Genomic DNA, 144,179 nt, shown 5'->3' on the forward strand with positions numbered 1-144,179 from the left:
ATAGGCCATCAGGCTTTCCTTAACCATCTAAACCACCAGAGGACTTTAAGGTCAGATAGATTTCCCTTACTGCAGATTTTCACAATGTGCATAGAGTCAGAGACTATGGAAAAGAAAGTGTATACACACAAGGGGAGATAGGAGTAACTGCGGTGGAAATCTGTGAGTGGAGGGTAGCTTAAATCGAAAGGTTTAAAAAGTCACATTTCTGGTTTTACTTTCAGTTTTATCAATCAAGTTCAAAGCCCAAGGAGAGATTATGATAGAACAAATGTCAGAACTTGCTGTTGCCACGTTCTCCTTAAGCTCTGCGTTCCAGCAACACCAGTTCCAGCCAACGACACAGCCTGATGGAGGTACTAGTGCTCAGCTTAGAGGCGCAGAAGCTCTCTCCTTTTACAAGTGAAGACAGAGGCGTTAACTTACCCTGTTGTTCACTCTGGCTCAGAACTTTCTCTTTTCCTAGAACCTCAGCATAACATAGCTGGACTCCTTTCTCTCCAGAGATCACGATCCTTCACTGCCAGGACAACTTTCCTAATACCCAGATCAAGCCACTCACTGTATTTTATACCTTTTCCCTTGATATCAATAAATATACATTTCATAATAGTAATATTCGAATATATAATAGCAATATGATGGATATAGTATATTCTTGTTTGTGTATCTCCCTTACTCAAGGAAGAAGAACAGTCTTGAATAGAAGGAGATAAGATTTGAGAATGCATTTTCCAGAAGCAAAAATACAGTCTTCTGCTTCATATACATTAGCCCTTCTATCACAAAAAGGACTCCTCTGTACTCCCTCTAGACTGAAGTTAAACTATTGGTTTTAAAAGTTCAATATTATTGTTTATAAATGTAAAGAATTGGTGTCTCTTAGTTTGGTGAACTAACACACATCTCTAACCCCGGATCTAGGAAGACAGAGTCAAGAAAATCACCTTTACTTTGAGACCACCCAAGGGCTATACAATGAGAAACGGGCTAACCTAAACTACAGAATGAGTTTTTCTCTACCTCCAAAATAAAGAAACTAAACCAACAAACGTGATTTTTCATGTATGTATACCTTTTTTTATAATGTCAAAGTTACATTAAATATACCCAAAAAAGAAATTGAAAAACTCTCCATCTTTATTATTTATTGCTTTGCAAAATGACAACTTGACTTTACAGAACAATGAAACGTAAGGCTGTACAGAGAAAAAGTGACTTTGGAAAACTCTCCTTGAAACCAGAACAGCACAGAGATGCTTGGCAACAAGTTATCCATGGATAGCAGTGCAACATAATTATCATGCAAAATGATTTCATAAATTAAATTTCTTATCAACAATGTTTAGATTAACTACACTTCACAGGTAAGTCCATACGTTACTTAACATTGAAATAAGAGAAGTTTATCACTCTACAGAGACACATTATAGAGTATCCTAAAATATTTGCTGACATGAGCACTTGCTAACTGTACTCACTTTCTGGAAGTATCCAAGGAGCCTGAGGTCTTCTAGTTGAATTGTAGTTATGGGTGTCACATGGCTTACAGTTAACAAGTAACTGATGTACTCTAATGCTACTACTTAACCTCTTTGGTGCCTTGTTAGTCACACTCCTGGGCAGTGAGAACAGCATCCTGTTGGTATGAAGGATGCCTTTAAAGCAGCTGTATGGACTATTTTTCAAGGCAAGAAATTGGATGGTATGGAGGTGAGGATGGAACTTGGCAGTGTTAGAGAAGATGGGGATCATTATGATCAAAACACACTTCATGAAATTATCAAGGAACTAATAAAATATTTTATAAAAAGAATTTGGAAGGAAAAAAAGTAGAGTCAGACTGAACAACTTGCTCAGATTTCCCAACTTGGTTTATTTATTTTTATTTTTTTTTACATATACATTTATATTATTACACATTTATACAAAACTACCTAAAGCAAGAAGAACCATGAAACAATCAGGAGTTATAGCAGAACTGCTTCTCGACCTTGTGGCTAAGCTCAAGTGTATTAACAGAAGAAGTTCAAAGAAAGCATGCCTTCTGCTGTATACTTTATGTTCTTGATGTCTGCTGGGTTTTTTTTTTCTGTTGCTGCTGTTTTGAGATACAGTCTTATTCTACAGCCCAAGCTGTTCTAGAACTTACCGTGCAACCCAGGAGAGCAGAACTGATCATGCTTCTGCTTCCAAGTTCTGGATTGCAAAACAAACAACAAAATGATTTTTAAAATTTTTTATTTAAAATTAATATGAGATTAACATCATCTTGTGTGTTCTGAATTGTGTATCTATGGCTCAGGATGAAGCAGAGGAAATGTTGGGTTCATATCGTTATGAAGGACTATCATAACTTGCCTTGTTGGGAATATGTACAACTTTGAGGAATGGGGGGAAAGAAATGGGAGCCCAGGGGGACAGGCAATAAGGATGCAGAAAACATGACAAGCTGTTCTTTTAAATACATACACAAAGGGGGGATGGGTAGCACTGGCATTCTTCTGGGGCTGGTAGCAAAAAAACAAAACAAACAAACAAACAAAAAAACAAAAAGGAATAATAGCATCATAGAAGCAGAGAGCAGCTCAGAGAACTCATCAACAAAAGGAAACGAAGCAACTGGCTACAAACAGCCCATTTTCCTTGTAGCAGAGTATCCTGAGGGCAGAAGAATTGCAAACAAATTGTCCAACAATCGAGTTTATGGTAATGGAGTGTGAGCCCTTCAGCACACCAGGACAGGACGACAAAGCTCTCAAGAATTAGGGAGAGTAGGAGGAGGAAAACTGTGCTCTTCAGAAATGCATTTAAAAAAAAAAATTCAGGTAGAAGAAGTTGAAAGATTTCTTGATGAAAAAATGCCTCAAGTCCTGCTATCGCATTAGCCTTTGTGGTTGGGGTTCAGAGGAGTCACTGAAAGCATCCAGACATCAAAGCAGAAGGTGAATGCCCCAAGTCTGATAGAGTGTCAGACGCACGAGGAGAAGCAAAGGCACGTCTTCTCTGTGTGCCAAGGGCATGCTCTCTTGCGTAAAGGGAGGACAGCTGTCGAGTGGCTCCCTGATGGGGTTATCCTGACTTCTTTTTCTGCGATTGTTTCATCTTTATTGAGCCATGGGATAAAAATAGTGTTTGTTACGGCTATACAATTTTTTTTAATGCTTCACATTACATGGCTTTTAACAGACTGTACTCACACTCACCTCGTGTGCTCTTGTGTTTGTGCCATTTGAGCTGCTGTGTGCCATTGCAATCTCTTTCACTTTGCCCCCGGCTAGCCTTCAATTCTGTCTGATCCTAATCATGTTGCTTCCCTCAAAGTTAAGGCTTAATTTGTCTCTATGCATTGGCCCTGCTTCCCACTTTATCACCTCCGTCTGCTCTTTGAGCTCTCTAAGGCTCGCTTATTTTTATTGTATGCACACGAGTGTTTTGCCTGCATGTATATATGTGTATCACCTGAGGAGGCCAGAAAAGGATGTCAAATTCCATGGAACGTTGGCACACGGTTGTGAGCCAGCATATGGGTGCAATGGGCTGAACCTGGATCTTCTACAAGAGCTGCAAGTGCTTTTAACTATTAAACCATCACTCTATTCCCTCTTTTAAAGAGCTATGTGAGGGTAAAAAGTCCACACACTCCAGTCTTGAAGCTTTGTTCTTTGTACTTTTTACACTAACCCCAGCATAGAAAATTCTCTCTTAGCCTAATAGGTTAGAAGTAAACCCTAGTGTTTCCTTGATTTCCCAATATCTTAGATGAGCTCATGCATCAGTTAAGAAAAGTGGAGGTAAAGTTGAAGCAAAGGCCAAGAGATTAGATCTTAGTAATGGCTGAATTGTAAACCACAATCCATTAAAACGATCTCCAGTCTTCAATAATCAGGTTTTATTTTCCACTCAATCCAAAAGCCACCTCTGTGTGTCCATTCATACATGGGATAAGATCATAGAGTTTCTATTTTCAGTTTTGCAAAGAACTCTTTTTGGTTCTCTAAAGGGACTTTGCTAATTGTACATTCCCACTGACACTGTGTAAGAGCTCCCTTTGGGCCACATCTTTGCCAGTTGTTTTGCTCTATCTTGTTTTGTAGCATCTGTCCTAACAGAGTTGAGATAATACCCAGTTGCTTTCATCTGAAGTTCCCTGATGGCTAACAGTACCAACCATTTTTTTTTCTGTTTGTCATTTGTATAGTTTTTTTAAGGATGGCTACTCAGATCATTTGCCTATTTTAAAATTTGATTATCCATCTTTGGGTTAAATTTGAGTTCCTTATATATTCTGGATATTAATCCTTTTTCAGGCAAATTTTTTGGCAAATATTTTCTGAAAGTCAATATGGTTGACTGTTTTCTTGGTGTGTGGAAGCTTCTTGATGTGACATTGTCCCATTTCTGTGTCCTTGACTTTGTTTCTGTTACTTTTGAGAGCATATGCAATATAAAAAGCATTGCCTATACTAATGTATTGAAATATTTCTTCTATGTTTTCTTCTAGTAGCTTTATAATTTTAGTACTTAGTGTTAATTTTTTTCTATACATACTGGCATAAAAAGACACAAAGACAGTGGAACAGATCCTACAGATAAAACCAGGAAACTACTGCCAACTGATTCTTGACATAGATGCCAAGAATATATTTCCAAATGAAGGACTGGCGCTGGAGGGATTGCTCAGACAGTGCCTGATATAAAAATATGAGGACCTAAGTTCCCATCTCAAGAGCCCATGCAAAATCTGCATGAGGTGCTTTTCTTCTGTAACCCTGGCTACAGGACACTGTGAGGTGGAGGGAGGGAGGGCAGCCAGATCCCTTGACTCCATTAGTCAGCAGGCCCAGCCATGGAACCATGTCTCCATAAATATGGTGGGGGATATAGAGAAAGATACCTGTATTAGTTCTAGATTTTTTTTTCTGATAAAAGCACCCTGGCAAAAGCAGGGGTTTATTTTGGCTTACAGATTGAGATAGGATCATTTACTGCGGTTAGGAAGACATAGCAGCTGGAAACCAGGGCTGATCCATTGCACTGCAAAAGCAATGAAGAAGTAGAAAGAAAGAACAGTGAAGCAGGGCCAAGTTATAACACTTTCAAGTCCATCTCGAGGGACTTATTACAACAAGGCTCTATTTTCTAAAGGTTCCATACAGTTCCCAAAATAAGACCAAGCGTTAATAGTGGAACTTCACATTCAAATCACATACAACATCTATGTGTAGCTTCTACACACACACACAGAGAGAGAGAGAGAGAGAGAGAGAGAGAGAGAGAGAGAGAGAGAGAGAGAGAGAGAGAAAGAGAGAGAAGGAACAAAAGAGAAAGCAGAACCTCAATAATGAATGACGAGAAGCAAACTGAATATCTATATGGAGACTGAAACTTAACCCATCTTTTATTTCAATTTTCTTTTAGTTTAGTTATTTTAGAACTTGTCTTTTCTATAAGATGACATATTGCAAAACTGATACATTACCAGTGCATTTGATGGCAGCATCTTCACAGTTTTTTTGATGACTTCCTCTTCCTCAGTGCCCTCATACTGGCCACAGCTGTAAGATCCCCTAGGGGTTGATCTAATCTTCGTTCATCCCCTGGAAAGCTGTCAGTAGTAATCCTTGAGCTGTACCCACAGTCCATCATCAATCTGAGTTTGTTTCTACCTGAGGATACACAGCACTAAACATCCAGGACAGGGAATACACTGATTCTCCTCTTGACAGATTCCTCTTTGGAATCTTAGGAACTAGTACACAGCTATTGAGTGAAAAACTGTGTTCTGAACTTAAAATCCCTTACCTAAAACTGTTACAAGCTGATTTTAACCTCTTTCTTATCTGGCCACTGAATGGGTAAGAAACAGCTATTGACTCTCTCTTGACTTCTTCATTGACCAATAGATTGACACGTTAATACTCACCAAACAGACATTAAATGTCACCCATAGCCCAAATGCAATGCTGCATTTCAAGATGTTGCAGGAGAATTTGATTCCAGGGCCTCTATTGTGCAGCTCAGTTTACGAAGATGATAGACCTAGGGTAAGTCAGTAATTATAACTAGGATGAGAAATTCTATGACAAAGATGAGAAAAGAGTGATGGGAAACACAGAGACAGGGCAAACAAGGGAAGATCCTAGTGTTTAAGGATAAATAAACATGAACCAATACGCCAGGCTAGAAAAGGCAAGTTGGTGCGGAGAAAAGATACAGAAACAAGAGAGAACAACACCCAGGAGGAACGACAGCTGGGAGGGAGACTTTTGTACGGGTGTGTATGTGCAAGTCATAAGGTAGCTTGTTGCAGGAGCTCAGGATTGAAATTTGAAAAGTGCTCAAGGACCCGGTCGAGATATGTGTATGCATATGAAGCTTAGATTTTTCATCTTGGCATTTTCACTGTTTTTTGTTTTTTAGGACAGGGTTTTTCTCTGTAGCCCTGGCTGTCATGAAACTTGCTCTATTGACCAGGCTGGCCTCAGACTCACATCTACCTGCCTTTGCCTCCCAAGTGCAGGTACTCCAGGCTTGCACCACTACCACCCGGCTCTTCTTGACATTTTTTAAGACCCTTAGAACAGTTTCAAGGAAGAGAAAGATGGAATCACATTTGCATATTTTATATGGCAAGTACATAGCTTCACCATTCTGTGTTCCACTTATGGACTGCTCCCACCAACCTTAAAGTCATGTGCAAAAAAAGATCTAAGTCCGGAAGTGCTTCTCAGGCTATAAGGCAAGCAGGATCATGCTTAATTGGACAAATTAAGACCAGTATCTCTGTCTCAATCTTCTTGGAACTTTGTAAATGTTATATGAGACCAAAGTTAAATCAAATTATAGGGAGAAAAATATCTAAAATCAGATATCATTTCCAGGTTTATTGAACCATTTTCCATCTTATTTTTGGAGTATAATTGAAGAGAACATTCTGTATTGTTTACCATTTACTTTCTATTGATAATAGCACCCTTTTGGAGATGTCCTTGGCTGACTTAGCATTGTCTCTCCAAAGCAGAGAGAAAAATAACAAGTTGATTATTCGTCAAATGACATTGCCTTTTCGAGGAAACATACTGCTGTGGGAGGCTTAGGAAGGTAAAAGTCCTGAATTGTCTGGGTTGCAGTTTTCTCATATGAATATATAATAAATCTTCCTCAAAGTGTCGCTATATAAACAAATAGTTTCTGTTCTAAAAAGGGTTTGCTCTGAGGCCCAGAGAATCAAAAAAAATTTTATAGAGACTAAAATAATACTGTCAGCTATTATAAATTATTACTGATCACAATGGCAAAAATAAAAAATAAAAAATAAAGTGGTGCTTAGACTCAAGCAGTAGCTTCTACTCTTGTCTATACTTCCTATCTGAAGATACCAGGGTTGACTTAGGAGGTAAAACAAGCATCATGCCAAGCATCCAATCCAAAAGAAGTGTGGGGAATTCCTAGATGCTGTCCATGTCCACAGCACAGAGTCTTGATCCTAGCACACAAGGATTGTGGGAATCTTCTTAGTACTCAATAGGGCAGGAAGATGCCCTTGAGTGTTCGAAGAGTTGTAGTTTGATAAAGCCTGAAGAGTGAAATCAGAGCTCTAAGTCAGAACAAATACTGCCAGCAGAAGGCATGTGGAAGAAGATGGCACTGGAACACTTGGCTCCCATTTCCTGTGGTTCTCACGGCACTATGGATGCTAATTCTCATGGTGATAACCAGATCCCACCCCGTGCTTGTCCCACACAGTAACAAACACTGGCAAGGCTGTGGTTACCAAGGAACTTTTTCTTCTATGGAAATACACATCCCATCCATGCCACGACTTTGGAAATCAGTATGGACGCTTCTCAAAAGCTTAAAAATAGAACTCCCATAAGACCTGGCTATACTGCTTCTAGTCATGTACTCAAAAGAATCAAAGTCTGTTTAGTGAAGAAATCCCCATCTTTATCAGAGTCCTGTTCACAATAGCAAAACCATAAAATCAGCCTCAGTGTTCATCAAGGGATGAATAGCTAAAGAAAATGTAAGGCGTGATAGCTCTGGATGTCCTGGAACTCTCTTTTATTGATTGATTTCTTCATCCATCTATCCATCCATTCATCCATCTACCTATCTATCTTTAGTTATTTATTTGTTTATTTAATGTATGAGTGCTCTATCTGTATGCCAGAAGAGGGCAGGAGAGAGAGAGAGAGAGAGAGAGAGAGAGAGAGAGAGAGAGAGAGAGAGAGAGAGAGAGAGAGCACCCTTTTTATTCCACCACAAACAACTTCTGGTGCCCCCTATTTGACCACTCCCCATTGGTGCGGAGGCCCAGTGGCACCCACAGGAAGAATAAGCAGGCTACCAGGATGAGACCTGACAGGCTGTGACCATAAGGTGAGGAAAGTGGTCCTCTTCTGTCACAGGCTTAGGGGGGAAGAATAGGGTGAAGGAGGGAGAGGGGAAAATAGGAAGATGCAAGTGAGAGGATAACAATTGAGATGTAATTTGAATAAGCTATTTAAATTTTAAAAAGCTATTGTTTTGAAAGAAAATGGATGGAGCTAGAGATTACCATGTTCTGTGTAGTAAATCGGCCCTACAAAGCAAAGGATCTTGTGTTTTCCCTCATTTGCAGAAGCTATATGGGGAAAAGAATGATAAGAATCTAAAAGTGGTACTTCTAGAGATGAAGAAGAGAAAAGGATGGAGAGGATAAGAAAGAGCAATGAGTTGGTGACAATGATCAAAATGCTTTATACATGTTTGGTAATGTCATAACAGAGCCTCTTTGAAAAGGGAATAAAGGTCCCATTGGCACTCTCAGAGAGAGGTGGTAACTTGATTAACCTGTCTTTAAAAATTAGGTGATATCCTTGTTTGCTATATATTGCTGTGATAAATATGACCAAAAGCAATTGGGGAAGAATGTATTTATTTTACCTTATAGCTTATAGTCCATTATGAAGAGAAGTAAGAGCAGGAACTCAAGGTATGAACCTTAGGGCAGGGACTCAGGCAGAGACCATGCAGGAATGCTGCTTATTCGCTTCTGCCTCGTGGCTGACTCAGTTTACCTATTTATACAATGCAGAACCACCTGCTTAGGGGTGGCACAGTGCACTAGGTTTATCTATCTCAATTATCAACCAAGAAAATGCCACACAGGCTTACCTACAGACCAATATGATGAGGGAATTTTCTCAAATGAGTTCCCCTTCTTCTCAGATAACTTGAATTTCTGTCAAACTAAAAGCAACTTGATCAATACAATTACCTATTGATCTATGAACATGTCTTTGAAGATTCGTCCCTCCACCCTATGAGGCTTATTTGAATGCTGATTGCTCCTTCCAAGTAATGCTCGCTTGTTTCCTATTTCTTTGTGCATGAGAGTTTTTAGTGCACTATGTGGCATTTTGGTGCTCTAGTCAACTGCGATATTGATGGCTCCAATCATAACTGACTATTACATATCTGAAGTAGCTGTACAAAATCAATAGAAATTATTCCCATATGTATATTTACAGTTTACTAAGTTTATTTTGAACAATAGAGTATTATGGTTTACTACATTTGTTCAAATAGGCATATTCATTTGCACTTCCTATGAACATAGAAGAGAAGGTGAATGTGTGTAAAAACTCATATATGGCAAGGTGAAAGCTCAAATTCAAGTTCCAAGATGCCAAGTCAGCTTTGATTTATCTATTAAAAGCCTTCTTGATAAAGCTTGATAGCAAATCCCTGTGTGTGACAGAAAGTATACATTGTGAAAGGAAACAAAACAAAGCAAAGTGGAGAGAAATTTAAATGGTGATTTTCCCCTATGGTGGCCATGATACATGTGAAGAAGAATGCTCAGCAGTATTATCTTTTTAATATACTTTATTAATTTATTCATATTACATCTCAATTGTTATCCCATCCCTTGTATCCTCCCATTCCTCCCTCCCTCCCATTTTCCCCTTACTCCCCTCCCTATGACTGTGACTGAGGGGGATCTCCTCCCTCTGTATATGCTCAGCAGTGTTATCTTGACTGATATTCCAGATATGTATGATGCCCCTGTCCTATCAGTTGTCATATGTCAATGGATAACTGTGATACTGATGAGTCAACTGTAAGATATTCATGCATGAAGGAAGGAAGATGTGTAAATAAAGCAGATATTTCCTAGAATAATCTGTATGCATTGGGAGCCCCACTTAACCCCCTATTCCTCCTGACAATAGTGGACAGTTAAGGGCTAGTGGACTACTTAATGACAGTACCAAGCTGAGTGTCTCACCGTGCGTTCAAAGCCATTTGGTTAACCAAACTAAAAGGATATCTGTAGTTAACAAGACTATAATTTATACATCTTTAAAGCATCTCATTTATTTATTGTTTTTTAAAAAGACATTTCAAACAGGAAAGGATTTATAAGCGTTAAAAATCTGAATAATTGAAGTATTGTCTACCAGTTTCTTTTATGAGTTTTACATATTCATTGTGTATAGAAATAGAGTTATGAAGTTTATCATCAACATATTAAAATAAAAAACTAAAATAGCTTCATTTCATCCCACTTTCAACCAACCAAATAACAACAACAATAACCTGGAGATGCCATTTAGGTCTGTACTCATGGGGAACTTTAAGAGTAACTGCATTGGATGTGTGTGGAAGTTAATAGTTGAAAGGCTTGGTATGCTAATGACAGCTCTCCTAATTTCTTATTAAAATAGCCTTAAAAAATATAAAAAATTTGCTTTTCAAAGCTTGTAACATCACTGAAAACTCAAGATAAGAGAAACTCATATGCCAAAATTGAGTGGAATATCAAATAATTTTATTAGCCTGGGGGATGAGCTATAAAAACGCGGTAGGACAGACACGTCAGGCTCTGACCCTGAACAAACCTGGTGAACTTGCAAAGGTTGGAAAGACTTTGATTCTCCTTCTGTGGAACTGCTGAGCTCTGAGAGATGAGTTAGAAAAACAAGTATCCATTCTCTAACTCCAGAGGGACTAGTTTGTAGCCATGGAAAACTGGGATCTTTCTCCCTCTGTATTTACCACAAATGTGCACAGGGGAAGTGAGAAGCCCATTAAGTCTAGGCAAAGGCGAGATGGAGGCTAGAAATTCAGGTTAGGAGTTGGAAGACTTCCTATTGGGACTCTAGGTGAGAGAAGCAAGGGAGAATGGGGAAACAGAAGGACCCAGAGGGTCTGGCTCAAACTAAGGTACCAGCCAAGGACAATACATGCAGTAAACTTCAAACCCCTACCCAGATCCAGCCAATGGACAAGATATTCTCCACAGTTGAGTGGAGAGTGGGGTCTGACTTTCACACGAACTCTGGTGCCCCATATTTGACCACGTCCCCTTGATGGGGAGACCTAGTGGCACTCAGGGGAAGGATTGCAGGCAACCAAGAAGAGACTTGATATCCTATGAGCATATACAAGGGGAGGAGGTCCCCCTCAGGCACAGTCATAGGGGAGGGGAGTAAGGGGAAAATAGAAGGGAGGGAGAAATGGGAGGATGCAAGGGATGGGCTAACAATTGAGATGTAATATGAATAAATTAATAAAATATATTTTTTAAAAAAGGAGTTGTTAGTCTTTCATGCAAATCCACTGTGAGAAAGCTACAGAGTATAGCATGCCTCCCTGTTTAATGAAGGAATTTAATAAATTAAGTAAAGATACAGGAGCTAGAAACATGGCTCAGTAGTGCGGTGCACTGGCTGTTCTTTCAGAGGACCTGGGTTCAATCTTGGCACCCACATTCACAATCATCGTTAACTCCAGTTCCAGAGGATCTAATACCATCTTCCAACCTCCACGGGTACCAGACATGTACGTAGTGCACAGATATATGTACAGCAAAACACCCATACACATGTAAAATAATATAAAAAAGTAAAATAAAACAAAGCAAACTTCTTTCCACTGAGCTTGTCATTAACAGACCATATTCCAGCCACAAACCAAGTCTCAGTAATTTCAAAAGTATCAAGTCATTCAAAATTTATTCTTTGAAAAAAATTAACTTTTAACCAATAATCATAAATAAGAAGAACCAAATACCTAAAAAAAATTTAAAAGCAAATTTAAAATTGCAGCTCAAAAGAACCAGAAAATCGTAATATATTTTATGGATTGATGATGAAATTTGTATTATGCTAGTAAAGTAAAAACACATACAGCTTTCAGTGGTGTCCAATCTGCCACCTGTGGCCTGCATATGACTCAAAAGAGCTATGATCACTGCCCAATACAATGTAATACACTTACTTAAACTATGCCAATGCCGCTCCTGTCCAGCAGGAAAGACACCAACACCGGGAACTCTTCTTGCAGCAGTTTTTATTCAGGATCCTGGAGTGACCCCGGGAAAAGCTCCCACAGAACCTTTATAGTGTGCCTGTCCTATCAGAAACTGCCACATCGTCACTCCTGGTTGGTGCATTCAGATCACACCACCTCACGCCATGCCTTGTTCGAATCACGCCACCTCACGCCATGCCTTCAGGCATGCGCATAAGGGGCTTGCTCATTGCACATGCGCATAAGGTTTACTCACTGCGCATGCGCAAAGAAAAGGGATGCATTGCGCATGCGCAAAAGGGGGCGCATTGCGCCGGTGAAGCAGCAGGGGGCGCTGCTATCTGTGGCTCTCCACAAAACTATAAGATGTTTTCTGCAATATTTTAGTAACTGAACCACACAGTTCTCAGATTTGAACTTTAGAGGTAATAATGTGAAAAGATCAGATATGCTTAAAAGAACTGGAAAATAATAATAACAAATACAAGTAAAAATAATAAACAAAAATGAAAGTACAATCAGAGGAACAAGATAGGAGATTATAGCAATGATTGTCTTTTTGAGCAGATCAAAGGCAAGAACAATCCTTTACATGAGAACTATTTGCCTTGTTTATTTTGCTTGTTTTTCTGTAGAGAATGAATTATTTTAATAAAATATCCATCACCAACAGCAATTTTACTGAGGTATATTTTACACACTATAAAATTCACCACTTAAGTGCATAATTCAATCATGTTTGGTAAATTCATTGAGTTGTATTATTTTTCCACATAATTGTTCAGATCATTTTTAATCACCCATTGAGGTAATATAAATGATTATATTTATATAATTCACAACTATTGTGATTATAGTTAAACTCAGAACACTATCTAGCTCTAAGCAAGCAACTAGTATAATTGCTGTGTTTATATGTTTGTCTTTTCTTGGTCCTCCAAGTCCTTATATAATTAGAGCCATAGAATTTCTGACTTCTTTACCACAATGTTTTCAATGCCCCTTTTGGAAATGTGCATATATTTTCACTAATTTTTAATTGCTGAGTAATATTGTAATGTGCTATCTATAGCACATATTGCTTATTCATTTGAAAGTTGGTGGATGTGTAGGCAGTGACACACTGCAGGCATTTTAAACATTCACTTGTATATCTGCAGTAGAAGATGCTTTTCTTTCCACCTAGTTGCTATAGGACGAGCTCCTGGGCCATGTGGTACAGTTATGTTTATGTTTTTAGGAAACTGTCAAACTTTTTCAATGTGGCTGGTGCCCTTTACATTCCAATTAGTAATGAATGAAAGTTTGTTTTAATCATTCCACAGAAATGCCAGGTATTTGTTTATTTTTGCCTTTTCAACTATAGTCGTTCAAATGGAGTGAAGTACTATCTCACCATGGTCCACTCCTTGACTATTAAAATTTTATTATTGCACAGTAATAACCATTTACTTACATATTGCCTACTGTTGTTCTCTTTCTACAGTAGCAAGCTGAAGTAGGTATAATGAAAACCGTATTGTCCACAAAGCTGGAAACATTTACTCTTTGTCCTTTTTACAGAAAAAAAAAAGTTGCTGATTCCTCTCATCCTCCTGCTTCATATTTGGAGCAGGAGGGAATAGAGATGCACTTGTGAAGACTACAGAACATGAACACAAGCTCACCAAAACCTCAAAGCTGGTCATGGGGATTACAGAAAGATAACACACGTCACACACACACACGAGAGAGACAGAGCTCTCATATAACAAAGGCAATGGCTGAGCACAGGAAAATCCTCAAATTCTTCCTGAGAAAGGGTCTCTAGGAAGACTCAAAGACAGCAGGAAAGAAAACAAAAACATAGACAAACAAACCAGAGAATACAAGGGGGGGAAAAAAAAGCTTTTGACACCTACAGCTACAGCAAATGATGAGCACAGTCTAATTAGTAACCAAACAGAAGTGCAAGGTATTTACTTCACTTCCTCTTTTCTGCCCTTGGCACTCAGCTTTCAACAAAAGTAGCAAGGCAAGCTAAAAGATAATTAATTAATTAATTAATTAATTAATTAATTAATTAATTAAAATAAAACCCAGGCTCCACAGAGAGATCATGCTCTGGAACCAGACTCACATATGGCAGAGATTTCTGAAATTGCCAGACCAGGAATTTAAAACAGCTATGATCGATATTCTCAAAGCTCAGAGGGAGAAAGTGACATCACCAACACACCGATAACATAAGCGGACATATGGAAAGTCTAAGAAAGGATCAAAAGGAAATGCTAAAAATAAAAGCGCCATGCTGTCTGATTTGGTCAGAGACTCTGCCTCTCACAGTGGGCAGTGGTAACTGCAGAGACTCATAACCGGCAACACAGCTGCTGCTTAATGCTCAGCCATAAATGAGATATCTATATAATCCCCTTCCAGACGCCAGGAACACTGCTGGGGAGACAGCAGAGAGGGTGTAGCAGCTAAAGGGTGGTGTGGGGGTAAGGTCCTCATACTCTTGAAGTATGACATGGCCATAGCACTATTGAAGTCACAAGAACCAAGGTTATTACCCCAAACTGGGCATCTTGTGAAGGAGTGGAGAGGGGCCCACTTCTCTAACAATGTGTAGGCAGCTAATGGTTGTTGAATGAGGGAGGGAAATTTCCTTCAACAAGGTGCCCACATTCCTGTTAAACAACAAAACCTAGGAAAGTTGATGGGGAGTTAGTTTTGAAGAGCAAGATTAGCAGGAGGGTGAAGGAGAGGAGAGACAGTTGTAGAAGATGGGTGGATACGATGGAAATGTACACTATGTATTCATAAAATGTCATAATGGAACCCATTGCTGTGCATAATTAATATGTTAATAAAACCATACAATATGCTAATAGCAAAGCAGGTTTAGATGGCCCGTTAGTGGACTGGACAAAGTCCAACGATTTGGTGAACGTGAAGATATTTAAACAGAAACTAGAAGGCCAAGAGAAAACAATGAGAAGGAATAGATAGATCGTCTAACAACTGTGCGACAGTTACATAAGACACATAGAATGGAAAATCAGAAGATAGAAAGAAACAAACAAACAAAAAAGCTCTCTCGTTCATCAGCTGTTAATTGCCTGTAGCTTCCCATTTAGGGGTGGGGCCTTTGAGATTTTTCCCATACATGCCGGCACATCAACTGGTGTTATCATTTTTGAGGTCTTGTTTGGGCAACCATATTGTTGAGATTTTCTCGGTATAGTTTTCCTGTCCTAGCTAGGAGACTACCTGACCCCTGACATCTTGATCCTCTGGCTCCCATGCTCTCCCAGCCTCTCTTCCTCCATTCCCTGAGCCTTAGGTATGGCGATTGTATTGGGGATGTAGCAGTCGGGGCTGGGCCACTCTCACCAGCAGCTGTTTGTAGATTTCTGTAATGGTCTCCAACTGCTACAGAAAAGAAGCTTCTTCGATGAACACCAAGAACTCCACTTACCATGGGTGTAGGGATAAGTATTTAGAATGCAGATAGGAATTGTGCTGGTTTAGGAAAGTGGCAGCATAAACTGGGATTTTTAATATGGAAACTCAAAATATGAGTCTCATGAAGAAAGAAATCTGATCTTACTCATGTATGTTTTCATCCCTACTATTTAATAGTACTTAGCATATAAAGCCACACAAAATCTCAAGTAATAAAGTGAATTCATTTTCGATTAAATTCAAAACTATTTGTAAGGTTGGCATAGAGAAATCCTTGATTAAATTTTTTTTATTAAGGAAAAATGGATCTCTGAAAATATAAACTAGTATGGTCTTACCCTAAACAAACTTGAAGCTGGGGTGGACTAAATGAGGGATGGATTAAAAAAAAATAAAGGAGCGATAACTCCCATATGTGGGAAAAGGCATCACTCTAGGGAAGTTCTGGTTTTCCTAGTCTTTATCATTTACTTTCAGTGGCTGTTTCCACAAGTCTGCTTGAAAAGACCTTGATAGTACAGCCTTGGGCTATGCTAAATAAAGGAACAATTATAAACTTCAGTAAAGGTCTCTCTGCCATGCCATGCTCTCACAGGGCAGCAGGTGGAGAGGGAGATGGGAGACATATCATGATTACATTTTTCCTATTGCCTCTTTTTTCTTTTTGTCCATTGTGTGCTTTACCACCATCCATCAGCGTTATGTCATGTGCAGGCTCTCCCTAAAATAGCCAGAAAGTATGCATTGGCTATCACTTACGCCTGTCAGCAAGTCAATTTGGAACTCACTGTCTTCTTCTAGGTCAAAAAGAATTGCTAGTATTTTTAGAAGACATGATGGATTGTGTTTAAGATCCCGAGAAAAGGTGACCAAAATGAAACACAAACATTATTTTGTGTCTGAATTGGCCGGAAGAAGAATGGGAAAGGCTAGGTGACATTTCTCACTCAACCTTACTTGCCATTTACTTTGAACGGGGGGTGGGGTGGGGGGGACAGAGGGCAATGGGCACAAATTCTAAGCCATCATTTAAATCATATCCATGGGCACTTGTTATTGATGCGACATTGCACCATGCTACTTGATAACATTCAAAATGCATTTTCCCTCATCGAGTCAGATTTAGGGTTCTGTGCTCCAGTTTCCTCTCCTCCGGGGATGCCTTACTCTTTGGGTCTACATTTTTAAGGAGCATGAAGTTGACAAAAATTTTTACAGAGCTTGGTTTTTAAATCACAGAGAAACAAAGATTGGTGTTTTGTGGAATCAGTTTCACCCTGTCTCCCTGAGAGCATCTCTCTGACACTCAGATATAATTCCCACTGGCTCCTGAGCTAACTGTGTTCACTGGCATCCCAGCCCAGGCTTCATTCAATATTTGGCCTTGAACAAATCACCTCAAATGTACCTAGTTAATCTCTGTGCTTTAGTGATCATTTTCCTATCAGAATAATTTCTAAACTGGTGACCAGGGAGTACTCAGGAAGCCAGTACGACAGTAATAAACATACCGCAAAATGGCAAAATCTACCTATCCCTTGGCTTCAGCACAGAACTCCTGCCTTGGTTGGCTTTTTAAACCAAAGTTAGTTAGTATAAAGTCATGAATTTTTAAATCTCAGGTTTAAGAAGTTGAAAGACCATTTTTCTAACCCATTTTGGAACAACAGGACATGAATAAAAGCATAAAATAGGGCTGGAAACGGTTTAGGAGACAGTTGAGGGCAATCATCTGATTGCATAGATGAGAAAGGTGAATTGAGGAGAGAAAAACACATCTAGAGGCACATGGTGATTTTCAGATGTAGATATCATGATTTATAGTTCAATATTCTTTTTGTTTGCTTGTTTTGTTTTTTGTTTTTCAAGACAGGGTTTCTCTGCATAGCCTAGTTCAATATTTTTACTCTTCTATGATATTGAGTGAAGAATATATATATGTATGTATATATATATATATATATATATATATTTCTTCCACCAGCTAATTCCATGTTTATCTAATTTAAAGATTTTTGTAGAATATTAAAATATGTTAGTCCTATCAACCTTTCCATTCTTCATTACTGTATTCATCCCATCAAGGAGAATAAGCCAATACTAGGAGTCTATACAAGATGATAAACTTTTTGCAACATTAACACTGCATTAAATCCATCTAACTCTCCAACACTTGAAGTCGAGGCCAGGATTGTGGTGTGATGAACCACACAGGGAGCTCATGTTTCAGATCCTCTGTGTAGGAAGACGCTGCACTAGGTAGTAGATGGACACAGAGTATAGGGTTTCTTTTTTTAACTTAATTTTATTTATTTATTTTATTTAAGTAGTTTATTCAGATTACATCTCATTTGTTATCTCCTCACTTGTATCTTCCCATTCCCCCCTCCCTCCCTCCTTCCCTCCCTCTTTCACTCTATTCCCCTCCCCTAGGTCTGTGACAGAAAAGGACCTCCTCCTCCACCATATAATCACAGCCTATCAGGTCTCATCCTGGTAGCCTGCTTATCCTTTCTCTGAGTGTCACTAGGCCTCCCTACCACGGGGAAGTGGTCAAATAAGGTCACCAGAGTTCATGTTAGAGTCAGTCCCTGCTCTCCACACAACTGTGGAGAATGTTCTGTCCCTTGGCTAGATCTGAATAAGGGTTCTAGGTTTACTGCATGCATTGTCCTTAGTTGGTACAGTAGTTTGAACAGACACCCTGGGTCCAGATCCGCCAGCCCTGATGGTCTTCTTGTAGGTTTCTAGGACCCTCGGGATTCTTCTATTCCCCCATTCTCCCATACCTCTCTCACCTGGAGTCCCAATAGGAAGTCCCAGCATCTATCCCAATCTCCCAAATAACCCAATTAAGAAATGGGGCTCAGAATTAAACAGATAATTCTCAACAGAGGAATATCGAATGGCTGAGAAACACTTATAGAAATGTATGATGTCCTTAGTCAATAGTGAAATGCAAATCACTATTGCACAATAGTATTTCATACTATTGCATGCAGAGATGGACTCTGAGATCCCATCTTATACCCATCAAAATGGCTAAGATCAAAAACGCAACTAACAACACACGCTGGAGAGGATGTGGAGAAAGGGAAACACTCCTTCATTGCTGGTGGGAATGCAAACTTGTACAACCACTTTGGAAATCTTTCTGGCACTTTCTCAAAAAACTGGGTATAGGGCTACCTCGAGACCCAGCTATTTCACTCCTTGGAATATACCCAAAAAAGATGCTCCACCACACAACAAGGACAGATGCTCAACCATGTTTATTTGTAATAGCCAGAACCTGGAAACCACCTAGATGTCCCTCAGTCGAAGAATGGATAAAGAAACTTTGGTACATTTACACTATGGAATACTACTCAGCTATTAAAAACAAGGAAATCCTGAAATTTGCAGGCAAATAGATGGAACTGGAAGTGATCATCCTGAGTGTATTAACCCAGAAATAGAAAGACTCACAGGGTATATACTCACTTATAATTGGACACCAGCCCAGCAGGGATGTTCCTCGAAAGTCTTCACTTAGGAGTATAGGGCTTCTAAGCACAGATTTCTGGGTCCATCTGAAAGAATTCAGATTACAGTGAGTTGATTTCTGCCTACATTTTGCTGGGAAAACCTGACTTTTATGTTACATTAATCTCTCTCTCTCTCTCTCTCTCTCTCTCTCTCTCTCTCTCTCTCTCTCTCTCTCCTTATATTTTCTGACTTCTCCCTCTTTTCTGAAGAAATACCAGATGAAATCTAAGAAGACAGAAGTGGTTAAGGAAAAAGCCCATCTCGGTAAGGGGTGGAAGGCCAAGGAGGCATGTTGCTTTCCTAGAGGAACACGCCTTTGTCTAATACATAGTGTGCATTTTCTATACAAAAGAGAGAGGAGCTGCTTGACCAGAGCACTGTCAATATTATCTGAATAGGATACATCTGTTAGAATGCAAGAATAAAAGAGTTCAATAATCTGGGGATGCTAAGAATTTGAAGAAGACATTAAAGTATGTACACATGATGTTTTTTCATCCACACAATGCCCAGTCAAAACATCAGTGTCTAACTTTCAGCCTCACCCAGATGCGAGTTTACATACTACATACATATTTCAGTAGTTATATCCTGATGCCATGCTATTGCCACTACAGTTCTCCTCTCCATGGACCAAGGCAAAGTCACAAGCAAATGGGCCAAGAGATGAATTTGAAAGAGCAATCCCAAAACACATACAAAATTCTCGCCTCCTACTAAAGCAGATAGATGCTTTTCTGCCAATCCGAGATTTCTCCTCCTCACCTCTTAGAACGAATGCTCTCTAGGATTACCGCTAGACCCATCATGTTGCAGCCGCTGCCCTCCTGAGTGTGCTGGTTGTGTCCACTCTTGCCTGAACGATATCCCAGAGTGAACAAAGTCCATGCTTAACTGGAACCCCCTTTCCTTGCTTTCAATGAACGACAGAGTTGTCTCACAGGTTAGTAACTCTTGTTCTTGTTCTTGAATTTTTGAAGTGCCAGAATGAGTCAACACATTCATAATTTACTCATTATGGCATCCCAGTTTTATAAATCCCCAAATTAACTCACAGCAGTTGTTGGTGAATCTACTTTAAGAGATTACATGCCTCCCAAAGTATTCCTGTTGATTTAAGAGCTGATGTATGGTAGTCAGATTTTTTTGTCTAATTTGCTTCCCATAAAAGTATCTGTGTTTGTTTATTTTTTATTTATATTTGACTATTTTAACACATTTTATTAACCTACCAAATATAATCTCAACATATAATAATAATTATTTTTCTTCCTTTACCTATACATTTATATTATTACACATATATACAATAGACTACCTATGGCAAGAAGAATAAAAAAAAACAATGAGGAATTATATAAATATTACATTCATAATGTTTTGCCTATTTGCATTTGGCAACCTCTGGGAAAACATTTTTCCTGTCTTGGTGAGTCTAAAATTCTGAATGTAAATCAATATCATATCTTATCTTTATAAACTTAAAGCATTAATCTAGACCTAAAAACATTTTAACCCCTAAACAATTAAGCTTCATGGTAAACCTAAACTATCTGATCTTCAACCCCATTAGAGATGTGAGAAGGAATAAAAATTGATTACCTGAGTAAACAAGAAGTGCAGGTTATCAGCTTCCAAAATGAGAACATGACAGAGACAGTTCACTGCCTGAACAGTCACCCAAACTCTCTATAACATTGGAGCATCATCTTCAGCCTTTTGGCCCAGTATATCTGACAGACATATTTGTAAGGCAGGAACTATTGAGGACTTGTTTACCCTGTCTTCTTTTTAAAAAATCTATTTATTTAAATAATTTATTGAGATTACATCCCAATTGTTATCCCCTCACTTGTATCTTCCCATTCCCCCTTTCTCCCTCTTTCACCTTATTCCCCTCCCCTAGGTCTGTGACAGAAGGTGACCTCCTCCCACACCATATGGTTTCATCTGAATAGCTTGTTTCTCCTTCCTCTGAGTGCCCCTTCCTCTGAGTGCCACCAGGCCTCACCACCAATGGGAAGTGACCAAATAGGGACACCAGAGTTCATGTCAGAGTCAGTCCCCTCTCTCCAGAAAACTGTGGAAATTCACTGTCCATGGCTAGATCTGAGTAGGGGGTCTAGGTTTACTACATGCATTGTCCTTGGTTGGTACAGTAGGTTTTGCAGGCCCCCTGGGTCCAGATCCACCAGCCTTGATGGTCTTCTTGTAGGGTACCAGGACCCTCTGGGTCCTTCTATTTCCCCATTCTCCTATACCTTTCTCACCTGGAGTTCCAATAGGAAGTCCCAGCATCTGTCCCAATCCCCTCTAAATGAAGACTCTCAGAGGACATCCCTGTTGGACTAGTGTCCGGTTATAAGTGAGTATATGCCATGTCTGTCTTTCTGTGTCTGTGTTAACTCACTCAGGATGATCATTTCTGGTTCCATCCATCTGCCTGCAAATTTCAAGATTTCCTTGTTTGTAATAGCTGAGTAGTATTCCATAGTGCAAATGTCTTGGCAGAGTTTGGCTGTCAACTCTGCCTGCATCCAAGTTTGCCCATTTTTAGGCAGAATTCTGTCTGTGACCAAAACGAGGATGTTTGTTTGTCTAATAGCCACCAAGTCCCTCTGAGGATGATGACTACCATGCAGAAAGCCCAGAGGCCATTTGTTCATCTTCTGAAGTTACACCATTGGTGTTATATGGTCCACCAAGCTATAAACTTTATCTCATGAAAATTGAGCTCAGGAATTAAGCCTTGCAATTTCCTGGCAAAGTAAATCTACATTCTCCATGGCCTGGGGTTTTCTCCAATCCTCTTACAGCTCGAGCCTAGATGGTGCCATATCGATAGCAAGGAAGCTGTGTTTATTGCATTCCTGTCATATATAGTAGCACTAGAGGGTCACTGAAGACCACACAATCTGTAATCCCCACCCAAGTAAAGGACGCAGAAAGGTTCACCCAGTAGGAAGAGACATGCTAAGGAGATGTCCTGCAGATGCAAACTCGGATTCTCATGATGTATGATGTGGTTTGACTGTGGAGGGAGAATTTACTTATGAAGGGAAGATGCTAACTAATCCCCCCCCTTTTCATGTCACCAAACCTGTTCCACAGGGGATGCTTTCAACACTGAAGGCCTTGCACACGCCTGTGGTAGTAGCTCCTTCTGTCCCCTTTCAACACCTCCCTCCTTGAGTTACTATGATAATTTCATATCAAAGCATAAAATAGAGATGCTTAAGCCTCACCACAGGATGAGTAACACAAAATCTCCAGGTAGGAACCTGGGGGGATCCTGTTTCTTAGAAAGTTCTCTTGAGAAGCTTCTCTGGCTGTCCAGCCACCTAACACAAGCGTTCAGAGTGGTCTTGGAAACTGCTGTTACAAGTACCTCAATTAAAGTCTCATGCAGTCCTCTAGTGGGTCTGGGTGAGTGTTCCCTAAAGTGTGCCACTTATGTGTTTTAAAATTTTGGCAATAAGCCCAACCCGAAAACTAGATGTCTAGGAAAGGGTAGTGCATGCTGAACTTGGAAGCCCCTCAATTCTATTTTGATTCCATCCATTATGTCTAGACTCTTAGTAGCCGCCATCCGGTAGAGCTATTTAGGATGCTCTCAATCAGACCACTATCAGCCGGATGGAGAAGTACATGGCGCCAGAGCAGTTAGCTTCCAGGTCAGCCCTCAGCTCTTGCAACAACTCACAGGAGCATTTACTGTCAGTCAGGCTGGCCCTTTTTGTTCTATGATTTTTGAACACATTCCAGGTTCAGCTATTTTCTCAGACCAAATACTAAAAACACTCAAGCTTTTTCAATCTCTAGATTTACAGGAGACCATGGTCACACACGCGTGCATGCGTGTGTGTGTGTGTGTGTGTGTGTGTGTGTGTGTGTGTGTGTGTGTGTATCCTGGCTGGTTTTATGCCAGCTTGACACAAGCTAAAGTCATCTGAAAAGAGGGAATGTCAATTGAGAAAATGCCTCCATAAGATCCAGCTGTAAGGTGTTTTATTAATTAGTGATCAACGGTAGAGAGCCCATCCCATTGTGGGTGGTGCTATCCCTGCACTGCTGGTCCTGGGCTCTGTAAGAAAGCAGGCTAAGCAGGCCATAGGGGGCAAGCCAGTGAGCAGCACCCCTCCATGGCCTCTGCATCAGCTCTTGCCTTCAGGGTTCAGACTGCTTAAGTTCCTGTCCTGACTTTCTGCCATAGTGGACTACAATGTGGAAATGTAAGCCAAACAAACCCTTTCCTTCCCAAGTGGCTTTGGTTATGGTGCTTCATGGAGCAATAGTAACCCTAACTAAGACAGTATATGTCATTGATACTGTGGCAGCAGAAACAGCATTGTCATCCACTAAATGCAAGAGTTGCCAGCCCGGATGACCCACCATGCATCTGAGAGACTGTGGGTGTTGTACCAGACTCCTCTAGGTCAATTCCCCTGTCCACAAAAGTAGGGAAAGAAAACTAGAACATTTTCAATGTCGGAGCCATCTTCACAGATATATTATGAATGACCCTGCTTTGAAGAGTGTTATAGCACTAGTTACACCCATGTCTCTGTATATGACGTAACTGACCCTAAAGGTAACCTCAAAATACTTTTTAAAACCATCCTTTATTGAGAATAGTCATACAGGGGGAGGTAATCTCCCTCAGGAACAGTCATAGGGGAGGGGAATAAGGGGAAAATGGGAGGGAGGGAAGAATGGGAGGATACAAGGGATGGGATAACCATTGAGATGTAACAAGAATAAATTAATAAAGGAGAAAAAAAAGAGAATAGTCAAGTATTGCTTTCACGTCCACTGCATCAGGCTTTGTGTTGTCATTCTCCTTTGAGGAGTGAATTTAATACCTCTAAAAAACTCAAGAGAGTTCTGGTGCCAGCGTCAAAGACCCTGGAAATTCCCATGCCGGGAGAGACAGCAGAGTGAAGCAGTAAGCTCCTGGTGGTCACAGGACTGTAACTGGTGGTACTAGAGCTCTAGGTCCTGTTTCGTGACTGTAAATCCAGACTTCTTGACAATTCAAATTCAGTTTTAAGCCTGAGAGGGGAATGACTCCTCTCTAAATGATCTGGCTAGTCCACTTCAGTGAGTAACGCAGGTAACAACATGGAGAACATTGCATTTACCCTTCATTTCATCCTTCATCCGGGGCCCTCATAAAGCTTCTGTTAACAACCGAGGTTCTTATTGAGTTACCAAGCAAATGTCTTTGTCCCCTCTCAGAGCTCACGAACCCTGGCTTTTTGAGGAGGAAAAATACAACTAAAGCACAGCAATATTAAAAATAAAGCCGACTTTAATCATGTATAAACTAGCAACAATGTCACATTTAAAATCTCCTAGTAAATACAGCAGAACCCATTGTACCACAATGGAAGGAATTCATGTCCCACAAATTAATGAAAAATCCTCTGTATTATCTTAAATGTTCGATTGTCACAGCACAAGGAATAATAACTTTACATTTTTTTCTTTTGTGCACGACAAAAATGCCAATTTTGACACTACATTAAACTGTTATTCACTCCCATTTTATGAAAAATTCTTTAAAAATGAAGTCTCGTTATGAATAATCAAAATGTTAAAAAGAATCACATAAGGATTTTATTGACCCAATTAACATTCATAAAAGATGAGACAATAGCTTGCAATGTCTCTGAGGTCACACAGTAGGGACTTTAGCTCGTCAAACTTTAGCTTATGCTTGGCTCATGGCAAATACTTAACACATCTGCAGATCATTCAGCCATTGTTTTGAGTAATGGAAATGCCTCATCTGGAATCAGCTCCAGCCAAGGAGCCAGCCTTGCAGCAGTGCACAGACACCGGGCTGAGCACAAGCATTCTCTTAGGATGTGGAGGAGGCTCAGCACATGTTCTGGCCTCAAATGTCTCTGTTGCCCACAGCATCCTCTCGTTTATTTAATGTTCTGCTCACCTTCCGCCACGACCATCACTTCTTGTATGTCACTGAAATCAGAAGATTGCCATCAACCACTGGTATATGGGCTGCTGACCCACTCCATGAGCTAATGATCTTTGCCTATTCTTTACCTACAATTTAATGCATGTACATGCATGTGTGCAAGTGCACACACACACACACACACACACACACACACACGGGTGTATAGATGGATGGACAGACAGATAGACTAACAAACAGATAGTAGATGATGTTGGTTATGAGGAAGATTCCTCTAATCTGCAGTTTGGAAGGTTGTGAGATCCCATGTGTGTTTTATTTTCTGTTTTTGTTCTCTTCATTTCCCCAGCTTGGCTTCAATCTAGACTTCAGTCCAGTCAATAAATTATGTGTCCTATCACTGGCTTGTGAGAGTAATTGTTTTAATGAGGGGTCTGACAGACTCCCTTGGTCCCCAGGAAGCATGGCAGGAGGAATTGTGTTGATAATCAACTCTAATCCATTCTAATCTTCCACCTTAACCTCATCAAGAATTAAGTGATTGATTTTTTTTTTTTTTTTTTTTTTTGTCTCCTGAAAGAAAATAAAGACCTCCTGAGATGAAACTTGGCAGCCATCCAAAGATAAAGAGACAACTGAGGGCTGGCACCATTTATACTTGGATGTGAAACTTGCCTTGTCAACTTCCCTCCTGCCAGCTCTTCGCTCCTAATCTTGCACCAGTGTGATGCCAGGTCATGTTTCACAGAAGGCCCCATTCCCTTCTTCACCTTGGTGACTGTCACCAAAGACACAACATGGCAAAAAAACAGGTCGTCGTTCTGCATTCTGACTCCTCTGAGGAGCAGCTCACACTCTCTAGGGCCTAAGAACACAGCCAACGGATCCCAGCTTAGTGTTTCAGACTGGGGTGATGCTTTCTCCTGTTTACCTCACTCAGGAGGACAACAGCATGCGTGGTGCTTTCCCTGGACATGCTGGTGCCAGCCGAGATAGTGATGTGCTGCGGCGGATGAGAAGCAGCTGAATTTTAGTTCATCTGGTCCCTCAGACGAGTGTTCATTTGTAAGCTCTCAGTAAAACCAGGACTGAAATCATGAACTGGTCAGTATGGAGAGTCATACGGGAGCATCAAGAGAAAGTGTCCCTGTCGCCACCTCTTGTCCCTTTCACACTTGCCCTTAGCCCCATTCTTTGCCACTGTTTGATGTTCCATTTCTCCCTTTGTACAGTCAGAAAATGTGTCCTCCATGATCTTTTTGTATCTGGTCCTTCAACCCCTGGTGCTGTCACCTTGCCAAGCTGCATGCTGCTGCAATGGGCACTTCCCTCTCCTGCACTCTGACATCGGGCACTGCTGATGCCAGCAGGAGTCTCACCACCATCTTCTCCACAGACATGATACTGCTTAGGAATATTATCTCTTTACCTTTTATGACCCCATCCTCTCAGTCCCTAATCAAGAAATCACTTCTACCCTTCCCCCACGTCTCCTCTCTTGTCACTTTTTGAAAGTAAGACACCAGGGATTCAAATAAAAAGTTTTACAACTTTGTTACTCCCTACATTTCAATTTTGCCACAATCTGTCTCATGATCCCATTCACAGAGGAAGGACTTCTGTGTTAATAGTCTGGCCACTCCATCTGTGCACTGACCCAGCCTCCTCACTACCCACATATTTTCCTATGTGTTTCTTCTTCACTGCCTGGGAAAGTGGGACAGAGCATGTCAACTTCCCCAATCTCCTATAAACTCACATATTTCAGACCTTAGAAACTCAATTTTCACAACTCTAATTACCCACAGCTTTTGTTCTTTTTAAAGATAACCTATATTCTAATTTTAAAATAATTTTTCTTTACTTTTGAGGACTTCATACCTGTACATAATGAAATATGATTGCATCTCTGTCCTCCAAGTTTCTCTATATCTGCCCCACACATCATCCTCCAAACATTATGTCTCTTTCTTGAGGTCACCTATTAGTACAATTAGTGCTGCCCACATCTGCAGGACCATGGAAATCTACCAGCGGGCTCAGCCTTCCAGAAGAATGTCCCTCCCTCTCCCAGCAGCTGTCACCTGCCAATAGCTCCTCTGCAAAGAGTGGGACCTGAAAGAGTGTTTTCCCCATCTATCCTGAAATTGTTGTATGGCTTCATCTTGTGTAGGTGGCCACAGCTGCTGTGAGTTCATGGTTGCTATATCATACCATGCTTGGAAGATAGCATTTCACTGTATTCTTCCTCCGTCCTCCAACTCTTACATTATTCTTACAAATATGTTTGGTATTGTCATTTTAATTCTGTGTGTGTGTGTGTGTGTGTGTGTGCGCATGCATGTGTGTGTGTATGTGTGTAAATACGTGCATTAGAATGCAGGTGCCAGCAGAGGCCAGAGATGTTCAGTCTCCTAGATCTGGAATTACAAGCAGTTATTAGTTCCTCAACATGGGTTCTAGGAGCTAAGCTTAAGTCCTCTGCAACAGCAATACAATCTCTTTAACGCTGAGCTATCTCTCCAGCTGCAACCTCTTAAAATCTTTCTGGTTGTTTTTCTTTGATGTTCCTTTACCCTTGGTGGAAATAATTTGAGGATTGGGTGTCCAAATTATGGCTGAGATCTCAGGCTCTTATTCTCAACACATTGATCGTGCATTTCTACACCCACTGTTGCCCACGCAAATAAAACTTCTTAGACAATGGTTGAACACAGCCCAAGTCAATGGGTATAACCATAAATCTTTAGAAGGCAATTTAACAAGGCCATGGAGGATAATTACAGGAACGGGTTCAACTCTAGAGCCCATGGCCTCCCTAGCCACGGGTTTTTAACAATGTTTACAGAAAGGAGAGAGAGGAAATCTTGGGGAGGGGCATGTATAAAGACGTAAACAGGAAATGGTATGGGTGTATGGGGGATAGCGAGGAGCTCAGGTGAGGGATAGCTCAAAGGAAGAATATATGAAATCCATATAGACACTTACTAACTCACAACCCAACTGAAAATATGTTACAGGGGCAGCAGACCACAGCGATGTGAAGGAGGTGAGGGGCCACACTGGTGCCTCATGGATTACCATGGATGAAGCAAGGGAGTAGGGTAGAGGATGGGATTGTGGATGTACTAACCAAAACTAAGGATGTAAGAAAAAGCTTATGGGTACCAACTAGTTTAGGAAGCTAATTTCAAAATATAAGCTTTTTAAAAATTTGAGTGGAATTATTCTGCATGGATGAACTACACTGCTCCCAGAAGATACAGCTCATGAAATAAAAATTAGATTGGAAGGCATGGCCACCTGCCTACAATTTAGTGGTCAGGGAGGGCTCAGGGGTCTCCAAAACTACACAGGCTGTTGCTGTTTCTCTTGGTCTACACTTTTCTCAGCACTTTCATCTTTTTATTTTCTCTTTGGGGTAGCATTATGTGGCATAGAACTTCATAGGTAATGTTGGGCCAGCATAAGCCACTGTACCCTCAAAGGTACAATTATTGCAGTAAACCTAGACTCCCTGTTCAGATCTAGCCAATGGACAACTCATTCTCCAAAGTTATGGATAGAGCAGGGACTGCCTCTCACGTGAATTCTGGTGCCTCCAATGTGATCGCTTCCTCTTGGTGGGGAGGCCCTGTGGCACAAAGGAAGAAGAAGCAGGCTATGCAGATGAGACCTGGTAAGCTCTAGTCATATGGTGGGGGAGGAGGTCCCCTTCTGCCAGAGGACTAGGGGAGGGGAATAGGGCAAAAGTAGGAGGGAGGGTGGGAACAGGAAGGTAAGAGTGAGGGGGAAACAATCAGGATGTAATTTGAATAAATTATAATTTTAAAACAAGAGAAAAAAGATTGCCTTGAATTTCTGATCCTCTTGCCTCTATCTCCTAACTTTTAGGGTTACAGGTACACAGTACCAGGACTGCTTTTATTCACTGCTGGGAATGGAACCTGGGGCTTCTTGGATGCCAGGTAAGCACTCTGCCAACTGAGTTGCACCCCAACCTATGCTCCCACCCCCCACCTTTTTTTTTTTTTAGTTAATGGGAAACATTCCTGGCCTTCAGTCTACCAGAAAACTTTAGGACATGCCATCAAACTTACAATTACAGAAAGAAATCCCAGACTCTGGCCTAAGAATGATTCAAATCATAGAGAGCAATTTTATTGTTTTTTATCACATTGAAGCCTTGAGCCAGAGGGATCAAATTCATGTCAGAAGCTATCAAAGGGCCAACTTGACAACATGTGGACTGTGGCCATATGTCAAATTTGATATGGGAAATAGAAGTATCCCACAACTGGGTCAAAGGGGAAGGCAAGCGCTAAGTAGACACAGTGACCATGATGAGGGAAGCAGCACACACAGAAGAGCCCTTGAGTCTTTCTCAGGCAGCAGAACAAAGTTCTCACTCAGGCACATAGTAACAAACATTTGTTAGGACATTTGTCATCGTAGTCACGTTCTCTTTTCTACAACCGTTTTTCGAGGCATTCCTCTGCAGTCTCCATGAAGCCCTACTCTTTAATGGTACATAAACACTAAATTGCTTAGGGCACTCCAAAGGCAGAAGAGCCCACAGTAATTATGTCACCCATTTAAGATGTTTTATGTCATGGACAATGTTACCCAAGGCCACTGCTGACTCCCATCAAGGCGATAAGAGACAATATGTGCAGTTGGAAGGAAACCCGAAAACCAAGCCCAATATGGGATTTTGAGGCCAGTCTAATAAGAATAGACTCACTTGGCTTTATTCCTGTTTGGTCACCTGCTTTGTGAGGAGAATTAATGCAACCTATGAGCAGTGACTTATAACTCCCTGGGCCCTTATTCCAAATAATGTAAATCATGAATATGTGGAGACTAAATTGCTTGGCTATACCCCCCTCTCTACCACAGTGGAAACTTTAACAGTTTCTCCAGCATAGCATAAAGACTCAATTGTTGACTGATCTGAGGCCAGTTCAGATTCTGATGGGGGATGATGCGATAACTCAGTTGGTAAATGCCTGCCACATGAGCTTAAAGACCTGAGTTTATGCACCAGAACTCATGTAAAAAACCACCACCACCACCAACAACAACAACAACAACACCCTGGGCACAGCAGTAGGCACACGTAATCCCAGCACTAGGGAAGCAGAGACAGAAAGCTCTCTGGGGCTTGCTAGCTAGCAAGTCTAGCTAAGCCAGTGAGCCCCACGCTCAGCCAGAGACCCTCACTATTGAAGAAGTTGTCTGTGGTGGTTTGAGTAGGTATGCCCTCCATAGACTCATGTGTTGGAATGCTTGGCCCTTTGTGGCACTATTAGGAGGTGTGGCCTTGTTTTAGTAGGTGTGGCCTTGTTAGAGGCAATGTGTCACAGTGGGGGTGGGCTTTGAGGTCACCTATGCTCAAGGTCCTCCCGGTGGTGGTCAGTCTCCTTCTGCTACCTATGGATCAAGATGTAGAATTCTCAGATTCTTCTCCAGCACCATGGCTGCCTTCCCACTGCCATGCTTCCTTCCATGATGACAATGGACCAAACTTCCAAAACTATAAGCCAGCCCTAAATAAATGATTTTCTTTATGAGTTGCCTTTGTCGTGGTGTCTCTTTTTAGCAATAAAACCCTAACTAGGACAGTACCTGACATGAACATCTGTCCCCTACACATGTACTCACACATACATGTGCACATACACACACACACACACATACACACACACACAATCTTCTGGAGTGAGTTTGATGGAAATAGCAACATCATTCAAGTCTATTCTGTTTCAGGAAATAACTGGAACAGGTGGCTACAGACTTTCCAGTAACTTTGTACAGTCCTCGTTTAAGTTTTTTTTTCTTGTAAAATTTGTATGAGGGCAAATAATAGAGAATTTGAACTCTCAATTTATTTTTAGCGGCATGTTTCTTAAAGCAATGGAATTATTAATTCAATCTTAAATTTCTTTTATAGCATCCCTGTGTCTAACACAGTAGTTCTGTGCACAGGGTAGCAATTTACTTTGGGCTTTTATGTAAGTCCTAGTAAGATCTGCCCATTAATCCAATCACAGCAGCAGGCTGTGATTAATTCACTCTAGCATTGATTTTTAAGGTCAAAGAAAAAGCCTCCTTACAGTAGGAAAAAAAATGCATTAAGGATTATAGGCTACAACTGCCAGGACAAAGATATTTACCCATATAATTTATTGTAATTTTCTGTTTTACACAGACTATCATCTTCTGTATATTTCATGGAAATCTCATATTTTATAACTTAATGGCAGACCAAATCATTTAGTGATGACCATTAAGCCTGTCTTGAATCAGTGAACTAGAAAGCTATTTTCATTTGTGTGATCTTTAGCCATTTACTACTTTACTAATGAGGAAATACAAGCCCAGAAAAGTCAGATGGCTTAACTGTCCAACATCATTGATCTGAAAAGAGGGATATCTAGAAACCATCTTTACCCTTTTACGTCTGTCCTTTGTTTCCATGCACTTACAGACCTTGCTGTGGTTTTGCTAGCTGAAGTATGAACCAGACATTGGATTTTCACATATGTTCTCCTTTAGAATCTTCACATGCAAACTCAGAGGACAAGTATTGTCATTTCCTAGTTTTATATTCAAGACAGTAAAATTGTGACATGTTACTTAGGCAAGGTCATTCACTTAACAACTAAGCTGGACTAATATTTTCAATGAAAATGAAAAGTTTGCTTTTCCCCAAACCTCAAATGCCAAACCATGTCCTATGTAGACAAACCATTGTTGCTTAAGAAGATGATGCTTAAATGTTCTTTCTCACTTTGGCCATTTGCCATTGTATTTCTTAGGACAAATGGTAATTTGTTCATAGTAGAATTATTGACTCATATGATAGTTTTCTTTCTTTCTTTTTGAGGAATCTTCATAGTTATGCTAATTTACATTTTTTTACCAATAACATGCAAGCCCTTTTTTCCTCAGCATCCTTACTAGCATTTGTTGAGAATATACTTTAAATGAGAAGTAAAAACAAAGGCCAGGGATATTGGGGACAACAAATGGGGTGGAGGGCAGAGGACTCAAGTGGAGATGAAGAAAAGGGACAATGGGTTAAAATGAGGAACTGGGGAGTCTAAAAGACTCTTAAGATGGTGAATTTCCCACAGTTCTCTGAAACAGCAGTAGAGACATGTAGCATGGAGTTTTCCTCCTTCAAGGCTTGAACCAACAGCCAGCTTTTCTAAGAATTTGATAATTTTTATTAATTACCATAGAGAAGAAGAGTCCATGGAACATCTAGCTTGGCTTCCAAACACCTGAAGTTTTTGGTGGAAATGCATCAGAAACTTTTCAGAGAGTAAAATCGTTGTATCATCATACCATTGCTCTTTTAGCTTATTGCAGCCCTCTTCACATTAGCAAATGTGAAATCACCTTCTATGCCCTTCAGTAAAAGGAAAGTGTGGCATAGTTACACAACACAATACTATTCATCCAAAATAAGGATCTTGTCATTTGCAATTACATGGATAGAAATGAGGTCACCATGGAACTGAAGTTAAACAAGACAGAGAAAGACAAATCCACATATTATCATGCATTTAGAGAAACCAATAAGTCAACTTTGTAGAAGAATAGAATGGGATAATAGTAAAATATTAATAGTCAAAGAGTAGGAAAAGGAGTGGGAAGTGTACAAAAAGAAAGTTATAAGTGTGAATCTTTTACCCTGAACTCATCTGATTAGCCCAGCCTTGAATACCAGAAGGCATTTGCTAGTAGCATACCAGCTAACCAGAACAGGGAAATAGTATCCCAACCTCTAATAGGAGCAGGCATTCACCAAGAACACACCAGCTGAACAGATCAGGAAAATGGGCAACACACAGCTATCACACTCTGTGAAAATCAAGAGAGGAAGCAGAAACCAAGAAACAACATCTACCCAACAAAGATAAATCCAGAAATCATTACCTAGACCTATAATTACCCCAAATCCCAGTAACTAGATGCCAGCATAAAAACACAATCAATAAGAGGCAGAGCAATATGTCTCCAGTAGAGCCCAGCCAGCCTACCACAGCAGGCCCTGAATATTCCAAACATATCTGAAGCACAAGGAAAGGACTTTAAAACCAACTATGTGAAGATAATTGAGGTGCCTAAAGAAGAAATGAATAGATCCCTTAACAAAATCCAGAGGGAGCAAAAAAAAGCCAAAAAACAAAAAATTGGAGGAATTGAAATTGAGTAAATCCCTTAAAGAACTCTAAGAAAAATATAGCTGAAGGAACTGAATAAAACTGTTCCAGACCAAAAAATGAAAATAGAATCAATAAAGAAAACATAAACCGAGAGAACTCTAGAAATGAAACTTCAGTAATTTGAACAGGAAAGCTTCACCAACAGAGTACAAGAGATAGAAGAAAGAATCTCAAGCTTTGAAGATACTTCACAATAAATTTAAAAATTGGTCAAAGAAAATGTTAAATCTAAAAATCACTGACATAAAATATCCAGGAAATCTGGAACACAATGAGAAGACCAAACCTAGGGACAATAGGAATAGAGGAAGGAGTATCCTAGTTCAAAGACCCACAGAATATTTTCAACAAAATCATAGAAGAAAATGTCCCTATCCTAAATAAGAAGATGCCTACCAAGATACAAGAAAAATTCAGAAAACTGAATAGATTGGGCCTGAAAAACATTTTAAAGGCTGCAAGGCAAAAGGACTAATGTCTGACTTCTCAATGGTGTCTCTAAAGGTCAGAAAGGCCTGGACAAATGTATTGAAGTCTCTAAAAAGCCACAATTCCAGCCAGACTACTATACCCTGCAAAACGTTCAATAACCATACATGGTAAAAGTGAAATATTCCATTGTAAAGCCAAATTTAAGCAATATCTATCTATAAATACAGCTATACTAAGGTTATATAAGGGAAAATATAAACCTAATGAGTTTCATTACATCCATAAAAACACAGGAAATAATCTCACTGCAAAAAAAAATCAAAAGAAGAAAAGCAAACCCACCCACCACCACCACCAATAGCAGTTAAACAGGAATCCACAATCACTAGTTATTGATATCTCTCAATATCAATAGTCTCAATTCTCCAGTTAAAAGATACAGACTAACAGTATGGATGAGAAAAATGGTCCATCCTTCTGCTGCATCCTAGAAGCACATCTTAACATCAAGGATAGCCATTACCTTAGGGTAAAGGATTGGAAAAAGATTCCCTGCCTCCCCCCAAAAAATGGACTCAAGAAGCAAGCTAGTGTAGCCCTTTTGGTATCTGAAAAAAATAGACCAAATCAAAACTAAACCAAAAGAGATAGTGAAGGACACTATATACTCATTAAAAAACAAACAAACAAGTAAACAAAAAAGCCACCAAGATGATATTTCTTACTAATTCTTAACATCTATGCCCCAAACACAAGGGCAGCCACTTTTTAAAAAGAAATTTCCATACCCCACCTTCACCAACGGACAGGTCATCCAAGCAAAAATTAAAGAAAGAAACAACAGAGCTAGCAAACTTTATAAACAAAATGGACCTAACAGGTATTTACAGTACATTTTATCCAAACATGAAAGAGTATTATTTCTTCTTTACATCTCATGCAACTTGCTTTAAAAATGCCTACAATACCCAGATTCAAAGCAAGCCTCAATAGATACAAGAAAATTGAAGTAACTCCCCGCATCCTATCAGACCACCACGGATTAAAGCTAGATATTAAAAACAACAGAAACCACAGAAAAGTTACAAACTCATAGAAACCAAACATCTCTCTACTGAATGAAAAATGAGCGAAAACACAAATAAAGAAATTAATGACATTTTAGAATTCAATGAAAAGGTATGCACACTATATCCAAACTTATGGGACACAATGAAAGCAGTGCTAAGGGGAAAGTTTATAACACTAAGTGCCTGAATTAAAAAAAAAAAAAAAACAGAGAAATCTCCTACTAGCAACTTAACAGCATATGCTCTAGAACAAAAAGTTCTCACCCAAGAGGAATAGATGGCAAGAAATAATCAAACAGATTGCTGAAATCAATAAAATAGAAACAAAATGAACAACAAAAAGAATCAATGAAATGGAGAGCTGGTTCTTTGAGAACACCAGCAAGCTAGACAAACACTACATTAACTAAAAGCTTGAGAGAGAATATCAACAAAATCAGAAACAAAAGGGTGACCCAACAACATATACCAGGGGAAATCTGGAGAATTATAAATACATACTTTAAAAACCTGTACTCCACCAAGTTGGAACATCTTCGAATATGGATAATTTTTGACAGATGGCACTTAGCAAAGTTAAATCAAGATCATATAAACCATTTAAATAGACTTATTAGCCACTAGTGAAATAGAAGCAGCCATTAAAAGTCTCCCAGGGGGAAATAGGCCAGGGCCATATAGTTTTTCTTCAGAATTCTACCAGACTTTCAAAGAAGGGTTAACACCAATACTCCTCAAATTATTCCACAAAACAAAAACGGAAAAAACATCTCCCAGTTCATTTTATAAGCCCTCAGTTACCCTGATATTCAAACCATTTTTAAAGATTCAACAAAGAAAGAGAATTACAGACCAGTTTCCTTTATAACATAAATGCAAAAATACTCAATAAAGTACTTAGAAACCAAATCCAAAAATACATCAAAAATATCATCCATGATGATCAAGTAGGCCTCATCACAGAGCTACAGGGATAGTTCAATATATAAAAATCACTAAATGCTATCCACCATATAAATAAACTGAAAGAAAATGGCAGCACAATCATTTCTAATGATAAGCAGAAAAGGTCTTTTACAAAATCCAACATTCCTTTATTATAAAAGTTCTGGAGACATTAGGCATACAAAGGATATACCTAAACATAATAAAGTCAATTTACTGAAAGCCTATAGCCAATATCAAATTAAATGGAGAAATGTTCAAAGTAATTCCACTATATCATAGCTACTCAATACACTGTTTGAAGTTTTAGCTACAGCAATAAGACAACTGAAGAAGATCAAGGGGATATAAACTGGAAAAGAAGTCAAAGTATCACTATTTGCAGATGCTTTGATAGTATACTTAAGTGACCCTAAAAATTCCACCAAGGAAATCTTATAGCTGATAAACACTTTCAGCAGTGTGGCTGAATACAATATTAACTCAAAAGACATCAGTATCACTCCTCTATACAAAGGACAAACAGACTGAAAGAGAAATCAGGGAAACAACACCTTTCACAATAGTCTCAAATACTATGAAATATCTTGGGGTAATTCTAACCAAACAAGTGAAAGAATTGTATGATAAAAATTTCAAGTCTTGGAAGAAAAAAATTAAGGAAGATATCAGAAAATGGAAAGACCGCCTATGCCCATGGATCCACAGGACTGACGTAGTAAAGATAACTTTCCTGTCTAAACCAACCTACAGATTCAATGCAATCCCCATCAAAATCCCAATACAATTTACAGACCCTGAAAGGACAATTCTCAACTTAATATGGATGGGAAAAAACAGGGTAGCTAAAACAATTTGGAACAATAAAAGAACTTCTAGAGGTATGACCATCCTTGATTTCAAGCTAACCTACAGAGCCATAGTAATAAAAACTGCATGGTATTGGCATAAACACAGACATCCTGATAAATGGAATCAAGTTGAAGTCTAAGGTGCAAACCCAAACACATATTGACACCTGACTATTGATAAAGAAGGCAGAAGTACACATTGGAGAAAAAAGAAAGCATCCTTAACAAATGGTGCTGGTCTGCCTGGATGTCTGCATGTAGAAGAATGCAAATACATTTATATGTATCACACTGCACAAAACTCAAATCCTGATAGAAGAGAAAGTAGGGACCTTGAATGCATTGTCACAGAAAACTTCTTTATGAACAGAGCACAGATAACAGAGGCATCAAGATCAACAATTAGTTAATAGGACCTCATGAAAAGCTCCTGTAAGGCAAAGGACACCATCAGTCAGACAACGCAACAGTCTACAGAATGGGAAAATATTTTTAGCAACTCCACATCTAACAGAGACTAATATCCAAAACATATAAAGAACTCAAGAAACTAGGTACCAGAGAACCAAATAATGCAGTTTAAAATGGAGTGAGATCTAAACAGAGAATTCTTAATAGATGAATCTCAAATGGCCAAAAACACATAAAGAAATGTTTAGCATCCTTAGGTATCAGGGAAATACAAATCGAAACTACTTTGAGATTCCCTCTTACACTTGTCAGAATGGCTAAGATCAATAACACAAGTGACAGCTCATGCTGTAGAGGATGTGGAGCAAGGGGAACACTCCTCCACTGCTGGTGAGAGCACAAACTTGTACAGACACTATGGAAGTCAATATGGTAGCTCCTCAGAAAGTTTGGAGTCAATCTACCTCAAGACCCAAATATACTGCTCTTGGACATATACCCAAAGGATAATCCAGTCTACCACAAAGACATTTATTCAACCATGTTTATTCATAATAGCCAGAGAATGAAGACAACCTAGATGCCTCTCAACAAATGAATGGATAAACAAAATACATGAAATGATGTAATTTTCAGGCAAATGAATGAAACTAGGAAAAAAAAACAATTCTAAATGAGACAACCCAGATCTAGAAAAATAAATGACGTGTGCATTCACTTATAAGTGGATATTAAGTGTTAAGTAAGTGATAATCAAGCTACAATTCACAGATACAGAGAGATTATGCAAAGAATTCTCTAGCGGTGGTGAACTAAGGGCAGTTGGAAACAGGAGTGGGAAAGATTAGGTGGGGAAGTAGGACAGAAGGAGAAAGTGGAGAGAGAGAGAGAGAGAGAGAGAGAGAGAGAGAGAGAGAGAGAGAGAGAGAGAGAGAGAGAGAGAGAGTGTTAGAATTGGGGGCACATGGGGGATGGTATGAGAAACCAACTTCCTGGAGTCTGTGAAGGTGATCCTAATGAGATCTGGTAATGGAGATATATAGAGGCTTTACTCACCATCTCTTGCAGCAAGGCAAGGCTCCTAGTGGCAGGTCTGGGCTGCATCCTGTTGAGTTACTGACTATGAGGGAATCCAATAGAAATCTCCAAACAACTCAGGCTGATGCTAAGACAAAAGGTTCCACTTCATAAACTGTCAGTGGTGCCCCACTGCTAAGAGTAACATCCGTACATCTCATTGAATGTGGAGCAGTTGAGCTGGTGCCTACATGGAGTCTTCACCTCAACTGTCTAGTATCTTTGGTGCAGGAAGGAACTCTGCAAGCAAAAGAATGAGAAATGTGGGCATCAACTCAACCACAAAACATTTGACTAGTCAAAAAAAAATTGAAATAACAATGACTCTTAATGATATTCTGATTATCACAGAGAGGCTTCCTCCAGAAGATGGGAAGAGATGCAGAGACCCACAGCCAGACATGATATGGAAAGAGAGTTTAAATTGGAGGTCTCCATCAAATCCTTCCCCTCAGTGCTCAGGGAATCCTGCGGAAGATGAGATGGAAAGATTATAAAAGCCAGAGGGGGTGGAAGACACCAGGAGATCAAGGCCCTGTGAATCAACTAAGCAAGGTTCATATGAGCTCACAGAGACTGGGGCAGGCCTCCAGGGATCTACACCTGGTTCTCTGCATATATGTTATAGCTATTAGTTTAGTGTTGTCATAGGAGTTCCGATTGTGAGAACAAGTGGATCTCTGACTCTTGTGCCAGCTCTTGGGACTTCTTTCATCCTGTTGGGTTACCATGGGCACCTTCAATATGACAGTTTCTGCTTCATCTTATTATATTTTATTTTGTCATACTTGGTTGTTGTCTCTTGGAACTCTATTCTTTTTTAATGAGATAGTAAGGGAGTGGCCATGGAGGGGAGCAGAGGCAGGGAAGTACTGAAAGAAGTGGAGGAAGAGGAAACTATAGCCAGGGTATAGTGTATATTTTCAATAAAAGGGGAAAATAAATTTATACAAATTTATACAAAAATTCATGATGAATTTGAATTCAAATTATTCAAGATGAATAAAAATAATCTCATCTTGCTTTTTTACACAGTAGAACATATTTAGACAAAATAACTTGGATATATTTCACAATGACTGAATGTAAAATGTCCATAAACAATTAACAGCTAGGTAGATTTAAATGCTTGCTATATGATTCAATTAATCCACAATTTAAACACCACTGTATTGTGATAATATAGCCCACAAATACATACAATTTAAAATAATAATTAAGACTTTTACAAATGAAAAATGAAATTATACTAGAAATATGGATTAAGTGAGGGCAATGAATGTGTATAGGTGTAGAGTTAGATTTAAAAAAAAATAGCTTCCATTCTTCTATAGTACTGTGGGACAACTACTGTAGATAGCAATCAGTTACATATTTCAAAATGTCCAGCAAAGATGTTGAATGTTCCAAATATTTTTTAAAAAATATATGGTTGGCATGATAGGCTTGTAAGTATTCTAATCTAGTAACTATACAATGTACATTTGAGTTGAAATGTCATATTATTATGTGCCATTAACATGGGACTATGTGCTGATTGAAAATAAAAAAAAATATCTTAAAATATACTAACTAATATGATAACATTTTTGCTTGGTTTCTTACTACTATTATTTAATATTTGCTAGCCATCTTCACTTCTCTTATTTTTTTAATAGCATTTCTATCTTGCAAAGCTTTTGACCCTCTCTTTTTGTGTTTAATTTCTTGCAATGAAGGGTAAGGGTTTCCTTCTCGTCTGTTCTGTAATTCTGGCAGGGTGGATCTCCAACAGGTCTGCCTCTGAGCTAGCTGGATTATTGGTCTATTTAAGTAAGGCCTTATCTTAGATCAGAGTCCCTGGAGAACACACTGTTCTGCTTTAAATGGAAACTGTCCCCTACAGACTCCTGTGCTTGACCACTTTTCCCCCAGTAGGTGCTGCTGTTTAGGTAGATTGTGGAACTCCTTGGGGGTTGGAGCTTCACTGGAGGGAGTGTGTTACCCGGGGTGGGCTTTGAGGCTTTATGGCATAACACCACTTCCTGTATACTCAGCTTCCTGAGCACAGGTGCAAGGCAGCAGGCCAGCCTCCTGTCCTGCCACCATGCCTTCCCTGCAACTGCCATGTGTTCCCTCCCAGGAAAGACTCTCTCCTTCTGAAACTGTAGACCTAAAGAAACCCTTTGTCCCTTAAGTTGCTTCTGTCACGGTGCTATCGTCATGACAACAGAATGGAACTGTCACACTCACTCAGTGAGCTTGGTGTTCATGGGACTCGCTGAGGGGAAGAGAGAAACAAGATGGAGCAGAAGGAAATATTGGTCTTACCGAAAATGCTGCAGAACCTGACTGTAGCATTGCTCAGGAGCTCGGCAGACACTTTGTAGTTTCCATTAGCAAAACAAGTATCCAGGCCTTTGAGCTTTGCCTGTCAACATCCACTTACTAACTGTGGGGTGTTTTCAGGGCGGAAGCATTAACCTGGAAGGCAGTTTTCTGTAGAGAGAGAAAATTCTTGGAAAATGGCTGAACATGATGTGCTGAGATAAAGCACAGGTCTGGGGTTTTTTTGGAATTCCTTTAATGGCCTTATTTCAACATCGTGGACCTTCTTAAATGAGAATATTATATCGTTTTAATAGATGGGGCATTGGCTTAGAGTTCCACTGAAAATTATTCATATAGTACCCATTCCGTACCCATGACTGTTCTGAGTATTGTAGATAGAATAGTAAGGACAGCTTATTGTGCACATCCCCTCTCTCTCCTTTCTTGGTATTGTAAGGCCACGCTGCTCCTCCTGTGTGGACACCACTACCAGCCAGCAGGCACCTCCCTAAATTGCCAAGAGAAACAGAAATTCTCAACACATCTACTGCTTCCCTTTTTAAAAATTAAAGTAAGTGATCAGGTTCTTTGACAATTGTACACATGTATACAATACATTCCGACTACCTTCCCCTCACACCTCCTTCTGTCATCTTCCATTTCCTATCAACCCCTCCTCTGTGCCTGTCCTTTTCCCAAATTCATGACTTTGGTTTTGTTGTGTGACCCACAGTTTAATGAAGATGTGTGACTGTTGGATTGGAAGTACTTACTGAAGATCAGTGAGGTCAGCAGTGGGTGCACAACTGAAGACAATGACCCCCCCCCCATCTCTTGGCAGCAAACACTTCAGAGTGGAGGGCTCCGGGGTCCCTTGAGTTCCTCTTCTATCCATGGCCAACTGTTGGAGAACCTCATATATACTCAATGCCTTCTTCCTTTGCTTTTCCTTTAATTCATTTAACTTGCCTATGCCCACCCCATTCATTATTATTATTATTATTATTATTATTATTATTATTATTAAATTCAGATTATATCTCGATTGTTATCCCCTCCCTTGTATCTTCCAGTTCCCACCCTCCCTCCCTCTTTTGATCTATTCCCCTCCCCTAGACCTCTTATGTTAAAGCAATGTTGCGTTATGCCAATACTGGAAAAACAAACAACAAACAAACAAAAGCAACAACAACAAAAACCAAACCTATACTAATTGCCAAGTGAAGAAGAGAAGCTACGCTCCATACCCTGAACTTGAAAGTTCTCTGTACGCCAAGCTCTCACCTTTCTGTAACCTTGTTTCTCATCCAGCTACTGGTCCAGAACAGCTTCTACACACACTGCATCTCTCTTGAACTTGTCCCTATTCCCAAGTGTTGGCTCCTCCTACTTCCTCTATCTGCAATAACTCACCCCACAGTCTCTTCCAGAAAGACATTCGGACCAGAAAGCATAAAGTCAAGCTCAGATTCCATGCTTGAGATGATCCCGGCTGCCTCCTTCTAGCCTCCCCCCACCCCCCGCTCTTTGCTCCTGTAGAGCCTGTGCTGCCTGCTCACTCAGGAGGGCTGTATATCAACTGGGGTGTAACTTTAGGTGGCTTTGCTTGTTTCATTTTGTGACACACAAAGATGCTCTTTCTGGAGCAGAATGTCATTTCTTAAGAACTGAGACCTTGATTTCTCCATTGCATTAAAATGACCTAGAGGTATATGAGTCTTTAATAATTCCCTAAAAGGTCACAATAAATATTTTTAATTAACTAAATCCTTAAGTGTCATGTTTTCAAGTACACTGGGACATGCTCGCAAAAGTATAAGACTTCAGTTTTAAAAAGTAATTTATGTAAGTGGGTAAAAGAATCCCGTTATATTTGAGTTAATCACTGTGGAAGCCACACACAAAGTTTACCTCTGGTTCACCTTCCTGCTTCTCAAAGTACCCTCTTCTAATTGAGTATGCTCAGATAGACTGTTTAAAACTTTATCCAAACACAGCCCTGGCTTGCCTCTCCAGCACACATGAATGCGTGTCCCAGTTCCCCTTTGTAAATAATCGCATTTGCCTCGAAGTTCAAGAAGTTCAAGGTTGCTCTTCGAATTGTGAAACTGACAGCTTCTGTTTCCTTTTCATACGCAGCAGGCTGGAATCTAAGGCAGAAGAAATACTGTGCGGTTCCGGGATTTGGTGAGCAGAAAGGATAATAGGAAAGATTGAAATGGCTTCATTGAGGAGTTATTTTTAAGTACAGAGAATGCCTATCCCCCTGCAGAAAGGGCCTTTAGAAAATACTACCGCGATGGAAACACTGTGGGGGCCATTCCTGTCACCTAGGATGGCTTTTCTGGTCTGCAGGCTGTTGCTGCCACCTGCTGCAAGCAAACAGCCATGGAGGGGCTGCCACTTGGGTTTTGCACTTCAGGATACCAGCTGCGTTCAACTCATATGTCACGACCACCTGAAAACTGTCTTCTCTGAGAGTCTAAATAGATCCCAAAGGAAAATTAGTAAAATCTGATGTCTTCAGGCCAGAGAGAGAAGGCAGATTTCTCCAACAGCTTCCTGTAAGTACCTCTCATAAACCACCTCAGTAAGAGGCTAAGATTCTGTTAAAAGGGAACCTATAACCTGAAACTCACACTCCTTTGTTTTAATGAGAAATTCTTTTACTGTCTTTTTAAGGTTTTCCCATTTTAATGCAATAAGAGATGTCTAAATACTCCAAGTAAGAATTCAAGAAATCCGGGGTTTAATTGGATTTTTGTGACAGATGTAGTAAGAGGTGACAAGTTCCTCTCCAATTTGTTTTCATCTAATAGGGACACCAACTCTCAGCTCCGAATCTTTATAACCCATCTCCTGGCTGGTTTTATTTTGCCCTGTCACTGCTTTACCAGAATTCTCAGTTGTGATGAAGGTACCCTGAGCCATTACATCACTCTCTCTCTCATCCCTTCAAGGAGCTGAGCTCCTAACCCTCTCTGGAAAACTCTTCAGGAGCACGTGACTGAACATACTCACCCATGTATTGTATAGTTCTTTATGATTTTGGGCTTAGCCAGATAAAGCTCTTAGACCATCACTTAAAAAGGTCCCTGGCCATCACAACAAGTGACTTCCCTATCTGGCCTCCAAACTATCAAAGACAAGGGGTCACTTCTCTCCCCAGTAGAAATATGGATTTCCCTATAAGAAACAAGACAATGAATTCAGCTGGGTAGCTGATATTACTCCCCACTATTCTTCAGAGTTTATTAAAATTAAATATATTAACCATTGTTCTTTCACCCTGGGGCAATTCGGGGGGGGGGGAATGTATCTTAAGATTGGGCTGAAACGCTATTATGAGAGGCAGCAAGCTCGTGTTTGCTAAATGACTTTGTGTTCTTGAAAGGAAACGTATAAAAAAGCACACAGGGACTGCTCTGCACGATTTCCTTTGTTTCGATTTTAGAAGCAGCTTGACTGACAAAGAGGCTGAGACGGAGAGGATCTTGGGATGTGGGAAAGTCTTTTAAAGGTGAGACACAAGGTTTCAGAGAACAGTTTCTGCATTGTTCTTGCAAAGGTTATACTTAGCCCTGAACCACACTACTTTCCTGTCTGCATTTCATTTCCTGGGGACTTGCCAAGCGACCAACAACCCCAGCCCTGTGGTAGAGTTGGGGTTTTTGAGCACGAATAGGGTAGCTAGAGTTTGCTTAGCTAGAGACATCAGTTGACTCCTGTGATCGGTACAGAAATGCTGGTGTGAGCTCTTCAGGAGACAATGGGGAGAAAGTTGACGTACGGTGTTGTTTACTTCATCATCCAGATACAGTTTTTCAGGGGTAAGACTTCCGGTCGATCTTGTCCTTTGTGCTTTTGAAATGCCTCATGACTGCTGCAGGAGCGGATCACAAAAGGGCAGACTTGCTAAGGTTGTCAGTTATGTATTGAAATGGCAGCTACGGGAAAGATGCTCGAGTCAAGACGGGAATTCTAATGAGCACTAAAACCAAGGCGGACATGAGCGGCTAGTGCCATTGCTCCGGCCTCTCCCCACCATTTTTCCTTCCTCAGAGAGTGTCGGGTAACTGGAAAATTGTGTGTCTCAGAGAAGAAATGCTCCAGGGTCATTTATAAAGACAACTGCAGAAAACTAAAAACACCCCTCAATAATGTCCATGGTCAGAAAACCTTGCCCCGCTTTTAAGCCTCTCTTAAGCGTTTCTTTTCTCTTCAAATTAACAAGTATTTCTCCTCCTCAATACCAATGTCATTAGCTGTTGGATGTGTGTTAAGTCTTACTCAATCACATATGAGGAGTGCCTTGGAAAACCAAGGGGGGTCCTTTATGTCCGTGGCACCCAGAACATAAAAGGCCCATTTCAAAATGGAATGACTAAAGCTTAATTCTGTTTTTGCTGTTGTTGTTGTTGTTGTTTTGGGTTTTGTTTGTGTTGTTTTTGTTTTTGTTTTTGTTTTTATTGGTTTTTAGAGGCAGAGTTTCTCTGTGTAATAGCAATGGCTCTTCTGGGCTCGATTTGCAAACCAGGCTGGCCTTCAACTCATAGAGATCCACCTGTCTCTGTTTCCCAAGTGCTGGGATTAAAGGTGTGCACCACCACACTTAATTCTGAATACTACAATTCAAGAGTATTATTGAAAGCCTGGGTATCTTAAGGTTAACTGTGTATAACAATGTTGATTGAAGAGTTTCTGAATGAAAGACAAACTAGAATGACAAATTAGAATTGGTGATCTGGATAGGCTCGGGGGCACACTCTTGAAGGACCGCTCCCAGGGAGTTAAACTCAGATGTGTTAACTCTGTCTATCCAAACTTTGCACATCCACAAATGCATAATAATCCCTGTCTGTTGAGTGACCTTGAGGTCCTTTTTTCTTCTCCACAGCTTGTCACCTTTTAATTCTTTCCCTTTGGGAGCTCTGGGGGACTTGTCACAATATTGTACAAATTCCGAAATGGTAAACCTTAAAAATGGAGACCAGCATTTCTGAAGACATAGCAAAGGCTCAAAGCTGAACAAATTCTTAGTGGTCTGTACCATGCAGTCAGGCTGCTCACAGGAGAGAGACTCTCCTGCTATGTCCAGCACTTCATGAGCTGCGGAGAGACGATGCCCTCGGGAACCTCCACCTGAGGCATCTGCTCCTTTCTCTCTGGGAGACTTAACAACATGGAGATAAAGGTCTCCTTGATCCTCAGAGGGGATGTCAGGTTTCTTATGCCACTGCGGCAGACTGAGTTGTAGGAGGCAGTTTGGCGTGATGAAGTTAGCATTTAAAGGACAACTACAGATGTGACTAATTGCAAAGAGAAGTCATGCTTTCCTCAGAGAGTGCATCTCTGAATGGGCTACTCCATCTCTCAGTGCTTTCCTTTCCTTTGTGATAAGGAAGCTTAATGATAGGACGCTTATGAACCATGGAGATGAAAAAGGCAGCAGGTAGAAAATCCTCTTGTAAACACAGAGTATTTGGAGACAAGAGTCACCTTAGTATAAAGCACTTGCCAATGAAGTTTGGAAAGGAAACTTTTAGACCAGTTGTTAGAGATGTTGATCCAGAGAGGCTGACTATATTCGTTTCTATTAATGCAGTGTCATGCTTTGTTTGCTCTGCACTTCTGTCTCCAAGTAGCCTTGCTATCTGGGGCTGAGTAGGTAGTTCAGCAATTAAGAGCACTTCCTGCTCTTATAGAGGACCTGAGTTTGGTTCTTAGTGCCCACATCTGGCAGCTCACACCCAGCTGCAACTCCAGTTCCTGAAGAACTTGGGTGGGGGGCATCTTCAATAAATAAAAATAATAAAAATAAATCTTCAAATGCACTTAATTTTATTCACCTTGAGACAGGGACTTTCAGTTGCTATTGGGGTGAACCAGAAGACAGAAATATGTAGGTGTCAATAGTTTTCTCTATTCATCCTAAATCACAAGAGGCTTTTGACACCTAAGGCAGCTCTCTTTCATGTCAGTGAACTGACCAGGGTTTTTAAGAGTTGTTTTATGTTTTGTATCCTTACTAAAAATTATTTTTAAACACACACACATACACACACACACTTACACACACACACACTTACACACACACACACTTACACACACACACACACACTTACACACACTTACACACACATACACACTTACACACACATACACACTTACACACACACACACACTTACACACACACACTTACACACACATACACACTTACACACACATACACACTTACACACACACACTTACACACACACACACACTTACACACACACACTTACACACACACACACACTTACACACACACACACTTACACACACACACACTTACACACACACACTTACACACACACACACTTACACACACACACTTACACACACACTTACACACACACACACTTACACACACACACACACTTACACACACACACACTTACACACACACACTTACACACACACACACATACACACACACTTACACACACACACACTTACACACACACACTTACACACACACATTTACACACACACACACACTTACACACACACACACACATACACACACACACACACACACACACACACACACACACACCCTAAAGGATCACTCCACGTGAATAATGCCCACTAATGATTCATATCCTTCCTTTCCAGAAGTATGCGGTGAGAAAATCAGTGCAAGAGAAGACATATATGTTCTCCCTGGTTCTGATGTGAACTTGACCTGCCAAACAAAGGAGAAAGACTTCTTCATACAGATGCAATGGTCCAGGGTCACAGATACAAATGACCTGATTGCTGTTTATCATGCCCAATATGGCTTCTCCTGTACCCAGGGGCATGCCTGTCGTTCCCTGGCGGCATCCATAGAAACTCTGAAGAATATGACAAAATGGACTCTGTCCCTAAGGAATATCTCTTCCACCCTCAGTGGAAAGTATGAATGCGGCATTACTCTGTTTCCAGACGGCATCCAGATTATGGTCTACAACCTCATTGTGGAACCCAGTGAGTATAACCTAGCCAGGAAAGAGTGCCTCTGCTTCCATGTAGCTTTCGCCCATTTAGCAAATATAACCATGTTCTAGATTTGGTGCTGAGCATACCAAGACTTGGCAGAAAGAAGTATTGGCTGGTAAGAGAAGTGGCAACGGATCAAAGAATGCCACAGGTAGATGTGAAGTCACAGTAGTGTGAAGTGTTATCAGCCAGAACTCCAGCAGGGAAAAGAGAGCACAGCAGAATCCAGGGAGGTGGTGGTAGAGGAAGGAACACCCAATAAAGTCCTAGGAATGAGTAGTTGTTAATGCAATGTAGACGTTGTGGGTGACCTATAAACGGGGTGGGAGCAGCCATGGGAAATTTTTTTGCAAGGTTTAAGGAAATGGGAATATGCAAATGGGGCTATACTGTGTAAATTCATAGATAAAGCTAGAGACACAGTGAGGACCAGATCACACCAGACCTTGTTGGCTTTGTTCAAGAGTATTGCTTTTCCATAAGAATCATATCAAGAAGTGGAGTTTTTTCAATAAGAGGTTAAGATGGCATTTGTAGTTTGATTGCATTCATGCTATAAAAAGATAATTCTGGCTTCAATATGAGAATGGCCTTAAAAGTGGACAAAGAAGAGATAAAGGGAACATATTGGAAGATAATTTGTAGCTGTCTGGAAGAGATATAATGGCAGTATGCCAAATATGGAAGGAATCATATTTTACGTACTAAGTATAAAACACACATGACTTGATCATACAGTGAGGGAAGAAGGAAGGACTCTGGAGGTGACACTGGACTGCTGGTGATCCACGCCTGCATGGTGGTACCAGTTGCTCAATAAAAGATGAAGAAAGTGGAGTGGCGTAGTGAGTGAACTTATGAAAGTCAATCTGAATATGTATTACAGGGCAGGTAAACGGCCCATAGAAGCTCCTGAGAATGTAACTTTCAGACCATACAGGTTTCAAGGGCCTGTATTTGTGATGGAGGCCTCGATTTAAGGTCTAGGTCCTTGGGGCCTGTCTTTTAAGTTCTCTGAGCTTATTTTGGAAAGTATCATAATGATACCTGTCCTACATCACCTGGTTCTAAGGTAAAATGATTTCCATTCCTACTAATGGGAACAGATGAATATAAAAAAACAGCAAATAAAAAGTGCACTGGAAATTGAATGTTTTAAACTCAGCGGGGAAAGAATCTGGTAATATGAGAAAAGAACATCAGAAACTAACACAGGAAAGCCTTGGTGCAGGAGGCATGGGGCTGCCCTGGTACACAACTCGGCATTGTTATTTCTCAACCCATCTCATTGTGTACCTCTGGCTGCTGCTACACAATGATGTTTGGATAATCTCAGTGAATGGCATGATTCCACCAAATAAAGCAAAACATACCTTCAGATCACTGGACAATGGATCTATTTGAGTATTTGATAGGTAGGACTTCGGGAAGGCAGGACTTTGGCTATAGAGATGGCTCGGCAGCTAAAAGCACTTGTTATTTTAAAGGACCTAGAGTCAGTTCCCAGCATCCACAGGAAGACTTACAGCCATCTGTAGCACCAGTTTGGGGACATCTGATGCCTTCTTCTGCCCTCCTCAGCCACAAAGCACACATATCTATGTGCAGACAAAACATTCATATATATAAAATAAAATAAAATAAATATTAAAAATAAGGTAAGAGTTCTGCAAATGGCTTGTGTTATTAGCAGTTGCAGCAGTAGTAATATAGGGAGCAACTGTATTTAAATCGCAATCTTTATTAAAAAGGAACTTTCTCTTTTTTAGAGTGGCCTAATTTGGAATCCAGTAAGATATTGTCAGACATTAACAAAAGTCCATTTGGCTTTTTAGACATAGCTTGGTAGATTGTGTCAACCCCAATAGATTTTACTATCACATCTCTGAGGCTCTGGTCAATACTGCATTGAGAAACAGCAGCATGGTTCTATGCACATAGCTGCATGTACAAAACCACCACTATATATCCTCTGTAAAAGTGGGGTATACTCTATTAAAAAGGGCAGTTCCAATGAAGGCAAGAGTGGAAAAGAGGTATTACTCGGGAATGAGTAATATTGCCTTTAAGAAAAGTATACTTATTAAGAGAAAGAACAATACAAGCTAATTAAGTTTGTAGCTACTGAAAACTATAAATAGATGGAGCATCGGAACCATCTTTATTTGTCATTTGTCTGTGGCCGGGAATTTTCCAATCTTCCTTCTGAGCTTTGTTGTTGTTGATCCTCTGGATCAGACGGAAAACAACAGCCTAGTGTTAAAAAAGAAAGGTTGTGTTAGTATTGCGTATCTGGTACAAAAGGATGACGATTTATAAAGAACCAAAGAGGAGGAGAAACAAGATAGTCACAAAACCCAGGCTTCCTATGAAGCTAAGGAGTGAGAGTTTAGCCTGAGGAATAGAGGAGGTGCCTGGTCTCTCCCACCCGATGGCGTGGCCTCTTTCCACCTAGTATTCTCCTACACTTCCCTTGCTTTTTCTGCTGTTTCTATCGGGTTCCCTGCTAAGCTTCCACAAGGCATTCATGTTTCCAAGCTGGGTGAGTAGGCAAGGCACACTCAGGAGGTGGGAGCACTTGCGCACAACAAACACAAGTGCAAACTGGAGCGATTCATGAGAGACTAAGAAGAAGCCAGAACTCAGAAGTGGCTAGGTTAAATACCTCTTCCTGTTTCCTTCCTCTTGTCCTTGGAGTCATTCTTCCTGGTCCGTTTACAAACCTGGAAGTGTCTAAATCCTGTCCCCTGAGGGCTCAACAAAGAAAGGCAGCCAGCTGTTCCCTTCTCATAATATTTTGTCCCTGTGTGTCTTAGTGGGCAGAAGCTGTGGGTGGAAATGGAAATAAAATGAATAATTAATTTGATATTTGTTTTATTCTCAAATGTGATGCATTTCTCTCTAAATTAGGAGTCTTTGAGTTATTTGAAGATGTATAGTTCCCTGAGTTAGCCTTTAGATTATAATGATCTACATTTCAGAAATTTGAGTGGCACTTGGTCTATAGTACTTCTGATAGATACCTCTTTTTAGCATATTAAAAAATTGTGATTATTACAATGAATTACAAAAATACATGATGGTTTAACTTCCCAAATTGCAACCAAATCCCAGGGGTTGTTAGCGTTGCCAGAAGCATCAGTGATAGAGAAAGAACTGCAAAGAGAAAAAGCACAAACACTTGCAGTAAGCAGTAATATCTGGGTTGGTGTTGTAGCTCGGTGACACAGTGTCTGCCCAGCACGGGGAAGGCCCTGAGCTCCATCCTGAGCAACACAAGGAAGGGAGGAGGAATGACGGCAATGGTTAGCAATGCTCTCAGCTTGAAAATACAATGCTGAAGAATCACAGTTGCTTGCACAGGACCAAACTAGTGAATATTCCAGCAGGGATGGAGAGGGCAGCGCGAGCTCCCACTTTTAGCTGAGAGGATTTTGGCAGTTGGGGGTTTCAAGGGGAGAAAGAGTCAGTTTTCTTTAAGATTCTGGGCCTTGGTAAGCAGATCATGCTTTCGTGAATGGCCCCACCCTTACAAACTGAGTTCTGGGTTAGGAAAATAACTTAGAAATGGGCACTTGAGAGAGGAAGTAGGAGGCAGATCAGGGAGGTGTGGGGAATGAAAATAATTAAAGCACACACACACACACACACACACACACACACGTATATATATGAGCTTTTAAATTTATTCAAATATTAACAAATAATTAATAAAATATTACTGAGAAATAAAGAAACACATATAACTTCAGAATTGTTAAGGGGGAAATATCATAAAAGGTTAGAAATATATTAGGAGGGACTAAATAGTGGCAGCATATGAAAGCATGGAATCCAAGAGATACAGCATTATAAACTTTAAGTTCATCATCAATTTCCTTTTAAAATATAAAATATAAAAATATAAAAATATTTTAAAAAAGAGAAAATTCAATCTTGACAAGCTAAGTCTTACCCATGTGATTAAACTCTTTGAAGACTAATTTGTCATCGAACCTGGATACTGACTTCAAGTTCAACGTCCTATGTGCTGTCTTTGTCCAGCACACAGATTTTGAGAGATTATGAAGCTGAGTATCAGGGATACGATGATGTGGGATACAGACAAAATGGCCTGTCCTCCAGCCTCTCCAAGCCCAGCAGGAGGAGCAGATATTAGTTAAATGTTAAAGAGCAATAGTGAGGCATTCTGGGGCAGGGAGGAAGTGAGAATGTATAAGATTTCCTGGTGAATTCAGGAAAGGTTTCCTAGATCCCTCCCATCCCTTGGAGCAGGTATAATCCAAGAGATGGAGAACCCAAAACTTATCATTAGCAAACAGGCTGTATCAGGCTCTGTGGTGCAGGAACTGCATCAACCATGGGGATTCTGCAAAGAATTATAGCTAGAGCAAAAAGAATGCAGGTGAAACAACTGAAAGCAAGGCTAGTAAACAAGATTCGTGTAGTCAAGAAGCATAGAGACTGATTGGAGTTGTTTTGTTTAATGCTTTTCAGTTTGCATTTCAAATGTGGAGTGTTTTTTTATTGTTTTGACTAAGGTCTAGGGAATGAATCGAGAGAACGCAGAAAGGATAGTGTAAGTTCAACTGAGTTAGGAAATTATATAATAGCAGAAATGTAGAGGAGACAGGATGGCAACTCTAAGTAGAGTGGCCAAGAGACTGATGGAGACCAGCGTTCAGACCAGAGCTCTGCTTAAGTGGGTTGTCCATAAAAACTGGTGGTGTTCTTGGTAGCCTGCTATCCTTCCTCTGAGTGCTACCCGGCCTCCCCATCCAGGGGACCCTATGAGCATATACAGGGGAAGGATGTCCCCCTCAGTCACAGTTACAGGGGAGAGGAGTAAGGGGAAAATGAGAGGGAGGGAGGAATGGGAGGATACAAGGGATGGGATAACAATTGAGATGTAATATGAATAAGTTAATAAAATATACATTAAATTTTTCAAAAAAAAAAAAACTGGTGGCATTTGAAATACAAAGCATTGCCAAGCATGAGGATTTGGTTTTCAGAATGTGTAGCCCACCCACTGTCTTAGGGGATGCGGGAATCTGACTAGATTGTGCAGAGATCATTCGAGTTGTATTTTATGTGCTTGGCTTAGGCAGGAAGTTGAGTACACAGCTGACTATACTATCATTCAGCTAGCACAAAGGCCTAAGTCAAGATGCCATTTTAGTAGGTTTTCTGAGCATGGGTTCTGACTGAATCTCTAGATGTGAAAGACATTATCTAGGCAGAGAAACCAAATGAGAAGAGCCATGTGAGGCTTCAGCTCATATTGCAGTGATGAGAGGAGAGACAATGTGTCCACAGGACAGAGAGAGAGCCAGATCACAGCGGCCTAGCAGGATGATTGCATAAAAGCAGCAGCCGTCAATTCGGAGGCTTCTGGGAAGACAAATGGTCATTGGATTGTGTTTAGGAGCAGGAAAGGTATTGAGCTTGGGTTGGTGGCATTATGGTGCAGGGGGGAAAATCAGACAGGAGGAAGAGCAGAGAGTAGAAGACAGGGGAGTAGGAAGTGGGAGACAAGGGAGTGGGGCCAGCAAGTATTGATGCAGCTTCTAGCAGCCAATCAATAGAAATGGGAAGAGTGTGAGCATTCAGACAAAGCTTCGTGTTGGTCTTGTGATCTGGGTGGCTTTAAGCAACTCAAGGCACCTTAACTATACTCCAGAGCCAATGGACAGGTTGCACTTAAAATCAGTTAACTATACTGCAGAGTTGGTAAATAAATCAACTAAGACTTCTGGGAAAATAATGGGCAGTGAGAGCCATAGTAGGTTACAAAACTATTCAGAAATAGGGGGAGGCCCTTAGAAAGTTTGTAATAGCATACGTTAATTACACTTAATTATAAGTTCCATTGTGACATTTTATACACACATATAACACATCTCGATCACATTCATCCGCATTACTCTCTTTTATCTCCCTTCCACTTTGATGGGACCATAAAAATTGCTAGCATTTTTATATTAAATGGCTAACTTTCTTCATTTTAAAAATCTATAGGTCACATTTTTCTTGAGTATATTAAATATACTCCAGCAATATTTTTACCATAGAATGGTTACCAAAAAAACTTACTAACAAGAGTCTCATTTCCTCCTATATCTGATTTTTGCTAAAAAAAAAAAAACTTTCATAAAACTCTGCTTTATGGTGTCTATTCTAAATCAGTTTTCCTACTTCCACAATCATTTTATAGGCATTTTTATAGTCCATATTTGAAATAGCACAAATGGTAAAAACCATAATATATGCTTATATACATTTCTTTTATGCCATATTATTTTAATGTATTATTTTAAATTATTTATTTAAACATTTTCCTTATTTGACTTTGAAAATGTCCCTTAATACACTAGCTTTCGTGAAGGTATAGTTTCAGTTTTGTTCTAGTTTGGTCTCATTTACCTGGGTGAGTTTTGAAAACGATTTCCTGAATTGTGTCACCTGTCTTCCACAAGCCATCTTTTTCTCATCATCCACCATCAGCCTTTCCAGTTTTTGTACTGTTTATATGGTTTTTACTCTTTCTCCTCCTTTTGAATAATGGAGTTGCAGCTTTTACTTATATGTGCGTATATTGCTACTCGGCTTTCATCGTCACATGAGTGGTATTTTACTCTCTGGCCTTTTTCCTCACTGTAGCTTTACAGCTCCTTCTACAGCAGCCACTCTTCTATTGCTTAGGCTTAAGAGTGTTTTTAATCTTGCCGTGGAAGTCTTGCCGGGCCGCCTCCTCCGCAGCCTTTGTTGGGTCGAGAGCCTGAGTCTGTCGTTCTCAAGGCAGACAGTACGCTGTGGGACTGTTGGGATGGACTTTCTTTCCCTTTGTTTCCCACTTTTGTCTGACTTTCCTCTTTGCTTTCTCATAGTGGATCCATCTCACTGAATTCGGATACCTCTCCTAAGGGTTTCTTCACAGCACTAGGGACACCCCACAAACCCCATCTGTCATGGGACAGTGGGCTTTTTCCGGTCCCCGAGAAGAAACCGGTAAACTGAGGCCCGCATCTCCTCTTCTCCATTTCTGCTGCTATTCTCGGATCAGCCAGCCTGTGAGAACAGTGACCGCCTGCAATACAGCACAGGCTCCTTGCTGCGGCTGTCTTTTCTGCACAGCCGCTACTATCTGGCCTAGTAGTTAGCTCCCATGTATATGCTGTCGTTTGACTTATTTTCTCTGCTTGTCTAAGTGATTTCAGCTATAATTTAAAAAGCTTTGCCCAGAATCTGAACAGACTTTAAAAGTAGAGCTGGGCATGATGATGCACAGCCGTGATGCTCATACTCAAAGCAGGAGGACTGTGATGAACATGAAGGCAGCCTGGGTAATGTAGCAAGTACTAAGCCAGTCAGGGCTGTATAGCAAGATCAAAATAATAAATAAAATCAAATAATAATAGCAGCAATAGGATAACAGTAACTGTACATTTGGATGATATACATTAAAATGTTGTTAACATATGAATTCATTTTGTGAACATCATGGTTTCTCTGTGTAGCCTTGGCTGTCCTGGACTCACTTTGTAGACCAGGCTGGTCTTGAACTCACAGAGATCTACCTGCCTCTTTCTCCCAGAGTTCTGGGATTACAGGTGTGTGTCACCGCACCCAGTAAACATCATAGATATGAATAACTATATGACTCTTTGCTTGAACTATATTTAAGCAAAACAATTGAAATAGTTTTAAAAATCAAATTTAAAAGTAGCAATAGTTGTGTGCAATGTGTTAAAATTTTGATGGTGTTATACAAATAACTACAGGTGGAAATATTACATGGTTAAATTCTTTTAACATTAATGGACACGTATTTTCTAAAAATATGTAGTAATATAGAAGACCCTCCACATCTGTAGTTTCCATAACTACAACTTCAAATGAGACATATTGGGAAACAAAACTCATGTATGCTTAACATGTGTATTTTCTTCGCCCTTGTCCCTAAAAAGATAAAAGAACTATTTGCAAGCCATTTACATGTTATCTGTTGTAGGTTATCTAGAGTATGTTTGGGTCATAAGTGCGTAAGGATTTTCTCCTGAGACCAAAGCCCTGCAGAAAGAAGAGATAAAAAGGTTTCTAAAGCAGTAAGGCTATTCTGTTTAATATAAGTGTATATCACTATTCACTTTTCTGAACCCATGGGATGTACATCATGTAGACCCAACAGCATGCTGTGAGCTTTGAGAGGAGAGGCAATGCTTTGGGCGTGCAGGTCCATTTATTATGACAAATGCACTACTTTTGTGCAAGATGCCAACAGTAGAGGAAGCTGTGTGTGTAAAGGTGCGAGCTATATGTACATGGGAGTTGCCCATATTTTCTGCTCAGTTTTGCTGTAAACCAAAGCTTCTGCTACAAAAATAAAATAAAATAAAATTTAAAGTACAGTTAGAAACTAGGTTATAAGAATACACATTCTTTCTAATTGAGGACATGTACTTTGAAGATGGATGGACTGAATCGGGCTTAAAGCAGAAGAGAATGTCAAATTCTGCATTGGATTGTTAAATGATTTCTCTGTGAGTCTTGAGTGATGAGTAATTCCCCAGGCCTCTCCTGGCTCGGGTTTGCCATTTAACCGATGTACACTACAGTGGGCCTTTGCCTCGTTACTTCATGGGTGTCTTGAAGATAGATGAATCTCTATTCTAAACTCTTTTTGTCTCTTCGATAAAATGTACTTCCAATGCCAAGATCCATGCATCTTCCGCCTTGTGTTTTGTTCCAGATTCGCACGACGAACACAACCGTACAATAGAAATAGAGACAAATCAGACTCTGGAAATACCATGCTTTCAAAATACCTCCTCAGAAATTTCACCTGGGTTCACCTTTTCATGGTTGGTGGTAAGCGTTGCCCTTTTCAGTGAATAACTGTAATGATCTTTAAATATTAATGAGGTGAAATGAATAGCAAGTAATAATAGGGAAGTACTTGATGAGACACAGGCATTACGCCAGTGGCTGGGAAAGGAAGTAAAGGGCACCGAGGTGTCTTCTACCTAGGCAGGCAGGGATGTAGTGAGTGCGGCTCTGAAGCTAGCTCCTAGACGTTGATTTCTATTTCAAATTATAAACCAGACCATGCCTGCAGGGAGAACAATGTGTGGTGCTGCCCTGGTGAGGAGCCACTCACAGAATCCTCTAATCACATATATTTGCTTTACAAGTAACATAGATAGATATAGACTCTCTTTCCCAGAAACTGCTTTGCCATGATCTTGCATTACTTTAATGAAGAATGCTTCCCAATGCTTCCAAAATAAGAGGAGAAGGGGCTGGCAAGATGGCTCAGCAGGTAAGAGTGTTTACTGCTCCATCAGAGGGCATTAAAAGACACACAAAGGATCTAGTACCCACTTCTGGCTTCCATGAGTGTCTGCATTCACAGGAACATGCACACGCACATGCACACGCATATGCACATGCACGCACTCACGCGCGCACACAATAAAATCAAATAGATTTGTAGAGACAAATTACTGTTTAGCTCTGTTACTGAAGCAAGGGCTGCAGGCCCATAGTAAACATGAATTTTAAAAACCACCACAAACAGCCAGAAAAAGGTCTCTTAAAAGCTGTGTGAGTCTGCTGTGGCTGCCTGTCTTCCTGAGCAGTCTGCAGTCATGGTCATAGCTAACATATCTCCCTTTTCCTTGGACATTATATTTTATTAAGATTTTTTTTTAAAAGTTGTGTTTATTTATTTGATTGGGGGTGGCATGTACCACAACGTGTGTGGAGGCCAGAGGAGAGCTTTTGGGAGTCAGTTCTCTTGTTCCACCATGTAGTCCCAGTGAGAAAACTCAGGCCACCTTTTCACCATCCTCTTACTGAACTGATTGTCACTAAATTCACACTGTTCGGTTGGTTAATAAGCACCAGCTCATTATGTGCCCAATACTAGATAACTGACAGGTCTCCTTTATATAGGAGTGTCCTTCAAGGAAACTTGGAAGGAGGTACAGACATGTCCTAAGGGCTTAGGAAGGGGCAAATGAGGTTACAGAGCAAAAGGGTGACTCTGAAACAACAGACATCAAGCCACACTGGCATTTTGAAGACTGGATTGTAATATAGACAAATTGAGGGATCCCTTTAAAAGATTCCTTCCTTCAAAGGAATCGTGTTGGCAATATACTGGTTAAGTTCTTATTGTGCAACTTTTTTTTTTATAATGTCAAAATCCATTTGTTTCACTGACTTACTGCCATGCCCTAACTACTGATGGCTCCAGTGTTTACTAACTCTGGTGTGACAACATCTAATGTCCCTATACCAGGAATTAGAGCAAGCTCCTCCAGTCATCGTTGCTGAATATCTGCAGAGGTCACACCGATTTTTACAAACAGGAAATAATGTGGCTTTAAATAAAAGGGTAAGAAGTAGACATGATGAAGTCAAGCTCAGCGGGGCAGAAACCTACTGCACAGAGCACAGAGACTCTGGGGAACTGCAAAGGCCTCCTTCCCAGAGTGTTTCATTAAACCCTGGGAACAGTTCTGCAGACAAAAATTATCCAAGGCCCTGCAAAACAAAAGTCGTGCTGTTGTGTGTATGTGGGATTCTAAAATTTAATTAACTCAGTTGCAAATCTCATGGGGAAAGTTAGTATTAGGATTCTCAATGTCATGTTAAAAAATGTATTTGCTCTGTGTACCTCATCTCATGGTCAGCTGTGCTAATTGGAGAGGATCCTTTGTTTGGGGAGAGTTATATGTCAGGACTGTAGGACACTGAAGTCAGTAGGCATCAGACATAAGCACGGTGTATCCAGCATTCAGTTTTCACAAGATAATTCAGTTGACTAAGAAAACACAAAAGGATGTGAGCGTCTATTAACACTGGAGTGATACATGAGAAATCAAAGACTATGTGCATGTAGTTGGGATATGGGTTGGTAGACAAATGACAAATGCTAATTTTGACATTTAATTCCTAGGGCTCATTCCAGCATCAGGGAAATTCTTCAGGCTTACTCTGGGAGTTTCTAAATACATTCTAATATTCTGTTTTCATTACAAACTACCATCTTGTGATTTCCCACAGTATAAATTTTAATTCAATCCAATAAGCAGATATGAATCTGATTTGAGTGTTAGGTCTTACAGGGATAAAAATATATTAGTTATATTTTCTACCATGCACATGTTTTTAATAAAATGTAAAAAAAAAAGGAGTAGAGGGAAAACAATTTATCAGATAAATCCAGAAAAGCTTTTTTTAAAGTTATGCTTGAGCCGCATAATAGAGGAAAGTTCATAGCAAAGATGGACAGATTCTATAACAAGACCCGGGTACTCATACATACAAATTAGTAGTATACACTGGGGAATGTTTTAGGGAAATAGTCGCTCTCACAGTCAGTGAACTAAAAAAAAAAATCCTTCACTACTACTTATGATCTCACAGTGGCTTGCGGTTGCCTGCAACAGACTTGTTTAAGACCAAGGAAGTCAACATTCTGGCGTGAAAGAAGAGGTGCTCAGAATCCTAGGCCCCTAGCTGAAGAGCTTCGGACAGCTGATGGCTTCTGTGTAAATGAGGAGTCAGTTTTTAGGAGTGTGGCGCCCAGCCGGTGCAATGTGGTGGTGCGCAACTGTAATCGCAGCACCCGTGGAAGCAGAGGCAGGGTGATCTCTACGAGTTCAAGGCCAGCCTGGTCTCTAAAGTGAGTCCAAGACAGCCAAGACTATACAGAGAAACCTTGTCTTTAAAAAAAAAAAAAGGCTACTCTAGGTGGCTCTACCTCAATCCTATGATGGTCCTACACACAATGGATTTTTAAAAACATGGTGGAGAGAGAGAAAAAATATCAAAATAATAAAATATATTCAAAAATAAATAAAAAATAGAAAGAATCCTTTCTAAATGTTTTTCATTATGCCCATGCAGCTTTCACCTCTCATCAGAGGAGTTTTTTGGTTTTGGTTTTGGATTTTTGCTTTGCTTTGTTTTGTTTTTAGCCACAGAGACACACAGCTAATACCAATTATAATACTATGGACTGCTTAGCTATAAATGGGACACAAGACTCTGCGAACATTATGGAAGAAGGACAGAAAAACTGTAAAAGCCAAAGGTTAAGAAGATTTCTATGAGATAGCATCTTCTGGATAACACATGACAGGGCCATTGCAACCATGAACTCACGATAGCTGCAGGCGCCTGCATAAGACTTCTACAAGATCAAGCCTGCTACCATTCTGGCATGGATGGGAAAGGGGTTCATGGCGCCCCCCAGCTAACTAAAGAGCTATTGACAATTGGTTCCTACTGGGAGAGGGAGAATGGATTTTCTCCAGGGATATGGCCCTGATAGGTTGCCCATATTCTAAAGGACAGCCCTACACCCGTTCATATATAAGCAGCACTAGACTTAGTGAGTGGAAGAGAAGGAGGAGGAGAAGGAAGAACAGGAGGAGGAGGAGGAAATGGAGGAAGAAAAAAGAGGAAGAGAGGGGGAATGGACAGAAGAGATGAGGGATCTGAGAGGAGGGAAGGGTAGATATGATCAAAATACAGTGTATACATGTATGAAATTCTCAAAGAATAAATAAAATGTTAAAAGAGATTTGATTTTCTTCTCTTTTAAATCATAAAAGAGGGAATAAGACTTTTAACATTCAAATCATTCAATATGCATGATAATGTCACAGAATTAAATACTGGGTTTCATCACATTTTTCTTTACTACTTAAGCTGCCCTATAATCAGGGAAGAAGCCTTGGTTTCAAATACACATATAAAACCTTGCAATTTAGAAAACAACGCCATAGTCCCTTACCTGACCATCACTGTCTTTTTATCAAAATAAAAAGTACCTGACAGCCTGGTGTAGTGGTGCATGTCTTTAGTCCCAGCACTTGGAAGGAAGAGGCAGGATGATCTACATAAGTTCAAGACCAGCCTGGTCTACACAGAGAAATGCTGTTAAAAAAAAAAAAAAGAACCTGCCAAACTACAAAGGGTTAGTAACTAAAGATGGTTAGAAATGTACAGATCCAGTGCTGCTGCTGCTGCTGCTGATGATGATGATGATGATGATGATGATGAAGGATGTGAGGAGTGTTGCAAACCACCTGCTCTGACAGCCCTGGCAAGGTGGAGAGTGCATGGAGAAAGCGTGAAGACACGAAGCAGATTGAAGACAAGAAAAGTAAGGGATCAATACAGCCAGCAAACTGCTGTGAAGGAGCTCAGAGCACCCAGCCCCTCCTCCATGCTGTGCTCAATGCAGTCAGGCCTCTAACTCAGAGCTGGCTCCAGGCAGCTGAAGCCACAAACCCCATTTTGTTTATCTGCTTGCTTTGGGTGTGGCCTTTTCGTTTGGTTGGTTGGTTGCCTGGTTGGTTGTTGTTTTGCTAGTGTCGGCAGCAGCAGTCACCACAAGTCCTTTCAACAGCTTATTCATGCGGGAAGAGATTTCCTAACCCAAGTCCCTCCAATTGGGCACCACTGCTTAACACTGGGGCAGTGGGAATAAGTTTTGGAAGCACAGAAGCAAAACCATATAAACCATAGCAATAATTCTTTACATTTCCCACTTACGTGGATGCACTGTAAATTACACTAAGCTACTTGTGTGTATGTTTTCAGGCTGACCACGTGGTTCTGGAGAAGCAATTGGTGTGCTTCAATCTGCTCAGTGCACTCTGTGTTCTAGACACTGCGAAGCCTGTTCAAGCCTATCTTATATCCCTTATCGCAGTCTGCAAAAAATTAACATTAACTTGCATGGGCATGAGCCACACCGAATGAGAAGGTACTCAAAGCAGAGCACTTTAAATCCAGGGTACTCAGAATCATAAATATATCATAATCACAAATAAAAAATAATCATAAGATCACTGAGTGTATTGGGTACAACTGGGGAGGAGTGAAATTATACTAGAGACCACCTACTGAAAGTGGGAACTATATATCTAATTAAATGTGCACTGCACATTAAAACATATGGGTTCACCAAGATGTAAAACCAGGAAGTGTTTGAAGTATTTACCAACATTTTTAAAGATGGACTTCTCTCTCTCTCTCTCTCTCTCTCTCTCTCTCTCTCTCTCTCTCTCTCTCTCTCTCTCTCTCTCTCTCTCTCACAAGGCAGAGAGGGGGTGGGGAGAAAGTAGAAATAAAGGTGCTCTGTGTGTGACTCCCTGCCAGTCGTACTGCAGAGCAGGACAACTGACATCACTTATACCAAATAGGAGTTGAAATATGCTCCATGTAGCCCATCACCACAATTGGGTCAGTATAACACAAGGCCCTTTCAATCAGCATCCTGCCCTGACCTTGCAGCCTACAACCTGTATAACGGTTTCCGGCTTTCTGGAATTCGTTGTAAATTTCTCACCCCAGTTATACCTCAAAGTTTTATATATACATAAATAAATAAATATATATATATTTAAATATATTTATACATATTTAGAATAATTTAATAATTGAGATTTCTCCTGTTTATGTAGCCCTGAGTCATGATGTTCCTTGATACTAAGCATCCTGCCTTTAAAATGCTCTGCTTTGAGTACCTTCTTATTCTGTGTGGCTCATGCCCATGCAAGTTAATGTTAATTTTTTGCAGACTGCGGTAAGGGGTATCAGAGGGGCTAGAACAAGTTAGCAGTGTCTAGAACACAGAGTGCACTGAGCAGATTGAAGCACACCAATTGGTTCTCTAGCATCCAATGATCAGCCTGAAAACATGCATGCAAGTAGCATTCTGCAGACTGGACAGGTTGTTCACATGTATTTTGAAATATATACAATATAATATTTACATATACATATATATGTACATCTATGTGTGTAACAATAATAAAATAGAGACCATGAATTTGAAAAAAAAAATCAGGAGGGGTATTTGGGAGGGTTTGGAGGGGGGAAGGGAAAGGGAAAGTTGTGTAATTATATTATAATCTCAAAAAAAGAAATAATAGTTTAAAAGAAAAATCTGTAATATTGAGAGCTTAGCATTTCAGTTGCAGACATAGCATAATTATAGAATTACAGAATCATCCCCTCTCCTAGGTCTCCCGTCTCTAGGTATTGGATGGTTTATCTGAGCTAGATTTGCTTCCCAACTTGCTTTGTGATGGCACCAGCCACACACAGGTTTTGGCCACTGGGGACTCTACAATCCCTCAGGGTTTCCTCGTGTTATGACCTTCAGGGCACTTTGTAGCTGAATTCCGTCTTTATAAAAGCAAAGTTACCCTCTTTTTCTTTAACTGCAAAATGCCAAGGGAAGACAAATAAAACAAAATAATTCAACTGTTCAATACATTGGTATAGATACATAGATAGATAGATAGATAGATAGATAGACAGATGATAGATAGATAGATAGATAGATAGATAGACAGATAGACAGATGATAGATAGATAGATAGATAGATAGATAGACAGATAGACAGACAGACAGACAGATAGTTTTATCAACGAAAAGATTACAGCAAGCCATACCCTCATATCTACTAAAAGGCGAAGGCAGTTTTTACCGCCCCCCAGCCTGTGTCCATCCTGTTCCTCTAACCATGTAGCAGAGGGGAGTTTCCCAAATAGAAAACCACATGGTGAACAAGCAAGAACACTTTAAAATAACTTTTACTAAATTTGTTCTTTAACAATTTCATATATATATGCATGTAGTTCATTAGAATTACCCTTACTCGCCGGACTCAGTGGCACACGCCTGTAAGCCCAGCACTCAGGGAGGCAGAGGCAGGTGAGTCTCTGTAAGCTTTAGGCCAGCCTGGTCTACAAAGCAAGTTTAGGACAGCAAAGGTTGCAAAGAGAAACTCTGTCTCAAAAAAACAAATACTACTACAACATATAACTACTACTACTGCTACTGCTACTACTACTACTACTACTACTACTACTAGTAGTAGTAGTAATAATAATAATAATAATAATAATAATAATAATAACTGCCCTCACCCACTTGACCCTTCTTATCTCTCTCTCACCCCTGTTAACTCTCTCCTTCTGCAAGATCTTTTCCCACAATCATGTCTTTTTATTTTTTTTTTTAAGTTTGTGACCCACTAACTTGAACCAGCACCATCTGTGTGGCTTTTGGTTGGCTCATCAGTGTCACTAGAGACAACTACTGCCCTTCCGTCAGAATCCCTCAGTAGTTAGTAGCTCAGTGGGGAGGGCTTAGGGCCCCATGAGCCTCTTTCTGATCCGTGATTGACTCTTGTCAGGACAAGGGCAAATTTTCTTTTCTTTTTGAGATTATAATTATGCGACTTGTCTTTTTCTTTTCCCTCCCTCTAAACCCTCCCATTTACTCCTCATTTCTCCTTTTCAAACTCATGGCCTCTTTCCTCATAGACTGCTTTTTGTTTTTGAACCTAGCTTTTAATGGCTGAGCCATCTCTCCGGTCTTCTTTTTTTGCATTAATTGTTGTTATCTGTATATATGTATGTTCTCAGGGCTAGCCATCTGGTGCTGGAAAACCAGTTAGTGGGCTCTTCCTGGGAGAAGACTATTCATCTCACTGTCAGGATTCCTTAGTTTCCCGTGATCCTTTGTGTAGGTCTGAGGCATTGGGCTCTTCCCAGTGTACTTTGTCATGTGTGTTGGTGTTGTCCCTGTTCCGCTCGTGTGCAGGCAGTCATTTGTCCTTATACCCTCAGATAAGTGTGGTCCTCGCCCCTCATGAAGGAAAATTCTCCTTGCAAACAGACAGAGACCCGTAGAAAACCACCGCCAATCAAAATGCACAGTCGTGGAGCGCAGCCCTAAGATCTTCTACATCCACAAACAACCCCACACCTACGTCTCTGGGGACACTGCAGAAAAGAGGGCAGAAAGATTGTAGGAGCCAGAGATCCAGAGGGAGTGCTGAGAGATTGTAGTGTTAGAAGCTGCGCCCATTAAAGTGTCTCCAAGAACATTTTGAACTACAAAACCTTTATAAAACCAGCCCATGCACATGACACTGTAAGTGGTACATTCTCCTGATGGCCCTGCAGGGGGAGCCAGCTTCCTTAACTACTGCCTTCAGATCTGCGCCACTGAGGGAAATGTCTTCTACTGGGTCTGCTGCTGCTCAGGGCTCTCCTGGGCCCCTGTCTTGGGAATACATTTTCCCTTTGCTTTTCTTCAAAGGGAAGATTGAGGCGCGGGCTCCTAAGACTGCTTTACGCCGCTGGGGAGGCGCATACCTTGTATCAGGGGTAAGATTTACACAGGCTGCGGCTCTGTGGGAAACCCTAGTGTTCCATCTGTATGCAACACTGACATCGCGCTCAGCCAGATTCAGCCAAAGGATTGTGGTTTACATAAGAACTGCTATTTAGTAGACTCTGGAAATTTCTATGTAATTACTCTAATAAATCAGCCTGTGGCGAATTCACTCACCAACCTAGAATCTAACTCTTTAAACTAGAGATTCCAAGTCACAGATAGTTGCTTTCGATACTTTCTATCTCTTCCCGTAGCCAATGCATTCCTCTTCACTTTTCTCCTCGCTTCCTTCCTCCCATTTCCCCTGTGCGTGATAATTCATCTGGAAAGTTTAGCGTTAGACCAGCCGTTCTCAGCCCTGGCTCCCCTGAGGAACTTCAAAAAAAACTGTTCCTCAGTTCCAGGTTAAGCCTGGGCTCAGACACGTTGAATGTGAGTCTCTAGAGAACTCTGTGCCACGGACAGTCTCTCCAAGCCGCTGACCAAGAAGATGAAGTCAGACTCCCACAGAGAGGTGATGTAACTGACACACTGGTTTGTGCTCCTCAAGAGTCCTGTCCTCCCTTGGAAGCTGGTCAACACTATCCTGATACTGTCAGTCACTGTGACTGAAAGTTTGGCCTTGGACATCCTGAGGAGGTGGAGAATAATTGGGATTTTTCCTCATGAGCACAAGACAGGACATGAAATAGAGGAGTTGAGTTCTCTCAGTAAATGCCAATGAACAAAAATCACATTAACCTTTAAGGCCCACTTCTTATGAGTTCTCTCTGAGCCTCAAATACTCATAAAAGCAGCGTGCAAGGGCTGGGATAGCGGTTCTCAGCCTTCCTGATGCTGCCACCCTTTAATACAGCTCCTCATGTTGTGGTGACTCCCACAGCCCCGACCATAAAATTATTTTTATTGCTACTTCATAACTGTAATTTGGCTCCTGTTATGAATCATAATGATCTTATGGTATTCCTGATATTTCTGGTGGTCTGAGGTGACCCCTGTGAAAGGGTCATTTGACTCCCGGATGGGTCGTCACCTACAGGTTGAAAACCACTGGGCTGCGACCCTGAGTACAATGAAAAACTGCCACAAGGAGGACCTAGAGGGACAAAATTTGAGGGGGCCACTCCCTCACACGTGCCTTCCCTTCATGTACAAGACTGAAAGCGCTGCTCGCCCAAGTTCTTTGCTCTGTCGCTTCAACTTCCTCCTACAGCGGATTCTGAATGGGGCCAAGTCAGGCCTTTTCTGGGGGAATTTTGGGAAGAGAAGCTATGTGGAATTATGAAGTTGATGAAAAAATTTAATTATCAAAACCCCAACAGTGTCCCCTGCACATCTTTTTTTTTTTAATTATTCTTCTCTCATACATTACAACTTGCGGCAGTTTCCCTTCCCTCCATTCTCCCAGTTCCCCACCTTCACATCCCTTCTCCCCAAGATCAAAAGAGGGGGTGGTGGGCAAATCCTCAGAGCATCTTAACAGTGAGATCTCAGAGCTTCCTAAATGAGCACTGGAGTTTGCTCCTAGCACTCTCTCCTGCTCTGCAAGCCAGGCTGTGAGAGGCAAGGTCTGTTCAGGACAACTCGTTTGAATTCGTGTTGGGGGAAGATAAGAGTAAGTTTTAATAAAGTGTAAGAGTAACAGTACTTTCCCTAGTAATATCCTCGGTCTCTCCCCATTTGAACTCCTCAGGTTTCCTGTTTGATGAGTGTTTAAATAACACTTGTCAGGCTCCAGAGGTGGCTTGGTGCTTAAAGTCCTTGTTGCTTTTGCAGAGGAACGGAGTTCTCCAGCTTCCAGCACCAACACGGGTGTCTCACTCCAGCTCTTGTTCCAGTGGATTGATGCCCTCCGGCTTCTGTAGGCATCCGTACTCACATGCACCTACACACAGACACTCATGCCCACAATTTAAAACAAATAGTGTTTATGAACCAGTTGAGGCAACTCGGCACATTGTGTGCGCTCTGTAACTAATTATTGTTTCTCTCACCAGGAGAAAGATGGCGCCCAAGAAGTTCTCTTCACCAACGATCACCACATCAACCATTCCAAGTCGTTTAAAGGCAGAGTCTGGCTGGGTACAGACTATGGACTCCACCTCTCCCCAGTCCAGGTCCAAGATGATGGCAGGACATTCTCCTGCCACCTGACAGTCAGTCCTCTCAAAGTCAGGAAGACCTCCACAACAGTCAAGGTGTTTGGTAAGGAGTTTTCCCTGTGGTCTCTTTGGCATCGTAGTGTCATTCTCATTGGGGGGTAGGGACAAAGGTGGAAGGCTAAAGAATAATTATTCAGCTAATAGAATAAGGCCACCAGAAAGCCACATATAGGTCAGCTGCCTGGTGGCCTCTACCTTGTTTTCAGGCGTGATGTTTCCTAAGGGTACTGGAAATCTCTTTAATTATAACCGCCAAAGTCTAATTGCTTGGCTGTCTAATTATCTGAGTTATTTTCTGGTGCAAAGCACAATAAGGCCACTATGAGAAAAAGAAGCTGATAAATACAGTCAGAGACACCACAGGAGGCTCCCACTGCCAGCCAGCCAGGGCCTATCAGGGTGAGAGGCCGCCAGGGCGTTCTGACAGTGGAGCCTGCAGGTATGGCTCTCTGACCTGATCCTTGTGCCACGGAGCTGTGAAATCCACCACGAACTCATTCAGAATGTAGAGATCCCCACGGGGTGCAATTTGAAGAGAAATAAATGTGAGCATTCTATTTTGTTCCCTGGTGCAAGGAAATATTACTAAGCAGAAGCTTCTGGATTTGGCTAGTTTTTCATTTCTGTGTGACCATGACCTGCAGTTTCTTAAGTCTTCCGAAAGGAGGGCAAAGAGAAAAGTAGCCATGTGGATGGCCAGCCAATTGGTTTTGAAAGTGAGGTAAACTAAGAGAAACTAAATCTTATAAACTCCAAAGCTACTAGATCTCTCCTCAACTTTCTGAATGATAGAGCAGGCAAAATAAAATAACATAAAAATACTTTTTTTGTTGTTTTTATTCAGAACCTTCCTTCATTGCATTAGAGTCAAAGGATGTGCTCCGTGGAAGAAAAGACAAAATAATTTATAATGAGAGAAATAACTGAGACAAGATGTGTTTAGGGTGGGGTTTCATGTACAGTACTTTTCCTTGTGCCTCGCTGTCTTGTTCCATCCCCCCTTTTTCCTCTCTTCCCCTTACTTTCCTTGTATGCCTACCTTTCTCCTGTGTCTCCTCAGGGGACGACTGGATTGTAGCTATCATCCATCACCATCAGCCCCCTGGGAAGCCTAGACAGTGTCTCATGAAGACTTGAGATCATGCGGCTCATTGCTTTTGGATCAATAGCACCATTTGTTCATGTCCAGGGTGTGACTGTCTTAGCACAAATGCAGGACTGACTCATGTGGCCTTACTGTTGGCAAGCCAATGAAGGCAGACATCCAGGATGTGCAAAGAAATATGCATTTTAAGGCAGGCGAGATCCTAGTGCCACAGCATGATCTACTTGCCTTGCCAACGTGTAAACCATGGCTGCAGGCCTTTCCCCCCTCAGACTTTTTCATGTTTAACTGGAAGGCATGTATATTATGGCCCTCATTTAGCATTTCCTTTGCTCCTACATCTCTCTGGACATTTTTCTCTCTTCTTTAAACTTCTTTTGGAATGTGCTCAGAAATAGAGAAGTCTGCTTGCTTATGTTGCAATTAAGTTTCTACTGCTTAATGCAATTCCTTAGCAGATATACTGAGTTTATAGACAGTCTACCAGCTGCAAAATAGGTTTGTGCAAGATTTTGCCATACCTCTGATATGTATATTTATTTAGGTTGTAGATTTGGGCAACTGATTTTGGAGGAGTGTAAGTTTGAACCCAGAGTGAAACCCTTTCAAATAAATAAATGAATACAGAAAGAAAAAAAAATAGAACCTGCTTTTCACTTATTAGTGTTTCCCTACCTCAAATAGGGCAAAAACAAAATAGGAAAACTTTAAGTAAGTACTGAATGTGTCGCCAATCCATCCACTATGCACTATATATAACACTTAATTTTCTGCCAAGCCATCAGTGCTTGATTTTTATGATCTACAGGGTTAGGGACCAGAGAGTTCACCCGCAACTTGCTACCTAGGCTTTGCTTGCTCTTGCCCATTCAGAACCTGACATTTTGACTATTTTTGAGCTCATAGACTTTCTCATGACTACCCCTGTGCCTCCTAAGTTCTTTCAGGGCCTTCATTCTCTTGAATTTGTTTCTTATAAGAACTCAGGGGATTTTTGTTTTGTTTTGTTATGTTTTGGTTTGGTTTTTTGGTTTTTTGGGGGGTTTTTTTGTTTGTTTGTTTTTTGTTTTTGTTGTTGTTGTTGTTGTTGTTGTTTTTTGAGACAGGGGTTTCTCTGTGTAGCCTTGGCTGTCCTAGACTCCTCCGTAGACTAGGCTGGCCTCGAACTCACAGCGATCCACCTGCCTCTGCCTCTCAAGTGCTAGGATTAAAGGCGTGCACCACCACCACCCAGCTAGAGATCAGATTTGCTGAGAGCTCTGAACTCTGGCACCAGATGCATGTCAGAGGCCTGTGAGGTGGTGCAATGGAAAAAATGCACTTGCACACTTGCCCAGTGAGCCAAGTTTGGTTCCCAGAGTGCAAGGTGGGAAGAGAGATTCAAACTTCCAAATGTTGTCCTCTGATCTTTCGTTATAGGCACATTATGGCCCTCGTGACCCCATGTGCATGCATGCATGTCTATGAATTGATATTAAATGGATCGTATTTAAATAAAAAAGCACACGCATGCGATGTGTCAAACGAAGTATGATGACACCTAGATATTTACCCACTGATTTCCCATCTGATTTCTCATCTCCTTCCACGTTTCTCTCACATTCTCAGTGAGTCGTGAGGCAGGAGGCCATGAGTATGCCGAGCAGCAGCCTTCAGTGAATAGAAATCAATGCTAACCAGACCCCCAAACCACTTGGGACAGAGAATCCCAAGTCTTTCTACTGTTTCATAGACGGTTCTGTGTGCTGCTGTGCTGAGAACGTACCTGAAGTCGCTTTGCTCCCCCAGTGTCCGAGGACACAGTGCTGGGAATGAGGACTTTGAGGAATTTTCGATTTAGCATGACAACAAAGCCTCTCCTGATAGTTGTTAACGTCAAGCAAACCAAACACATATCAGGTGTTTCTCTGGTTCCCTTCAGGGTCCTGGAACGAATGCATTTCCTTGGCCTTTGGATGCTTAGGATCCTTCTTGTCTCTCTCCATTCCACCCCCACAACATACACACACGTACACGTGAGCACACACACACACAAAACACACACACACCACACACACACACGACACACACATACACACATGACACACACCACACACATGCACACACCACAATACACACACACGACACATACATACACATAACACACACACACACACCACACCCCTACACACATCACACACACATACCACACACACAAGACATACACACACCACATCCCTACACACACCACACACATACACACACACACACAAACCACACACACACACACACACACACACACACACACACACACACACACACACTACAAGCACTAGCAAATAGGATAGACTTCAATGCCACTAACTGTGTTTTATTTGCCTTTAAGCTAAGCCAGAAAGCCCCATGATCATGGAAACCACCACCATGGATGTCTTAGGCGAGGTGAGTCACATCAAATCCTTTGAAAAAAAAATCTGTCATATTACATCCTAAGCCATGTCAGGTTGCACAGTTGCCAGGAATCTTATCTCAAAAGACTTATTCCTTGGCCCTTGGCCCTTGGCCAGTTAAGTGCTGCTGTAATGGAAGGCAAGCTGGCATGATTTGGAACAGAACAGAAATCCTTGTTTGGACTAGTGTTCTCAGAAGAGGTGAAGCTGCATCCTTAGGCCTTACTTTCCTGGGTGTGAGGGATGTGTTTCAATTGTTTAAGTGTCTCTGTGATAAACACTGAGGAAAAGCGGGACAAAAAACAGTGTGAATCCTGGATGAAGAAAGACTTCTGCTCTGCTGACGTTTAATTTGTTGTGCTCTGGGGTTCTCTTTCCTGTGGCTTTGAGAAGAGGTACTCACTCTCCTGCTCTGCTCCAAGATCTGCCTATCCACCCCTACCACCACCCCCAGAAATAAGACGAAGGGCAGAAGAGGGAACATAGAACAGGGTGCTCTGAGTTCACCCCCTCAGAGTAGCTCTCGGCCTCCAGTCAGCAGATTTAGACACACTTCCTGGCTGGCTGGGACATGGGACAAATTACTTCATATCTCTGTAGTTGGTTCTCCATTTATGTGACATGTCCAATAACAATATCTGCTTGTTGTGGTTTTAATAATGAAATCAATGAATGAGTAACTCTTAAGAGTGTGTGGCTTGTGGCAAAAGGTCAATAAATATTGCCGCTGCTAGCATTGTTCTTCCTGCATATAGTTCAGTTGGTTTGGTTTGGTTTTTAGATACACATTTTCTCTGTGTAGCTCTTGCTGCCCTGGAACTCACTTTGTAAACTAGGCTGGCCTGGAACTGCCTCTGCCTCCCAAGGGCTGGGATTAAAGGCATGTGCTGCCATGCCCTGCAACACTTGTTACCTGTGTTAATTTGTTGTGTTGTGGCCTTGTAACTTCATGTAAGCTTCTCAAAACCTCAAGTAAAATAAATGTTCTCATGCATTTTCTGTTACATGGTATGAGCAAACTATGAAGCAATTATATTTAGCTGCCGGTCACCTTGTGAGTATTATGATTTTTAATCCTCCTGGATATCAGCCATTTAATTCCATCACTAGATATAAACCATGACTCAAATTCTGTACAGTTATTCTGAATGACACTAAACACATATTACCCAAGTATCTGCTCAGATGTAGTAGATAGGCAATACAGTCTTCTTGTGGGTCCCACATACGGGGGGTAGTGGGTATTTCTGACATGGAGTCTGGTCCCCCAACTTTGATCACATCCTCCTCTTCAGTGCACATGCACACCTAGATGCTGACCAGGGAAACAAAGGGACACACATTCTTCCCTGAGAAATCAGTGCTATCCATCTGTCTCCAACCCCATGTACCCATGGCCTGTCTGAAGATGCTTGAAAACCTTGCAAAAATATCATTAGTCCTCGTTCTAATTTCCTAGGCTTGGTGCTGTACCTTTAACAACTCACTAACTCTTCCAAGCATTTTGCTATACTTTTGTTTTGCTTTCAGCCAGGCTCCAAAATAGAGCATCTGTTATTTTTCTAGATGAGAAATTAAAGCCTGGAAGCCCTGAACATTTGGCTGAGTAACTACCAAGGGGCTGAGCTGGAGTGCATGTAAGCATACATCCAGAAAAGATGGCACAGTGAGAGAAAGTGGTACCTCTATTTGATATCACATATATTGAAGTACATCCAACTGTTACTAGTTATATATCTGCATCAAGTTGTTAACCGCCATGAGCCTCCATGTGCTAATCTCTGAAACTTTGGGATAATGAATATTTCATAGATCCCTGGGAGAATTAAATTTATGCACAGTTCCAGAGTCCCTGGCGCACAGTAGACATCTCAGGTATAATTTCCCCTACTAACGTATCTGTGTCACTCCACTTCATCAATCCCTTCCTCTGTTTGTGCCTTCATGTAACTCTGTGATCAGGTCTAGGACACAAAAATGAGATAAAGAACGGAAAACACTAGGGCATATTGTAGAATCTGGTAGAACTGGGTTTGACTTCTCCATCCAATAACGTGAGGAACTAGAGCCTTACTTCCTTATCTTTGTTCTCCGTGGAAGTGGGCACTGATTCCAACCTCGGAAGGATCATGGAGTGACCAAATGAGGTCACTTGGCAGCCACATAGTAGTTCTCTATCCTCTAATTCCCTAGAAAGGAACTAAACCATCAATCCATGTACTGAAGGCCCAAGATTAACAGCCCATGGAGAAAAATTTTTGCTGGGGCCTCAGTTTGCTATGAGCTGTGATCCAGTGTTATTGGTTAAATCTACAAAGTTTGTGACAGTGTAACTTTCATATCCAACAAACAAGATGCAGAATTATTCTAACCATGATACCTCTCAAAATTGGATATACTAGTGAAAGCCATAGAAAACAGTCTACCTGTGTACATCATGATCTTGTGTGTCCCTGAGGACACCACTTCATCAGGCCTGCCACAGAGCATCCATATTTACTCCTGTAGCTGAGAGAGGTAGTCCGTCCATGCAGCAATCTGCATGACTTCATCAGATTTGCTCCTGCAGCTAAGGGAGGGCATCCCTCCATGCAGCAGATTTTTGCATGAAACTAGAAAGCGCCAGGCCAAACAGTCCCACAGTTCACAGCTGCTAATACAGCAAGGCAAGGGACATGCATGGAATCCCCAGAGTTTACTGAGCAATTTGAGCTTTCAAAAGCCACAGCGTGTCCTTTATGCTTGTGGTTTTTGCTTTAACCTGGTGACCTCCATGAGCCTCGTTCTTGTCATTCCATTCTTGTATTATTTTAATAAAATGTAGAAAAATAATGCCTAAATCAAATGACCATGCACAAAAACACAGAAAATAGACATAACTTAAAGTTATGATATCTAGAGAGGAAGAGAAGCTACATTAACAAGAGTCACAGAAAACATAACATAACCCGAAAATAAAATGAATGTGGCAGTTGGAGGTCTGACTTTAGCGGAACTCTGGTGGCTTTTTGCAGAATTCAATTACTTGTGTTTATTTAATTTGAGTTGGACAAGGCTTGAATCTTTATACATTCTTCAACTCTCTTAAGTCTTGTGCATGTGATTTATTCATCTATTTTTAAGATGTCTTAAAGATACTATGTGTGACAATTTCTTTTTGAGTCCCAAGGTGGCTCTGGCTCCAATTGTCTGGGCACATGACTTTCTGTAGCTATTATTGTCCATGCCTTTGGATGTCTTAGGCTTCAGCCCAGACAGACAGACACAGCCCTGAAAATGGGGCTTAGCCTTGTGAGGAATCCACACAGGAAGGAAAGTTTCAACTTTTCAAGGGGGAGGGGATGTGGATGAGTATTGTAGGGCTGTAAGGTAGCCTGAGTTTCCCCAAGTGTTGTGTTTAGACTTCTGTTTTTTCCTCAGGCAGCTAATTGGGAAAGTAGGTCTCTTTCCCATCACGGCTTGATAAGTCAGGAAGAGTGACCCATGCTGGAAAGGACCTGAGGGTGGTGGACACAGGATCTTTTACAACGTGGGTTCTCCACCTTCCACATGCTATGACCCTTGAGTACAGTATTCATGTTGTGGTGACCGCCAACCATAGAATTACTTTTGTTGCTAGTGTTATGAGTCTTAAACATCTATGTTTTCCAATAGACTTAGGTGACCCCTGTGAAAGGGTCATTTGACATCCCCCAAAGGGGCCATGACCTATAGGTTGAGAACCACTGTTTTAAACCAGTGTCTCCATCACCTTCAGGAAGGCTGATTCTAGAACACCTATTAGCAGTGCAATTGGCAGACACTGTCTTCCCTTCCTCTCTCTCGTACTCTCTGCTCCGCTTATATTTGCTGCATTTCTCATTATTATAACAAAATACCTGACAGAAATAGCTCAAGGGGGGACTGTACTCCCATGTAAGAGGGGGAATAGAGTCATTTTCTCCAAAAACCACGGTGCAGGAATGTGAAGTGGCTGGGCACACTGTGCTCACAATGAGAAAGATAAATATTGATGCTCAATTTGTCCCTCTCCCCTATTTCTTGAGTCTCAAACATCACAAGCTGGCCTCAAGCATACTATGAAGGCAAGGGTGGGCCTAAACTCAACACCCTGCTGCCTCTACTTCAAGAACGCTGGGATTACAGATGTTAGGCCAGCTCCTTTTTATTCAGTCTGGACCTTAGAGCAGATGCTGCCATTCCTGTTCAGGACATGTCTTCCCTCTTTAATGAAACCTCTTCAGAAATACCCTTATAGACACAGCCAAGGCACGTCTCCTGTGAGATCCTGAATCCCGAAAAGTTGACAGGGAGGACTAACCAACTCATCAAAGGTGGGGGGGGGAGGAAGGAAAGGCACTGGAAGAATCATCTCAAATAACAGGCAGCCCCAGCGCAGAGGCCACAGTCACATCCAGTATGACTATTCTTTACCTGAGTTAACATTTTAGACATAGCTTCAGCAGGGCAGGAAAGTTTTGCTCCATGTGGACTATTAGAGTCTCTTTTTTTCTTCCTTCCTTCCTTTCTTCCTTTTTTTTTTTTTTTTTAACAAAGCATCTCTCAACATGTAAAGATGAGCCTTTTAATAAAATATCAGAGAGCAATGGATTGCCATGCAGCTTGGATTTTAGAGACACAAGGAAAATTTAAAACAAGCTTCTCAAATGAATGTCTGGTCTCTGGGCATGAAACAAAGTCAACTCATTTAAATTGTGCCTTTCAGACCCACGATGATACCCTCGTTCCTTTAGTCGCCCTGGCAATCACGGTTGCTTTCTTTGTTCTTTATGAAACTTTCTTATAGTGCCATTTCTCTTCCCTCTCTCCACATTTCTCTCCAGCGTTTTTTCCTTTATAATTTTTGCTCCTTTGTTGCTTCTTATACGACCTCCCTTCTTTATTTTTCTCTTTCTCAATTATTCTTTAATGTGGAATTAGATTAAAAATTTTAATTTCTACGAGCAAATCACAGCATTTTTCTTCTTTGATTTTTTATTTTAATTGCTGTGTGTGTGTGTGTGTGTGTGTGTGTGTGTGTGTGTGTGACATGTATGTGTCAGTGTGGGCAAGCATGTGCCATGATGGACACCTTTCAGGCGTTGACTCACCCCTCCCACAGTGAGTTTTAGGAACATCACTCAGGTGACAGGTAACATATTGTTTTGGATGGGGCCCAAGTGCCAGCAGGGACCAAGTTGGAACACTTCTTAGAAATAGGCCTTAGAAATATAGGTGCCCTTGTTCTGGACTATTGGCCTTACTGACCTCGTACTTCTCTGAAACTATGTTTGGCAGCATCCAGTTCTAATCTTCTCTTCATCCTCTTCTGGCCTCATCGTGTCTCTTCCACGGGTGTCTTTAGAGTGTGCCTAGACATGTACAAAATGTCTTAGTTGATCAATAAGGATGGTGGATGGTTGGGAAGGGACCAGGGATTCATAATTATGGTCTAAAGCTGGCTGCACCTGTTTTCAATTTTCTGCTTTACAGGAATACTGGGATAAGTCCTAGCAAAATAGGCAACTTGCTCATTTGTTCTCTTCCCCAGATACTTACTGGTCTTCCCTTAACAAACAGATTCCCACTAAGAGACGTATCCTGCCCAACAAGTGCACCTCACTTGAGTGCACCCAGTGTTCTCAGACACCCATTACAACAAGTACTTTTAAGGACTCAAACATGCAGCTTTTCTAGGTTTTCCTGCCTCTGTGACTCTCTACCACTGCCTGTATTTTAGAGGCAGGAGGAACAGCCTCCATTCTGATGCTGTTCAGGATGCTCACAGGTAGGGAGGTGAAAGGAACACAGACATGTTTATGGGGGGAGATTCTTGCTTCCTAAGAATTGCTTCAGTGTGCAGTCTCAAGACTGAAAGCTGAGATATAAGTAAGAGAGATCCCAGCACGTGTTTGACCCTGGAGAGGTCTCTCTGAGGTATTCTATGAAATCTCAACACCAAACTTAGCTGTTTTGAGCAGGAGCATCTGGCAGGCCAAGAGGAGAAGGATATGGCTCCTCACACTGGACCTGCCCATTTGTCTTCTGCCGGCAGCTTACTGTACATCTCCTTTCTTGGCTCAATGGCCTGCAAAGCTGACACACAGCCAAATTTTCCCCAAGCACCTTTACAACACGAGTTTTACTCATTTATCCCATTTCAAATACGGAAAAATAAATAAAATTACATTGCGCCTTAAGAACCGTCTGATTTCTCTCTTTCTCAGGGCGGGAGAGATGGCTCAGTGGTTAAGAGCACTGACTGCTCTTCCAGAGGTCAGGAGTTCAATTCCCAGCAACCACATGGTGGCTCACAACCATCTATAATGTGATCTGATACCTTCCTCTGGCCTGCAGGTGTACATGTAGACAGAGCTCTGTATACATAATAATAAATAAATAAATCTTTAAAAAAAAAAGAGAGAGAGAGAAATGTATTCATGCAGCTTGCAGCCCTCAACAGTTTGGAAATCCTCTGCCCTCCACACAGCCACAGCAGGCAGTTTTATAGGCAGCAAAGGCTCCAAACCCGTTACTTATCTTTCTGGTGCTTTGTGAACATACTCCTTCACACCTTGGTTGGTGAATGGCTCATTCCTGATCCCAGCTGGAGGACACTTCTGGGTTTAATCCCCTCCCACCTCCAGGAGATCTTTGTGTGTAAGAGGTGTGCCTCTGCTTGTGTGGTTTTCTGGAACACTCAAACTCAAATGCCATGTCTACCTCCTCCACCAGAAAAAGATGTCTGGAAATGACGATGCAGAAGACCAATAGATGGAATCCTGGAGGTGCCTTAGTTATCTTCTCTTCCATAAATGTAACTTTTATTCACCTGACCCAGTCGTTGTCCAGGAGGCTTCCTTGCCTCTGTCTACTAACCTCAGCCTAGTCTTGGGAGCTTCTAGCCTCCATACAATCTAATTTAGGCCTAGAATGGTTTTACCCTCTGAAACTTACTGCTGAATAAGCTCAGCCTTTCTAGCTCTTTCTTAACTCTGGCTACCTGGTTGAATTCAGCTGTTCTGGCTCAAACTCCTCTCTAAGCTGATTGATTCAAACTGGCTTCTCTCAGTTTCTTATGGAATAGTCTGCTTGGCCTAGAACTAACCCTAGCAATCTGTTCTAATCTTCTGGCTCCTTCTCATTCTCTTGCTTGTTCCGTCTTCACCTGTGTCAAGCTGGTTCTCTCTTCAACTTCTTTGTAAAGCTCTCCCATAAAACTGCCTCCTCTCTCTCTCTCTCTCTCTCTCTCTCTCTCTCTCTCTCTCTCTCTCTCTCTCTCTTCCTCTGTGCTGCTCTCTCTTAAGTCTCCTCTCTGCTTTCTGTAATTGTGAGAATTGGGCATCTTGCATTCTGTCAAATATTTCTCTCATTTGTCACTTTGTCTGCCTCTCAATAAGACACCACTTTCAAACATGGCAGCTTTCTTCTATGTACTAACCTTACCTACACAGTTTGGTTTAAAGGTGAATACTAAGAGTATGTCTGCATTCCAGCTAAAAGTGTATGGTGTGTCTTTATTCCAACTGAATCACACAGATCTAGAAGGTCTTTCTATGTGATCAAAGCAACCATGTGGCTGGATTAAAGTTCCTCTACCCTCTCTTGCATGAGTTGCCTAGCTTCTTGACCAAAGAACAATGTAAGACAAATTGGGGAGAATAGAAATATGGCCTCCCCCCAAATGCAGAGACATCTGTGATTTCAGTATCTTCTCAATTGTAGGATTATAAAGTTTCATATTTAGCTAAAGTCTATTGTTGCTATGAATGTGGTCATCAGAAAGCCAATGAATTCACAGAAAGGGAGATATTTAGTGAAAGTTAACTGAAAATCCAAAGAACAACATCAAAATAAGACATAGATTTTGGAATGTTTTTATTATATTATGTAACTAGAGTTGGAAAGGCTGAAATGTTCTTGGCTTGTATTCTCAATAGATAATCACCACTTATGGAAAATATATATTCACATTTGTATTTAAATTGAGGAAGCAAATGCTACCAAGAGGAGACAGGAACATTTTTAAAGATAATGCCCACGGAAAGGAAAAGATTACCCTATACATAGAAAAAAAGAGAGAAAAGTCACAGTGCAAATTATATAAAAGCTAAAAGCCAATCCCGGGCAGATGGGTTAAAATTCCAAATGAAATTGGTTTTTTTGAAAACTTGGGAAACTCTTTTTTTATTCCCTTTTTGTTACAGTAGATTTAGGGGTGGGGAAGCAAAACCCTGGGAATCCCAATAGACTAAGGTCAGTTCCCATCCCAGTGCATCAATTAAATAGAAGGGTACTGGTGAAAGGTAAATGATATAATCAATATAGCCACATTGGGAAGAATCTCAAGTCACAGTACTGACATAATCTCTCAGTGTAATCAGAGAGAGAACACGGTCAGAAGGTGAGGGCATAAACAACACAGCAGTTTTGGTCAGTGTCCTGGGGCTGACGACTATGCAGAGCCAGGTCTTGCAAGAGAGCCTGGAAATGTCCCATCACTGTTGTTACAAGAAAGGAATAATTTGTTTCCAATCAGATGATGATGATTGTGATAGGGTGCACCCGACCATCTTTATACGCATCCCGTTGGGGGCTGCTCTGTCCTGCAAGGCTCAATGATGCTCGCTTGTTCCCTTGTCAGAAAGCTGTTCAGCCCTACGTACTGTCTCCTTGGATCCCAGATAACTGCAGGAGACAGTGAAGCAGAAGGGAAAAGTTAGATGCAGAAATATATAGATGGACAAAATAGAGTCAGGCCAATGATGAGTGTCTTTGTTTCTAGATTTAAAAACTTAACATTTTAAAAATGTGCTGGCAAAGCTGTCATCTCAACGCAGATGCAGTGACTAGGAATATATGCATAGATGGTCAACAGGATGTGCACATTTCAGTCTTGCATCTCTGTGTGAAGAATTATTACTTAGCCTCTCAATAAAGACTCACCTCTCAAAAAAGACAGTAGTAATGGAGCAAGGAAAAAGATTTATTTGGGAAGCCAGCAAGCCAAAAAGGTGGCAGTGGGCTGCATACTGAAAGGCCATATTAACCTGGTGTGTTTCATGTTTGTTTGTTTTTCATCTGTAGGCAGGGGGCCAGAAGCAAAGATTTGTCTTAAGAAATAACTGATGAGCTGCAGGCATCTGTGCAGCAGTTCATCTATCCAGCCAATATTGGAAAACCTAAGGGTTGTTAGCAGTCTATGAGTTTTACACACAGTCGTGACATCATCGTGTCCTTGTAGATCTTGTAAGTCTTAGAATCATCAGTCTTGAAGGTGAGGGAAGAATGGGAAATTTCGGCTTAGTGCTGTTTTGCACTCTTTCAGACAAATACTCCTTGAATTATTAATCAGAGCTGCATGGAGGTGTTTTATAGTACTAGGTCTTAGAGATGTGGTTAAATACAATATGGAAGAGGTGGCACTAGGCTCCTTTGAAACTGTACGCCCAGCTACAAAAATGAGCAATCATATAAAGTCAAGGCTGTGTTCTTTTCTTCTGGCTTGTCGATATGAGCTTGTCCTAATCATCCACCAGACTCTTCCTGATTTGAGGACAACATCTCCAACTTATATTTGTTCCTCTTGGCTAAAGAGGCCATCTCAGCAACCCAGGTTTGGATTCCTTGCCACCCTCCAAAAGACATCAACAATAGAACCCAGGCCCAAACTGTTCTGCCCATAAAAAAATCACCCTTGTGTGCATGTATATGTACGCTCCTGTAGATATTTACTCTGTGTTTCTCTTCTTGATCAAGCCAGGTCCTAAATGAAGACAACACTGCTTCCTCAACTATACCATCTGTTCTTGCTATTCCCTGAAGCATTTCACCTAAGACTGAGCTATTATGCCCTCTGGGAACTCAATTTTAGAGATTAGAAGCATTTTAGAAGAAGACCCATACTATTGAACTAAATATTGGAAGACAAAGTCTGAGGATAGTTCCTGCCTTGAGGTTCTTGCCTTGAGTTCCTGCCCAGGCTTTGCTCTAAGACAGATTGATGCTTATAAGATGATTTAAATGCTTTCCTCCACAAAGTTGGGCTTTGGTCAGTGTTTTACCACAGGGAAAAAAGAAACAAACAAATATTTAACATCTGAATCATTTCAAGTGTCAAACTGTTCACCCATTTTGAGAGTTAGTAGAGATGTCTTCAGTGAATCAATGGTCTCAGTAGAACTGTTCCTTGACCGTGGTGCTACTACTACACTACACCACCACATGGAGCACTTGCCTGATGGTAGAGGAGGGGAGACATGAGAAAGCCAGAAGCACTGCATCTAACACAAACTGTAACCGTTTGTTGTTGTTACCATTTCATTTCCTAAGTCTTTCTATTCCACTGTGGACCAATAGAGCATAAAAATCAAATTTTCCTATCTTGGTAAATTAAATAAACTGAATTCTTTTTTTTCTTGTAAATAAGAGTCTATATTCTAGGGGACCTACTTTTACTTTGATGTTTTAAGAAAGAAGGAGAGAAAATGCCAGTTTTAAAAAATTACTGAAGATTAAATTGAGAGCACCATGTATACCATACAAGCACCCTACCCTTGAGCTACGGCACCAGGCCCAAATTTCCCTAAAGTCTGCAACCCTGTCACATTGTCTGAAGGAAAAAAAAAAACAAATGATAAAAGAATAGAAATACTGAGAGCTATGCTATTTGCCACCTGCTATCCGGGATACAATAATCAAACCTTTGGAAGTTTTTATTTTTATTTTCCTAATTAACTGTAATGAGCTGAGGGTCAGGAAGCTCCACATGGGGAGAAACCTATCAGAAAAACATTTCCTGGTGCCCCTGAGTTTGGAATCACGGCTTTATAGGTTTGGCTTATCTAAGAGTAATTAGATGGCAGATTGGCACACCACCATTACATACAGTTCACTGTCCTTTATTAGTTAAGTACTATTAGATTCAACAATTGTGAGAAACATTTAGGCTCCAAGAACAAGGACTAGACATTTGTAAAACTCACACACTACACCATTGAATATGTTCACCATGCTGTGAAGTAAAATCTTCACATTCCAAAGAATAAATGGTATTAAAAATAAGACCTAAGTAATCCTGCATCCATATCTTTAATTTTATAACATAGCTACCTGTCTCAGGTACTTTTCTTTTGCTGTGAAGAGACACCATGACCAAGGAAACTTATAACAGAAAGTAAGTGGGGGAGGTCAATGGGGGGTTGGGAGTTCTTGTTTACAGTTTCAGATGGTAAGCCATCAGGGTGGGGAGCAAAGCAGAAGGCAGTCAAGCATAATACTGGGGCAGTAGGTGAGAGGTTAGATCTTATCCACAGGCAGCATGCAGAGAGAACAAGATATGCCTGGTGTGCACTTTTGAAACCTCAGTGCCCACCCACAGTGACACACCTCATCCAACAAGGCCACACCTCCTAATCCTTCCTAAACAGTCCACCAACTGGGAATCAAACATTCAAATATATAAGCCAATGGGGGCCATTCCCATCCAAACCACTGTGCTACACATCTTTCCATGCGTTACTTATTTCAAACCAAAATGTTTTACCAAGAATCCATTGGGCTGAAAGACCATTGATGGCTTCTAATTCCTTGAATCACACGGCATCTTGATTTTTCCTATTTGCTACCTATAAACAGGACGCATGCACTATCTACTCTAGTGAATCAAGACCAAAGGCAAAAAAAGATTATGAAAAATTTTAAACCCCCAAACTATATATTTACTTAAAATTGCTTATATGACCATTATTACAGATGGTATTTTACACTATTTCAAAATGTAAGTAAGGGCTCAATTGCCTTTTGTAATCTGGCAACATTTTTCTCTGGCCTATGTCTATTCTAACTCCTTCCTTCTACACCTTGATTTCCATTTAGTACTAACGTAATCCCAATTCCATTTTTCAGAATCCATAAACCTCATATAACATTAGAATAGCCTTATATTCCTAAATTGACCCAGGATTCTAGCTACAAATTTGCTAAGGGCCCTAAAGGCAATAACCCCTCTGTGACCTGTGTGCAAACTTCATTCCTTGCTCATTTGTCTCATGTGAATGGAGACACAGTGAGCATGAATTTCTTCTGAATTGGCAAATAATCCTCTTTTTGTCTGTTGTAGAGAATATTTACCTGCCTACTGAAGAATGTTTTCCCCAAGGCAAACATCACCTGGTTAATTGATGGAAGGTTTCTTCAAGGCGATGAAGAAGGTAAGGAATCAAAGACACAAGGATGGATTTGGCAACACTAAGCATTAGGAAGCCTTGGTGCCCAAACTGATCTTGGCATTTCAAAGTAATTGTTGTTCCAAGAACAACATCATCTCACCCCTCAGGTGCCACTTTCTTATACTTCATTTTATTCCTCCAAGTGAGTAGAAGGCAACATTTTCCAGAGTAAAACCAGTAAAAGTTGATTTCTTCAGGCTACACACACTATTGAATTTTTGTTAGTAAAGACAAATATCCTATATGAGGACAAAAACTATTCAAATACTCACAGAGTAAGATTCTCTGCCTTTGTAGCATTACTATCTATTCTGCTATTTCTTTACTGTTTTAATATATTATATCCAATTTTCCTGGCACCACGGCTTTAAATCAAGTGATAATAATTTCCACAGTTTCCTGTAAATATCTGGGGCAGCAGATATTTGTGTGGCAGTAGAGATGGACATAATGGAGTTAGTCCCTTCACAAGGAAAATGTCCACTGAGAGGATTAAATTCCTGGGCCTGGAATATACACGGAGACAATTTCAGGCATCCAAGCCTGGACAGCAGGCCGTCCACTGACTCATTCTTCCAGCACATTGAGCAATAACTGAATCACAGAGCTCTTGCTCCGTTATTTCTTTTAATTTCTACAATTAAGAGCTTCTGCTGCGGGATGATTTTATTGATCCCTTGATGAGTTAATGGGCTCACTTTAAAAGCAGTTTATTCCACTGATAGCACAAAACAATCCTAAAATTATGTGTTAAAACTTACGGTAAGTATATTTTCCTGTTAAGTAAATGCTCCATAAATAAAGCACCCAGATAGGATATGCCCATTACATTCTCAAATAAGAGGCCAGACAGTGTGATCAGAATTCCACCAGCACACAACTGGATTCAGCCAATACTTTTCCAAATAGTCATTTCAGAACTAGCAGCCAGAAACGTTCATGTGAGCCAAGCATATTGGCACAAGCCTGCAATCCTGGCATTTTGGGAGGTAAAGGAAGGAGATCAAGAGTTCAAGGGCATGCTTGGCTACATAATGAGTTTGAGGCCAATCAGAGAAACACCAGAGCAAGTCTCAACAGAAACAAACAACCTTTCATATAAAGACCCTGTGAGAGTTCAGAATGATCTGTCCTGTAGGGACAGATGGCTTTTATAGCAATTTATTGCTACAATACATGCAATTTGGAAGCTATCCCAACAGTGATAGTTAAAGGACTCTAGAGAAGACTCCTGTGACCAAATCTGAAAATGCTTATCAACATATAACTTATTTCAGGAAAAGAATACGATATGGTATCAGAATTTGAATACACATCATCCATTACATTTACAGGAAAGGAGAGGTCCAATTCGTTGAACAGCCTCTGCCTTCACTCTACAAGGACCACACCCACATGCCGTTTCTTAAATTTAAGAAGCCAATATACACAGACCAGCACAAAAGTGGGACGTTCAAACTCAGACTGAGCTGTTCTACTCACTATTGATATATGTTTGGTATATCCTCACTATACAACCAGAGTCTACAGAAGAGCCCTCGCTCTGTTTAAACCAGTTCAAATGCAAATCACCAATCTCACCATTACCAAATGGCACTAATGAGTTGGAATACTCTAACCCAAGACCTTGGATCCATAGTGATAAACAAAATATAGAATGAGTGCTTATTATAGCCTGACGGTGGATCAATGCCACCCAGGAGCTGCAACAACGGGCTCACGTTAACTCCAGCTCTGCTGAAAGTAGGCCCTGTTCCTCAGAAGCAGAAGGCTAACTGCTAGAGAGTCCACACTGCCATCAACTAGGTGTGTGTTGCAGCATAAGTCTGTAGGTGCTTTACTAAGATGGGAGGATGGCTTGAGCCGTGAGTTAAAGGCCAGTCTGGCAGACCCTCATCTCAAAACAAAGTGAAGGCTAATTTTATTATGCCGTGGCTTGGCAGCATTGTCTGGCTGATACAGAAAATGTCACTGACTAATCATATTTTCATCTGTCTTGCAGGAGTATACATTACAAATGAAGAGAAAAGTGGCACAAGTGGATTTCGGGAACTGAGGTCAGTTTTAACGAGGATGCATGGTAGCAGACCGGCCCAATCAAACAACATGACAATTCAGTGTATGACTCAGTCGCCAGGCCCCAGGAATAAGATGTGGACTACTTCATCACAAGCCATCACGCTTTCCTTGGGTAAGTTGTTCAAGTCAATAGAGGGTACCAAGGGGCATCACCAACTCAGGACATAATTAGAAAGGATGGAACTTCTGCTTGTCCACACCAGTATGATACCAGAAAGCTCTCCACATAAACCCAGGCTGCTAAATTTCAAAATATTAAACAATTCATGAGTAGAATCTAAAAATAATTTTTTCAAATAAAAAAAATAAAAAATGATACCTTTTTCCATAAAGCTTTCCTAAAAGTATTTTTTAAACTCTTTTTTAGTTTTTTTTCCCAGACAGGTTTTTCAGCTTGTTGCCCACACTTGCCTGGAACTTGGTATCTAGCAAAAGCTGGTAATTTGCTTGCTTCAGCCTCCCACATGCTAGAATTAGACTCCCGAGGGACCACCCAGCCTAACTATAATGTTTAATCAACTAGCATTCTGGTTCACTTATAATCCAGTGCAAATTAATAATACAACTCATGATTAATTGAGATTGAAACCTTCTTAAAATTCCTGAGTCATTAAAAATATTTAGGGCTGGGGAATGACCACGCGGTAGAGGTACCTCCTGTCAAGCCTGACAGCTAAGTCCCATCCTCAGACCCCACGTGGTGTAACGATAGAACAGACTCCACTATGGAAAGTTGTCCTCTGATCACATGTGCGCTATGACATAGGTGCTCAGACACACACATATGAACAAACAAGCACTCAAATAAATAAGTATAAAAAATGAAAATATTTATTAGTCACAGCATGTATAATTTCACTCTTTAGAAATGGGTAAAGCTTGCATGTCATAATAACTTCACTGCCCTAGTCTGAAGCATAATATCTACATAGAGAGGATTATGACTAGAAAAATTGATATATTCAGCCACTCCAGTTATTAAAAATGTCCAATAACTGAAAGATTTATTGCCGTGAATCACATGAAATAATTGAGAGTTTACTATGTAAAAAATGACAAGTGTCTCAGCAAATGTGGTGACAACAAATATGCCTGTTTCAGGAAGGCTGTAAGGATGACTATCAAATGTGCATATTTAGTAGTACTTAGACAAAACCAAACAGATCTGTAAATCATTATTACAGCACTGTAGAGCTATTGGCCTCTCGAACTGTTATCCCACCTTCATAGATGTTATCTATAACATACTCATAACACTATAGAAATTTATATAGGAAGCCTTTTATATAGGACACTTTGCACTGTGCCCTGACAGAGTCCTTACAGAGACATTGCTTGGCTACTGGTCCTTTAGATGAAGGGCTATATATCTTAACACACAACCTTTCCCTGCTACTGAGAAGCAGGTGCCATCCCATGCTGTCACAGCCTGTAACCCCTAGGACTCTACCTGTGTGCATATATTTAAATATGAAACAGAATCACTGTGATTTAGGAGCCACTCACTTAGAAATTGTGATGGACTTACATGAAAACAGCCTTTCTCTACTTCACCTAACTCCCTAAAGAATAAGCATAGCTCTTTCCTAGAAGGCAACACACTGGGAAGGCTGTGGTCTTGGAACAACAAGAAGTTTACCATTCCTCATAAAGATGTGCCCTGAGCTTCAGCAGAGTCTGAAGCCATGAGCTAAAAGACTCTAAAACCTTCAGTTCTGAAACAGTCTAATGTTTTCTGATAGTAAACCAGTGCTCCCTTTCAAGATTAGAAAATAATGAAAACTTTTAAACTAAAAAGGAATACTGATTTTCATACCTCAAACACACTATAAGTCAAATTTTACAGGGCAGGCCTTCTTCTTGTTTAATTTTAGACTCTGAGCAAGTAGGTAAATTTTAATCACCAAGTCAACCTTTAGCCTTTACAACAAAATAGTAAAGTGAATAAATCTTGGAGTTTCCCCAAACTATAGCTTCCTTCCGGTTCCCTTCGAACAGATCGCTGTGGACTAGTCTAAAGATGCAATCAACACTCTATAGAGCAAAAGAATCCTTGAGTTCCGGCTTCATCAAGTGTTCCAGGTTCTTTTTTTTTTTCCTAAATAAAATTTTATTTATTAAGTTCACAGTTCATATCAGGAAGAATATAGTCCAGCCAAAAGATAATGAAATGCCAATATATAATACACAACAGGAAGATGCTTTCACATTTGTGTCTATTTTTAAAATACCTTATGCTAGGAAGCATTTTCAAGGACAAATATAAGTAGTTGTCTCCAGTGATTTGTCTACATCTATAAGAAAGAAATACTGTCATCAGGTCACTAATAATATTGCCTGGATAGCTATAAGGCTTGTGCTGCTCATTAAATACAGTAACAGCAAGGCTGGAAGATTTTGATCAGACATTTCAGTTACCCTTCTTGCTTTAACAGCAGGCATAAGCATGCTTTCTCACAAATTTTCTTTTTTATATTAAGTTTCTTTATGATTAGTTTATTTGCTTTATATCCTGATTATAGCCCCCTCTAGCAATGCCTGGCAGACATGCTGTCTGTGGTCATCCTACTGGATGCTTTCTGAACTCCAGAGCACTCCCCTGACGCCTGTCACAAGAGTCACTGCTTTGCCAAGTGTATTGATTACTTTTTTTTGTTGCTTTAATAAAATGCTGTGACCAAAAACAACTGAGGAGGGAACGAGTTTGTTTTGGTACAGTTTTAGATGCCTAGAGAGCATCAGTGGAGGGCAAGGCATGGCATGTCTGCAGGAGCAGGAAGCTGGTTCATCACAGCAAGGCAACACACAGAAAGCAGAGAGAGTGGGAAGGGAAGGGAGAACCAGATAGCGCAGTAAGTAGAGTGAGGCTGTAAACCCTCAACAGCCTCTCCCTAGAGTGATGGACTTTCTGCAGCGAGGCTCCACCTCCCAAGAGTTCCAAAAATCTTACCTAGAGGAGACCTTCCATGGATGTCAACATACCATGGCATTTCAAGTTATAGCAGGACTGGGTGCATCTTCTATTGAGGCTAAACAAGGTCGTCCGGTTAGGGGAAAGGGCTCCAAAGGCAGTCAACAGAGTCAGAGACAGCCCCTGCTCCAGTTGTTAGGAGACTCATATGAACACCAAGCTGCACATCTGTTACATATCCGTAGGTCAGTCTCATGCATGCTCTCTGGTTGGCAGTTCAGTCTCTGTGAGCCCCTATGAGCCCAGGTTAGTTGAATCTGTAGGTTTTCTTGTGGAATCCTTGACCTCTCTGGCTCTTTCAATCCTTCCTCCCCCTCTTCTATAAAATGTCCTGAGCTAATGTTTGGCTGCGGGGCTCTCTGAACCTGTTTTCATCAGTGCTGGGTGAAGCCACTCAGATGACAGTTATGCTAGCCTCCTGTCTGCAAGTACAGCAGAATATTATTAATAGTGTCAGGGGTGGGTTCTCTCATGACATAAGACTCAGGTGCTTTTAATCTAAAATCTGATTATAAAATCCCTCTGGTTTTGAAAAAATCCTTGCTGTTATTAACATTGATCAGTATTCAATACCAGTTAGAAATGTTGAGGTCAAAGCCTCCATGATAGAGTTGAAGGTTGATGAACATTGTGTGTGTGTGTGTGTGTGTGTGTGTGTGTGTGTGTGTGTGTGTGTGTGTGTGTGTGTGCCTCTTTGTCTGTGCTGTATGTGTTCTTAACACATAACTCTGCTCATGTATTATTTGAGGATATGGAGAAAGCCAAAAATGATATCCCTATAGCAGAGAGAAGAGGAACACTATGCATTAAAATGGAAGGTTCTAGACAAATATTTTTTGCCTCATGACTTCCATCAGTGAGGCAAGCTTCATGCTTTTGACTGCTCCCAGGGTTTCTGAAAGCATAAATAGAGAATTTAATATGCATATAAATCACCCAGAAAGTTTGTTAAAGTGCAGATTCAAAGTTGGTAAATCTGGAGCTGACTTCTACATTTCTAACAAGACCCTGTAGGGAACCTCTCCCACTGGTCTGTGGGCTTTGTTTGGGAAGATAGGATCCAACATGCCCTAGGATTTGGCTCCTTTCTGAGGTGGAGCAGATAAGGGTTCATACACTGCTACCTATTCACAGGGAGCCTCAGAACTGACTCAGCTCTTCCTGTGAGCCAGACCTGCTGTGCCTGAAGTGATTCTGAGAGCTCTGTAGCCTGCCATAGAGTGACATCAGACAGTAGAGTCTTCAGAGGGGATGAAGTTGCTTAGGGCCAGGGCTCAGTCTTCCAACACTGCAGCATATGAAGTGATGGGAAATGTGCATGATGTAACCCTACTGGGTTCTACACCAGAGCATTGGGAAGTTACTTTCACCTCTTAGGCTGTAACCACATCTTTTCAACAGGCTGACTTTTATTTTGACCAAGACAGTGTTTCTACTTTTCAGCCCAGTCTGGAGCCAGACAGATGTTTTACGAGCTCAGATTTCATGTTGAAATACAGGTTGGATCTGGACATGGAGCAAAGAGCTCTTCCTAGTATGCAAATCTCATAGTAAAACCTCCAAAGTGTACTGGTAGGCTGGCCCTCTCAGCTTCCAAAGATATTTGTTTGCTAAATACAGCAGAATATTATTCTAAGACAAAAATGGCCTTCAGTGAAAAAAATAAATGCCTTACATTGTAGAAATCTGGGACTGAACATAATCAATATCTTTAATTCCAGAAACTGGCCCTTTATCTATAAAGCATTGAAGCATTCAATATTTTAAATTTTATGGGTAATATTACCTTTGTCATAATTATTCAACTCAGGACTACAACACAAAGGCTGTTATAGACTGCATAGAGCCAATTAATATGACTATATCAAAAATACTTTATTCATAAGCATAGGCATGAGCTGGGTTTGACTACCGGCTTTGGCTTATATAAGCTCTGTAAAACCATCCCTCAGAGAAAAACATGTGGGCATTTGTCTTCCAGCCCCTTAGTTCATCTTCCCAGAGGGCTATTTTAGGAGATGATGTTTATTGTCGAAGAGCAGTCAGATAGACACGTAAGGTTGACATTTCTGCCAATTTTGTATACACTACATCATGTCCATTTCTCCATATCTGCAACTATAGTAAGGAACAAAACCATTGTTTCATTGAAGGGGCATGGCCCATGAAACGTAGTGACCAGAGCCTTGCTGCTGCTAACATCAGGGAAGGGAGCATATCATGAAAGTTCCCCTAGGACTCCCCAATTGTAGAAAGGTTGATATGAGGAAGCTTGAAAATGAGAGAATGTCAGGAGTTGGCACAATAGCTGAGAGGTTTCCATGAGTGCAGGACACTTGGCCTGAAACATCTGCCTTTTGGATGAAATGTTCATGACAGACAGAAACGTGACGATCAACACCAAGACACCAAAGTTGGGAATATGAAAAGGGCACCAAACGATGATGTCCTCTGAAGGGTTCAGACTGATTTTGCATGGTGAGCAAGAACAATTTGGTTATTCTGTTAATCTGATGATTTTCCTAAACCTTAATATTGTGTCTAGAAAACTCACAAGAAATATTCCAGGCTCAAAAATTAATGAACTGGGAGAATTCAACGGCAAGCTTAAGAGATGCTGCCAAAGGGGAAAAGTGGTTCTGGAAAGGGAGGAAAGGAGGTGCGGCCTCTGGGACTGACAGTGCGGACAAGAAGTCTCAAGGCCCTAAATGTGGTGGCAATGCCTTAAAGGTCAGACACACTCTATGTGGAAAGCATGGCAAAATCATGAACGCCAGGGAAGAGTTAAAGGATGGAATGAGATTCAGTGAAGTGGCCTCACAATACAGTGGAGATAAAGCCAGGCAAAGGCATGACTCGGGTTGGATGACCAGAGGGTCCATAGCGGGACCATTTCAAGAAGCGGCATTTGCCTCGCCTATAAGTGGAATGGATAGGCCTGTGTTCACAGGCCCACCAGTGAAGACAACATTTGGATAGCATATTATGGTTGAAAGGAGAAAATAAAGTCACATGAAAGACTGAAAAACAGTTAACGAACCGCATTTAATCTATGTTTTTCTAAAGTCAATCAATTCCTCCTTATACTTGTGATTAAAAAAAGAAAACTCCTTCAGGTTTAGGGAAGATGGCTTAGCAGTTAGGACACACTGTTCTTCCAGAGGAGCTGGGTGTGATAACTAGCTCTCACATAGTGGATTACTCTGTCTCCACTGATATTACTCTTACTGCATTTACAACTCCAGTTCTCAGAGATCCTATGGCCTCATCTGGTCTCTAGGGACTGCCTGGTGTACATGGCACCCGGACACGAATGTAGGCAAAACTCACGTATGCATAAAATAAAATGATTTTTACATTTTTCCTTCAGTAGAACTATTTGTAAAATACCCTAATGGCAGTTGAAGGAAATAAAGTGGGTGTAAAATATAAGTAAAACACTACATCTTAGCTTCAATTTACACACACACATACACACAGACCAATGAATAAACATTTCAAAATATTTAAAGAAAATAAGAAGATAGTTCTGTGTACCTGTCCCACTCAGCAGTGTATCTCATTGTCCGGTCCACCGCAAAGTCATCAATACTGATTTGCTAGATAATGAAAAAATAAAATATTTTAGAGCTGAATAAATATTTTCCTCACAATACTTATCCACTGTAAATATCTGCCTTACACTTTCAGATTTTGTGACTGCCACAACGGAACATGTAGCCAGTGTGACAAGATCTACGCTGGGTACACAAGCTTTTGCAAATGACAAAGTATCTCCTACAAGTAAGAGTGTTTTCATACTCTTAATTTACATAACCTATTAATACTTTAATTAATCAGGTGGTTAAAGATAGCAGATTCACATGACTCATACCCTCCCTTGCTATGATATTTGAAACAAACTGAAGTATTGTTCTCATAGTTTTTAAGAGTTAATACTTGAAGACGTGGAAAAATTGAGATGAGTAAATATTCAGTGAGGAATTTAAATTCTGCATTCATTATTATATACTTAGTAAGTTGACAGTCCTCCACAGCTATGCTCTCCTTGGGGATTTAAGAAAAGTGGTTGCAAATAGGGATACTGTGGGCTTATGATAGTTAGAGCATTTTATATTTAAATTTGCCTGGTCTCAAATTAATGCAATAAGATGGCTGGTGAGTGCTGTGAATTCAGCTTTCCCACCCATGGCATCATTAAGAATGGGAGCCCTTGGTCAGTGTTGCTATGGTAAAGTCCTACCTGACAGGGAGTCTCAAAGGTTGGCATTGATGCAGACAGATCATAACCCCCATGTCTGTGGCCTCTGTACAATACAGAGATCCATGGTGACCTTGTCTGATTTTTTTTTAAAAACTAAATTATATGTAGAGCAGAAGTATGGCTTTCATTTCATATTTAATTAAAGCTATCAATTTTGCCTGAAAACCAGAGCTGAAAATGGAATAAAATAAAAGCGGTGCCCTGGAATGAACAATTGTTCTAGCTGGTGGCCTTCTGCACATTGCCTACAGTCACTGTCACATGCAGCTACCTTGCAGAAAGTGAGAAGCAGATGGCAGGTGAGAAATGGCTGCGAATCACCTGCCAGAAGTTGCACGTCCAGCTGACTAGTTCTTGCTCTTGGCGTTGCATAATCCTGTTCCTCTCCTGCCCTTTCTTTCCTCCTTCCTCCCTGGCCTCACCCTCCTCTTTCCTTTTTGAACCTACCACTCTCAAAGACCATTATTTCATGAGTAAATGACAACAGACTGAGACGTTTTTCACTCAGCGAGCATCAGCATATAATAATAATAATAATGTCATCTTAAACCTCTGCAGCATCCTATGTATTGTCTTTACGTTGCTATGTGAAAATTACTTCGATACTTAATAAGTTGTAATAATAAGTGGCTTTAGGAGCCAGGAATCCAGGAGCAGCTTAGCTGGTAACACTATGGATGTTTAGTGCGGTGAGGTTTAGTCATCTGAAAGCTCAGCCGGAGCAGAAGGACACACATCTGAACTCAAACACATTCTCAAAAAAAACAAAACAAAAAAAAACAAAAAAAAACAGGGCACCTCAGTGCTCCCTGAATTGACCTCTCACTAGGATGACATCCAATATGGCTGCTGGCTTCCTCTTGACAAAGTACTTTAAGAAATAATGGCTATGCAAAAAAATACCTTTTTAATGTTATACTCTCCTGCCTATGACTGCATGTCACCCCTGCTTTCTTCCTTTTTCAAAATTTATTTTAATTTATATAGTCACTTTACATCCTGATCCCATTTCCCTCCCTCCTCTCCTCTCAGTCCCACCCTCCCACCTTCTTTGCCATGCTCCTCCCCTTCTCAGAAAAGGGGGACCCTCCCTCCAACCCACCCCAGCACATCAAGTCACATCAGGGCTGAGCTCATGCTCATCCACTGAGGCCAGGCCAGGCAGCCCCATTAGGGTTAAAAACACGCCTGTTCTCACGGAAACAGACAGAGGCTCCGTCTTTTAAAGGGAAGAGTGGGAATTGTGAACAAATGTGAGTCACCGCACTGTTATTATCTGAAATGTTTCCATGTTAAAAGCAGACTATCCAGATGAGACCTGATAGGCTCTGGTCAGAAGGTGGAGGAGGAGGACCCCACCGGTCAGGGGTCTAGGGGAGGGGAATGGGGCGGGAGAGGGAAGGAGGGTGGGAAATGAAGTGTTCTTTGCCCTCCTTCGTCATACACAGTGGAGAAAACAACTCCCCTTTCCCTTTGTCTGGACAGGACAGAGAGATCCTGAGGGGGAATTTGACCAACACCTAGTGGTAATAGCGGCTGAATTACACTCCTCTGCTGGCTCTGAACCTCAGGCTCTTACCACATTAGCTAACACGCTAATGCTTAAACGCTAAATGCTTAAAGAGGCCAGACCACATTTGTTCTGTCTTCTGACACATAGCTAGAAAGTATGTACAGGTGATAAAAAAAATATTAGTTGAATAATTCAACAAATAGAAGAATTGGCAGAATATTGTACTTTGACCTGGCATTTAATACCTACAATATTGTAGTTAGATAACGGTATATATAATAACCCTGTGATGTTAAAAATAGTGGCAGTTTTTATTCTCCCTTCAAAATGTTTGCAGCCTACATGAGAGAGATGACATACACACATGACCGTACCAATTCAAAGCAGGAAAGTGATGGGGCCATAACCTGTGCAATGGACATGTCCAGATGTGTCTGGAAATGCCACACACTTTGAGTTACCAATGGTCTCTGTGGGTTCAGATGATCAAAAAGTGGTTTTTTAAGAGAGAAAATATGTGTATGAGAGAGAGAGAGAGAGAGAGAGAGAGAGAGAGAGAGAGAGAGAGAGAGAGAGAGAGAGAGAGAGATTGTATGCACCCTATTTAATTGAGTAGATGAAGACCTTGAGAAAAGCCTTGGAGAAAATGGTGTGAGCAGTTATGTTTGTGCTCCCTTTAGAAAGTTTTGGTAGATAAACTTGTTCCAGTAGACAGAAGCATGTATCTGAGAAGCAAGGAAGGAGACTGGGAAACACAGACCAAAGCAAGCATTGGGTGCCACTTAAAAGCTCTAATAATACCTTAGGAAATGGAACAGGTCCTTTTAGATTCTTTTAGCAGAATGTAATTGTGTTTTAATTTAAAATTTATTTTAAAAAAGAAAATAAGGTATCAATTCATTTGCCAATTATTACTAGCATCAATGATTTTTCTAGGTACTGGCAAAACAATAACCAAAATATACAAAAATGCCCTTGTGGCATTTATATCCCGACAAGAATGCCTTCTAGTTGGATTGTTTGTGGAGTTAGCCAACATCTTAAATGTCATATTTGATCAAATGCCACTCTGTGAAGAAATATAAAAGAGAAAAAGTACAGCTTCTAATTTAATAGAGAAGGCACAGTAAAGTTATTTAATGTAGTGTGTGTGTGTGTGTGTGTGTGTGTGTGAGAGAGAGAGAGAGAGAGAGAGAGAGAGAGAGAGAGAGAGAGAGAGAGAGAGAGAGAGAGAGAGAGAGAGAGAGAGAGAGAATTGAGAAGTTTCTGGAGAATCCAAGCCTTCCTTAAAGTAAGATACAACTTCATGGACCTGAGACCTTCTTTCAATCACAGTTCAATGATTTGCCCTCCCCACAATGAGGGGGCATGTATAAGTGTCCAGACAGATTTGGGGTTGTCCCAGTGAGGTGGGAAGGTGCCACCAGCATCCAGTGAGCAGAGATGACGCCTTCTCCTATATGTTGAATAACACAGGATGGCACAGCTCTCATCACAAAGCAGTGTTTAGTTCAAACTGTTAACAGAGCTAAGTCTGAGAAACCTGGTGTTAGATCAGACTCTGATATAATTAGGACAGATATCTTTTGCTTTGCAAAATCCAATTGAGAACTCACCAAGATGGACACTACGGATTATGTTTGAAACAACTTTCTGCCTGGTTGCTATATGCCAAAGAGACTATGTTAAATCAATAGCTAGCAAACATACCTAAATTAAGCTTCTCTACTTGGCCCACCCAGTCACTGAATTACTATAGAGAACATTCCATTTAATCTTAGCAACCTAGAGGGTCCTTGTTAAATTAAAAACAAAAGCAAAAGCCAAAAAACCACAACCCTCATGATTGCTGACTCAGAATCTGGTAGGAGCCACCTTTGAAGGTTCTTTCAAGAAAGGAATCCAGACAGAGCATGACACTGAAATCAACTTCAGAAGGCAAAGGTTCACTCTAAACTCTTAGATGTAAGAAGCCATGTAGTTCAAACAGCATTACAAAGCTCCGTGTCTGCTTGCAAGCACAGGCGTCGTACTCTTGTATTAAATGAAAGGCGGCTTTTAAAACAAACGTCAGGGGTCATGGATGCAACACTCTTTAATTCAGGAAAGAGAACTTCTCAGCTCAAACAAACAGCAAGAGCCACCCAGAGAAAACCCCTTCTTCAACTCCAGTTAATGTGCTGAGTCCCACTGAGCCTTCTTAATGTTCTTCCAGGAAAGGATGGGACCTGATTGCAATCACTGGAAGCAATCTGGGTCACCTGACAAGCCTAGGGCGGGGCCTCAATGAAGGAAGTTCAGAGCCATCATTGGCCGCCCTCAGGAGTGCTCTGGTCCTTTCAATTCACTGGCTAGAAACTGGCTACTTTTCCCAGAAACAACAGGTCACAGAGGCATCAACCCAGGCTGTGATATTCATTCTACAAACAACACAGAGTGCCTGCAATACATTAGGAGGTTTTTTTAAGGTGCCGTATTACAGTGATGAGTGACCTAGACAGTTCCTCCTTTGCACAGAGCTTAAAACTGAATGAGTCCTGCCTTGATTGTCAACTCTATGCTCAGACTCTTTGACTCAGCCTCTTGTTTTTATGTCTACATTTGACCCTTTGCCCCAAATGACATTGATTTTGATGTTATGCCCTCATCAGTAACGTATCTGTTCCTCACAGTCTGGTTTCTTACTCTGAACACTTTGAGCAAAATACCAGGTCTGCTCTGACTCTAGCCCTTAGCCTGCTCCTCCTAACAGCTGCTCTTTAGAAAGCGGATGGCCATGCATGGGAGACAGACAGCAGAGGAATGAGTGCCCAGGGCTTGCAATAAAACTAGAGACTTACAAATAAACATGTCAGAAATGGATGGAGAACAGACCCGGGAGACTTATTATTGGATGGTGTCAGAAGAGCACCAGCAGGTGAGGACGTTGGGATCTAAGGCAAGGGGGTACCAGAGAGAGTTAAAAGGTATTAGAGGATGTTGTTGATTTGTGTGTGATGGCAACTCCAATAGCTTCTGCCATCACTGTACCTATATAGACTTGAAAAGACGACAAGGCAGAATGGCTGGAATATGACTTAGAAGTACAACGTTTGACAGACATACGCCGATGTCTAGACATCTTCTCTCCAGCTCCATCATTACCACAACCACAACCAGTTACAACAGCAGTACTCAGAGTGCCAGGATGAGCATGCAGATGAGGTTGAGGATGTCTGCATACAAAGTCTGGAAGGAAGGATGGGCTTACCTAGGGGAAAGGTACAAAAATGGGTCTTCGAGCTACCCTTTTCAAACTTTTTAAACTTTATTTTTAAAATGATTATTTATTTCTAAATTTCACATTGAAGTTACGCAGGTCGAAAGACTGAAATTGCACTCATAAACACAGATGTAAATGAACTGAACCCATCCATGAGAAGAGAAGCAGGGAGGGACCGGTGGAAAGAGAGCTGCTCTGGGGCTAGGTGAGGCAAGGTTGGGTGAGGATGAGGTCAACCAATAGGCTGTGGGTTTAGACTGATCTGAATGCCAGCACTTCCTGTGTCTACTTAGTGTTCAAGGAAAAAGAAAGGGGAGGCTGTGTGTGCACTGAGTGGTAGCTGCAAGAGCAAAAGACCGAGTGATGCTGATGTGTAGTGACTTGGGTTGATGACAGTTTCAACTCTGTCATGGAGACAGAAGACTCAGCAGGATTGTGTGAATAAATATGGGGCTAAGTAAAGAATTTTAGACTATTGTCACTCAAGTGCCTTCCAGGTTTCTCCTAGCAACTATCGAGCCACTTGTCCCCATTGCCATGTCTGTGTCAGATAGCTGAACAGTGACACTGATATTTGTTGAGTTCTCCCAGTGAGTCTGAGATTATTCTAAACTATAAATGTATTGCTTCATTTCATCCTCCCAACAGTGCAAATGTTAAGTATTACTATTACCCCCACTTTACAGGAAAGAATACTGAGGCAAAAAGAGCTTAAATGGCAAAAGCAAAGTCATGCAGAAGGCTGAAAAGACAGGACAGAGCCTAAATAGTCAGACTCGGAGGTCTGCTGCCTGTGTCAGTACAGGCTGTGGCTCTACCTGTGGATGGTGGATGAACCTGTTCTTGTTTAAAGTTTTATTGCTGCTGTAGGGAGGGCACACAGAAGGCCTGTATTCATCTTTCTCTTCTGTGGACTGGTAGCTTCTAAGAAATCCATTCTCCAAGAATGAAACGTGTGGTTCTTTTGTTGGTAATATGTCAGAGACAAGAGCTCCCTTGCATTCTTTGACTCTTTCTTCAACCATCTTAATATAATTTTTATTGTAAGTATGACTCTACAACATCCATACCAAAAAAAAAAAAGCAATGCTCTCTTTTAAGTCTAGAAAATTCTGGGCTAGCAAGGTGGCTCAAACAGTAGAGTAAGTTTTGGGAGTCAATTCTCTCCTTCTATGCCAGGTCCCAGATATTGAACTTGGGTCACCTGGACTGCATGGTGAGCACTTTTACCTGTGGGCCAATTTTGCCAGGCCCAGATGACCAACTTATAAGATTATTAACATTTGTCATGTCTACAACTAAATGACACACGTGGAGAACTCTGCCTTGATTGCTGTAATCTGCATTGAGTTAGTCTTGAAACCCTTTAATACAATACTCTAGTGATATATGGTCCGTCCTCTTAACCTTTCATTTAACATCTGTTAAATAAGCATTCTCCCTGTGACAAGGTCCTTGTGATGGTTTTAGGACACCTCCACACTTGTCCTCTTCACAGTGGTCAGTTCCCACTGCACACTGACCACTGAGACTGATAATGTTCATTTGAATGTGTTCATATGGCCCAGATACTCTTAAGTGCAGGTCTGCCATCCTACCAATGCTCTTGAAGGCTCTCTGTACATCAGGTTAGATGATAGAGAGCACTTTTCATTTCTGCAGGAAAAGAGGCAAATTGGTCCAAGTTCATCCAAGTAGATGCTCTAGTGAGAGAAAGGCTAAGTGAAACACTGTGAAGTGAAAAAAATTTAATTTTTCATCCAATATCACAGGAATATAAGGAAAGTCTTGAGCCTGACTAACCACATTGTTCTAACTGAACTTGCAAATCACTTTTATTCTTGCCCTTGGTTGGTTACATAAGCTGGACTGGGTGGCACAAAAAAATTATTTTCTCCATCATTCTCTGTTCAATAAGTTCTGTTGAATAGTTTCTTGGTCCCTGGAAGAAATTTCAGACAAATTACTTTGCTTTTCATATAATAAATGTCCTCTGTTCTTTTTTGGCCACTAGAACAGACATATGTCAATAATTTAAAAGTCTTGTCAAATGTAGTGTCAAAGCTTAAAAAAGTTAATTTAGTGTAGAATTTCTCTTCTCTCCCTACTGCAAGCATAGGTCTACCTCAGCTGCATGAATTGGCTTTGAGCTGTGTGTGTGTGTGTGTGTGTGTGTGTGTGTGTGTGTGTGTGTGGTGAAGATGAGGACACAGCTCTATCATGCCATGGTCTGACTCTAGCACTACCTCCAATGTCTGTTCCTGGCTTAGACCCATGCTTTGGAGAGCATGAATGAGGCAAAAGAGAGAAGAAGGGGGTTCCTTTAACAGACTAGTTCTAATTTAGGCAACTCAGGATATGAAAAATAGAAATGGCCACTGTCCCCTCATGGACACTTGGAAAGTATTCCAGAACTTTCAAAAAGTTAGCAAAGTATGGAACTTCTGGTGTTTCAGCCGTCTTTTCCTTCTCCACCAGGCAGGTCCCTAGGAAAGATGGACAAGGACATGGGCTGAGGAGCAGCTGACACAGTGCCATATGGCACCAGCACTAACTCCTGGGGAACATATTTCTCTCTTCTCTTCAACCCAAACCACATAAATAGGCTACAGAAACTGTGAAAGAGTGATTCTTCCTTTCTAGTGAGAAGTATTATAGAGTTAAAAAGAAATGGCCTGGAAGGTTTTAACCCTTATCTATCCTCAGGGAGGGTTCTTAGCTAGTATAAGTAAAATAAACTGGGTGAGGTGTCTGCTTGTTTTATTTTTTATTTTTTCCTCGACATGACAATCATGAGGATGTGTGTATGAACACTTGCAAAATTTTGGAACAGTAAGTCTTCACACTGAAACATAGCAATCAATACTCTTTCACTTGGTTTGTCATACTTTTTGTCTGTAGGGTGTGTCATACTATAAAACCAATTATTGAAAACCAAGAGATTTTTACTGTGCTGTGAGGCAAGCTTAGCCTTGAACCAGAATAGACGGAAGTAAACCGCCCCATATGGATGCTGAGAAATAGGAGGGATGTGAATGCTTAGAGAAACACACAAAAAAATTCTTTTAAAAATTCTCTACAGTCCAACATGATCTTTTTTTAACATATAACATTTTAAAATTTTGATAATTACATACATAGGTACATACATACATACAATGAATTATGATCATATTCTCTCCTTACTCATCCCCTAGCACACCCCACCCCAAGAATTACTCCTTACTCCCAACCCTTCCAAATTCTGTGTCCTTCTTTTTTTTCTTCTTATTAGTCAAATTATTCTAGTTTGTGTACTCATAGGTGTCTGGCCACGCCCTGGAACCTGGTCAGCCTACCTAGGGCCACATCTTCAAAGAAACAGACTTTCTCGATAATCTGTCAACTGTTGACCTCAGCTAGAGGTGAAGGCTGATAAGCCCTTCCTCCCTCTCTGCCAGATGCTGACTGCCTTGATGCTATGCAGGCAACCACAGCTGCCGTGAGTTCATGAATGCAGTGGTTTTGTTACCAGCCACCATCTTTCACAGTCACAAACTCTGCAGGCTGGGTTTTAGCAAAAAACAACCTTTAGAGACCAATTCAAACTCAAAGCCTTAAGAAGGAGACAGTGTTGAGCTCAGCAGCAGCCTGAATTTGAGCTCTGCTCTCCTGTTGCTGTTGACATTGGAGATGTACCTTGTGATGGTCCCAGAGCCAGATCTGCACCACACACAGGAAAAAACAAAGCCTTCCTGGGGAGTAGTCCTGGTGCCACAAGCTAACTAAGTGACAGTGTGTAGGGAAGTTTCCACCTGTCTGTCCCTGGTCCAATTCTCCCTCGACATTCCTGAGGTCTAAGAACACCTAGGCGTCTGCATTGCTATATTTGGATTCCTTATTGAGTTATTTATTTCTTCCATGTCTGCTCCAATTATTCATGTCTCCTCCATGAATGTAGGCTGCAGAGGAGAAATATTCCAAATTTCAATTTTGGTGCCTGAAGGATACAAGGTCTCAATACTGGTTATTGCTACAACCCTAGCACCTAGAATCATGTTTGATACAAAGTATTTACTGAATCAGTAAATGTTTCAAAGAGTGAATATGATAGATTTGAACTTAAAAGAACTGCATTAATAGCAAAGGAATAATACAAATTTTGTTAAGAAACCATAAACATATTCTCCTATGTTCAGTTTTTTTCCTATATAAAATGAGGCCATTAGACTATGTCTACTTGGATTTTTCCAAAGGACACTCCTGATTAGTGTCATCATTAAACATGTGGCTATAAATATTGTAGCAACTTCTATTTTTTTCTAAATAGGATATCCAGCTACATCTTCAGTGACCATTGCAGAGGGGAATGTGTCAACAACAGACACAACTCCTCAAAGTGAGTATAGTAAGGCTTTCCTCCTGTGCTTCATATTCAACTAAGTTATATCTTACTACTATATCTAAACATTGAGGTTTGGGAAAGCGTAGTGTTTTTTTTATTGATACTGGTATTTTGACTTTGAGTTCCCCTGTAGTGACTATATATGGATATGATGATCATTGTAGTCTTTTTTTAAAAAGATGTATTTATTTTATTTATTGCATATGAGGGCTTTATCTGCAGAAGAGGGCACCAGATCTCATCATAGATGGTTGTGAGTCACAATGTGTTTGCTGGGAATTGAACTCAGGACCTCTGGAAGAGCAAGCAGTGCTCTTAACCACTGAGCCATCTCTCCAGCAGTAAATTTTGATAGCATGTATTATATTATACTGTCCATTTGCCAAGATCCTAAGGTAATATTAACTTAACTAGGTTACAAGGATAGAAAAAGGAAACACACTGGCAACAAGTTAGCATTAAACACGAAACACAAAGCACCAACCTCAGCACAGCTAGTTTGGAGTTGCGGGGGACATTCCCCATGTCCCCAGAGTCACACAGATTAAAAATAGTACAGCAAAGAAAAGTTAAACTACAGCTTTATAAGAAAAAAAAAGTTGGATTCTGAAAATAATTTTGTCTTTCAGCCAGCGATTCCAGCACGACTATCAAAGGCTTCACCTCTTCCCGGACTTCCAGTGGGACAGATGCAAAAAACTGTTGAGTATATCCATGGTTCCCTCTATGTCCTCCGTTCATTCACTCAGTAGCCACTGTGTCCTGTGCTCATAGCCATACTCTTGAACATTTATAAAGCATCTACCATATGCTTAAAGTACTGTTGTAGGTGATTAGAATACAGATATGGACAAAGCAGATGTCAGTTTCCAATTCTCTGAGACAAGAAACAGATACATGGTAAATGATGATACAAAGAAAAAATCTCAATACACAGACATGGGGAGGGTCGAGATTGGGCAGCAGGGGTTGCCATGGCACCTGAGAAATTGTCTTGAAAGACAAAGGATGAAGAGTTCAAGAACTAGCCAGAAGCTAGTTCAAGGTCATCTTCTGCTACATAGATAGTTCTTAAGATTTGATACACTGCCTCCTGGAAGGAAAGAGAGGGAAGAAAAGAGGAAGAAAGAGAGAAGGTGATCAATAAAACCAAAATCCAATGAAAATGTCAGAAAACGTTCTGAGTGCCTGTGTAGAAAGTGTATAGTACTCAGGACATGTCTATCAGTAAGAAAAATGAAAGAGAATGAACTCCCATGTGTAGATGAGAAGCTATTGACAGCTGATGCTCCTGAGGGAGACACACTTGGGTTTTTTAAGGGTGTGGCCCCTCAGAGGTTGGTCATCTTCCACTGGGTAGTTTCACACTTGTGCATATACGGGCAGCACTAAATTAGACTCAGTGGGTTACCAAGAAAATGAGAGAGAGAGAGAGAGAGAGAGAGAGAGAGAGAGAGAGAGAGAGAGAGAGAGACTGACAGACAGAGAGACAGAGAGAGACAGAGATTGAGAGAGGAAAAAGAAGGAAGATAATAGATACATAGATAGTATATAGGTGGATGATAGATAGATAGATAGATAGATAGATAGATAGATAGATAATAGAAGATGGAAGAAAGATGACAGAGAGTTCAGGGGACTTGGATGAGGGAAGTAGGGAGAGAATTTTCAAAGAATAAATTTCATCACATAACTTTTTTAAGTAGAAGAGATTGTTCAAAGCACTTTAAAGGCACCATTGTAACTTGAAACCTTGCCAACTGCAGAGGCCACACTGGTATATATTAACAGCCCAAAGAGGATAACTACTGTCTCTTTATGGCAGAAGCCAAAGAGTTGTATAGGTGAGGTGACATGGAAAATAGAACAAAAAGAAGTGAGGACGTTGCTAGCCTCAGGTGCAAATTTGAATTTAACTGCTGGGCTCTCTGGCACAAAGAGCACAGGCACTGAAAAGCATTTAAGCTGTACATCTAAAACCGTCAGAAAATCATTGCTGGCTCAGTCATTGTGCCACTCAAAATTTGTCCTCGGGAAATCTGAGAGAAGAAAGAATTCATGCAGTATAGGTCTTCGTAATATTATTTATTTCTTTTATCTCTTTGGTAGACCTCAGGCCCAAAGTTGGATTAATCATAATCTTTAATCATCACATTCCTCCATCATTAGCCAATGGAATACCTTCCATAATTTAACACATTTCTATTGCATGTATGAATGCTTGATAGCTGTGTTTAATCTCTGGCCCCAAACAAGGGGTGGAAAAGTGGTGTTCACAAAGGAGAGTGTTGAAAAAGATGTACAGATATGTGCAGCTTAAATATATGCCAGGGGTATCATGGCAGATTGTGGTGGAAAAAGGGGGACTTTTCAGCAATCCTACCCGAAATATTGATTATTAGGACATAAAAAGAGGCATTCAAATGCACTCTTACCCTGCACGATATACAGAAGCAAATTGCATATAGCTTAAGATCATTTTTTTAATTTTATAAACTTTATTATGAAAAAAAACTTACCAAAAAAACCCCACAGATCAAAACTAACCAGATCAAAATCTATGAAATTCAATGAATAGTTTAAGAATAGTTTAAGATCTTGATGCCAAGATAAGAACATTAAAATAAAAAAATAAAAATAAAAATAAAATAAATAAAATAAAAAAGAACATTAAAATATATAATAAAAGTATGGTTTTTTTCCTGTCTCTAAAAGAATTGATAACTTACAGTGGAATTAAGGAACCTAGTTCATGGGCTGGAGAGATGGCTCAGAGGTTAAGGGCACTGACTGCTCTTCCAAAGGTCCTGGATTCAATTCCCAGCAACCACGTGGTGGCTCACAATGAGATCTGGTATCCTCTTCTGGTGTGCAGGTAACCTTTTCCACACTGGCATTGCCAAGTGCTGTGTTATAATTATAACTTCTGTACAGGTGAGCATATGCTGTTCCACTCACTTCTCACAGCTCAGAAGTGATGTTCGAAAGCTAAACAGGGGCAAACCCTATTCATCATATTCCCAGTAAAAAAAAAAACCCTCCAAAAATTTACTGTACACAGGAGGAATGAGCATAAATATTGGCAGAAAAATCCATTTATACAGGAAAAATATGAGTAATCTAAATGGCCATGGTCAATAGAACAAATAAATGGGTGTATACTTGAATAAAAATGTTATAGAAGAACAAAAGATGAGTAGGTAGTAGCCATGTGTAACAGCATAAATAAATCTTAATCACTCTGTGTTCAGACCAAAAAATGCCAAGGCACCACGTAGCTTTTGATTTTTAAAAATAAAAATATATAGTCAGATGTGGTGGCATATACCTGTAATCCCAGCACATCAAAGACCGAAACAAGGAGTTAGGCATGAGTTTTAGGCCAGCATGAGTTCTAAGATAACAGAAACTATACAACAGGATTCTATCTCAAAAATATTATCTATAAAGACTATAATCTAATGCATGGATTAGTCACAGTATGTAAATTTTAGCATTCAGAATAGTACTGATAGAAATAATAAGGGACAGGACAAGTATAGTGTTATCTATAACTATCTAAAATCTATCTGTATGGATAAAAGTGAAACAAGATTAAGGGACTATACCAACCAACAATAAGATAATTGCCACAATGAACTAAAATACTCAATGTGTCTTATATGCAAAGACACAGTTAAAGGTTTTATCAAGTGGATATAAAGTAACGATGAAAATGTTAGTTACACAAAGGAGGGAAGTCCATACAACACATCCACACACACAGTCTGGTGAAATAGAAAGCAGGGTTGTTTGTAATGAAGTGTAAACTCTCCTGTACTTTAGTGTCTTATCATCCTTTGCTCATTAGGCTGACCTGTGAGCAAGAGCCAGGAAGCCTGTCTGTTTACCTGTACCCTCAGTCCCTAAAGTAACATCTGGACAGGCACCAGGGAATGAGAGACATTCAGATAAATGAAGGAACTTTAGTTGGTTATAGAGTAGAAATTGTATAGCAATGGAGATAAAAATTTGCTGAGGATGTTATCGGAAAAGACTGAATTCCAATATAAATTTACATTATGTATATAAGGTATTTTATAGTTTAATTCTCACCATAATACTTTTCATTGTGATTTTTTATTGTTTATATTGTAAGTTTTTCTTAAATTATGCTAAGATGTAGGGCATGTAAGAATGTGGACATAGTACTTTTGACCTCTTGCTCACTGCCCTATGTAACTAACTCTATATCAATGAGAGACACACTTCTGTGCTCATTAGAGGGTCAATGCATGAAAATATCATTGCATATGGACAAAGAAGAAGACTAAGGTAGACATGCAAAGAGACACAGTAAATGAAATGATTTACTTAATTAGAAAGTTTGTACTTTATTTTTGAGATGATGTTTCATGTAGCTCATGTTGGGCTCAAACTCACGATATAGCTGAGGACAACTTGACTTGAACGTCAGATTCTCCTGCCTCTACTTCCTGGATGCTGGGCTTACAGGCACACACAACCATACCTAGTTCTCCCTGTGGTGGTACTTGGGATCAAAGCCAGGACTTCATAGATGTTAAGCAAGCACTCTACCAAATGAACTACGGCCTCAGCCCATAATCATATTGATTTACATTGTTATTATGTTGTCCTGGGGGTGGGAAAATAGTCAAGAAGGAGGGGAGAAGGGAAGGAAAGAAAGAAGAGAAAAGATGGAAAAGACTTACCGTTCTGTACATCAGTCTGAGGTAGGGCATAGAGCTTATCCAAGGCAGCGTCTAGCTCAGAAACTAGAAAGCAAAGATCCCATGCGGCTTCACCTTGCTTTGTAGTCTATATACTGTATTCTTAGCCTTTCTGATACAGTTACAATGAAATAAACTAGTGTGATCTTTCACATTTTCTGTCCTTACCATTTGAAAACTTCATTTGTGCATCTCCTTAGTGTTCTTATTCTAAAATGGCCTCAGAAACAATAAGGCGTGGGAAGGGACTCGGACACTCATTTGACAAAGGATGCTCACTGGAAGTGGAGATGCACATTCGCAATGCTTGGAGAGTAAGATGCAATTCTCCATAAGTTCAAAAGAAGAAAAAAAATCCCCTGCAGTGGGTTGCTCTATTTATAATCATTTTCAGAAATCCATTAGAATCCAACAAGCTAAAATTGATTACTCACTCCTGGACTGTGTTGAAACACATTGCTGCCAGTTGAATTAGGCTGTAATGCGACATGCGATTTTGGATGATGCATTTGGCAAGGGTCAGGACAGGCGTTGCTAATGGGATTTCTTTTTCTCCTCTCAATATGCTTATTTCAATAGATTTATGAAGGACTTGCAGGCAGAAAAAGAATGATAATAGATAAGTGTCTGTTTCTAGGTCCCTGGCTGCTTGTGAACATGGTCATGGGAGATTCATTTTATGGACCTCATACATATTTAAATACTGCTATCATTTTGATTGCATTGCCTTCATAAGAATATTTTTAATGCAGTCTTTTGCTATCGCTTTGTTTATTAACTTAAAGAGATCTAGGCTGAGATTAAAAAACAATGGAATCAAATTCTACTTCAGCTTCCAAATTTCCCAGGATCAGGAAGTGAAATTCTTCTTTTACTTTAAACGCCTATGAAATGGGAATACTCTGGCGGACCACCTTCGTACCCCAATGGGTGAAGTTAATGACATCTTAGAATATGTTTTCACCCCAATGCTCAGGTGATCAGGCCATGGAGTGGAAAATTTAATCTTAATTACTTTCCTTCCTGATTTCTCTTGCCATCCACTTGGGCTCATGAAACTTAAAGCTACACGGAAGCCAGTCAATCTGAGCCAGACCAGCAAAAAAGCACTGTGGGTTTCTCTGAGCCCTGAAACCTCTGACTCACTCTCGCATCAAAGTCAGCAAACTCAGGCTCAACAACAAACACATACATACACAGGCACACAAAGATGTGTGCACATGCATGTACGCACACACACACACAAACATGTGCACACACACAAAGACATATGCACACACATGCAAAAACATACACACAGACACATGTGTGCACACACATACACATATTCATATACACACACTTCCACACATGCATGTGCATGCATAGAAATGCACACACACACACACACACACACACATGCCTGAAAAATATGATTGTGCTCTTAGACCATAAATTATGTAACTCTCAAATGTTATGTTGCTTTATTTGCCCCCAGTCCTGGCTAGAAATTTTTAGACTCTTAGTATTTGTAAAGTTTAAGGATTGAACAGTAGCAGCTGGACACAGTGGTACACATCTGTAATTCCAGCACTCTGGTGGTAGAGGCAGGTGGACCTCTGTGAGTTCAAGGCCAGCCTGGTCAGCAAAAGTGAGTCCAGAGCAGCATCGCCAATTCCAAACCATCCAGTACTATGTCATATGAGCAGCCTCTTTCTGAAGTAAAAAAAAATGGGCTTTTATTGAGGAACTGAGTGTCAATGATGGCAGGGTCACACCATGGAAGAACCTCAGGCAGTGTAGCAATGACCCCTGCAGTCTCCTGTTGGCTCAGTTCTCTAAACTCAGCACTTCCATCCTCTGCCTTTAAAGCCTCACTCTTGACTCCCGTCCCATTATATTCCCTCTCCTGAAAAGCAGCATCTGCTTCCCGTCCCTCCACTGCTTCCTCTGAAGTCAGCCTCAAGTGAAAATGTTTCCTTCTCCTATTTAAAAGTCTACTTTCTATTAGAATTCCCTTTCCTCTGGCCACAATGACTTGTGTGTGCCATCTCATTTTTTATAATTGGGAGCCTTGTGAGGGCCCCATCAGTGAACTTGCCAGTCATGACAAAACTGGGCACAGTAGGTAGCACCACTGAGTAGGTTCTGGAGACAGGAGTGATGCCATACCCAGACATGTCTTTCATGATTGGAAAGGCAAAAGGCAGAAGACAGACCACCTGAGTTTCTATGTCTGCTCTCTGAGCATCCTTTGCAAGCTCAGCATTGTTCTGTGACAAAAATCAAGGAAGGACTTCAGCACACGCCCTTATGGAAGACTTGACAGCTGAGAAATGGCTCATTGAAAGTCTACTTCTGAAGCCAAGGATGGTGGGATACATGCGTATAATCCTAGCACTTGAAGGTGCAAATAGGATCATCAGGAGTCCAAGGTTATCCCAACCTACATAGAAAATTCAAGGCCAACATAGATTCATGAGACCCTGCTCAGATAGAAATGGGGACAGTCATCTATATGGATAAAAATGATGCAACAATCCTCCCACATACCCAGTTGAAATCAACAACCCTCTAGGAAGAAGACTAACTATCTGTGGTTTCATAAAAAATAAAAAAATAAAAAAAATTAAAATGCATACATTAGAATGAAGGATAATGATATATGCGTGAAAATGCTTATAATCAAATTCAAAAAGTAATTTAATCAGTTTTTTAGAGAATACAAAAATAATTTTTAAAGAACTGCAAAAATTCAGATACTTATAGACTTAGATATAATTCCAAATAGATTACAACAAATAGAAACAGTTGCTATTGTGCCAGGAGTTCCTCGACAATTGTCAGCAGGACAGAAGTGAAGAGCAAAATGTATCATAGCTAATAAAGAAGTGGGAAGCACTGCAACTGATTGAGCCCTTATTGTAGATGAGAAGAACCCTTTCCTGTTCAGCAAACTTCACCAGGAGCCACTCAAGAAAGGAAATAAGACTTTATGAGATGCTACCCCCGTGTTCACAGCTGTGGCTGATACTGGTTTTGTATGAGAAAATGTTTTCATGGGACATGCCCCTTGGGCTAGTATGCAGATATAAGTGAGTATATACCATTTGAGTCTTTCTGCTTCTGGGTTAATTCACTTCTGCATACTAGCCCAAGGGGCATGTCCCATGAAAGCCTTCACTTACCAGGAAACTTGGACAGAGGGGAGGACATCCTATTGGGACTCTAAATGAGAGAAGCATGGGAGAATAGCAAAGTAGAAGGATTCAGAGGGTCCTAGAAATCTACAAGTAGAACATTATGATAGGCAGATTTGGGCCCAGGGGTCCCACTCAAACTAAGGCACCAGGCAAGGACAATACAGGCGGTAAACTTTAACCCCCTACCCAGATCTAGCCAATGGACAGAACATTCTCCACAGTTGAGTGGAGAGTGGGGTATGACTTTCACATGTACTCTGGTGCCTCATATTTGACCACGTCCCCTGGAGGGGGAGGCCTGGTGGCACTCAGAGGAAGGATAGCAGGCTACCAAGAAGAGACTTGATACCCTATGAGCATATACAGGGGGAGGAAATCTCCCTCAGGACCAGTCATAGGGAAGGGGAATAAGGGGAAAATGGGAGGGAGGGAAGAATGGGAGAATACAAGGGATGGGATAACCATTGAGATGTAACAAGAATAAATTAATAAAAAAATTTTTTTAAAAGAAAATGTTACTGGTCATCCTGGCATTTGTTATTCCCATGCCAAAGCCATGCTCATTAAGGATTTTGATGAAAGCAGGCATTCAGAAGGTTCAAAGGATGATGGACTCATGTATTTGATAAGCGTGATGAGGTGTTAACACATATGATTTCAACAAAGTGAAGACCTCAACATCATTTTGCTTAGAGACTCCTCAGATGACTGAAGAATGGAAAGCGGGATGGCTAAGGAATGGGCATCTAAATGTTGAGACTGTGAGTTTCCAGAAAAGTGCAGGTCTAATGAAAAGTAGGTCATCTGAGGCAGCCAATTCTACCTTATACAGGATTCTGTGCACCTGCTGGATTCAAGAAGACTACTCTCCTCTGGGAAACAGTGATGTAAGAACTGTTTATAGGGTCTGGAGAAAGGGTTCAGTTCTTAGGTGCTTGCCTTGCAAGTATAAGACCTATGAGTTCAGGCTCATAGAACCTGTGTAAATAATGTGTGGGTGTGACAGCCTGCCTGTAGTTTAGCTTGGGAAGGAAAAGACAGGTGCCCTTTCCCCTCAACAAGCTGCCTGATTTGACCAGCCCTGTCAGCAAAGCCTAACTTTCATTGAGAGATCCTGCCTCAAGCTCAGGATTATTTCAAAACTAAATCCCAAGTCTCTGTATGCATGCATGACACGTGTTTAGAGGCATCCACATGAACATATGCCCACACCACACAGAGGCACACCAAATGCACATGGAAATGGGAAATGCAAAAAGAGAGCACTCGCCTCTTCATCTTGCTGAAAGACTTTGTAACATATTTTGGTGTTGAAACTCCTCCTTTGCCCACTTTAAGTTTTAAAGACATGTCGAATCAAATGGAAACTTCTTTTTCTTCACTTCCCTCACTACCACTATATTCTTAGCACATGTAAAACAATAATGCTGAAAGCAAAAAGAAAACAAGCAGGAGCGGTGGCCCTGGTCTGTGATAACAGCACGTGGGAGTGAGAGAGAGGTTAAAGGACAAGCCACAGATGTGAGGCCAGCCTGCTTTATCCAGAGAGGTCCCGAGCCACAGAATGAGACCAAGCAAACAAAATAAAATGTGTAAAAATGACTCTCTTTCTCCAAAATGGGTTTTATACTTTACTTTTATTCGATACTGTTTTATTATGAAAAATGTTACAATCATTGAAAAAGAGATGTTATCAAATTGTCAATTTGGATAATATTAAGTACTGCTATTTATATAATTTGTGTGGATTGTGGTGAAGATTTGATCATCTCATTGAATTATGTTAAGTGTGATTTTTTTTTAATTTAAGAAAAAAATTGGTACTGACAGGGAAAAAAATGCCCTTCCACCTTTAGAACAAAGCTTGTTAGTGTTGGATGGCTACTAGTTATTATAGAATGTTCTTCAATGTTGCGCTGATAATAAACATCCAGTCATACTATTTCTTCTTTAAATACCAACGTCTCCTAAATAGATAGCAATTTTTCAACAATATTTACCCTAGCATAAAATGATAAATCCCTTTCTTTCTTGCTAACATACTCTAAAAGATTACTAAAAGATGCCAGGTTCTGAAAGTAAAAAGTTAAAGGCAACACTATAATAAAAAGAAAATTATGCAGAAAAATCCGTTTTCTTCTTTATTTTATCCAAATCCTAACCTGCTCACAGTTGCCTTTTAATTAACCATTGTTCTTTGTCAATGAAATTACTGCCTAATAATGGCTTACCCACAAAAACTGAGCATTAAGCAAAGGATCAGTCTATCATCTGTAGATCTCAGCATTCAGTCAAGAACAAAACATTATTCAAGGTCACAGAGGAGATTGAAGCATTGTACTTACAGTAGATGCAGCTTCTGCATGCACCCGTAATCAGCTGCAGCTGCTGTTGACATGCAGGGGGTACACAAGAAAGCAGGGGTTAAGTTTTAGTTTCCTCCATTTGTCTGCTTTGGTCTTTGCACACACTAGAGTCCCTAACTGGAAGCAGTAGTAATTTAAGTGGATAAGTATAACATATTTCCATCGATAGCAAGCATATACCTCTGTAGTCATCTTTTTACATTCTACTGGATGCATGTTTCAAAGTCAGAAACCATGTATCTTGCAGGGATTTGCTGCCATCCTCTCAAGGGAAAACCTTGCCTCTTGCTGTCCCACAGACACTCTGCCAGGGCTAACAAGGCCTGTAGCCATGGAGGTCTGTTAGTTCACTGTTGGTGCAGTTCAGTGTCCACAGTTGACCAGACATGCCAGGGACCCACAGCACAAATGCTGTTCTTCTTTTATGAATGTTGCAACAAGGTATTCAAAGTCCTACTGACATGTTGACTTGCCCAAAGGCCACCATAACACATGGGGCTCATCCCATCTTTCCACTTCCTTGTGGGATGCGCATGAAAGCAATGAAAGCCCACTGCTCATGTTGAAGAAGCTTTCTTCCATTCTTTCTTCTTGTTCCAAAGTGACTAATTCAACCCACTCTCATACTTATGGCAGAATAAGACTACATCGTTTATAAAGAAAATGTATGTGTTTTCTCATAGCTCTAGAGGCTGGGAGCTCAAGATCCAGGCATTTGATAAAGACTTTCATGCCAGGTCCTCACATGGCACAAAGTTGAAAGGTCAGGGTCAGCACTACAAGGACCCTTCCAAAGGGGCCTTAAGACCATAAATCAAGGGGAACGCTCCTTCAGTGTACTGACCCCTTAAAGACTCACTTTTTAATGTCCTCACATTGTCAACATCATTTAGAGGAGGCACCTTTAAACCTCAGCAGCGACCATCACCAAAACTTTCTCTGTTGCCAAACTAATTTCCCAATTAGTTATGCTTAAATCCATGCACATCCCCTCAAACCCCACTGTATTGGGGATAATCAAACATACACTGCAAGAATGCTCAATACTATTATTTTAAGTACACATTAATGTACCTTTCCCTGATTGTTAGATTCAATTAGTGATGATGGAGAAAAAAATATAACTGTAAAAGCTGACCCTGCATATCTTCTCCATTAGCAGTTTCGTGGACACCCAGTGAGATGCACACTTCTGCCGCTTTAAATGCAAGCTTAGCTCCTCACGGTGAGTACCAGGGGAAGAGGCAGAGACACAGAAGAATCTCTGACAACCTTCTACTATATTAAAGTACGGAGAATCAATATTTTGATCAGCAGGGTCTTATGGTCCCATGGCTGGAACCATATCATGTTTTTCAGGGTGTTTCTTCAGCCATACTTGCCTTGTTATTGAGAAGTATACAGATTTTGTTGTGTAATCACTCAGGAAATTTCACCTATTTGGGAATGTTTAGACAGCCTTGCTATACCTAGGTCTTTAGAGTTGAATTGACTGTAGAAAGTGATCCGTAGCCCAGTCATATTTAGCATAGCTATTCTGAGGCTGTTCAGATTGAACCTCTTTGCCAGTAATTCTTGAAATTCAATTATGAGTTTACATCACTTGGTCATATTGAGATGTCTGTCCAGATAAATTCAAGTGTTGCCTTTATGTCTCTAGATGTCATCACCGGTACAACCAAAGCATCCCCAGATGTCCCTACAACTGAAAGGAGAACTAGTAGAATTCACCACAACCCTATCACCAGTGAGTTGTTTGTCCGGTGTTTATTTTTTAATTTATTATAATTTATTCAAATTACATCCTGATTGTTATCTCCTTTGTGGTTTATGTTTTGTTTACTCAGCAAATGTTTTTGAGCACCTTTCCAGATACTCTGGCACTTGTTGGATATACAATGACATGGGCATCCTACAGATGATGACTATAAAAAATAAATAATGACACAATTAAACTTGTTTGTGATAAGAGTTATGAGAAAGTGTTTTTAGAATTTAACAGAAAGACCTGATTTTTATGGGAAAATAGGAAATTCTCTAAAGTGCTTATATTTTAAGTTAAAATGTGAAAGTGGAAAATAGAATAAGAATTTGCCAGTTGAAATAGTAGAAGAAACATTGCAGGCTTGTGAAAACATAATTCAAGTCAAGAAAGATTGTTGAAACAGTGTTCTTGCAGCTCAACTAATAAGAATTATGTCAGTGCAAAATACAATTCCTTGTTTTACATCTTGGAAGAGCAAGTAATTTGGTGATGTTTGAACCGTCACAGAGATCATGATTACAAGCCATAGGGATATATGCTCATGTAGTTGTAGAAAACTACTAGTAGGATACTTAATCAACTATTGTGTTGTCATCTATAAGAAGTAATGTATTGTCACAGTCAATGAACACCTCATAATCCTTAGGGAAAGCATATCTCTCTCATATGAAGAGTTATTGCTTTTGTGAAGTTGTAGATCACACATGGTACCTCATGCACGCCAAGCAAACATTCTACCATGGGGCTACACTGAGCTACAGAACCCCCCTTCTTTTTTCCAAATGCCAAAATTTGGCACTAACCTTCACCTCTTTGTGTTCCCTTGTCAGGTATTACAGTTAGTAAACCTCAAGATGGAATGTCCTGGCCTGTGATTGTAATGGCTTTGCTCTTTTTCTGCGCACTATTGTTTGGACTTGGAGTAAGAAAATGGTGCCAATATCAAAAGGAAATGTGAGTATATAGGATATGTAGGACTGACCATTTTCCATCATAAAATATTTACTTGGTACAAAGACTACAGGCATTCCTCTCATAATTTAATGAGCAAGGCAGCTTCCAGAAGCTCAGAAAGAACGTACAGATTTCCCAAGATCCTTTGGTGAGGGCTCAACACACAGTTCCTGACTCCGTCTCCCTCTCTGCACTGGCTCCCTTAGCTGGAACAGCAGATGCTGGACACAGGTCAGTAGGCATGAAACAAGAACCAAGCCTCACCTCACCACAGAGCTAAAACTGATTGTTTTCTTTTAATCTTCATTATTTTTTTCATTTTCATTTTTGACCTGACTGGTATCAGCTGGGCCCAGATGCTCAAGTGTGAAATTGAATAAGAGACGTAATTTTTTAAGAACTTTGCAGCTGCTCTCCATCAGGGCAGGCCTCTTCCACCCATTTCCCTTCCCTCACACGAGAGAGAGAAAGGGTTACTTTATTTCCCTAAATTCTCTATGCAGCAGTCTGAAGAGCACATAAGGGTAAACCTCCCCTTTCTGATTCATCTATTGAGAGCGAGTCTGGGCTAAGCTGTGGTTACAGGAGCCCCCACAATACACAGTGCTGATCTGCTCGTGTGTGCTTTCTGCTAAGGCAATCACCACTGCACAATAGCCTCTCCTTGGTGGTGTACCCCCCAAAGACCCCAGCATCCCAGGAAAGCTTTAAGTGTGGCTAAAGGCATTTGAAGATGGGAATATCATGTTGCAAAGTCAGTGCTTCTGCTCTGTAACTATGAGCAACCAAGTATTTCTTGTTAATTAAAAAGATGGAGGTGACACAACACGCCTTTAATCCCAGTATCGGGGCCAGGGGGTAGTAGAGGCAGGCATACTTCTGTGAGTTCAAGACCAGCCTCGTCTTCTGATTGAGTTCCAGGACAGCCAGAACTACACAGGGAAACTGCCAAAAAAAAAAAAAAAAAATCAAAAGCAAAACAAAGAAAGAACAACCAATCAATATTCTGTATTTTGGCCACTATATGACCTTAAAAAGTTAATAATTTTTATGAAAAAATGATGTTTCTTAGACTCAAATGTACCTTTTGATATATTTTCAAGCCTCCACTGAAGCATCCACAAACCAGGAAGTAAGAATTACAGATCACAGGACTGGAAAGATGGCCCAGTGCTTGAGAGCACTTGCTGTTCTTGCATGGGACCCAGGTTCAGTTCCCTGCACCTGTGTCAGGTGGCTCAAAACCTCATATTAACGGTTCCTCTAATTGCTTCTTCTGATACTTGAGGGTACCTGAACTCATACGTGGCATGCACATAAATAAAAATAAATCTTTTTAAAATTATGGATATTTATATTAAAATAAATTGGAGGACAAAATACTGAGTTTTAATTCTCCTGCTTAAACATGTAATATAAAAATTAAAATATGCAAAATATCTTCTCCCCCTTCCTCTCTCTCTTTCCCAATCTCTTTACCAAATATCTCTCTAAATTGAGATGCTATTGACTGCCAGAGTGTAGACATAAAAATACTGATAGATCTGTCCCTATTTCCTGATATCAAATATCTTAAGCATTGGCACGACAAAATCCCACACTAACCTGGGTCCTTGCTGTACTTCAGACAGAGGTGCATTGTGCTAACATGAAATAGAGCTCTGCACAAAGACGTCTTCAAGAGTGCATTACCCTGGCAACCCACCCAGGAGCAGGAACGCCCTCCCTCTCACCCATACCAGATCCTTCCTGCGTCCCTGAGTGTGTGCAGAAAGGCTGGGGCTTGAGTTAGCAATGTTGCTATTTGAAAAAGTCCTTGAATTTTATGTTTCTGTCTCTGGAGGGATGTTCTACCCGTGTAAGAGTAAAACTCCTTCCATTAGGAGGCAGTTGCCATGGAGATTATGGGATCTGGTTACAAGACTTCAATTGCTGGCCTGCTCCTCCTCTTCAGCAAGTGTCTTAAAACCTCTGTGCTTCGGTTTTATCTGTCAAACAGTGGTTATAACTCTCAGGTACAAAATAAATGATTCAAGGATAAAAAAAAATCACTTTGCAAACTATAAAATACCACATTAACAATATAATATAATTTTTTATTTTATATATACACAATCTCATATTAATTAATGGTAAGTTCATTTGCAGAATTAAGCTGCCAAAAATTCTAAGAAAACGATGATTGTATCTCTTCCTCATCAGTATATCTCTAATTAAAAAAAAAATACTACCTCAGATTTTAAAAACACTACCTCATATTCTCAGCAATGAAAGAGAAACGTTTTCTTCCCAGCATGGAAAGACCCCCGCCTTTCAAGCCACCGCCACCTCCTATCAAGTATACCTGCATTCAAGAACCCGCTGGACGAGATCTGCCTTGTCACCAGATGGAGGCGCTCTAAGCCTTTGAGCTTTGCCACACAGCAAAGCGATCCTGGGGTCCTGCAGGCACACAGATACTGTGCTGTATCCATATCATCACCGGCCAGCCGAGCCTCGGCTGCAGCTCCAATGAATGTTGGAAATAAATTAGTTGTTTTCCCAGCACCTCGCCCTCTTTCTTCTGCGTACACCTGAGATGTAAATAAGAGTTACAGGGCTGGGAGTGGTGGCACACGCCTTTCATCCCACCACTCAGGAGGCGGAGGCAGGCGGATCGCTGTGAGTTCGAGGCCAGCCTGGTCCACAAAGCTAGTCCAAGACAGCCAAAGCTACATAGAGAGACCCTGTCTAGAAAAACAAACAAACAAACAACAACAACAACAAAAAGTTAGAGGCTAGAATGAGATTCGGTGCAAGTTCTAGAGAGGTGCTTATGTAAGAACTACACTGCAGGCTGCTGTCATTTAAAGTTCACTCTTCCACTTTTTATTTCAATGCTCTGACTGGGGAAGGACACTAGTTTCTGGCATATGTTTTGCATTGGTTAAATGTTCTTGCTTAAGTGACCAAATACGAGACAGTAAGCAGTTTAACAAAAGAGGGGCTTAGGCCAGCACCCAGATTGGTGGATACAGTCCATTGTAGAGGGCAGAGGCAAGGTGGCAAGGGCATGTGGCAGTTGCCTGTTATATGTCACTGGCCAGAAAATAGAGTTTGGGCTGGAATCAGAGCCAACGCATAACCCCTCAGCCCTTCCCCCCTCACCTCATCTGCCGTCCAGATCTCACGTCCAAACAGTTCTTTGACCTTTGGACACTGTCAACAGCTGAGGACCAATTGTATAAGCATAAGCCTATGGGAGATAATTCACAGTCAATCCATAAATGTGTCCATTCAAACTCTTCCGATTGTTTTCTATCATGCTAAACTAGTTGCCAAGATTGTGAACCTCTCTGACTTCTGCCACATTCCCTGAGATAATTCTGAGGTGGAAACACCCAAATTCTCACAGTAATTCCAAACGTTTGAGAAAGGTCTTCATACTGAAATCCTGTCACTCATTTTCTCACTGAAGAAAAATGCATTACCCTAGACTTCTCTGATCCTCCTTGACCCTGTCTCTTTATCATGTTCAGCCCAGGCTCCTGACACAAGCCCCAGAGAAAAGATAATGGAAATAAGTAGCGTCCTAACCAGCTGCCTGCTAATATAAGATTCACCAGTTCCAGGAGCTAACAGTGGTACTATTCTCAGCTCTGACTGGGTATGTGTGCCCATGTGCACGCACACATACATGCATGCATGCATCATACTGCTAAGAGACTCTTACATAAACACTATAAACACAGGCAAGCCAACCTCTGTCCAACTCATCTGATCCCCATTACTCTTGCTTTTATCTGGAGGCTCTCCTGTTCATCCAACCTACTGCTTTGACCAGTCTTAGGGCAGATAGAGTGCACTCTAAGTGAAGGACTGCCCTTGCCGTGGCCGACCTTTCCTGAAACACTTCAAGCAGAAGTTAGGAAGGGAGGAGAAAACAATCTCTTTAGTCAGACCTGCTCTGGCTTCAGCCACACGTTGCAACTGAATAAGTTACAGATCTCCCTTGCCACCTCAAACTCTCCCACTCTTCTTGCCCCAGGAGGGAAGAACAGATGTTGTTGACAGACCCAGTCATAGGAAAATATTGTATGGGCTCTAGTCCCCAGAAGAACTGTTTTGTACACTGGCAATGGTTATCCCCTACTGCAAATGAAAACAGCTTCATTTGTGTTTTCCAATACCATCTAATGCCACTCCCGATCCATCAAACCGTCCTCTCGGAGAAGCGAAGGGACAGCATGAGCTCTCTCTGTTGATTCATGTGGTAAAACAAAGGTAAGAACTACATAACCAATTCAAGTCTCTGCTCACAGATCAGAATCTGAACACATGGCTCTTGTGGTGGTCAGCCCCCAAGCTGACACCAGAGACCACCCTTCCCGAGATCCATCTCCCATCCAGACATGCTCAACCCATACATTGAAACCATAGGCTGCATTAATCCCATGATACCTATGAATGTGGCCCAGCAAACTTACTTGTAGATCACAGTGTCATGTCACAATGTCAAAAGTGTGGACACCTCTGCATTCCTGCCAACATCGAGTGCAACTGGCGTGTCTAAACTAGTATTGAAGTGAAGCACCCAGAGTACAGCATTGAGTGGCATGACTGCATTCAGTGCCATCCAGTTGCATAATCCTGAAAGTTATTGAGTGGTCTAACCAGTAAGAGACTGCAGAAATACCCAGGGCGTGGCTTCTAAGGCTAGATCATCAACTATACTGTACCCCGGACCACATCTCTCTATAGTCACAGACTCTGGAGGAAGCCCAGTCTCATGCCAGGATGACATGCAAGCAGCTCTACTGATACCACCTGCCACAGAATTGGGGCTTCTGCAAAAAGGATCCAGCAACTCACCTGCCCTGTAAGCAAGCCACCTTGCTACCAGACTCCCTAGCCACGTCTTCAGATGACTTCCACTGATTCTATGGCTCATGAGAGGCACAGTGCCAAGCTATCCTTGTTCGCAATTTAGGGCCTGTTGGCACTATGAGAGAAAAAAAATGCTTGTTTAATACCACCAAATTTGGGTATAATTTGCCACATAGCAGTAGATAACTAATACACCTTCACAAATGGAAAAATAAACTGCCTCTTTTAATTATTCTCAAGTGCTCAAATAACTAATCCTTGCCTCGTATATGTAGCTGTCATTCCCTGAGATAATTATTTTTATTTAAACAACTTAATCATCAGTAATTTGTTTAAATTTTATTGTAGATTCAGTCTGACGCTTTATTTGGAGGCATGAATAGAAGCAGAGGTACCAAGATAAAACGTGACAAATTTGGAGACATAAGTAATTTCAGTCAAGGGAGAAATGATCTTAGGGTACAACTTAAGTCTGTGTAAGTCTTATGCTACATAAAGGTGTCCTGGTGGTGTTGTTATTGTTAGCTCTGCTTTTAAACTCTTTATTTGGTCTTATTTAGACTTGTTCTGATTCACATTTACAAAGTGATTAATTTGCCATTTGGCTAGAAGGAGCAGTCGTTTATCTGCTCACTCAGTGAGTGATTCAGAGCAACTTTCCATCGTCCTGCAAAATAGTGGGGCTCGGGCAGCTTCTAGGTGTGTTCTGTGTGCTCTCTGTGTCCCTCGTTTGAGCAAAATTAAAATATTACCAGAGGCAGCTTGAAGTGCTGGCAAGTAAAAGCACACAGCCAGCCTCAAATAGCAACTCCACTCTCTTAGAAACAGAGTCAGAGCCAGGGGTGGTTGTACACACCTGTAGTCCACGTACTCAGAAGGTGACAGCAGGAGGTCAGGAGTTCAAGGCCAGCCTTTAGCACATAAAGACGTTAGTGCTGGTCTGAGCTATATGAAAATCCTGTATATATCACAATCATTATGCACCATTGTCAACGATCTTGGCCATCTGACTTGTCCTGATCGATGAAATATCATGGCATGACTAGCAAGGCTGGAAAACTGAATGTGCGTTGGTACATTCTCCTGTTTTCTGCATTACTGTGCATTGTATTTTCACTAGGAAAAAAAAAGTCATATAGAAGTGTTATGACTGCTTTCTGAATCACCCTGTCTTATATAACTGTTTCCAGACAGAGCAATTTTCTCACCTCTTTGCACCATTGTCACACCTTGGAAATGACTTTGGCATGACTAACTCAGGGTTGGAGCTATTCTCTTGTTTTCTGCATTGCTGTGAGACACAGTCCAACCACTTTGGTAATTCCAAGAACAAGATGGGAAGCTCAGGGTGTAGAAGAGAATGAACTAACCCAAGCCTAGACTGGGCCAGCCAACCCCCAACCTGTGACCTCATGAGACACATAAGCTAAATATTTCCATATCACAGAAATTTTATAACTTCCGTATAACATTGTTGTAGCAATATTTAACTTATACACACAGATCAGGAAACATGTATTTTTTTTAAATTAATGACAAATGCCAAAGCTTATGGATAAAGAATAAACCCAAATCAAGAAAGAGCTCTTGCTCTGATTCAGCCTACATTTTTAAGTGAAGAAGATGTGGTTGGCCTCATTAAATTCTTTGTACTTGAAGTCTTCAAAATCATAGCACCCTTGGCAAGGATAAATAGTAATGGTCATTTTACAAAGAAAGGGATGATGGATACATGACATTGACTTGTCCAAGGTCACATGCCTGAGAACAACAACCAAAATGGCATCCTCGTCCTCTCCTTTTCACCAACTGTGCTCCAGTCTTTGATTGCCTCCATACCTCCTTTTAATTTTCACTACAGAGACGGCTTATTTTGTGTATAAGTTAAAGTTATTACTGATTTTTTTTAACTGTGTAGGCAAAATATTTCAAAAATTGTGACAGAAAACAAAACAGAACAAAGGTAGAAATAATTGATCCCTAAGGATTAGATGGCCTAGAAAAAAAAAGGGTAAATGAGTAGGTAATGAAAATGGAGAGTAATTAAAATTGGGAGCAGAATGGAGAGTCTACAAAAGTTTACCAAGGTCATGGATGATGAAAGCATGTTTCTCCGGGATTCCAAGCAGAGGAGATTCTTGGAGGCAGCTTTGCCTTGAACCTGGAGGCTGATTCTGCTGAAATATAGAGACGCTCCTCTGAGTCAGAGCTAAAAGCAGCGTGACTGAGCTTTTGACAGTGGCACCCATGACTGTGCCAATAGCGACAGGAAGAGCATCCTCCAACAGAGACAGTTGCAATGGTAGGTGAGTTATACTGCCAAAGGAGAAAAACCATAAAGTAGCAGAAATGGGCTGATGCTCCAGCCAGAAACAACAGGGCAAGAAAGCGAGGAGAAAGCAGGTTCTGCTCTGGCTCCTGCAAAGCAGCTTCTTTCCAGATGCTGTGATTACTAACAAGGCTACATGCTGCATCCAGAGGGCTCTGCCGGCAAATGGAGACTATGACCTCGGGAGCAGAGAATGCTTCTCTAAGTTATTCCACCAAGTGCGACTATTATTTTTCACATTTATATTGCAAACTATATTTGATACTAGCTATAGGAAAATTAACGTCGGAAAAGAAACAACAGAATCTAATGTTTGTTCCACAGACAGCTGCTCAGACCCCATTAATCATTGTTTAGTTATTTGTGTGATTCTGTGAGAGAGGGAGAGAGAGAGAGAGAGAGAGAGAGAGAGAGAGAGAGAGAGAGAGAGAGAGAGAGAGAGAGAGAGTTCAAAGGCTCTGACACTGTGATGGAAGGGCATGGGAACCTAAGTTAAAAAGACCCAAAACAACAAATCATACCAATGTATAAATCAGAGAATGTGAATAAGGCCCAAGACACGCACTCTTGATAAATACCAGGAGCCTGTGCCCATTTGCCCTGAATTTTGTCAGCCTTCTTCTAATTTACTGTCTCAGGAAGGCATAGTACCCAATAAAACTAGCAACAAAGGCTGAGGATGTAGTTCAGCTTGTAGAGGGCTTGGGCAGGCTGCTATAGGCTCAGGGTTCAGTCTCAAGCAACACAGAAACAGGATTGTGGTAGTGCAAGTCTATAATCCATACATGTGGGAGGTGGAGACAGGAGGATCAGAAGTCAGAAGTCATCTTTAGTACACAGTGAGTTTGAAGCTAGCCTAGGCTACTTTAAGATCCTGTCCCAAGAAAAGGCAAAAATAAAGATAGCAGAAGCAGCATCCTGTTAATTCGTGTTATTAACAAAAATTTTCAAATGCACCAGGGAAGTGAGTCAAAGGAGGTAGGAAAACTGTCTTGAGTTGTAATTTGATAGAAACATACTAACCAGGTGATAGTGCTCAGGAGTTGGCATCTGTGTTCTAGATTTTTTTTTTGACACATAAACATTGTGGGTGCATGTGCACGCATGTGCATATGAGTGGGTGCACTGTGCACATGTGCATGTGTGAACGTGTACATGTGTGTTAGATGCTCACATATGTAGATGTGCATGCCCATACATATGCATGTAGGGGCCAGAGCAGAATGTTGGATGCCTACTTTTGTCACTCACCATGCCCTTTTTTAAAACAGTCTCTTTACCCTGAAGTTGACTTGTTGGCTAATCTTCCTGACCAGCAAGCTCCTGGGATCTGCCTGTCCTCCCCAATACAGGAGCTACAAGCATGTATAGCTGCATGTGGTCTCTTACTTTGGTTTCTATTACTGTGATAAAGACCATGACCAAAAGCAACTTGGGGAGGGAAGGGCTTATGTGACTTAAGCTTCTATATCACGCCCATTATCAAGGGAAATTAAGGCAGAAACTGAAGATGGGAATCTAGAAGCAAGAACTGAAAGGGAGACCACGGAGGGATGCAGCTTACTGGCTTGTTCTCTACAGCTTGCTCAGGCTGCCTCCTTATACAGCCCAGGACCACCTGCCCAAGGGTGCCACTGCTGGTATCACCTACATCAATGAGCAGTTAAGAAAATGCCCCCATAGACATGTCCACAAGTCAGCGTGATGGAAGGATTTCCTTATTTGAAGTTGCCTTCTCTCAGGTATGTCAAGTTAACAACTGAAGCTGATGAGATTGCTGATCAAGGTTGGGAAGGTGGGCACATTCCTGCATTGCTGGAGATAATGCAAAGTGGCATAAAGGCTTCTGAGAGGTATTTGACAACATCTTACAAAACTGTGCTTTCATTTTTCCATTGACCTGGCAGTTCCTTGGGAGAAGCCCTCCTGAGGCTCTCCACGCTGACAAACAATATAGACACAGCTCCTTCTTGGCATCACTGTTTGTGTTTGCTAAGTATTGGAAACCATCTGAATGTCTGAACATATGAAATTGGTCGGGTAAACTACTATAAATACTTAAACTGAAATAATGTGCTTGTCAGCTTCTTGTTTGCATGACAAATATCTGTAATAACAAACTTGCAAAGGAAAAAGGTTTGTTTTTGACTCACAACACTAGACCCTTCAGCCCATTGCTCTGGGCCTGTGGTGAGGAAACACACCACAGTAGGAGAGTGCAGTGTAACAAGTGTAACAAGGTGCTCACTCTTTACCAACATTCAAAAGATGGGAAGAAGTATAACCTCTGGAGGAAAAGTCCATTCTTTGGTTGAGGGACATCTCTAAGTTGTTTCCAGTTACAAATAAAGCTGCTATGAACACAGCTGAGCAAATGTCCTGGTGGTATGGTGGAGCATCTTTTGGGTGTATGCCCAGGAGTGGTATAACTGTCTCTTGAGGTAGACTTATTTCCAACTTTCTGAGAAACCACCAAATTGATTATCAAAATGAATGTATAAGATTGCACTCCCACCAGCAATTGGGGGGGGGTTCCCCTTGCTCCACATCTTTGCCAACAGGAGCAGTCACTGGAATTTTTTATATTAGCCATTCTGACAGGTGTTAGATGGAAATCTCAGAGTCATTTTGATTTTCATTTCCTGATGACTAAGGGTATTGAACATTTGTTTAAGTGTTTCTATGCCACTAGAGATACATCTGTTGAGAATTCTGTTTAGATCTGTACCTCATTTTTAAAATTTGGTTATTTGGTTTGTTGATGTCCAGCTTCTTGGGTTCCTTACATATTTTGGATATCAGCCCGCTGTCACATGTGGAGTTGGTGAAAAGCTTTTTCTAGACTATAGGCTGCAGTTTTGTCCTTTTGACGGTGCCCTTTGCCTTACAGAAGCTTTTCAGTTCCATGAGCTCTCATTTATTAATTATTGATCTTAGGGCCTGAGCTGGTGTTCTGTTCAGGAAGTTGTCTCCTGTGCCAATGTGTGCAAGGCTATTCCCCACTTTCTCTTCTATCAGATTTAGTGTATCCAGTTTTATGTTGAGATATTCTATCCACTTAGATTTGAGTTTTGTGCAAGGTGGTAGATATGGATCTATTTGCATTTTCTACAAGCAGACATTGAGTTAGCCCAGCACCATTTGTTGAAGATGCATTGTGTTTTCCATAAAATAGTTTAGCTTCTTCGTCAAAAATCAAATGGCCATAGGTGTGTGGGTTTATTTCTAGGTCATTCATTTGATCCCATTGACCAACTGGTCTACTTTTATGCCAGTACCATGTGATTTTTACTGTATTTCTCTGTAGTACAGCTTGAAATCAGGGATGGGGAATACCTCCAGAAGTTCTTTTATTGTTCAGGATTATTTAAGCTATCTTGTTTTTTTTTTTCATATGAAATTGAATATTTTTTTCAAAGTCTATAAAGAATTGTGTTGAAATTTTGATGAGAACTGCATTGAATCTGTAACTTGCTTTTGGTAGGATAGCCACTTTTACTATGCTAATCCCACCTATCCATGAGCATGGGAGATCTTGCTATTTTCTGATTATTTCTTTCTTCAAAGATTTGAAGTTCTTGTCATACATGTCTTTCATTTGCTTGGTTAGAGTTGCCCTAAGATATTTAATATTATTTGTGGCTATTGTGAAGGTTGTAGTTTCCCTAATTTCTTTCTCAGCCTGTTTGTCATTTGTATACAGGAAGGCTACTGATTTTTTAAAATTAATTTTGTATCCAGCCACTTTGCTAAAGGGGTTTATCAGCTATAGGAGTTCCCTGATAGAATTTTTGGGGTCACTTATGTATACTATCATATCATCTGTGAATAGCAATACTTTGAGTTCTTCCTTTCAAATTTGTATCCCCTTGATCTCCTTCAGTTTTCTTATTGCTTTACCTAAACTTCAAGTACTATATTGAGTAGCAATGGAAAGAGTGGACAGCCTTGTCTTGGTCCTGCTTCTAGTGGAATTGCTTTAAGTTCCTCTCCATTTAATTCGATGTTGGCTGTTGGTTTGCTGTATATTGTGTTTATATTTGCACCTTGTACCCTTGATCTCTCTCCCAGACTTTTATCATGAAGGGTGTTGGATTTTTTTCAAAGGCTTTTTCAGCATCTAATGACATGATAGTGTGGAGGGTTTTTTTTTTCTTGCAGTTTGTTTATACAGTGCATTGCATTGGTGGGTTTTTGTATGTTGAACCATCCCTGAATTTCTGTAGTGAGGCCTATTTGATCATGGTGGATGATGTTTTGATGTGTTCTTGGATTCAGTTTGCAAGTAGCTTATTGAGTATTTTTGCATCATTCTTTATAAGGGAAATTGGCCTGAAATTCTCTTTTTTTCTTGAGTCTTTCTGTGGTTTAGGTATCAGGGGAATTGTGGCCTCATAAAATTAATTTGGCAGTATTTATTCTGCTTCTATTTGTGGAATAATTTGAAAAATATTGATATTAGCTCTGCTTTGAAAGTCTGGTAGATTTCTGCACTGAAACCATCTGGCCCTGAGCCTTTTTTTTTGGGGGGGGGGGGGAAGGAGACTTTTAATGAAGTTTCTATTTCCTTAGTGGTTATAAGTCTATTTAGATTTTTTTAACCTGATCTTGATTTAACTTTGATAAGTGGTATAAATCAAGAAAATCATCCATTTTGTGTAGATTTCCAATTTTATGGAGTATGAGTATTTTTTCCATTTCTTTCACCCTCCCTCCTCTCCTCCTGGTCCTACTCTCCTGCCATCCTTCTCCTTTCCCCACCCTCTTCTCCTCAGAAAAGAGGAGCCCCTCACCACTTACCTGTCCCAGCACATCAAGTCACATCAAGACTAAGCACATCCTCTTCCCTTGAGGCTAGACAAGGCAGCTCAGCTGGGAAAGAGTGATCCAAAAGCAGGCAACAGAGTCCTTGTCAGAGACAGCTCCTGCTCTTATTGCTAGGGGACCCTCATGAAGACCAAGCTGCCTATCAGCTACATATGTGTAGGGTACCTAGGATGGTTGGTGGTTCAGTGTCTGTGAGCCCTCATGGTCCTAGGCTAACTCTGTTGGTCTTCTTGTGGAGTTCTTGTTTCCTCTAAATCTCTATATCCTTCCCCCAACTCTTCTACAAGATTCCCTAAGCTCCATCTAATGTTTGGCTGGGGGTCTCTGACCCTGTTTCAGTCTGCTGCTGCTGGTAGACTCTCAAAACAGTTATGCTAGTCTCCTATCTGTGCGCACAGCTGAGTGTCTTTAGTAGTGTCAGGGGTTGGCTCTCTCCCTTGAGGTGGGTCTCAAGTTTGGCCAGTCATTATTTGGACCTTTCCTCAATCTCTGTTCCGTGTTTATCCCTGCACACTTTATTGGGAAGGTAAATTTTGGGTTGAAGGTTTTGTGGGTGGGTTAGTGTCCCCTTCTTCCCACTAGAAGTCCTGCTTTGGCTATAGGAGGTGGCCACATCAGTCTCCATAGCCCCTGCTGCTAGGAGTCTCATCTAGACTTACCCCATATCTTCCCAGGAGCCTATCCTGTCCCCACTCTCTAGCTTGTCCTAGAGATGTCCCCATTGGTTTCCCTTCTCTCTCCCAGTCCTTTCACCTCCCACCCCCACTCTCCCCCAACCTGATACCCACCCTGTTTCCCCTTCCCACCCCCTCTCTCACCCAGTTCTATCTCTTATCAATTTCTGCTATGCTTCTATCCCCTTCTGGGTGAAATTCAAGCATTCTGCCTTGGGCCCTCCTTGTTACTTAGCTTCCTTGGGTCTGTGGATTGTAGAATGATTACCCTGTACTATTTGGCTAACATCCATTTATAAGTGTGTTCATACTATGCGTGGAATTCTGGGTCTGGGTTACCTCACTCAGGATGATATTTTCTAGTTCCATCCATTTGTCTGCAAATTTCATGATTTTCTTCTTTTTAATAGCTAAGCAGTAATCCATTGTTTAAATGTAAGACATTTTCTTTACCAACTCTTTGGTTGAGGGGTATCTATGTTATTTCCAGTTTATAGCTATTATAAATAAAGCTGCTACGAACATAGTTGGACAGATATACTTGTGATATGGTGGAGCTTCTTTTGGCTATATGCCCAGGAATGATATAGCTGGATCTTGAGGTAGAACTGAGAGTTCAGGATCAGCATTCTCAGCACAGGTTTTTTGAGGTAAGATCTAATAATTCTTTGGATTTCGTTGGTTTCTGTTGTTATGCCCCCTTTTCCTTTCTGATTTTGTTAATTTGGATACTGTTTCTCTGACTTTTAGTTAGTTGGGCTAAGGGTTTGTCTATCTTATTGATTTTCTCAAAGAACCAGGTCTTTGTTTTGTGAAGTCTCTCTATTGCTCTTTTTGTTTCTATTTGATTGATTTTACTCCACAAGTTTGATTATTTCCTGCCCTCTACTTCCCTTAGGTGTGTTTGTTTCCTTTTTGCACCAGAGCTTCCAGATTGCTGTTAAGTCACTAGTATGAGATCTCACTAATTTCTCTATAAAGACATTTAATGCTATGAACTTTCCTCTTAGCACTGCTTTCATTGTTTTCCATAAGTTTGGGGTGTTGTGCCTTCATTTTCCTTGACTTCTAGAAAGTCTTCAATTTCTTTATTTCTTCCATTACCCAGTGATCATTGAGTAGAAAGTTGTTCAGTTTCTATAAGTTTGTAGGCTTTCTGTTGTTGAAGTCCAGATTTAAACTATGGTGGTCTAACAATATTCAGGAAGGTTATTTCAATTTTCTTGTATCTTTTGAGACTTGCTTTATGTAAAAGTATATGGTCAATTTTGGAGTGTGTCCCATGAGGTGGTGAGAAGAAAGTATATTCTTTTGTGTTTGGGTGAAATGTTCTCTAAATATCTGTTAGGTCCATTTGATTTATAATGTCTATTAGTTCCATTATTTCTCTGTTTAGTTTCTGAATGGATGACCTGTCCATTGGTAAGAGTGGGGTGTTGAAGTCTCTCACTTCAATGTGGGGTTCAATGTGTGATTTAAGCTTTATTAATGTTTCTTTTACAAATGTGGTCTCTTGCATTTGGGCATAGATGTTCAGAACTATGATGTTATCTTGGTGGATTTTTCCATTGATGAGTATGGAGTTTTCTTCCCTATCTTTTTTGATTAATTTTGGTTGAAAGTCTATTTTATTAGATATTAAAACAGCTACTCCAGCTTTATTCTTGAGTACATTTACTTGAAAACCCCTTTTCAGCCCTTTACTCTGAGGTAATATCTCTTGTTGTTGCTGGCATCTGTTTCTTGTATGCAACAGAACCATACACCCAATTTTTGCATCCATTAGTCTGTGTCTTTTTAGTGGGGAATTGAGTCCATTAATGTTAGGAGATATTAATGACCAGTGATTGATAATTGCTGTTATTTTGATATTGGTGGTGGTGGTGGTAGTGTGTGTGTGTGTGTGTGTGTGTGTGTGTGTGTGTGTGTGTGTTACACTTATTTTGGTTTTGCTGGTATAAGATTATTTATTTCTTGTGTTTTATTGGGTGTAGTTAACCTCTTGTTTGAGTTTTCCTTCTAGTATCTTCTGTAGGGCTGGATTTGTGGATAGATATTGTTTAAATTTGGTTTTGTCAGCTTTTCCCCCTCTAAGGTGATTAAAAGTTTTGCTGGTTACAGTAGTCTGGGCTGGCATTTGTGATCTCTTAGAGGGTGAAGAACATTGGCCTAGGCCCTTCTGGCTTTTAGAGTCTCTGTTGAGAAGTTGGGGGTAATTCTAATAGATTTGCCTTTGTATGTTACTTCGCCTCTTTTGCGTGCAGCTTTCAGTATTCTTTGTTCTGTACATTTCATGTTTTGACTATTATGTGCCAGGAGGATTTTCTTTTTGGTCCAATCTATTCCATGTTCTGTAACATTCTTGTATGTTTATAGGCATCTCTTTCTTAAGGTTGGGGAAGTATTCTTTTATGATTTTGTTGAAAATATTTTCTGGACCTTTCAGCTGGGAATCTTCTCCTCTCTTCTATTCCTATTATTCTTAGGTTTGCTCTTTTCATGGTGTCCCAGGTTTCCTGAATGTTTTGTGTCAGAAACTTCTTAGATTTAACATTCTCTTTGACTGATTTATCAAGTTTTTAAAAATTGTATCTTTTATGCCTGAGATTTTCTCTTCCATCTCTTGTATTCTGTTGGTGATGCTTGTGTCTGTAGTTTCATTCTCTTACCTAGGTTTTCCATCTCTAGGATTCCCTCAATTTGGGTTTTCTTTATTGCTTCTATTTCTATTTTCAGATCTTGAATAATTTTATTCATTTCCTTCACCTGCTTGATTGTATTTTCTCTGTATTTACTTAAAGGATGTATTCATTTCCTCTTTAAAAGCCACTATCATCTTCATAAGATTGGATTCAAGGTCATTTTCTTGTGCTTTGGCCTTGTTAGCAGATCTAGGGCTTGTAGCAGTAGGATAGCTGGGCTCTGATGGTGCTGTATTGCCCTGGCAGTTGTTGATTGTGTTCTTATGCTGGCCTCTGGGTTTTGTGGTTATTATAAGTTCAGATGCTGCTTTCTGAGTTTATCTTTGTTGGATGGATGGTTTTGGATGTTTTTCCCCTTGGTGTCTGTTTCCATCTGTCTTCTTGTCTGAATGATCTGAGGTTCTGGTGACCAGCAAGTTTTCAGGTCCAATAAGATGTCTCCATTAGGAGTTTCATGGCCTGTGGGCCTCTGGGATTTGCATAACCTTGCTTCTGGGATCGCTGGTACTAGAGTGACCTCTGCGAAAGCAGGTGGAGTTGTGAGTCAAAAAAAAAAAAAGAGTTGAAGGGGTGAAGTGCAGCTTAAGGCTACTGTGTGTGTTTTAAGAGGACTTGTCAGGCAAGAACAGGATCTTACTTGGTTGATTCTGGAGCTGGCAGGCCTCTGGGAAAGCAGACAGAGTTCTGGGATGAAAAATTGAGTACAGCAGAGAGGGTGAAGTTTACCTCTGTTGGGTGTGCTTTAAGGGGAATGTAGCAGGCACAGTGTTGTGGGTAGGGGTCGTATCTGGTGTTCCTGATACCAGCAGGCCTCTAGGAAAGCAGGCAGAGTTGTCTCAAAAGTGTACAGCTTTTTAAGAAAGATAAAGAGAGATTTATAAACTGATAAGGAGTAATTTTTATGAGAGACATTACTAACTGAAAAGGGCAAAGTACAAAAAAATGTGTTGTGTGTTCCCTTTATGTAAGAATGAAGGACAAAGGAAAATATTTAATATTTTGTTGTGTCTATACTTATAATGGTTCAGCTTGTGATTTTTCAACTTTATGATAGAGATTTTTCAATTTTGTGATGGTGCAAGAGCAATGCATATTCAGCTGGAATCTTATTTCAGACTTTGATCTCTTCTTGGACTAGAAATTTTCAACATGATGTTCTCTGATGATAGCAGTCATCTCCAGTGAGGTGCAGAGCATGGTTAGCTGCAGTCCCCATCCAGGTAGCAGTGAAGACCTTGTGCTGGTCTGTGGTGCTAAGTCATGTTTAGCATGTAGGCTGTGATGAGTGCACTTTGCAATTGTCTTACTCCAATGGATCATAGGCTTACTAGGAGGGAAGCTGTTTATGTCCTCACATGTTAGCAAAAGGAAAGAAATGGAAAATAAATCAGGCAACCATGGGACTGGCCATCTGTAATGGTAAATGATAGGCATGAAGTAAAACGGGAGAGAATGTATATACTTCTCTGCATAATTTTATTGGACAAAAGTATGTTAATGTCTGACCTATTCAAATAATGAAAGTAAACACAGAACAAGGAGTGTGAGCAAGAAACTGGATGAAAGCTGGAACAGACTAGTCCATTTGTAGTTGAGATAAGTACCACAATCACAGTGAAAGGAAAGAACAAAGGGCTAATGCAAAAACTTCTGCAAACAGCACTGATTACGTATTCTCATTTTGCTGTAGGGTGGAGGTGAGAAAGAATTGAGAAAACTTTAAACAAATGTAGAATCTTTTGTCAAAGGGGTTTTTTTTTTTGTTTGGTTGGTTGGTTGTAGTTATATGAGCAAAGCAAAATTTTAAACTACTTTGTATATATAATAGAACTGACTGAATATGTAAATATATTATTGTTGAGAATTTGTGTTCTTACTCTAGGAGAAGGAACTGATAAATCTGAAGTAATACAAGGTAGGAAAACCCATGTGTAGATACAGGAATGGGTTCAACCAAGAGTCAGTGTGAACTCAGAACTTCATCGGTATATATATGCTATGTATATGCATATGTATATGTATATATGCACATGGATAGCTGAAAATGTTCTTCACATATACCACACCAGGAAACCCATGATGGCCATCTGTAACTCATTCTGTCATTGGTAATCTTAGTCAAAGGGTCTCGTGTGTGTGTGTGTGTGTGTGTGTGTGTGTGTGTCTGTGTGTGTGTGTGTGTTTTGCTGTGTATGTGAAGGTCAGAAAACAACCTGTGGGAATCTGTTCTCTTCTACTCCTGAGATGAAACAAGTCATCAGGCTTAGTGGCAAGCACCTTTTTCTGCTAAGCCACATCACCAGCTTCTAATAGAATTGTTTGCTGAAAGAATCTAGAATTTCTCATAGAAATGTCCAATCAAAAATAACTACTTATGAGCATGCCTAGGATGTTTATTTGGAACAATATCGGAGGATGACGTAGTCCACAAATGATGTAGTATTTCTAAACAATGACGGAAGTGACTCCACCAGACAGAACTTAGGTAATGTGAACACTAGCATAATCAAGCATAGTAATGGTCTCAAAACTGCTGAATGAAAACAAAGATTCCTACATCTCTTGCCAGTCAGCTGGTTGGGATCTTTTGCCCTTTTCCAGTAGAAATTGTGTATGGGCAAAGGGCAGCAACCTTGGGTTTGGTTGACACTGAGGCCCCTAGTGACTAAACAGACTTAGAGGCTTAAGCTCTGGGTCCTGAAAACCAGTGACAATTGTTGATACTTAGTCCCTTAGGAAGGGTCCCATTCCCCTGAGACCTGTCACACAAAGCGTTGCCACTAATAGGCAATAGATATATAGGTAGGTAAGCAGGTGGGGGCCTACACTATAACACTGAAAGTAGACTGGGGGATATGGAGGGGGGCCCAGAATCAGAAGGTTACAATGTTGTAATCGTCATAATAACTGAGTCACTCTAAAATTATTCATGAACATGAGGAGGTCTGAGTGCAGAACAGGTTGTTGTATGGTTCTGTCTTCCTGTAGATATTCATTAGTGATAATAGAGGGAAAAGAAACAGTACAGACATCAAACTACCCGACCACAATGATGTCTCCACTGAAAGACACAAGGACACTGTGCCTCTCCACCTGTCTGTCTGGGTGGCACACATCACCCATGCAATGTTAGGACAGAGAACAAAAGCACTAACTTTAGCCACAAAGTAGCAGCAGATAAAGACAACAGGGAAACAGCCTGTTAGAAGGGGAAAGTTGCTTTGGTTTTGTCTTTGAGATGCCCCAATGTCTGATAGAAACAAAGAAAAAGAGTAAGGGTTTGTTTAGCTCTTTGGTTCACAGGTCTGTAACCATAGCGGGTGACTCCATTGAGTCTGGGCCACCTGAGGCAGAGCATCACTCCAATGGGAACACTTGGCAGAGGCCGTTCACCTTGCAACAGACAGAAAGAAAAGCAGTTGTGCACGAGTCTCACACAAGGCCCTCGCAAGCACCCACCTCCTCCAGCTAGCCCTTACTTCTTAGAGTTTTTCTACCTTCCCACAGCCGCATCACTAGCCGGAGACCTAAGCTTTGATTCAAGAAACTGTGGGAGACATTTCTTATTCAAACCTGAATAAAGCAGGATTGTATTTTTCAAAAATGTCACTATCTAAAAGACAAAGTAAAGTTCTAACAATATTTTAGACAGGAAACAAAAAACAAAAAACAAAAACAAAAACAAAATCTAAAGAGACATGACAATTGCAATACCTGACTCCAGACTGGATCTTCTGCTAAAATACTATGAAGATCAGTGTTAGAGCAGCTCGCACTGCCAAGGCAACTGTTGCTCTGCTAATGGAGCATTAATATTTTTCGGAAATACAGATTGACATATTGAGCACAAAAGTGTATACATGTGTACACAATCTCATGTGGGTTTGTTTGCACACATCTGCCTACACATATACAAATATACATATTCACAGCAGAAAAAAGGAAAGAAATGAGTGTGGGGAGAGTAAATAATTCCAAACATTTGGTCTAGGAATAGGAAAAAAAGACTACCTGACTTACACACTTCTCATTTTTCACTCCTGTTCTAAGTTCAAACTTATTTCCAAACACAAACTTGTTTTGGTTTGTTCTCGTTCCAAGATAGGTGTTTCAATATGCTACCCAGGACAGCCACGAAGGTCCAATCCTCCTGTCTCTAGCTCCCGAGTCCTAATTGAAAGTTTACATAAAAAGCACCAGCCGAGCACAGTGGTGCAAGCCTGTAATCTCAACACTCAGGAGGCAGAGGCAGGTGGATCTCTGTGAGTTCGAGGGCGGCCTGGCCTACAACGTGAGTCCAGGACAGCCAAGGCTACACAGAGAAACCCTGTCTGGAAAAAAAAAAGTGCCTAAGCAAGGACCTAAGAAAAGATGGCTGTTGATGCACAAACAACTTATTTTTCCAACATCCCGAGTCCACAGCAAAAGGCTGTTTCTTGGGGCTGAGCTCTCCCAGGGAGTTTCCCTTTTCTCTGAGCATGGCTTCATCTGAGAGTTCAGAAGGAAATGAATGAGGCTTTATCTGGCAAGTTCACTCTTTTCATTTCATTTCTGAGTCTTGTTCTGCCCTAGGTACTGGCTGGGATCCACCAAAACTTCAATCATCTTTTTTTTTTTCTTTCTTTCTTAAGGAAATGAATAAAGTTCTTTGATTTTCCTAAAACTCTAGGGCAGACTTATTCTCTCTCCATTAAACTATTTCATATCAATAGAAGCTAAGCTGTGTCTGCCCAGCCTTCACCCAAGAGTAAGACCTCACTTCTTCCTCCAAACCCCGAGGCGGTGCTTTTTGTTGCTACCTCGGTGGGGACTACAGAAACAGTGCAGGGTTTACAGCAGCCACACAGTGAGATTCTCCCACACACAGAGCACAGTGGAGGCCAGCTGCAGCTCAGAGCACCCCTGAGTACCCAGGTGGAACTGAGACAGCAGACTCTGTGGTCACTTTGCCTTCTTCTCCTAGAGACCTGTCTTAGCCAGTGTTCTATTGCTGTGAGGAGACACCACAACCACTTCAATTCTTTTTTTTTATTGTTATTAATTTATTCCTGTTACATCTCAATGGTTATCCCATCCCTTGTATCCTCCCATTCTTCCCTCCCTCCCATTTTCCCCTTATTCCCCTCCCCTATGACTGTTCCTGAGGGGGATTTCCTCCCCCCTGTATATGCTCATAGGGTATTAAGTCTCTTCTTGGTAACCTGCTGTCCTTCCTCTGAGTGCCACCAGGTCTCCCCCTCCAGGGGACATGGTCAAATGTGAGGCACCAGAGTATGTGAGAAAGTCATATCCCACTCTCCACTCTACTGTGGAGAATGTTCTGTCCATTGGCTAGATCTAGGTAGGAGTTTAAAGAAAGAAAGAAAGAAAGAAAGAAGAAAGAAAGAAAGAAAGAAAGAAAGAAAGAAAGAAGAAAGAAAGAAAGAAAGAAAGAAAGAAAGAAAGAAAGAAATCCTCTTTTAAAAAAGACTGGACTCAGCCATTGAGCTGAAGAAGCTGCCTTGCACTTCACAGCATCCCTAACCTTAGGGGTGAGACCTGGACAAGTTAGTGTTCTGGAGAAATGCTATAAAAGTGAATGGCAAATGACAGGGAATGATTAGCTAGGAGGGAGGAAGTGCCTGCTGGGATAAATAATTAACAAAAAAGTAAAAGTGCCTCACTGAAGTGAGCTGAGCTCTGCTATTTTGGACTTGCTGCACATCACAGACCAATGCATACATCTTCAATCACCCTTTTCCTAAGCACTCTTCTGCTCCCATATCATTAGCCGGTGACTTAGACTGAACAATGGAATCATATATAGACTCAATTATAGTGTAACCCAGATCAGTAGTACCAAGCGGCTACCTACAGATGAAAAGAAAAAAGATAGAAGCAAGAATCACTAAGGCCTCAAATAAGTAGCTACAGACCACCAGTCTAGGCAGGCAAGACACAGGGCTCTGAAACTTAAAGGACAAAGGCATGAGGGTACAGAAGAGCAAGAGGTGGGTGGGGTGGGCGTGGGGTTGTAAGTCTGGGTCAGAGACCTCTTGTTGTCTGCCTCCCTTACATAAACTGATCTGACTTTGATATTATCGTTGGCTGATGGCACTGACCAGATCCTGTAGGCAAACTTCCTCCTGATCAAGCAAAGAGCAAAGAGGAGGTAGAGAAAAGAAAAATTAAGTGGTACCCAGAGGCTTATTTGGGGAAGCAACAGAAAGACTATTAGAAAGTGACTTGTAAGATCAGTCTCAAGCCTCTAGTGGTTAAGAGTGGTTTTACACCACCATAGGCGTGCCATGCTGACATGTCAGTCCTAGAAATCCCCATTCCAGCAGAAGAGGCTCAGCCTTGAGTGAAGCAAGAGAAAAAGAGGAGGAGAAGGGAAAGCATATACATCCATGTAAAGAAAAAGAGCATCTACAGAACATGGCTAGAGACCCTAACGTTCTGTGGCTGGGCTTTCCACTGGGCTGGCTAGTCTTGTGTCAACTTGACACAGGAAGAGTTGTCTGAAACAAGGAAATATCAGTTGAGAAAATGGCTCCATAGGATCCCAATGTAAGGCTTATTCTTAATTAGTAATCAGTGGGGGGAGTGGCCAGCCCTTTGTGGGTGGTGCTGCTGGTCCTGGGTTGGGTAAGAAAACAGGCTGAGCAAGCAATGGGGAGCAAGACAGTGAGCAGCACCCCTCCATGGCTTCTGTATCAGCTCCTGCCTCCAGGTTTCGGCCATGTCTGAGCTCCTGCCCTGATTTCCTTCTATGATGCAAGCCTTACAGCGGGCTCTTATGGAGGCATTTTCTCAACGGAGGTTCCTTGTTTCAGATAACTCTACCTTGTGCCAAGATGACACAAGACTAGCCTAGCCGGCACAGCGGAAAGCTGATCTACAGAAGGTGCAATACGCAAGTGTAAGCCAAATAAATCCTCTCCTCCCCCTAACTTGCTTTTTGGTCATAGTGTTTCATTGCAGTGAAAGACACCCTAAGACATCCACCAACTGCTACGATGACACCGCGTTGTCTTCTTCAGATGCCTTCAGTCACAGGGACTCATTCCTCATGCACTGCAATATGTAGCCAATATTCCCGAGCTCAGGCTTTGAGTACAAAGTTCACTTCTTTACACTAGAGTGAGAGACTGCTGCAGAAGAGGGGGCGGAGTTAGGTAACCTTTCCTTTCACTTTCAGTCCCCAAGCTCCAAGGAAGAATGGCAGGCCCAGATAGCTCCTTAGAGCATATGCTGGCCTTTGAGAAGGGATCAAGACAGCAGCTGGCTTCAGGTCCTAGCTGCTGCTGGAGTGAGAGTTAAGCAGGCCTGGCTCATTCTGAAACCAAAGTCACCAGAAAGCCAGGAAACACTTGGGCCTTTGACTACGCTTCAGGGTTTTTCAGAGAGAGGGGAAAAAAAAATGTGGCCTCGTGCCATTTGCAACTCACAACACTAACACCAAGGACAGAGCCAATTAATTGCCCCAAAGCAAACATTCCGTTATAAGGCCGGGTTTGTTAAATGCTAGCACATGGGCTAATCAGAATTCCAGCTGAATGCTCACTAGCACACACGTTAGCAAAGGTCTCTGAAGAAGAGAGGGTGAGGTAGGAGGAGGGGGTAAGAGCTGAGAGTCCTGCCCCAGGCCCTGGGGAGGTTGGGAGATGCCGGAGAATCGCAAGTTCAGGGCCAGTGTTGGCACAATACCGAGTTGGAAACTGGTCTGAGCTACATGAGAGGAGGATAAGGAGAGAATGAGGAAGGGGAGGAGAGGGACCTGGAGGAGAGAGACAGGGAGGAGAGGGACAGGGAGGAGATGGGGGAGGAGGAAATTTAAAAAAAAAAAAAGATAATGGAGGCAGAGGAGCAGGTTTTCCTAACAATTTAGTTCAGATCAACTATTTTTACCAAAGATATTTTCTCTAATTGCATCAACGTGCATAATAACTGCTTGCTTTTTGTCTTCCTTCCTCATCTTCTTCCCTGCCCCCCCACCTCCCACCCCCCACCCCACCCCCCCACCCCGCCCAAGAACGAATTTGTTTGTTTTTTCACAGACTTAGTCTCAAATGTCTAGGACTCCTTAGGAAAGTTTACTTAAAGGACGAAAAATGTCACCCCCAAGAGGATCCGAATAGGCTTAGCATTTGAACCAGGAACCCCAGGAAAGATCTCCCAGTTAGTTGTCCCTGGTGGTGGTGATTTAGAGCTGGCAGGAGGAGGTCTCCCTCAATCACAGACATAGGGGAGGGGAGAAGGAGGGGAAGTGGGAGGGAAGGAAGAATGGGAGGAAACAGGGGAAGGGCTAACAATCGAGATGTAATACGAATAAATTAATAAAAAAAGATTTTAAAAAACCTGAAAGGCAGTTATTTCGTCTGAAGTGAGGCCTCAGTACCAGTAGGTGGCGCCCTAGCATCTGAAATCACAGCTTTTGCCTATGTGCAAAGGGCTTTCAAGCGTGAGATGTTGGGTGGGTCTGGGTGCAGGCAAAAGACAGGGTAGGAGGAAGAAATGGCTATGAAAGCTAAGGTAACTATCATCAATTTGGGGGAAATCTCCTTTAGAAAACTCTGTAGTAACCCTGTATTATTTCTAGAGGAAATTCTTTATAAACCAAAAATGTGTTGTGCCACACACACATTTGGAAAGCACAAAGGCTCAAAGGCTCTGACTACACACTGAGCTTACAAATGTAGCCAGCCATTGGTACATGCCCCTCTGTCTCACTCTTCAGTCTCGGTGGTGGACCACAAACACAGGGAGGGTAATGTGGTAAGAGCATCTTATCATTTCCGGCTCTAAGACACTGCTTTCTTACCCAGTTTCTCAAATGCACAACCAGCCCCTGGTGCAATCAAGAACTGAGTCACAGTAAGAACAAGGAAATGTTTTGTGGCTCCAGCCCTGATAACAAAATAAGTGGACCACACCCACATTAACTCCGCCTCCTGGTCAGGCATGTGTGTACCTTTCTGAGATGGTATATGTCTGCCTTGCCCTTCCTGTTCCTGAAGGTCCCCAGCTGCCACAGTGAAGACGATCCCCTTAGAGGTACTTGCAGCTGCCTGTGTGTCCCTAACACTGCTCAAGTTGGAGACGCAGGTCCCTATTACACAATAGTATTTGTTTGAACTAGAGAAAGAAAGTTGGAAACAACTCAGAATAAACTTTGCTGATGTGGCGTGACAAAATTAAAAAGTTTATACTGCATTCCATCTTTTCCATCCTGGCTCCTCAGTTTAGTAACGTTTCCTCCCCGCACCCATTCTACCTTCATGGAGTGGGGGACAGTATACATAGATATGAACGGAAAGAGAGAGAGGGAGAGAGAGAGAGGGAGAGAGACACAGAGACAGAGACCACGGCAGAACGCAAAGCATCACACATGTTCACTCATCTCAAGCAGTATCTCTGGGCCAGACATACCTGTTTCCCGATTTTGTTTGAGATCAGTACTTTCTCTTCACCCAGCACAAAGCCTGGAAGGCGAGACTACATGATAGCATAGCTCTGAAGCTAAAGAGAGCCCCAGTACCACTAAGGTAATATATTTCCTTTAAGGATCTTTGAATGCCTCCAGTTGTGTTAAACTCAGGCTAGGTGGCCTGCCAAGCGGGCTGAGGCAGCTCCTGGGACTCTCGTTCATCACTTATAGCATGGACTCAAACAAAGCCAATAAACTGGCTTCAGAATATAGATATTTCAAAATATAGCATAGCCTTTAAGGAGGGGCCAAGTGCTATCATCATCTTTTCAGGACTTCATTGAGTTCTTTACTGGAGTCTTAGAGCAAAGATTTCAGAAAACAAAATTTGTAGATGGGGTCTGTAGGAAGGAATATGTTTGATTTATATACATAATAAAATGAATTACAAGTTTGATGAGGGTTTAAAGTAATGAAGTGTGATGTAAGGGGTTGTTTGGCAGCCCACCCAGGCCCTAGAATTATAGGTTCTTGGAAGGAATGAGTACAGCAAGCAGCAGAGTTAAGGACAATGATACACTTACTGCCTGGCTATCCTACTTTTTTTTTTCTATTGCATTATAGGTTTTAATCATTTACCTAAACAATTTTGGTTTTTCCATCATTCACCACTCTACTGCAGTAATCTGTCTACAATACCATGTGATTTTATTTCCTTTGTTCTAAAAACTCACAATAATTTCTTTCATCCAAAGGAAAGGGCTAACTCTTTAATGTGCTTGGGTCATAAGCCAGCTTTGTCTGTTTTATGATAATAATAGGTAACATAGACTGGGCAGCTTTTGGCATTAATAGTGGAGGGCCTTGGAGCCAACGCTGTGCTCCCAAAGACCTGTAAGGTATTCAGCCTCTGGTCCCAAGAGTTGCAAAACTCCAAATTCCTTAGGCTGTTGTGAAGGTTAACTGACAGTCATAATGCTGGGTGTCCATTTATGCCCCGTATGCCACTCCAGTGTGCTTTTCTTGTTACACCTAAAGTCATTGTCACAGCTTTGTTGATGTTTTCTCAGCAGAACCCGCCTTTCTCCTCTACCCCACACCCACTTTCCAGCTGCAGCTCTTCTGAGAACTCACGTTTTCCTTGAATACCTCCTACATGCTTTGGCCCTTCCCTCTTCTCATTCTACACCTCTTCCTTGTGTCCTCAAATGTCTGAGCTATGGCTTCAGCCTGTGCCATCCCCTCCCCCTTCCCCTGCCTTCCCTCATTCTCCTCTTCCTCCTCCTCCTCTTCTCCTTGTCACCCCCCTCTCTCCTTATTTCCTTCTTTTCCTTCCTTCTTTTCTTCCTTTCTTTCTCTTCTATATACTATCTGGGAGTTATTTAGCTTTCTTTCTATTCCTGAAATCTGTCAGGATGATTTGTACATAGCACGCACTCCAGCTGGTTGTAATTAGTCATTAGCATTAAACTGGCTTTCAGTTTTTCTTCCTCCTACTAGTCTCCTGTCCCCTTGACAACTTTGACAACACAGAATCATGAAAACATTACTACTCAACTTCTGAATACTCATTTTTATCTAAAAAATTATGTTTGTAAATGTCTACAGTGTAATCGCTGTTGTTGTTATTGTGGAACAGGCTCTCACACTGTAGCCCTCCAGACTCACTACATAGCTTACCCTGGCCTTGAATCCTTGGTCTTGCTGACTCAGTCACCCAGGTGCAAGAGTTACAGGCATGATCTACCACGTGGATTTCATTGGTGCTTTCTTAATATGCTCATTCCTTCGGAGGCAGGGTAAAAGGAAAGGGGAAAGCGGAGAAACCTGGAAAGGAGTCAGCTAGCCTACATGTGTTAGCAGGAGTCGAGTGAGGGAAGCCAGACCAACCCTGTACTTTCTCCGAGGCCCTGATGGGAAAACAAAGGGAACTTTAGTTCTGTGTCCTTGTTCAGGACTGGATTTGGCGAGGCCTCCTGTCTGACACTGGAGATAGTACCTCACTGGAGTCAAGGGCGTTGCTTCTGGTCATTAACACCTGGGCAGCTCTGTTGGAAATATACCTTGTTCTCTTTGCCAACATCGTCTGGCATAGCTCTCCATGGACCATGACCATTTCCCCCCTGTGAATAGAATGGATAATGCTGTTCTCTGCCACACACACACACACACACACACACACACACACACACACACACACCCCGCCACCCCCTTCCCTATGTAGCCTTGGCTGTCCTGGACTCAAACTCACAGAGATCTGCTTGCCTCTGGCTCTTATGCTGTACTTCTTAATAAATTTGCTTGGCACAAGTCATAAGCAAATTATATGCGAGACCTCCCGGCCCCAGCTATTGCTTTTGTCTTCTTTATTTTTTTTTTATCTTCTTCATTTCTCACTGGCTCTCCTACTCAATACCTCACTGCTCAGGACCCTTATTCCTGCTGATTCAGGATAATCAAGAACACTTCACAAGCTGGATGTGGTGGCCCATGCCTATAAGACTGGTGAGTCAGACACTGGGCAATCAGGAGAGCCAGGAGTCCAAGGTCCTACTTAGCTACAAAGTAAGTTCCAGAGTAGGCTTGCTCTTTGTGACCCTGTCTATAAAAGAGAGGGGGAAGGGAGAGGAAGGGAAGGAGGGAGGGATGGAAGAAGAGAAAGGAAAGAAAGGACAAATGAGGGAGTGGAGGAAAGGAGAAAGGGAAAAGAGTGGAAAACAGACAATCAAGATTGTAAACAGACTTCCTGGAAGGAAATGATTAGTCTAGAGATACCTGTACCTGTCCTTTTCCTAAATGCTTTTATCACTGTCCTTCTCACTTTCTTTGCTTTGTTTTGTTTGTTTGCATTTTTTTTTTTTACATAGGGTCTTACCTAATGTAGACTAGATTGGATTCAAATGTGTTATCTTCTTTTTTCAACCTCCCTAGTGCTGAGATTACAGGTGAGACACCATGCCCAGATTTGTCTCTCTCACTTATTTAAATGTGTATTAAAATATTTGTGTGTGTGTGTGTGTGTGTGTGTGTGTGTGTGTGTGTGTGAGAGAGAGAGAGAGAGAGAGAGAGAGAGAGAGAGAGAGAGAGAGAGAGAGAGAGAGAGAGACTCATGTAACTTATCGCAGGGTATTCTCAAATTCACTATGTACCTAAAGCTCATGTTGTGGTCATCTTATAAGGTCATAAGGTCATCATGAGGTCATAAGCAAGGTCATCTTGCTTCCTCCTTTGGAGTGCTGGGAGCCGGTGTTGGAACCCAAGACCTTGTCTGTGCTAAGCAAGCATTCTTCCGACTGAGCTACGTGTCAGTCCTATTCAAATCTTCTTATTAAATTCCAGCTTCGCTTCATAAAGCCCTGCCCTGAAGTTATTTCTGCAGCCTAAGTCAAGGATCCCTGCTAATAAGGAGGCTTCTGAACAGAGCTCCTCAACTCTAGTCACTACCATCACTTCACTAACAACAACAAACAACAACAACAACAACAAACTACAGGAGAAGAGGCGCTGAAAGAACAAGTCAGAGCGGAGCTTAAAGAGCATGTTTTGTTTGTCTTAGCTTCCATAAGACTGTTTTTGTCTGGAAATTAAATATACACATATATATTCAAAGGAAGACCAGAGAGGTGGAATTTCCAAAAACAAATCTTGAGATGCTGCTCTACTTAGGGACTTTTTGTCTTATAGGAAGATTTTGTTGAGTCAAACAGCTAGGTGACATATTGCTAATATCATTACAAAGAACAGTCTATACTGCAATGCCCTTTAAACACCAGAATATACAAGCTAAATATTATATACTTTCCTTTCTTTTAATGCGCTGTCAAACAACACGCTGGCGTAGAGACTTAGTAATTTTATGCAGTGAAGCTGGTTTAAATGAATGTTAAGACTAGCTGAGAAGCTGAAAGGTGAATGTCAAGAGGCGGCATTTGTGCATCGTGAGCCACAGCCACGGAAAGGTAGCCTGGGGGTGCAGGGATAAAATGGGGTCATCTGGTGATTAAATGGCAGCTGGCCTAGTGTTCTGTACTTGAGCCTCAGGTGTTCTACTTGTCTGAGTCCTGGCCACTGTTTTCTTTTCCCCTAAGCACCCCCCTTCCCCCCCACCCCCCGTCCTCCCCTCACCTCCGAGTCCCTAGGGTCCTTTCTGCTACAAAGGCCACCACATCTTAAAGTAAGTTTGCCTGTTTGCCAAACTAGTAATGCGGATTTTGTTTATTTGCTTGCTTGCTTGCTTTCTTATTTGTTTGATTGATTGCATGATTGTTTTTGCAAAGTAGCTCGTGTCAGGTCTCGGAGGTGGCTCAGTGGGTAAAGGTGCTTGCTGCCAACCTTGATGACCTGATCCCTGGGTTTCACCTCATGGAAGGAGAAAACCGAAACTCAGTCTTCTGAGCTCCACACATATATGTTCTCACACACAAACACATACAGGAAGTATATAAATGTAATTTTAAAAAATTTAATGAATCATATCACGTCGTAAAATTCTGCACGACATTTAAGTACTATTTCAAGCAGGAACATTTCAGAAAGCAGAGAAGTGGATCTGCGTTCTACAGACCAAGTTAGGGAACCTCATTTTAAAAAAACGAGGTTTGCAAAGGCTGTCACCACGTGACCTGCCTCGGGCTTCTTTCATCTATTGAAAGGAAGTGTCTATCAGCAACCCTCTCTGCCTTGTGAAGAGCAGATGGGACAAATAATTCAAAAGGTTCCAAACAACAGCAACGCGAATGTAAAGCACCATTATTTCCTCCACTGTGAAATGGCAATAATGACATTGACCAGCCGCTGCGGGCTGTGTAGGGGAATTGTCAGTTTGCAATGTGTCAAACACAAACCGTCCTCGGTGTTGTCATCCCAATATGAAACGCAGCACCTTTCTCGGCCGGCCTCACTACCAGTCCTGTTTCTGCTGCTTCCGTGGTTTGCGGGAAAATGTAGTGCTTTCTGGGTAATTTTCACCACAGTGAGTGTAAGGCGGAGGGACAGGGGTGAAACTTTTGTGGTCGTATCGATGATGTAGGTGAAAAGATCAATCTGAAGACAGCCGGCTACAGTGCACATTTCCCTTTCGGGAGCTGCAGGCCGCAGCGCGTTCTGTCCACACGCAAAGAGGTTGGAGTGGAGGAGGGAGGAGCTAGATGCAGGGGAGGCGTGGGAGCGGGATGCA

General features: G+C 41.0%; 2 protein-coding genes across 7 annotated transcripts; both read left to right on the forward strand.

The window, feature by feature from the left end:
• The first annotated feature begins 44,254 nt into the window (after nt 1-44,254).
• Nucleotides 44,255-116,733, forward strand: CD96 (CD96 molecule). 6 transcript variants are annotated; one of them, XM_084801276.1, is made up of 14 exons: nt 44,255-44,385; nt 47,214-47,567; nt 56,332-56,450; nt 66,798-67,005; nt 70,433-70,488; nt 82,618-82,708; nt 84,729-84,917; nt 91,467-91,559; nt 101,125-101,193; nt 101,829-101,900; nt 112,637-112,702; nt 113,138-113,224; nt 114,073-114,196; nt 116,490-116,733. In XM_084801276.1, exons 1-14 carry the CDS (start codon nt 44,325-44,327, stop codon nt 116,596-116,598), a joined length of 1,698 nt encoding a protein of 565 aa, XP_084657402.1. In that variant the 5' UTR covers nt 44,255-44,324; the 3' UTR covers nt 116,599-116,733. The 6 variants fall into 6 exon arrangements, with proteins under 6 accessions (XP_084657402.1, XP_084657403.1, XP_084657404.1 ...); XM_084801277.1 differs by having other exon boundaries at nt 112,640-112,702; XM_084801278.1 differs by having other exon boundaries at nt 47,217-47,567.
• On the forward strand, nt 90,543-90,755 carry LOC311608689 (peptidyl-prolyl cis-trans isomerase NIMA-interacting 4-like; the record flags this gene model as incomplete). Its single annotated transcript, XM_084801282.1, has 1 exon — nt 90,543-90,755. The coding sequence occupies one exon, from the start codon at nt 90,543-90,545 to the stop codon at nt 90,753-90,755; it is 213 nt and encodes a 70-aa protein (XP_084657408.1).
• Nucleotides 116,734-144,179: the final 27,446 nt, after the last annotated feature.

This window comes from Acomys minous (genome assembly GCF_964271855.1).
Source record: "Acomys minous genome assembly, chromosome: 11".
NCBI classification, from domain to species: domain Eukaryota; kingdom Metazoa; phylum Chordata; class Mammalia; order Rodentia; family Muridae; genus Acomys; species Acomys minous.

What these genes read in the sequence shown, in the direction of transcription:
- CD96 (XM_084801276.1), top strand. Translation starts at nt 44,325, where the DNA reads ATGGGGAGAAAGTTGACGTACGGTGTTGTTTACTTCATCATCCAGATA. An exon ending in TCACCTTTTCATGGTTGGTG is followed by an intron (nt 56,451 to 66,797) that starts GTAAGCGTTGCC and finishes TTCTCTCACCAG; the next exon opens with GAGAAAGATGGCGCCCAAGA. An exon ending in CCATGGATGTCTTAGGCGAG is followed by an intron (nt 70,489 to 82,617) that starts GTGAGTCACATC and finishes TGTCTGTTGTAG; the next exon opens with AGAATATTTACCTGCCTACT.